At 37.9% G+C, this 144,179-nt stretch overlaps 2 protein-coding genes and 1 pseudogene across 2 annotated transcripts; 2 read left to right on the top strand and 1 right to left on the bottom strand.

The window, feature by feature from the left end:
* Positions 1–6,211: 6,211 nt before the first annotated feature.
* LOC149246140 (nucleosome assembly protein 1;3 pseudogene) lies at positions 6,212–7,286 on the bottom strand (annotated as a pseudogene).
* A 17,727-nt stretch (positions 7,287–25,013) lies between these two features.
* LOC149246141 (cytochrome P450 709B1-like) lies at positions 25,014–104,010 on the top strand. Its single transcript, XM_089457832.1, has 7 exons — positions 25,014–25,317; positions 25,533–25,756; positions 26,293–26,543; positions 26,770–27,160; positions 100,448–100,698; positions 100,927–101,317; positions 103,261–104,010. Exons 1-7 carry the CDS (start codon positions 25,035–25,037, stop codon positions 103,696–103,698), a joined length of 2,229 nt encoding a protein of 742 aa, XP_089313958.1. The 5' UTR covers positions 25,014–25,034; the 3' UTR covers positions 103,699–104,010.
* Positions 98,826–100,440, top strand: LOC149246142 (cytochrome P450 709B2-like). The gene is made up of 2 exons (XM_089457833.1): positions 98,826–99,492; positions 99,708–100,440. The coding sequence occupies exons 1-2, from the start codon at positions 99,210–99,212 to the stop codon at positions 99,956–99,958; spliced, it is 534 nt and encodes a 177-aa protein (XP_089313959.1). The 5' UTR covers positions 98,826–99,209; the 3' UTR covers positions 99,959–100,440.
* Positions 104,011–144,179: the final 40,169 nt, after the last annotated feature.

The raw sequence follows: 144,179 nt of genomic DNA on the forward strand, positions 1-144,179 counted from the left end.
GACTACCTGCTCATGGTATTTGACAGGTTCAGTAAAAATTGTGTTCTAATTCCCTATAAAAATACCACAATGGGAAAGACGCAATGAACTTGTTCTTTGGACATGTCTAGGTCCAATTTGGGATAACAAGGAGTATTGTTTCAAACAGGGACAAAATATTTCTTAGTGCATTTTGTAATACATTGTGGGGAAATATGGGCACGAAATTTGAAGAGGTCTACAACATTCCATCCATAAACATATTGGAAGACATAAGTGGTCAATGAGGCTTTGGTGCAACTTTTGAGGGGGTACAATTAGAAATAGTTGAAGCCTTGGGACAAAAATCTAGTATATATATACAACACTCTTGTAACAAAATAGTGCACACTTCTCTTGGCAAGTCCCCATTTGAAACTTGTTTGGGATATTTTGCACCTTCACCTTTGGTTGTTTCATATGGTTAGAAAGGAGGGAAGTGGGAGGATCTCACAAGGGATGCCTTAAGGGAAGAAAAATTTGTGGATAAGATTAGGAAAATCCATCTACAAGTATAGGAGACCCTGCAAAAATCACAAGAAAAATATAAGGTCAATCTTTATCATGACAAAAAGGAGATTTTGTTCAAGGTGAGAGACAAAGTGTGGTTGAAGTTGAATAATGAGACGTTATAGGGTCCTAGTAAGAAAAACAACACTCTTCAATATAGTCCCTCTAAGATACTAGAAAACATGGGATATAATTCCTATAGACTTAATATACCCCCAATACATGTGCATTTATCAAGTGGTGAATCTAGAGAATCTAGAACCCTATGAGCCTTCCATGTTAAATGAGGAAGAGGAACATGTCTTACCTTTTGTTGAAGATTTAGCACCAGATGCTCAGGTACAATTGACAAAAGATTCATTTTTTTAGAAGAGGTTTAGAACTACAAGACTTGGATAGCATGAACTTTGGTAGATTGGTTTGAAAGGAAAAGTTCCAAGCAAAGTTAATGGTACACCCAAGAGATTGTGGGGAAAAAAAATCGCCACCTCATTCAAAAGAATCTTTTGAGGACCAAGTGCCTCCCAAAATGGGGAAATATGATTCAAATTGGATCATTATATTATTTTTCATCCATCTTGATACTTTAAGAGTGGAAAAAGTGGAGGAATTATCTCACAAGACCATTTTTACCAGTAGGGCCTATATTGGCAAATTAGGGTCTAAAACCTTACAAGGGCAGTTTGAGGTATCAAATGGCATTTTTTTGTGGGTAAAAATTTACCCCTTGGGCGTAACATATTTTTGTGATATTTTACAAATAAACACATTTCTAATGGTGCAAGAATCACCGCAAACATAGTCCACATGAAAAATTTATGCCTCTCAGAAGTTGACCTTGTTGTTTTGACCACCATAATTCGAGAGGATGCCACATCAGCCCCCATTATTCATGGAAACAGGGCTAGGCATGTAATCATGGTGAATAAAACTCTAGAAGAGTCAATATTGTAACTCTAGTTAAGAGTTGAATGAGTCAAACCTAACCACTAGTAGGCTATCATGTTGTGTTATAATGAGGACACTAGGAGGGAAAGAGGTATTTTCCATTCAGTTCAAGGGAATTTTGTTCCATAGTTGAGCAACGAATCCAAGAGTGGATAAGGAGAGAGAAAATGGAGAGGATTTGTCCCTTTTAGTAGCCCACAAGCCAAAGGCATCATTTCTTTTTATTTGCATCCACTTTTCATTCAGAGAAGGAGAATGGAGCAACCTCATGTTCCAACTAGTTTTTCTCCCGAAAGGGTTTCCTAGGATATCTTGTGTTCTCATGGTTGTGAGTGATTTTGTTTTTGTCTCTTATTTATTTTCCAAATTTTACATGTTGCATGCATGAAACTCTAACTTGATAAGTTCAGAAGTCTAAGTAAAAATAATTTTCTTAGTACAGATTTAGATTTTTAAGTATAATTTTATTATGTTTGTTGTGATGAAATCTCTTGTGGAATATCCACAATAGTTTATGGATCACTAGTGGATTATGTGTTTCGTTATAAGATTTCCATCAATGATAAAGGGATATTGTCAAACATATTTACGTTAATTTTAAAGAGGTCATATGATAATTAATATTTTCATTGATGCGAAAGAAGAATTCATACAAGGTAGAGTTCAAGGTAGCAATAATAATAATAATAATAAAATTGACATAAGCCATAGGATTAATTATGGTAGTTCTTTAATTTAATATGACACCAACTCACTCACATGCATAATTATATCTCTCTTATATGTAATACCATGTAAAAATACTATGGGTTTTCAAAGCCATAGGTTCTGTTATCACTCTAAAATTTCCTTAGGGATGTTATCTTGTGTCAAAAGAAATATTAGAGGTAACCACAAACCTACTTTTGAGATCAGGATCTAGCCTTCCTAATGCTCAGAGAGGGCTCTCTCTTTATGATTTAACTTTGTTGAGTTAATTGATTTTAGGCTAGTTATTTAAACTTGATCGAGTTTCGATTTTGATTTGGTGGTGAAATCACTAACTTAGATGGATAGAGAGATGTCTTTTACCATTGGGCTATGGGGTCAAGTGTCAAGAAAACAGGTGAATCAAGTTCTAAAGATAGTGTTCACAGGGCAAGGTAGCTGAGTAAATTCAGGTCTTTTAGGCTGGATGGTGAAGTGGTTTTTAATCGAGGTCAAGGAGCAGTTAATGATTCCTCAAACCGGATAATGAAGGAAATGATAGAGGTCAATCGAAACTAGGGAGAAATGAAGGATTCCCTACTCTAGATATCAGAAGAAAACATTAATATGAATAACTGTTCAAGACAGAGTGTACTTAAACAAATTATGTAATAATATTCCAATTATTTCATTCAATTTAGATAACATGCAAGTATGTGAAACACTTAAGAAGATAACAATTTGACATACATAAAATACTTCACTGAAGTGGACCAACACATGAATCTTGTAATGCAATGACTTTATTACTTAGTCTAGTTTGTTGACTTGAAAAGTGGTACAATGAACCCTTAGGTTTTAGATCAATACAACTATAGAAATGTTTAACAATCCACCGTTAATACTTCGAATTATGAAGTATTTATACAAAAAATTATTACAAAATATCCTAAACTAATTTAGGAATTATTCAAGGAAAAAGAAATATCTTCATGTAAGAAGATAGAGACAGATATGTAACTGATGCAAGTTGTCTCTCTTTTATTGTTTGCAGCTGGCTCTTCTTTGATATTACGCTGCTTTTTCTCTTTTGTTGTTTGTCTTCCACACTGAATGTTCTTTTAATTTTCCTTTTGATTGATACTCTTTCATCTGATACTATTTGACTTAGCTGATCTGTTGCTTTTTTTTCAATGCCCTGTATCCACTGTTTACCTTGCATTTTCACAATAAATCATTTAATTTTTCCCAAGTCTCTGTATCTAGTAATTTAATATTTACCATTCTTCTGTAGACTTCATCAACTTCTGTCTATTTTGTAAAGGTGGGCTTGTTTACAAAAAGATGTTTTACCTCATGCTGGAGGTAAAATAGGTTCTCAAAAGGCTGGTAAAGAACCTTTCCTATAGGCATCCCTTTCATAGAGGAACTATTGGCTTGCTCCTTTGCCACTTCCCTGATTCTCTTGTCATAGTCTTCATGTGGCATTAACCTATCATTCATTACCAATGGATTAGGAAAACCTTTCTTCCTCAAAGCATCAAATTTGACCATGAACCTTCCTATAACTAGCTCCATGGTTTGGCATTTGTCCTCAAGCTACATCATCAAGTTCCTCTTGGTGATTACCTTTTCCACCTCTACTATAGTGCCAATTTTGTCAGCTATGCCAAGCTCCTGCAATTCATATTTATTCTTTGAGTTAAGGAATTGGATTATTCTTGAGGCTTCTTCTGGCATATTTCCAAGTTCGGCCTTAACCCTTTGAATTGCTTCACTAGCCTCTTTGACTAAATCATTTTGTTCAAAGATAACTTGTATAGATGGCCAAATATCATTGACAGAGTCAATGATATTGGACCATAGTTTCTCTTTTGCTTGGGCAGGTGGCTTCTTCAATGTTAATTCCTTTTCTAAGTTCTTTATCCTCTCAATCAATCTGTTTGACTTCTGTACTTCATTTTTATGCATGATTTGAGCCAGTTTCTTCTCATCCTCTAGGCTTTTTATCTGTTCTTAAGTCTATTTATTTCAGTGGTTTGAATGGACATGTCCTCCATGGCTTTGACCAGTTTACTTGCTTCATCACTTGGATGAGTTGCTGCTGTTGTTGAACCTGTTGCTGATGTAGTTGCTGATGCAATTGGAAGTGTTGTAGCTACTGGAGCTATTGGGGCCAATGAAGCTGCCAAAGTGGAAGGAACCACTGTAGGGATAGCAGTGGCAGTAGCTGTCTCAATGTCGGCCTGTTTCAGTAGTATTAAATTGTCCAATTCATTCTCCATTTCTTTCAATTGAGAATTTAATTGAAGAATGGGATCCATCATTTCATCCTGCTGGGTTTTGCTCTCTAGGACCTCCTTGGTCTGTGGATGTTCAGTAGGAGGCAATTTTAACTGTTTCTTCAACGCAACAATATCCTCATTTTTCTTCTTTATGAGTTTTTCTGCTGCCTTGATGTCATTTGGATTATATCCAATCTCAATCACCACGTCCTCTAGTGACTTGATTTTGTTATCCTTGGCCTATGAGGATGCCTTTTCTAGCTTAAACTGTGTTGTGATGTTGTCTAGAGAACTTTGAAGTTTCTGCACAATTATTGCTTTGTTAGTCGTTGTCGAGTAAATCATTTCACTTGACTGCTTATGAAATTCAATTTGATCAATAGGGTGAACATCCCTAGTAAAACCTTCAAACTCTATCCTCATATAATCTGCTGATGTTTTAGGCTGCTGGACTGTAGGCTACAAAAAGGTCATTTGCATTTTACCAGTTTTAATGTCAAATGCTGACATCAACCTCTTCTGATTGCTAGGATTCTGTTTGAAGTACTGGGCATATGTTTTAGCCTTCAATGCCTCATTCCTCAACTTTATTTCTTTGTACTTCTCTTTTATAACTTTCTCTTTATCCACTGGTTTGCTGGATGAAGAGACTTCAATACTAAGCTATTTTTCAATAATCTGAGTATTTGAGGTGGAACGTTGATGAGTTTCCTCTGAAACTACTCGAGTTGTATTCTTTTTAACCATTGTGTCAGTATCAATGATTTCAACTGTTTTAATGGTCTCTTCTTGCTCATTTACAGGATTAAGCTTGGTGTAGCATAAAAACTTTGTTGAAACACAAAAACTTGATAGCTTGTAGATTTAATTGTTAAAAATACACATAGGTATTTAAAATAAAATTTTATTATTATATAAAAATGTATGAAATGATTTGAATGTACAACGAGTACCCCGCTTTTATACCTCAGCAGATGACCTTTCGTGAAAGGGCATGCCTTTTAGACATGCCTGTTCACTTAATTAATGACTTATTTAACCTAAATAATATTTAATTATTTAATATTAATATTTATTTTATTTAGCTAATTGTTATGAATAATATTCATAACAAAGCCTCTCCGTTCGGAAGCTTTGTCCTCAAAGCTTTAACACTGGCAATTGTCTTTGTGATGGTTGTCTTCTTGGCATATAATCTGGGCATCGTTTTCATCATGTAGCTCATCAATAATATTACCTTGGAAATTTTATTTTTTTCTTAATTAAGGCTTTTTTTCTTTTCTTTTTCGTGTCTAATTTTTTATTTTTTTGTCTATTATTATTCTTTTTTTTTTACTCTTTATTTATTTTTTTTTTTTATTTTTTTTTTATAACTTCACAATTTTTTTTCCCTAATATAATAATTATGTTCTTCTTCTTCTTTTTTTCACTGATATATATATATATATATATATATATATTATTTATTTATTTATTTATTTTAAGTCTAATAATTTTTATTTATTATTATTATTTTTAATTTAATACTTTTTTTAATTATATATATATATCAAATTGTCCAAATGGCACGACCACATGTAAATTGATTTGTTGACTAGTGACATGTCCAGCGGCAAGCTTTTCCTCTTGTTTTCGAAGGCCTTAGGATCTATCTCTAATCAGTTAGACCAGGAAAATAGTAAACAGAGCCTCTGCTCTCAGCCCTTGTTGTCTTTGAAGACAAAATCCAGGTCAAATATGGGTCGATATTAAAATCCACACCGTCAAGGTTGGTGTCCGGCCATTGGGATCATTCCATAGACATGACCATTTTGTTGTGTATTGGTTACCATATTACAGTGTTTTTCCAGCTGCTCTCGCACTTCATCTTGTTTTATGTGAATGGCTGTCAACATCTCTTCGAGGTGAAGCTGCTTCAGCTGATCACATTTTTTTGAAGTTGGTAAGAAGAAATCTGATCCAACTTTTACCGAAGCCTCGACAGAGTGTTCAGCTGTTGACATTGGAAGTACATCACCTCCACACTGTAATGCTACTCCAACTGCATCCTGCAAGTTGTCGGCAAGATCATCATCGAGATCTTCGTCATCATCAGGAATATGGGGAGGTTTGAAGAAATTAAAGAAGCTAGCACATTGCTCAACTCTCGTTATAGTTTTTCCACTCTTAGCTCCCTTCTTTAGCTTTTTCCTCATAACCTTCTCTGTTAGTTTCTTCCCAGGGAACCAATCAATTTTAGTTCCCGTTACGCGCTCCAAGATAGGTTCATTTTCATCTACCATATAGTAGATCTTTGTTAACACGGTTCTCATTAAAGAAAAAATCTAATTTGAAGCCTTTCTCATCATCAAGGCGAGACCATTTTATATCCTTCAAGAACTTCAAGGCATCTTCATCACGTTCTGTAATATGAACTCTCAAAATCTCATTATTGGTCATGGCAGTACACCAAAACTCAGGAACACCCTTTTCTTCAATATTATCTTCCTTCGAAGCTTGCGCTGTTTTCTCCTCTTTATTATCTTCAATATCGGTTATTCCGTTCACAATATCATGGCGCTTATTGTAAAAAGGTTCATACATATTCTGATATTTCGCCTCCAATGCTACTTTCTCTTCCAAAAACTTGGACAGTAGCTCATCATGTTTAGCCTGCATTTTTTGCAATGTTTCTACTCGCTTCTTTATTTTGGGAGGTAACGATTCAATACATCCGGAAGAGGTTCCAACAAAATTTTGCAACTTGTCCTTTAAAGCATTTACTAGACCTGAATGTCTGGATGCCTTGCCACCTAGAAGAGCATCAGCGAGACTAGACATGTCAATAAGGGGCTTTTGTTCGTCCTTTTCAACATTTTCCGCCTTGTTATGATGTTGTTCATCTAGATCATTATCTATTACATCTTTGTGTTCATTATCATTATTCTGAACAAAATGTTCTTGATTATATGAGCGTTATCAGAATCATTATCTTGGTCTAGATAATCCTCACCTAGATCATCTCCCTTATTATTGATCTTGTTTTGACATTCTTTAACTTCTGCAAAAGATTTTTCTAGTCATTGAGTTGCTTCTTGAATACTAAACTGTTCAACGTAATCAGGATATGAACGCAATGGCACATTGTGCTGCGTACAACATTCGAAGACCCGTATGATTATATCATGTGCCATGGCTCTGATACCACTGTACCATAAAAACTTTGTTGAAACACGAAAACTTGATAGCTTGTAGATTTAATTGTTAAAAATACACACAGGTATTTAAAATAAAATTTTATTATTATATAAAAATGTATGAGATGATTTGAATGTACAATGAGGACCCCGCTTTTATACCTCAGCAGGTGACCTTTCGTGAAAGGGCATGTCTTTTAGACATGCATGTTCACTTAATTAATGACTTATTTAACCTAAATAATATTTAATTATTTAATAGTAATATTTATTTTATTTAGCTAATTGTTATGAATAATATTCATAACACTTGAGCTTCTTCCTGTATATTATTTCAAACATGTCATATGTAGTATCCATTTTAGAGCTAGAACCTTCTTCCCTAGTTCTTTTTAAATTTCTGTCCTGCATGGCTGGAGTTTGTAGAATGGGACTAATACCCATTTGTTCCTATAGGGTTGGAATATGCAGAAAGGAACTAGTATCTATCTAATTTTCCACATCTATTAAGGTATTTTCCAACCACTCTGACTGGTTGGCATGTTTTTCAATGTCTGGCCTGGACTTATGCATAAAAGGGCTTAATTTGAATTTGAGCCTCAATTTGTTTATGATTCCATTAGGGTCATACTACCATATGAAACTGATACTGAACTTCATTTGCTGTAAAATTTTCTCTGCTTCTTGTCCAACTTCCCTATTATTACAAATAAAAGGGCCCGATTGGTTTTTGATCTTGAATTTTGTTTTCTTCCTAGCTGATAGAAAATTGACCTCTTCTGAGTTTATGATCTGCCTAAAATATTCTAATGCAAATATTCTCACGGGGAGATATCTAGGCAGCTTGTAGGGAGTGAGCTGGCATCCATATATCCTGATTTTAGTGTGGTCCTGGTATAGATACCAGTCTCCTACTCTAATGTTTTTAGACAACTGCAAAACTCTTTTTATCTCATCACTAATCCTAGATTGATTGCTACTAGTTAGCATATTTACAATTGGATGAACAAAGGAATCAATGAACTCCTTATAACTAAAAATTATGGAATATTTTTGGACCAATGGTGTCCAAAAGATGACAGGTCTTAGTTGGCCCTTAGTGTCCAATTTTTGGATGCTGACTAGAAACTTGTTTGACTAGAAATATAGGAACATGTGGAACAATACTATAGATTATTTGAATACTCTTTCATTCAGCAGTCTGATCAATTGATCATGGATTTGTCTACCAAGAACTGGGCAAAATTGAAAATTGTAGCTGGAGGCTTGCCTGGGCAAAAAATAGAGAGGAAAGCAAGTACAGGTTCATCTACAAATTCATCAGTAGCATACCCAAGGATACAAGACAACATGGTTACAATTTGTCTCGCCCTCTTAGAGAAAATGGTGGAAGAGTGTGGAGGATTGTCTATATGAGTATGAGACTCTTCTAGGGTGAAAGTCTGAAAGATTTGAGCCCTCTTGGGAAGGTCCAGCTTTATGTAAAGTTCAAGTAGATTTTCAATGGAAAAGGGGGTTTCATTTGGGCTTGGTTGGACCTGCAACATTTGATTTATTGACTCTGTAGTAATGGTGAATAAAATCTGTTGGTCGGGAGAGACTATGGCTCTTTGACTTGGGATATAGCAAGCTTGGCAGAAATGGATGATTTCTGGGAACAAGTATACCTGTGGGAACAAGTATTTGGGCAAATTTGATCCCATAGGTGAATGCCATCATTCTGGTTAAGGAATTTATCTTTAGTCTAGCAATGGAGTTTTAATAGATGGCTAGAGGTGGATGTGTCTTTAATTTGGAAATCTTTTTTGGCCAATGGGAGGTGGTCAATGTCCAGTTGAGGGGTTTACAGGGGTTTCTCATTTAGAACACTCTGGGAAGCCATAATTTGGTTTATTCTATTTGAATTACTCTTTCTCTGGCTTTAGGAGTAGGGTTAAAATCTCTAGAACAGTGGGAAGGGTGAATATAGTCTATAGGAAAGGGTTTCTTTAGATGCATAGTGGGTTTCTTTAGTTTGGCAAGGTTTTTTAATTAATTCAGTTAATTAACCTTATATAAATAGTGTGCAGAGCTTAATTATAGGGTCGTTCTGGTTCTTTCAAGAATACCTGGAAAAACAATGAATAGGTGTGCAGACAAGGTTCTGTGGTAGCAGTAGAGTTTTCTGAAGATTGAATTTTCTGTGTACTGCTTCAATTTGGAGTCGGTGGGGTCTTCAAGTTGCTAATGGGTAGAAAACAATTGAACAAAGTTCACGTGCGTTAGAACTGGTTGATGGAGGTGTTTTCAATGAAAATCGGTGAAATGAGTGAAAATGGGGCTTTTTTGGTTTTTAACCAACAATGGTTCAATTTGGGCGTGGGATTAACAAATGAACTGTGGGCGGTTTCATTTTATGCGGGGAGGTGGTTTTATGCAATATCGCATCACTTTTGGGTGGAGAGCGGTATTTTTTGAGAGCACGTGATACAACGTGGTGCTGCCACTTAGCGAAACAGTGATCGGACAAAACGGCAAATCTCGCGTGCTTTTGGGATTTTAATTTTTGGACGATGGGAGTGTGTGATATGGATATGGGTCGTCGTATCTGGGAGTGTTTGATCGAAGGGCTATCGCGCAACGGAGTTTCGAGGGCGAAGTTGGGATGTGGTTAGCGGGGCCTGGGGATAAATAATGCAGTGATTTTAATACATTCAAAGGTTTAGTGAGGGTCGGGGAATTATAACATGGGAACTTAAATACATAAAGCAGGACTATATGTTAGGGAATAACTTAGGATAAAGGGATTTTAGTGGGTTTTTAAGGAAAAATGGAAATTAATAAAGTGGAGGGTATTATTTGTGATGGGAATGGTTTTCACACTAGGGAAAAGAGATTTTGGGAAGAGGAAATGGGATGAAATAAGGGGAAAAGTGAAATGAAGGGGAGGGGATATTTTTACAAGGAGAAATGAAAGGAAATGGTGCTTAGAAATGAAGAAGGGGAAAAAGCATTAGGGAAAGAAAGGTAATGAAAGGAAAATGAAGAACGGGAAAATTAGTAAAGGGTTTAGTGCAATGAGGGGTAATTAGTGAATAAGCTTTACTGAATTTCCTTTGCCTTTGATAATTCCTCCTGCACATAAAACATAGGATTAAGCATGATGAAGGTGCATTTGAGTTGGAAACCTTGTATATTTCTAAAACTTCTTCTACCTACCCTTTATTTACCCTAGCATTTTCTCTTCATTCATTGGGTGCATTTGAGCTTGCTGACCCTTTATTTCTTTTTCTTTGATAATAAAACTATCTAATTCTAACCTTATAACTTCCAATGGCTCAAATTAAACTAATGAGCTAATTATTATTCTCTACCTAACTACTGATCTATCAAGATCAAATAGTTTGGCTAGATCTTTATTCTCTATCTATCAACATGAAATTTAAAGCATGAATGAATCAAGATTAAACTATTTGACCATCATGGATTGTGGCATTTTTGACAAGCTACACACAATATTATTTTTCAAAGTAAAGTAAAAAGGAATGGCATTTGAAATTGCACACTTTCATGATCTATTCTTATCTTTTTCTTGGGTTCATATTTTATATCTTTTTGATCTTTTTCTTTCTTTTGGTCCTTTGATTATTCTTTTAGGACTTCACCCTATTTACATTTTTTTTTTTTTTTAATATGGGAAAACATTTTGCAGAAAGCAAAAGTATGTACAATATTACAAGACTAATCATAGTCAATTCAAAATTATGAATCCTATTATTATAGGACCCTAACAGGTTCATAAACCACTATTGGGGTAAATTTCACTTTTATATTAGATAAATTTCTATTTTATCGGAAGAGCATCCATTCCTTGGTTATCGGAGATAAGGTGGCATTGGGGAATAAACATATATTTATTATTTAAAAAAGGTATCTGTCCTTCCAAATAGACACAACTCTCCATGAAGAGTCTCCGATAGATATAAATTCAAAAAGAATTGGTGGGAAAGGTGTGGGAGTCAAAATATAATACCTTCTGTATAAAGAACAACATTTTAATAGGATACACACATGAGTGAAGATTCAATATCATTTATATAAAAAGAGAGTTGCGGAAAAAGAATATGTGTGTGTGTGTGTGAAGAAGTAGCAAGTAGATTTTTTGAAGGCAATGCAAATGTTTATCATTTTTGAAGAAGTTATATGCATTAAAGAAAAGTTGTAACTTGAAGGTTGGTGTTCGTCAAAAGAAAAGATTGGTGTCTCTTGCTAAGTTGGTGCTTAGTGGTGGGGATTGGTTACTCAAGTAGGTCGATGCCTAGAAATATCTATAATAGTAAGTTGATGCCTATGAATATTTGCAATAATAGGTTGGTTCTTACAAATATTTGTTACATTAGGTTGGTGCTTAGAAAAAGTTATTTGTGTGGTTTTTCTCACAAAAGGATTTCCATGTAAATCTTGTGTTTTGTAGTTGATAGATTTTATAAATGTTTGCATTATTGTAGTGATTGAATTTAAAGAAGTAAAACATTTTCTTATGTTTATTGACCCCCTCACTCCTGTGCTAATATAAGTGTGTTCTAAACAACAAGTATCTCTTAAAAAACAAGAAGGGGTTTGCAGAGACAACTTTGATACCATAAAAATATTAAAAAAATAATATATATATATATATATATATTAGGAACTATAAACAATTACAAAACTAAAACAAAATTTTCTACAAAAGATATAATGCATAATATTTATTAAATCTGTCATGTAGAAAATGTAAGAGGGTATCCCTATATATAGTAGTGGAAAAGGCTCAATGTATAGCAAACTTGTCATAGCTAGGTAGATAATGGTGCTTGCATGATCTTACAACTAATACAAGTTCCATGCATTGAAAATTACCTATGTGTTGGAAAGTAACTCCAACAGGAGAAACCATTCTATATTATCTTGAAGCGAGCCTACTACACATATGGTCTCTAATTGGGTTACGCTTGGTCTTCCTATGATCATTCGATGTGTTATTGATCATGTTAATCTTTATGCAATCATCCAACATGATCTTCATTATATTGGATCACAAATGTGTCATGAAGTTACTTGGGTTCAATTCCTTAACCCATAAATTGATTAGGGTAATCTTAATTCATATATTTATTTAGAGATTTAGTCATTCCAAAATGAGGTAGCACCACTTATGGCAAAGTTTTATGGTTGAAGTTTCTACCAACATACTAAAACTATAACTTCCACTAATTTTTTTTTTATCATGGAAAATAATTTTAAACAAAAAAATTAAGTATTTCCCAAATTAACTTTAAGCCTATCTATTTTACTATATCATATAATAACATTAAATATAGACAGAATATATACTATAATTAACTAAAATTATTACTTCAAAACTAAAACTATAAATTTAGAGATTCACTTATGTTTAAATAAATAAATAAAATTAACCACGCAAAAAAAATAAAATAAAATAAAAATAAATAAATAAATTTCAATAACTATTTTTAATTTGATTTATATATTTAATTTCATGTTTACAGTTTTAATTAAAGATAATGATACTAATAAAATAATATATTTTAACATTTTATAATTATTATCATGCACATTTTTATAATTATTATATCACTATAATTCATTTATTAAAGTTTTCTCATTTTACTTTAATTTTGTTTAATCATTATTTTAAAAAATATTAATAAAAATTTAAACTCAAATTATTTAAGAATTTTTTAGGTTTAACAAAGATAAGTTACATTAAATAATTTCTTACAACTTAATTAATATTAATTATTGAGATTTATTTTTAAGACAATGTCATTTAAATTTATTTTAAATATAATGTTTGAATATGAAATATTAAATTTTGTATTAAATCGTTTTAATTTATTACTTTAAATACAATATTTTTATTTTTATAATAATGAACTTTTCTAAGTAATTAAAAATTAATGGTTACAAGGCTTTTCACCTCTATGGTTGTTTTTAGGATTTTATTATTATTGAATGCTATTTTAAATTAAATTTATAAACTAATTAAAATTAAATTAATTAGTATAATATTAATAGACATGTTGGATTAAATCCAATTTCACAATTAACACAAAAATAAATATAAATATATGATAATTTTAGTTAATTTACCAAATATGGGTTAAATATCTACACGAATTTGTATTACGTCGTAAGACATTCCTATGGGAAGAACTCCCCTAGGTTGCCACTTTGTACCTTTTCACACCCTTCGATTGATTGTTAGATGATTGAAGGAATTTTGGCAATAAGATCCCACAACCAACAAGGGATAATTGCTTAAAATATCAACCGCCTCAACCATGTGCTGATTCCTAACTCCCACAATTGTGAGCCTGAAAAACCCATTTCAACTATTTTGGCTTTCTGGAAACTACTCGAAAAAAGTTGTATACATGAAATACAGGTGAAGGGGATGGGAGATGTTAGAAGCAAGGTTTCATTGTCCACTATTGACTCTATGTCACCATCATGTGTTGATAAATGCCATGGGTGCACTCCTTGTAACCCTGTGCAGTAAGCCAATGCTCCAAAAAGTGGAGAATCATATCCCGTGGTGTGGAAATGCAAATGCGGAAACCAAATATTTAACCCATCATATCTCCTCATATTCAAGATCTCACAAAATTGTTTGACTGGCCGTTGCCTTTACATAAATAAGAGACAATGGAATGTCTTCCTACTTAATAAATTTCTATGTTTGAACTAACGAGACTTGCCACTTCCTTTTGCAGAAAGAGATTTACTTGTTGTTGGTCCTAGATATATTTAAATTGATTTGTTCTCTTGTTGGCTATTTGCTCCTAGAAATTGAATGTCACAGAACATTGCTCTGTCAATAAACTTGTATATTTTGGCAATTTTGTCTATTGTTTTCAATAAGGACCATGTGTTTTAATGATTGCATTTTGTTGTTATGTTTCAAACTGTATGTCTTAGGAACTAAATTGTGGTACATGTTTTCCATGCTTATTATACTAAATTGTAGTTTTCCCTTCCCATCTATTAGCATGAATGCAAAAGAATGATATTAAGATAATATTTCTATAAAGGAAATTATGTTGTAGATGGAGTTTACATTGAGCATTTAAGGTTATTTCAATAGGTTTTTAGTTTACAGTTATAGTAAGGATTAGGAGACCATCATAGTTTACATGATAATCCAAATATCGAGTGAGTAAAAATTGTGAAAAATGATTATGTTTGTCAAATGGTTGATATTCATTAACACATCTAAGTGCTTAACCAATATTGCATTAAAACATCTAAGTGAAAAAACTATTTGGATGGATCTACACCTTGGAAATGGTGATATTTTAGTGATATTTTGAAACCTTATGGACTCCAAAGTTGTTAATGTGGGTTTTCTCCAACAATCCTTTTATAAGGGCAAAAGTCCATTTTTCAGAGGCACTCAACGCTGATTTGCACTTGTTTGAGAGGAGAGAAGATTCTTCATGTTTTGTTATAGGAGTTGTTATTTAGATTAGGATTTCAATTATTATCATATAGGTATGTCGTAAGGAACACTTAACAACTTGAAAATCCAAATTTGGAATCACAAAGGAAGCTTGACAATGGGTTTTAGTAAGATCGGTCAAAATTGGTCAAAACAATGAAAACGCCGATTTTATGACCCATGCAGTTCATCTTAAAAAAAAAAGGACCTACATGTATTGGTATGAATTCATGATATCTCTATGTCAACTATTGGTAGAATTGGAGGCAATTGTCCTTCAAATCTGGTGCCCTGAAATGTCAATTTTCATTGGATAAATTTTCTTGTCTTCTTAAAAGGTGGTATCTGTTTTGTTCCATTAAGGTGGTCCAAAAATGAACTTGAAAGATGGTCTTTTTGGGTCTTATGAATTTCAAAGTATCGTTTTATGTTTGACGTTATGATTTTCCATGATCTTTTGCAATTTAGCATCCTCCAATTGTAGGAGAGCATATGATCCCCAATAATGAACAGAAATGGATACCATCTCTTGGCATGGCCTTGTTTTCTTTAAGGGGAAGCATAAATAAGCATGATTAAGGTTTATCTACACTTGTCTTCATGGTGGAATGTGAAATGTTGTTAGGTTTGTTGCATTCTATATATGGATGTTGTGGAGCAGCAATATGTGTTAATCATTTTTCTAATCAAATTTAGTGATTGCGTCTAATTTCTTCACATTCATTTACTATGTGAAGTATTAAAAGAAAAAAACATAGAAAGGCTACATTCAATACATAGATCTCTGTTCAAACATCAAAATAGTTTCTCCTTATTCCGTGATTGACTTTCTAAGCTTATAGCAATGTCTTGTTTGCAGTAGAAAATCACTTTTTCATGAGATGTGAGGTTGTGTCAGAGTATCTTGAAAAACTAATCTCATCTATAAGTTTTACATTGAAATGTTCTTGGAGCATCCTTCGTTATTCCTTAATTTACCCATTATCAATCTTCTTAATAGGAATGATTATGTGTTGCAATGAATGCTTTCATATTGGTTTTGAAATAACGAACTTGTCGTCGCCTTATGCAGAAATGAGAGACCATGGAATGTCTTTCTACTTAATAAATTTCTATGTTTGAAATAACACACTTGTCGCCACCTTTTGCAGAGATGAGAGACCATGGAATGCCTTTCTACTTAATAAATTTCTATGTTTGAAATAATGGACTTGTCACCACCTTTTGCAGAAATGAGAGACCATAGAATGTCTTTATACTTAATAAATTTCTATGTTTGAATAACAAAATTACCACCGCCTTTTGCAGAAATGAGAGACCATGGAATGTCTTTCTACTTAATAAATTTATATGTTTGAAATAACAGAATTACCGTCGTCTTTTGCAGAAATATGAGACCATGGAATGTCTTTCCACTTAATAAATTTATATGTTTGAAATAACGAACTTAGTTTGTATCCTTAATGAATTATGTTGAACTTTGAAGACTAGTGGTTCCACTAGTTTTTTCTTAACTGTTTTGTTAGTTTATACCTCCATTTATTAACAAAAATAACCATACGTTACATGCTTAAATAAGGATTTATCTAATAGAGGCATTATTTTGATTAATTTCATTCAACATTCGAAAAAATAATTTTTTCCCTTCTTGTCTACACTTTGTAGTTCGTTTTGATTATCTACTACTGGTGATAGATTATCGAGTACAAACCCCAAATTAACAAATTTAAAATTTTCTATGTTAATTATTTCAAAGCCAACCAAAAGGACTATAGGGAATTTGATGCATCTATTTTAAACATGCCTTTTACCAATTATGTCTTCATCTGCAAACAACTTAATCCTTGAATAATTTTCCCCTCCTTTCAAATCCCAACCTATTTTGTCTTCTTAATGTTAGATGTTGCTAAGGCAAACAATGAAAAACAACCTAGATATTATTTTGTAAGGAGTTACCAAGTCTTTGGGTTGAATAATTATGATTCTTAGCAAGATGTAAGAGTTTTGGTGGGGCCTAAGGTGTGTTCTCACTTTTTCCTAGCTCCTAAAAGATGAAGGGGTGTACTGAAAGTCGACAAGATAGGAACCAAAGGGCACACTCACCTCAAGCTATGTTTTTTTACCTTTATACATTGAAGACATTTGATTGTAGTCATGTTGAAGTAGTTTCAATGGTTAAAAGTAAAATAGTTATGTCATTTGAAGTCATAGAGAATAAATATTTACTCCTCAAACTTGGCACCTAATCCAAAGGAAGTATTTTCTTTGCAACGAGTTCACTTGGGGAGGGATATAAGAATGGATAAAACTTATCTACAAGAACAAGCTCTGGGCCTTGTAGTCACTAAATGAACAAAATTATTACTAAACCAAATGCCCCATTGCACTTCACAAGACCTGAGTCTTCGAGTTACTAGTTTGAAAACCTTATTCTAACACCAAATGCCCTATTGCACTTCTTTTGAATATGTGCCAATATTTGTAAAGTTGCCAAAACAAAATTAATTTAAATTTTAAAAAGAAGAGGGTTTGCAAGAAAGTGAGATTTCAACTATTTTGGCTTTCTGCACTAAATTTCTCCTCTACTTAATGGGTATTTGTAATCCAAAACAATGTGATTGTAGGTAGGTGTATGGTAAACCCCTGGCAAGAAAAATGTTGTTGTCAATGATTGAATTTTGATATTTGTAGCCTTGAGATGGATAAGCCTATTATTAGCAAGTCATCCTCCATTTTCACATTGATTAACATATGTTGAATAGTTAGTTACAAAGATGAAATCATACATCAAATAAAAAAATGCTATCAGAAGGCAAGAAACTCAACTCCAGATTTTGATTGATTTGAGAAGTGTTGTGCCTATTAGTACCATTGATGGCATAAACAAATTCCACACAAATTCATACCATTATAATTGATCACTCTGCATGTGTTATAATATCTTTCATATTAACTTATTGAAGCAAGATATCTACAACTGATATCTTATTAACAAAAATGTTTGAAAAGTTTGATCTTCACGGGATAACAGATGATCCCCAAGTGGAGAGAGAAATGGAGAAGAAAATTGGGTGCATGGCAAGATTTCTCTAGTTGTTTAATAGAAACCAAATTCTTATTGGCTGATGGTTCTATGGACCAAAAAGACTCGCTACAACTCGGTCATCATCCAGTAGCCCTAGACTTGACACTAGTGCAAATACCAGTTATGTTCAGAATGTGGTATCACTATGCACATATTTTCAAAAACATTGCGTGTTTTTATGCGCTTAAAGAGTTGCATAGCTTTAGATTTTGTCTGATAAATACCAAAACACTAATTATATGTATCTCACCAGCTAGCTCAGAGGTAAGGTAGTTTAGAACCTTTTCTTTATCCACATCAATGAAAATTCCTTAAGCTTATGCTATTGAAAAAAACCAATTATGAAACCAATCTATTAATGTATCATAAACTCCCACAAATGGACTTGTTTTAAGTTGATTCATTCATTAGTCTGGAGTGAGAATCATATTGCATGCTTGAAGTCCTTAAATATTTTGAATGAAATTTGAATTCTAGGGCTTTTCTCAACATTTCGGTTTAATATCTTATTGTTTGTCTGAGTGAACAAGTGGGTTCTATCATTTCTGTTAAAATCAGCTTACAAAATGCCTACTAGGAATTCAATTTAAAGATTCGCTAATATGCAACATGCAATATGAATCATCCTCATTATAGAGTAAATGATATGGATGCTAATTGAAGTCCTTTTTATTTGTCCAAACTACAGATGAGCCAAGATATTCAGGGACCCTCATTTGATTCATCTAGCTATTCAAATGCATTTTCTATGGACTACAATGAGAAAATTCGACAACATGTTCCTTCCAAATAACATATAACCTCTCAGACTCTTGGAATAGCTAGAACGACTTTCCAATCCAAAGCAAGTGAGAATTCGACGATGCATTCCACCAAGAAAAAATATGCCAAATTGTCACAAGCTTGCGAAACTTCCAGGGGTGTGATTCCTTCAAGAGAACAACCAAGGTTCTCTCTTGATTCATCTAGGCATTCACTTGATATCAAAGATGTAGATATTTAAAAGATGGACATAGGAATGTAGTACTTGCTTTAATTATTGGAGCATTTGGATATAATTTCAAGTGTACCATGAAGAGGGAGCTCCTTGTGATTGTTTAGCCTCATTTGCTTGCTTTAGATAATCTTAGTGTGACTATAAAAGTTAAGAGACAAAATTAATCTAATAGTGTAGGGACAGGTATGGAAACACTATAATTAACATGGAATCCATGGTGGACATCAATAATCTTTACCCTAACAGAGAATGTAAAGGGGATTAATAATAATGATTGAAGTGTTATTGTTTATTACATATTTTATTAATGATGGGTGGAACTCTATCTTGAATGTAAAACCCAATTTTGTTCTTAATATGAGTTCCATATTATGTTATCGATTTACGACGTTTCTTTTGCAACATCTGGTGCAATTGCTAGTTATGTTATTTACAAATTTATGGGTCATTTTAACATCAAGTTTATCTTAACTACCTTAACAATTCCCCCTTGAATTCATGGGTTTTCTAGAAACCATTTCTTGTATATGGTTTATCAGCCATCTCATATCTTAAGATATCCCCTCTCAGGCTACCATATGAGTACACCCGTTACCCTCGACACCTATTCAAGTGGTTCATTTCACAACTTGATTGTGCATAACTAGATGCAACATACAACATGTATCCCTATAGAAGAGGACTTACAACCACCCAAAGGAGTAGTTAGTGCTTATGGCTAGGCTTTACAACTTAAACCAAACAATCTAAAGTATTCACTATTGTAACTCTCCATAAAAATTTGCTCTTTCAACATATTTTGACACCATTAACATCACTTATATTCTTTCATACGGATAACAAAAATAACCTTTCTTTCACTGCTCATACTTTTAAACACCTTTTATTATACCTCTTTTATATTATTCTCACCTTAAATTAACCTTTGAAATAAATTATACTTAAAAAAAATCTATGCAATGATATTGATTCAACTGTCAAATATGATATAATAATACTATCCATAATTTGAAATACCAAAACCACTCTTTAAACCCACCAACTCTAATATCATTTATTAATAGATACTTTTTCCTTGCATCAATTTAATACAAGTTAAAGATAATGGGAAACAATGAGGAACATAATGAATGACTGCATGAAAGGCAAGCGTAAATTAAATAGCAGATATGAAGTCGGTCTGCTTGGAGATACTATTGAATATTTGATGGAGACCAATTAATTGGGAACATAACATCTGGTTGGCTGAAACAAATGATAACTCCTTCTTGGGCGGTGGACCAAAGTGATCGGCAACACGGATGCGAAATGTCAAGGTGAAGATAAGTTTGTTAGACGCATCTAAATGTTGCAAAGTGACGAGATTCTTGCAGGAGCGATGTCAGCATTCTCGATTTTTTAGGGTTATGTTAGATTTAATTATGTACCAGCATAGATTTATTTTCAATATAGATTTATTTTAAATATGGATTTAATATAAATATAGATATATAGATTTATTTTAAATATGGATTTAATACGAGTTTACGAAAATTTAATTGAAATATTATTTAAATATTTTATATAGTTATTTTATTTGTAAATTAAAAAAATAAATATTTTGGTTAATATCAATAAAATTTAATTTTGATGATAGTTGTCAAGCTATACATTATATTAAAGAGTTGTTTTTAGTGAGATTTTTTGGAAGTTTTTCTAGTGTAATTTCTCTAAAATCTTACAAGAATTTATTGAATCACAAGCTTGACAGATAACTCGTTCAATCAAAGTACCATAGAAGTTTTTCAGGGTGCCGAATTCATATATACAATCAAAAAACCAGTTTGAATAACACAAATCAAGATTTCACTTCATTAGAGCACTAAAAAATCCAAAAATTCACACTAAAAACAACTCCTTATACTAAACTGTAAAATAAACCTCTAAACTCAATAAAAATTATAATCTAATTTCCATATAAATTATTGGAGTTTAGTGTGTGCACTGTAATCTAGGGTTTAGGGGCAAGCGTCACAATTTGCACATATTCGCTGTAACAACATCAACGTAGACCTACCTCGTGCAAAGAAACATAATGCTAAAAGGAGCGCAAGTTACACTTGGCATTTCGACATGGTTCTGAAAAGAACGTTCGCCTACCACGAAGGCCAGGTGTAACCATGAGACCATATAACCCCAAAATAGTAAAGCAGTCAACAGCATCGGGGATTGTGTGGAGAGTGCGAGTGAAGCAACAAATGCTTTAAATTGAGGACAGTTAGTCAGGGCATGTAAAGATTCTAGTGGCTTTTTGACACAGGACTTTGACTAATTATTCCAATGGCGAGGCTCATATCGCATTCTTTCATTTGGCTATCAGTAGAATCGTATCCCCCATGAAGTCGGCGGCAGACGCAGCAATTCGGAGACGGAGCGAAGGTCAAATCACGCGGATTTCGAATCCTTTGAAGCAGCTTTGCAAATCCTAACACGATAAGGTAAGGTAATCCAATTTTCTATCCCTCACAGAAAAAAATGACATTCCTTTCTAGCATGAGTTTCTTGCTTGGCTGGATCGGTTGGAGCTTCGTAACAGGCCTACTTCTGATTCTCACTGAATAAATAAGAAAGCGGTAAAAAGCGATGCGGCTGATTTGATAAATGATGACTTGGATGGTTTGGGCAGGCATTTCATGATCATGAAGCTTTTGAAATTGACCTGCTATTTAGGCGATTTAATATTCTGAATTATTTTTCTGAAATTCATTATATATTTATCTAAATCTTGCGACTGTCTGAACTTTCTGAAACACTGCCTATCTTATAGCAGGCCCATTAAATAGAATGTTGACGGATTTGAACAGACATGGCACATTTTTCGGTCGGAAAGCTCGAAGAAAGACTCGAACTGACGACATAGTGTGAGGTCCCGTTGGGAAATAAAGATTTCAGACAGCGCAGTGGACCATCAAACAAACTGGTGGCCCAACCTGGACAGAGGTTTGGTTCGTTCCCTTCTGAACCCCTTCACCATGACGTGTCCTCTTCTCATTATGACTTTCCTTCTTCTTTTATAAATGTCATTTCTTTAATATCTTTTTGGTAAGAAATATTTTCTTAATAAAATATTAAATTTTCATGAAATTTAAAGAAAACTATGATGATGAAGAATTTCTATGATAAAAAAAAAAGGAAATTCTAATTTTTGATTTTTCAACATTCTAGGATAAAAAAAAAAAAGAGAAATAAGGGTTCAAAGATCACTATAGTTATGTTTGATTTAACATGTCAAAAAAATTGGAGGTGTGGTAAATGTTAGGGAAATGAGAGTCTATATGAGTAAGAGCTCTGTTTTGGGCAATCTAAGAGGAAGTGTTTTTCATCTTTTCACCCTCTTAGTATTGCAAAGGTAACCTTGTTTCTTAACTTAGGGATGGCCATTTTTTTAGTGCTGGTTAAAAGAGAGATAATTCTGGTTAGTGTTGGTCAAAACAGATAGATAATTCTAGTTAACAAAGAGATAATGTTGGTTAACAAGGGTGGGGTTGATCACCTTCTTATAATATCTAAATTTCTAAATTTCCATCCAGCGTTTTTATCATCCCACAATTTTTTGAATTATTAATATTATTATGTTGATATAAGTAAATTTCTTAGTTCATCAAAATTTCCGAAAAAATCACATAGAGAGTATTTGGTCGACGTCTTTTGAACTAGTCAGTGTGCTTCATGAAGAGATAGATCTCAGAGAAAGGTTAAATAAGAAGATAAGTCAATCAAACTCTATTTGATATAAGTAAATTTCCTTTTTCGTTCTAACTTTTTTATCATCCCAAAATTTTTTGAATTAGTGATATTGTTATATTAATATAAAAATAAATTTAACATCTTGAAATAAACAAACTTAATTATTGTTTAATGATTAGATGAGAGATAAAATGTAGAAATGAAATACATGTAAAAAAATAAGTAACTTATTTTAATAAAGTTAAGCTTTAAACTCAAAATTTTCGTCCAATTATACTACAGAAAAGATCGCATAATACACGAGTAGATAACATCGTTGCAAAGAACGGCAGATTGTAGCATCAAAAAAATTTAGGGTCTCTGAAAGGCCGAGATGCACTGTGCACATGTTACTTCACTTGCCACCACGTCGACGTTATCGCGACATATCCACGTTAGAGCTTCGACACGTGTAGCTGCGCTGTCGTATTCGTCTGTTATCTCCTTTTGACGTATAATTGTACGCTTCGAAATGTACGGACGTACAATCTAGCCCTGAATGTGTTAAAGAAATTGAATAATTTTCTGATAAATTCTCGGAGTCTAAACGTTTGAAGTTTTTTTTCCTTGGAAATGTAACTCGTGTGATAATATAATATTTGGTTTTTTACCATTTGAATGCTTGTGATAATATATTTTTTGGTTTTTTAATTGGGTAAGGTTTGTTATAATATAATTTTCGTTGATGTAGTAATTTCAATAATATTAGGAAATTTTTTAATAAAAATGAAATAGTAATTTTAATAATATTGGGAAGATTTTTAATAAAATGAGATACCAATATAATATTAAGATTTTAATAATAAAAAATTTGAAAATAATTACATCAAGAAACATTTGTTTGACTATGAACTATACTGGTTAGTTTCAAAAGTGTAGATAAATGTTATTATTTCCGAAAATAAAAATAAAAAAATTTAGGATATTAAGAAATTTCAATAATATTAGGGAATTTTTAATAAAATGATGTCAAAATATATTTAAAAAAAACCAAAACTTCAAAAGTTCAGAATATCCATATGTTTTCTTGAAAATCATTCATTCATTAAATATATGTTTTCTTGAAAATTATTCATTTAATACACTTCACAAATAAATTGAATTGAAAAATCACATTAATATTAAATAATTGTCAAGTAACTGTTTATATAAATTTATTATATGTGTAGGTACTGAAAAAAATTAAAAATTAAAAATTAAAAATTATATGTGTAGAAATAGTGCATTTTCTTCTCAAATATGAATAGAAAACTAAGTTATCAATCATTTAATCATTATTAATATACTTTTTTGGAAACCATACTATGTACCATCTAATCATTATGAATATGCCATCTTCTTATTCTCATTATTACCATTATTTATATTACCTCTTATCCAATTATCCAATTAACACGGCCTCCTGTCCAATTCATAAATTAGATTACTCACTATCTCTTATCCAACTAACACTACACATATCGAACTAATCTTACCTCTTACTCAACCCACAGTACAAACTATAATGTCACCATATTCCCCATATATAAAACTATCATCCATATCTATAGCTTTATTGACCTTAAATTAGCACATCATCATATGACAGCATATTTGGCTAATGGCCTCAAAATCGCTCTGATATGATCGTGGGATAAGCTAGGTAATAGATATGGTAATTGACATGTTTTGTTTTGCGATAAGGTTGGTGTTCTATGGATAACTTTTTTTATTTTATTTTGAAGTCTGGCCTTCTCGGAGAACCACATGGAGTTACCACCATGGGTGAAATTGTTCCTGTTGTTGTCGACTGCATCTGTAACCATCTGTTATTGGCAGCCAGTCACTTTTATGTACTCTATTAGCGACTAGTGTAGCTCTACCATTCGATGTCTCGTGAAGTTGGGTGAAAACCAGAGTATGAGTTGTGAGTGTGGGAATTTACAGTTTGAGAGCGAGGTGCAGTTTCAGATCCCAGGTGCACCTATAAATTTAATTTTTATCGGCTCATTTCTGTGAAAGCTTCATTCACAGAGAATTATAGGAGAATGAGAGTGAACTAGGCTGGTAACAGTATGTGTAGTGTGAGGTTTTGAGGATAAATATGGAGATTAGATGCAGTGTGGAGGTACTGGCTGCCATTTTAGTTGTTTTGGTTGGGAGCATAGTTGTCAAGCTCTTTAGAGACCTGATATGGAAGCCTTATTCATTCCACAAGGCATATACAGGCCAAGGGCTAAGAGGTCCACCTTACGAGATACTCGTCGGATGCATGCCAGAGTACAGAGAGCTTCTCCAGGAAGCTCATGCACAGCCTATGCAGAAGATTTCTCATGACATTGTTCCTAGAATCCTGCCCCACTATCATAAGTGGTGTCAGATATATGGTTCTCTCTATCATTTATTCTCTTTAACTTGAAGGCTTGTTTGACTTTCTTATGTTGCTCTTGAAGTCACTAGCCTGCTAAGCCTTCTGGACTCTAGAACATGTGCTTTCTGTTAGTTGTTTGGACTTTGCAAGAGTGTCAAGGTTGATACAGGGATTGTTACAGACTTGAAAATAAATGACTGAATAGTCTTTGTGTAATTTGTTTGTGTTCAGGAGAGACCTTTTTCTACTGGTATGGAATCCAATCAAGGCTGTACGTTGCAGAACCAGAGCTAATCAAGGAAGTTTTATCAAATAAGTTTGGTCAATATGAAAAGCAGACCCCAAGGCCTCTTGTAATGGCTCTGCTCGGTCGGGGACTGGTTTTTGTAAATGGGTTGAGATGGGTTAAGCACAGAAGGATTGTCAGCCCAGCTTTCAATATTCATAACCTAAAGGTGGATTATCACAATGTCCTAGAATGACTACATAATAAGATATGATAATGCATGAACAAGTATAGTTCTGAATTGAAAATATTGGTAGTTTAGAAACTATTGTCAGCTTATAGGTCCAGGACTATCAAACATAGCCCCATATTAAGAAAAACGCTTCCTTATTAAATGTTTAAACTAAGTAACTATTAATAAGTTTAAAATCTGAACATATCAGGCTGGTGCAGGGCCCAAGCCACAAGTGAAAAGGTAGGTGTGAAGTTAAGCAAAAGGTAGGTGGGGAGTTAAGCAATTTAAAGGAAAAGGATTTATCAAATTCACCAACGCTGGAAATGAGTTATCCATTGTAACAAATTATATATGTGGGCATGCTATCTTGATTTCAAGAGTGTGTTTCTTTGGCATGTCATGCCAGATATATTTTTAATTAGTGACTGCTAAACAAGGATTTACAATAACTTAACTATTTTTAGGGAGGTCCTGTGAGTTGTCTTTTAAAGTATGCTATTGAAATTGGTTATCTACTGTTCTAATGACAGACATTGGCTAAGACGATGGCTTCTTGCACTTCATCCATGCTGGAGAATTGGCAAAAAATGGTGGCTCAGGCGGACTCTCATGGCAAAGAAATTAATGTTCATCCTGAGTTTAGAGCATTGACAGCAGACATCATATCCCGTACTGCATTCGGTAGTAGTTACAATGAAGGCAGAGAAGTATTTAAATTGCAGAGAGAATTACAAGAAATGGCTGCCGAAGCCGAACGATCTGTCTTCATCCCTGGAAGCCAGTAATGACAATATACTTATCCTTTAATTATATGGTTTTGCAAGTTCTTTGATACTTGCCTTTTGTTTTCTTTTAACGTCCTTTTGGACCTGTTGTTCTATCTTATCCGTGAGGGTCTACTTAGTGCTCTGCATAATCCATAAAGCATTTACTGTGACACAAACATAATGCTTCAGGTTACACATAATCGACGATTGTGGACTTAAATTATTCTGGGTCTTTTGCAGATATATTCCTACAAGCAGGAACAGGAAAGCATGGAAGATTGATAAGAGAATTAAAGGAACCCTGAATTCTATAATTCAAAGTAGGTGTCAACCCAGCACAACAGGAACACCTCATGTTAGCGACGGTAATGACCTGCTTGGAGTCATGATGACTGCCAACAAGAAAGAACTGTGTGGCAATCAGAAAAATCTAAGCATGACTATTGATGAAATCATGGATGAATGTAAGACATTTTTCTTTGCTGGCCATGAGACAACTTCCAATCTGTTAACCTGGGCAATCCTCTTGCTTGCTATATACCCGGAATGGCAGGCAGTATTAAGGAAAGAAGTTATGAGTATTTGTGGCACAGATATACCAGATGCAGACATGCTTAGCAGGATGAAATCGGTATGTATTCAATGAATTTCCTCAGTTTTTTAATGAATCTTCTTTTTAATTTTCATGAATGGCTCCAAACAGACTAGGCATCGATGGTGTTATTGTTTGTCCATCCAAATAAATCAAGACGGTTAAGCAGAATTTTCTATTTCATTTCATATATATTGGGTTCTTTTTTTTTTGATTAATAAACAGACTTCAGCGTTATTGTTATTGGGAAAATTCTTATTATATTTCATTAATACTCAATGTAAATTGTATATCTTGAAACCGAAGGGTAGGCACACAATCTCTCTCCCTTCATAAACAAGGAGACTTTAGAGCTGCTTGGGCTATGCGCTCAATGGTCTCTACATCTTTCCTTAAAAGAGTCCTCCTCGTTTATAGCCAGCTTTAATCTAAGAGCTAAAACTTCTCACAAAGTTGATTGGATACTTCATGAAAGGTTGCTGGACGCCATCATTTCCATAAAAAAAATTATACCCTTCAGTTGTATCAAGTCCCACACACCCCTGACTACCTTTCATATCATGAAAATGGACCCCAAGAGGAACGCCCCTCCCATCAAGAAGAGAAACAAGGAAAATAATGTTTACAGCAACAAATTTACAGATTTTTTCTATTATACTTGGAACATGATTATCCAAAGTTCTTGTTATGAGTTAGACAGAGCAAAGTTTACTAACCGAAGAACAGGAAACTTGTTTCTGCAGTTGACAGGAATCCTAAAATCACTTTTAACATGGCAGCTACTACCTTGAAAGTCATATACAAGGTACCTACTATGAGGCTAGATCATTAAGGCTGTTCCGTTCCATAGTTTTAACTTATTCATTATGACATTTCCTTGATTGACCCATATTTCCCCTGTGTATACCATTTAGTAATCCTACTAGTTGTCAGTTGAGCAGGCACTGTGGTTCACTCCAGGTGGATTCCCACAAGAATTTTGATATAGATCTTCTCACTTGTTCTTGTCTTGAACCATTCAATCCCTCGTTCCCCAGGGTGGATGTATCAATTTGAAGTTGTACATGCTAACTGCAATTTTGTTGCAATATTTGAAATGTGGCCCACAGACCCATTGTAGAGTATAGTTTATTTTAATCTCGAATTCAAAAATCAATCATATATTAATTGTCCAATTTCGGCAAGGATTACTCTGTGCTGATATATGTCAAATGGTCAAGCATCCCTATAAGATAAAAACATATAAAAACACATTTATAGTGTTCTTGGTACCTCTACATGCTATTATTACAGTATCAAGTACTGAGTAAAGTAGTGAGTAGGTGCCACTTGGTGCGATTACAATGGATCCACTAGCTGGGTCGGTGTTACTCATCTCTCTCCTCAGTCCGACTCTGCCAAGGAAACTGAGATGAGTCAGCTCTTGTGAATCCGACCAGACCCTGAGACGTACTTACAAGTTTGACTAGGTCATGTAACTCGGTAGCTTAACTAGAAAAGATGGCAAAAATAAAGAAAGAGCATTGTTTTGGTCTGTTTCCCCAATTTAGAGCAGAGAATTAGCAGACCTGTCAGCTGTCTAAAACCCATGGCGTTTTGTAGTATGCAGATTATCAGTGAAAATTAATGTATTTTTGTTTTCTTAATTTCTCAAGTCCACTTCAAAAATTTACCAAGTTCAAGTCAATTTTTACCCTTTGGCCTCCTCAGTGATTTTCCAAGTGAGTTTGGTTACTTTGATTCCAACAGCACCAAGTAGGTGTGATTCCAACAGTATCTACTAGCCCATTAGATGATAGTAGCACCGACCCTACAAAGCATCATTATACCCTCAAGCTAGAAGGGTTGGTCCTGTTCAACCCAATAGGGTCTTAATCAACCTGATGAAGCGCTGAACAACCCTGAAGCTATCTTATCGTTCAATCTATTGATTGTCTGTAATTTAATGTACATTGATTAATTTTTCTTTTTTTATTGGCTGGCAGATGACTATGGTGTTGAATGAAACTCTAAGACTATATCCACCTGCCACGTTGATGATAAGAAAAACTTACAAAGACCTCAAGCTCGGCCGATTTATGATTCCGAAAGGTGCAGCCTTGAGCTTCCCAATTTTGGCAGTGCACCACAATGAGAAGTTCTGGGGTCCAGATGCAAACATGTTTAAACCAGAGAGATTTGCGGAGGGTGCTTCAAAGGCAGCCATTCACCCAAATGCCTTCTTTCCATTCTCCTTGGGCCCAAGAGCATGTGTTGGCCAGACCTTTGCCATGTTGGAGGCAAAGAGTGTTATAGCCATGATTTTACAGAGATTGTCATTCAGCGTCTCTCCTGCTTACCAGCATGCTCCCATTGCTGTTCTTACTCTACAACCTCAGCATGGCATGCAGATCATATTCAAAAGTATTGAAGTAGAAACATAATGATTCTATAACATTGTATTACTAGTTCAATGTTCATATGGCAAACTAGGCTTCCAAGGGACATTTCATAACTCCCTGAAATCAAATACAATGTTCATGTAGTAAACTAGGCTTCCAGGGGATAATTCACAACTCCCTGAAACCAAAGGCTAATATGAAGGGCATGTAATTGATTTTTCTGAAATTCAAACTTCATAAATCATAGTGAGATATCTATAATCCTTTGTAAAGGATTTGTGGAATGTAATTTCAAACTTACTAAATCATAGTGAATTATCTGCAATCCTTTGTAATGGATTTGTGGAATGTAATTCTCTATTGAAAATATGTTCCTGCTTTCATAAATCACGATGGAATTTCTCAAAATCCTTTGTTGATGACTTGGGTCTACATCGACAGTTGGCATTTTTGTTTTCGGTTTACTTTTTCCAAACAGAGTCCACTCATTTTTTACATGATGAGGGTTACATTGTAATATTACTCCAACGTAACGTATGACAAACGTGACATGAAATGGATCTGATCACTTAATGGCAATAGGAAGAATTTTTGACATCATACTGCTGGTAGCTGCAGCTATATGATTTTTCGTGGAAACTAGCACGTGTCCAGGGATTAAAGTCTCTATTTTTAAATCTTTGAAGGAAGGAAGTTTTTTTTTTAATGGTTGAGAAAGCGTTTGCGATGAAATCCACTTTGTCTTGAATTATTCCTGGAGTTTCCGGCACAATTCATTATGTTTCATTATTATGAGCTAATTAGTTAATCAAAGTAATAAATGCTAGCAAATCCATAGCACATCCACATTAATGTCATTGATATATGTTAAATATTTTATTTGTATGTACTATTGATAAATATGATAATAAAAATAATATTACAAAAAACAATTATAGAATTTGTTTTTTTAAGTCAAAGTTGTAATATTCATTTATCAAAAAAGAAGCAAATCAGTAACAAAATGCAGGTAGTCTCACTCCGATCAGGTAGGTAGTCTCACTCTGATCAGGTTTGTTAACTATCGCGATCAACATATGACAAAGAAACAAAAGAACAACTAGAGACACAGTCCACAACTTAGGAGGCCAAAAGCACCAGAAAACACATAAAACAAGTAAAACACTTGTAACCATGCTTAGTCATCAAAGGTAATAGAAGCGGGATTGTATGAAGCAGTAGCTGAAGGAGGAGGAGGATGGAGGGAACACTGTAAATGCTTTTCAAAGTGAGCCATCCATGACTCCATCTTCTCCACCTTCTCAGATAACAGATTCTTACCATGCTATACCACCACGACCTGCTCCCGTACATGACATTGAAAGTAACACATTTTGTTCAACGTAACAATCAGCGCTACATGTTCTTCCTGTTGAGCCCTCTCTAAAGTTTCCAAGTGGTCCAATACAAATTAGATCAGATCCCGACAATTATCTAAACAATAGTGTAGCTTTGTAGTTTCCCCACGCTCCGACTTTTGCACCTTCCCTCGTCTACCCGTGCCACCTCGACGCATCACACCACCCCTCTTCAATGTCCATGTGGTTCCCCCCCAAGACTGGCCAACGAGCCACCATTACCACCATGACCCCCTGAAGCTACCCAACCCGAACTGCCTGCGGTTCGACCATCTTAACCAAAACTTGAAGGCTCCTCTACCGCCATCACCACCTATAGGTGTGAACCTTGTCCCCCTTGGATGGACGAAATTTGTTTAAATGGGGGCAGAGAATGATCATTGCGCGACACAAGGCACATTGTATCAAAACCAGTAGCACCAGTTAAATGTGAAGAGAGCCAACACTTATCAATTTAATCACATTAGTAAGATGAATGCAAAGAAACTCCCCAAACACACCAAAGAATCACTTACCAAACTGACCAAGGGAGCTACAAGAAACATAGATACTAGCCCAATGACAAAACAGTTAACCATCAACCCACAAACCTTGATCCCTCGCAGAAAGACCACTGACAGAAAGACCTGAGGACAAACACCCTTCTACCATGAAAATCATTTAAGGATGCAGAACCCCATGTTGAAATGTGGCAACAAGAATATTCCAATTTAATTTGTCCTTGAATTAAATTGTGAATTAAAATCGAATTTAGTCTTAACAATTACTTGGAAATAATTTATTTATTTATTTTAAATTAATTAGTTGGAGAAATTCAAGTTAGAAGTCTTTCTGAAGTCATGCAAGAGTTATCCCTTAAATTAAGGAGATAAGTTTGAGTTATATTTGAGTTGTAATTAGTTAACCTAGTTTACTGAGTTAAGTCCAGTTAAATTAGTTCCAAACTATTTGAGGAACTAATAGAGAGTTAACAGTCAGTTGATGCATGCATGCACTCAACTAGTGCTACTCCAGTTAACTGAGATTCCCTCATCAGAAACTCATGCATGTCTATTTTGAGAAAGACATGGTTGAGATTAAAGTCAAGGACAATGTACTATCAGTTGCATGCGTTTTATCAAAGAGAAAACTCATGCATGCAGTCAAGGATTTATCCTTGAGGATTGCGTAGTTTTGGAGGAGGAGGTTTTCCACTTGGTTGAAAGAGAATCATCCACAAGGAACAATGCAAGGAAATAGGAGCTTGGAGGCCAGAGAGGAAGGCTGGAGAGAAGTGAAGATTGTCTGTGAGCATATGTGAAGATTGTACTGAGAGCTGGCTAGCTGTGAGAGCTAAGGCTTTGTATAATTCCTATGTATTTCCACATGTATGATAATACAATAGTGTGGGGTTTTTAGCTGAGGCTTTCCCCAAAAGTATTTTCATGTGTATTGTGCCATTGATTCTTCTTCTTTTGGTTATATTGTTCAGCTCGATCTTTAAGCTTTCACAAATTGATAGTAGAAGTAGGTTATGGTATTTTGCTTTGATTTATATTGCATTATCGGGTTAACCTACCATCAGATTTTCTACATGGTATCAGAGTTGGATTTGTAGAGATTTTCTACATGGTATCGGAGCTGTGATCAATATACTGAGAAGAGAATTTGAAGTTTGAAGTTCGGGGTTGCAGGTGCAAATCGAATTCATATCATACTTCAAGGTTGGCCAATGACGTTCTATGGTTTGAGACTCGAGTATGCCTTGGAAGGTAGCTCGAATTACATAGTATGGAAAAATAGAATGGAGGCTATATTAGAAGACAATGGCTTGAAGGAATTCATTGATCAAGAAATCCCAAAGCCAACTTCAACTAATGCACAAGAATTGGATGAGTGGAAGAAGTGTGTGGCGAAGGCGAGATGGATCATCCTTGAGGGAGTTCAAGACCATTTTGTCTCGAGGCTCCATGGGAAGGATACTCCATTTTCAATGCGGAAGACATTGAAGGACCTCTACAAGAACAATAGCGACCAGAGGAAATTGGCGCTCAAAAATAAGCTTCGAAGAATCAAGATGGAGAAGGGCGATACTATTTCCACACATCTGAACAAGCTCACCACTTGCAGTGAATGGAAGGGAGAAACTGCCAAAGTGGGAACGACTGTGGTCGGATCTCATGCAGGAGGAGATCAAGAGGAACACAAGAGCTGGTTCTTCATCCAAGAATGATGATGAAGAAAATCTGGCCTTAGCAAATAAGGCAAGGAAAGGGAAGGGGAAGGCTTCTCATTCCAAATTGAATTTTTCTCATGGAGGGACGAGGGGTGACATGTCTAAAGTGAGATGCTTTAATTGTCACAAGATGGGACATTATGAAACTAATTGCCCATCGAAGAAGTCCAAGAAGGGATCCTTGGAAGGTGAGGCATTAGCCTCTTAGTTCGAAATGGACTTTACCCTCATCACATGCATGGTGTCATCGATGATGGGTTGTGTTTGGTATCTTGACAGTGGAACCTCATTCCACATGACCGGTGATAAAAGTTTATTCAGTGCCTTGGAGGAGAAATACCTCAAGATGCACATAGAGATGGGTGACGATGGAGGGTATAGTGTTTCAGGAGTGGGCACGGTTACTTTTCAGAGGGAGCATGGAGCTCCTCTGACCTTGACAGATATGAAGTATGTGCCTGGAATGAAGAAGAACTTGGTATCAGTCACGATGTTGGACGACAAAGGCTATGATGTTGTCTTCAGTAAAGGAAAGGCATTCCTAAGACACATAGCCATGGGTCAGACCAAGAGGGTAGGGATTCGAGTGAAGAATCTCTATAAACTAGAGGTAGATGATTGTGCAGCATTGAGTATGAAAGCAGAATTGGTGCAAAGCCACAACATTGGCGAGTTGTGGCACAAGCGGTTGGGCCATTTGCATCATGGGGCTTTGAAGATAATGCATCAGATATCTACAGGACTTCCCAAAGGTAAACTTGAGCAAGTTGACACATGCAAAGGTTGTACCTTGGGAAAGTACACCAAGTCTTCCTTTCATGATCGAGATAATCGAGCAAAGACTATCTTAGAGCGAGTCCATACTGATTTGTGTGGACCATTCTCAACGGCATCCACAGCGAAGCAAAGGTATTATGTGATTTTTATTGATGGCTATTCTCGTAAATGCTGGATTTATGTCATGCAGAAGAGAGACCATAATTTCACAAAGTTTTGTGAGTTCAAAGCTTTGGTCGAGAAAGAGTCAGGGAAGAATGTCAAGGCCTTGAGAAGTGACAACGGTGGAGAATATGTCTCTCAATAGTTTAAGGACTTCTGTGCAGCGGAAGGAATTAAATGAGAGTTGACGACACCTCATAACCCACAACAGAATGGGGTGGCCGAGAGGAAGAACAGAACTATTGTAGGGGTAGCATGGGCAATGTTGCATGACCAAGACCTACCACTTCACTTGTGGGCTGAGGCACGCAACACATCAGTCTATTTGCAGAATAGAAGCCCGCATCGCATACTTGGGATGAAGACACCAGCGGAAACTTTCTCCGGTAAGAGACCAGATGTGGGTCACTTCGGGATCTTTGTCTCATCAGTATATTTCCATGTGACAAAGGATGCACAGAAGAAGCTTGAGCCGACAACAGAGTTGCAAATATTTGTGGGGTACACTGATACACCTCACAACTATCAGGTGTACTTGCCTACCAGTCGAAATACAGTGGTTCGTAGAGATCTCAAGTTTAATGAGTAGAAGGCCATGCGAGTTTCCCTTGAGAGGGAGTTCCAACTATAGGTTGTGGAGGAACTATTGGTTCCTAAGGAGGAGGAGCCTTAGAGTGATGCAGAGCAGCCGCATGCAGAGGTTCCAGGAGTGGAGACATCCACTCAAGCAGAGTCTTCCAGAGATGGATGGAAGCGCACAAGAGAAGCTGATAGATTGTTGGAGGATGCGAGAGAGAATGTGAGAGCACCATCTTCTCAGCGCAGACAAAGGAGGTCACCTGAGAGGTACACTAGATACATGGCCCTTGCTGGGGAATGTGTTGAGACCGAGCCATATTCCTTTCAGGAAGCATTGCAGCAGCCGATTTGGGTTGATGCTCTGGTGGAGGAGTATGACTCCATAGTTTGTAATAGTGTTTGGGAAACGGTTTCGAGACCGGAGAACAAGTCAGTTGTGAGTTCTCGTTGGCTTTACAAGGTAAAACAAGCTACTAATGGTAGTGTGGAGAAGCATAAGGCAATATTTGTTTCCCATGTCTTTTCACAGGTCGAGAGGATCATGTTGCTGCAGTATATTTCGATAGAGGAGTAAGATGCTGACATTTTGACAAAGGTATTGTCAAAGTGTAAATTCGAGTTCCATAGAGACAGGATCAGGGTGCCAGATAATCCCTTTCTTGTTGAGAGGGAGTGTTGAAATGTGGCAACAAGAATATTCCAATTTAATTTTTCCTTGAATTAAATTGTGAATTAAAATCAATTTTTTTCTTAACAGCTTCTTGGAAATAATTAATTAATTTATTTTAAATTAACTAGTTGGAGAAATTATTCAAGTTAGAAGTATTTATGAAGTCATGCAAGAGTTATCCCTTAAATTAAGGAGATAAGTTTGAGTTATATTTGAGTTGTAATTAGTTAACCTAGTTTACTGAGTTAAGTCCAGTTAAATTAGTTCCAAACTGTTCGAGGAACTAATAGAGAGTTAACAGTCAGTTGATGCATGCATGCACTCAACTAGTGCTACTCCAGTTAACTGAGATTCCCTCATCAGAAACTCATGCATGTCTATTTTTAGAAAGACCTGGTTGAGATTAAAGTTAAGGACAGTGTATTATCAGCTGCATGTGTTTTATCAAAGAGAAAACTCATGCATGTAGTCAAGGATTTATCCTTGAGGATTGCGTAGTTTTGGAGGAGGAGGTTTTCCACTTGGTTGAAGGAGAATCATCCACAAGGAACGACGCAAGGAAATGGGAGCTTGGAGGCCAGAGAGGAAGGTTGGAGAGAAGCCAAGATTGCGTATGAGCATCTATGAGGATTGTACTGATAGCTGGCTAGATGTGAGAGCTAAGGCTTTGTATAATTCCCATGTATTCCCACCTGTACGATAATACAATAGTGTGGGGTTTTTAGCTGAGGCTTTCCCCAAAAGTATTTTCATGTGTATTGTGCCATTGATTCTTCTTCTTCTTCTAGTTATATTGTTCAACTCTATCTTTAAGTTTCTGCAAATTGATAGTATAATTAGGTTATAGTATTCTGCTTTGATTTATATTGCATTATCGGGTTAACCTACCATCAAATTTTCTACTGAAAGATCACTGACTGAAAAACCCGAGGACAAACACCCTTCTGCCACGAAAATCGTTTAAGGATGTAGAACCCAGACGAAAATCACTTGGTAGGGTAGACCTACTGCCCCATAGACATAGAAGAAAATCAAGAGCAAAGTTACCCAACCACCCACAACAAGGCTCGCAGGTCAACCCAATAACTAGATATAGATCCCCGATGCCACTTAAGAAAGCCAGAAACCACACACCAAAAGAGAAATCGTCCAATTTTGTGACATGGTGTCATGTGGCGATGGGTTGAGTCCAACTACCTGCCCCTACCAATTTAGCCCCCTGCTCCGTTAGAATGTGGTCATATGTGGCCATATGGCTGGCGGTTAGGGCCACCTACCTATCCTCGCCAGATTTGTCTCCACTCGCCTAGGGTCACGGTGACATAACAGTCATGGGACCAGGGGCCGATGTGGGCTAGGTGCCACCCAGTCTGTTTCCTCTGTCGTGTTGTAGGTTGTATGGGTGTCGATGGAACCAGGGCTAGGGCCAAGTGTTCTACCACTCCCACCAAAGCTCTTCGTTGCTTCACTCCAACGATGGTCACGTGGTTGATGTAGAAGACTTGGGCTAGGGCCTAATCATCTAGCACCACTCCAATTTTTCTATCGTCGTATGGTGTGAATGTGACCATGGTTGGGGCCATGTGCCTTGGGCCCTGTCCCCCAACGTCAAAACCCTTTGTCTTGAAATAGAACCAATAGTCGTTATATGGTAAGAACTAATGCGTGGTCCAATGGTAGGGCGCGAAGGTGTTATATGGTAGGTCGAGGGTTTGAACCCTACCAAGGCCCTTGGGCCACTTTTCAATTTCTTTTGCCAACCACGGGGCACCACATGGCGTCCTCTCATTGGGCCATGTGGTGCCCCGTAATTGGTCCACCTCACAACCAATGAACCAATGAAAATACATCACCTTCACACTGTACAAACCTGCCATGTTTCAAGACTTGATTGGTCCACTAACAACTATACCCTGCACAGTCAGTTGATGACATCAGTTGTACATAATACCCAGGCATCAACCTAGTCAACCCTGCTATTGACTTTTTAGTTTTTGGTCAAAAATTTCAGAATGTCATAACTTCTTCATATTACATTGGATTGAGGCAATTCAAGTGCCATTGGAATCGAGACGATAAGCACTATGGCTTGACACTGATTTCGGTAGATTCTAAGCACTTTCATTTTTTAGCCTATTTTTTATCTCAAGATCATATCTCCCCATTAGGAACTTTTCAAACTCCAAAATTTTATCCTCAATTGGTAAATAAGTGAGGAAAAAGCTCATTAGCTTTCCTGATCTCAATCCTTCTTGTTTTGTTTGAATTGGTGTCATCAAGCTCCAATCAAGGTACTCCACCTTGCCTCTACGTGAAGTCCTTATCTTCCTGTCAAAAATTGTGTCTTGCTGTAATTCTCTTAAACATGCAAGAACAAAGTCTTCAATGGACGGAATCTAAACATTCTCTCCAAAACCATCTTTATTTGGCTCAAACAAACTTCACCTTGAAGTCTCTCTTTGCTGAAGACAAACTTGATTTTCCACTTGGAAATCAAAACCAACTCAATGCTTTCCATGCATTGATTTACAATTTGCTTTGCTATCCTCAGAATGCACTTGTACAATAACATACTTGGTGTTATCTCTTAGAAAAAAACCCTGGCTGTGAAGGAAAAATACTAAGGTAACCTATAACCACTTTAGACTTGGAAGCCAACCCTTCTAAGTCAGAGAGGGATCTCTCTTTAAAACTCTACCACTCATTGTCACCTTAGCAGTAGACTTGTAAGCTTATTGGCTAGATTTAGTTTGTAGGATAAAATTGGCTGGGAAAGAAGAGAACAAGGACCATTGCGCATGGATTCTGGTGGAAACAAATTCTAACCACATGATACATAAACAATTCTTAATAGAGGCAAGCTAGGACTTAACTTATAGGAAATATAAATATCAAGATGTGGGGACAGAATACATAAAATAAATATTACAATAGAGAAATAAGATTTATTTTATAAATATTTAAGAATAAAGCATAGCCTGAGTGTTTAGATAACTTGAGTTAGAGCATACATGAAGAATTCTAGTTCATAACGCTTTATCCAAGCACTAAAGACTTAATGATTCAAAGATGTAATATGAGGAGAAATTAAAAAACATCACGAAAGACAAATAGAAATTTATATACAATATAATATCTGCAAATTTGTATACATAAATCTGTATATAGCTATATATTGATATCAGAGCTAAAAAATTTCCAACCTTGTACATTACAAAAAGGATAGTCTTTATAGACTACTTACAAATTTTTCAAGATAAAAAATAATGGATCTCAAACCTAGTCATATATCTATAGCTTAATAAATCAAATAATCAAGGAGATAATATCTAACCCCAAGTCGAATTGATGAGGTGTCTCTCCATCTGATTGGGCGTTTTTTCTAAAAATAGAAAAAGTTAATTCTAGTGAATTCCTGAAAAATAGGATTCAACGATCCATTTGAAAATCTCAAAACGTGAGATATATATAAAAATCGAAAGAATTTTTTGTTAATTGGTCTGTTCCCTACAAAAGACTCTTTGTGTTTTTAAAAATTCATCCCTAGTTGTTTGGAAAATGATTTTTAAAAAAGTGGCTAAAACAGGGAAAAATTGAATTACAAAATATGGAAAAATAGGCCTCAAATATTCCTTCGAATATCTCAAACCATTACACCTATGTAAAAAATGGAAGAGGATTTTTTAAATGAGTTTGTCACGGCAAAAATCTCTCTCTCTCTCTCATTTTAAATATTTCGTTTCCAACAGTTCGTAATCTGTGCCCAAATTTATTATGTTTTACAAGAAAAACAAATTAAAATAGAGATTTGTTGCTAACAGATTAATTGTTAGTGCTCACTTGATCAAGTACGTGCTCCTTCACTGAAATGTGCCCCCATTAGCGCCTTTTAATATCAACCATCCAAACTTAAAATTTCCTTTTGATTTTCCAGTTTTATAGAATTGCGTTGCTATTTTGGTTTTCAGTGCATTTTTATTTTACAAATTCACAATGGCGCTGATATTTTATTTGTCAGCGCTTTTATACTATTTTTTACAAGTTGGTGCTAACACTGAAACTGTCAATGTCTTAAAACTATTAACTAAGATTGTAATAACAACTGGTTCCATAGGGATTTTGTCGATGGTAGATGGAAGCAAGAACCTCTATAGACTAGAGGGCTGATCCATTGGGTTATTTCAAGCTTCTTACCTAAAACCAACAACCTTACTTGCAACTAATTAACTTTGTAACTGAAAACCACACACTGCTGAAAACGAAACTAAAATTCTTGCTTTCCCTAGCAAGCTTATTGCATGTCATTTCCTACTCTAACCTACTCAAGATTGTGCTAAAATGAGGTGATACAAAAATACCAATGCAACCAATCAAGCAATTGGAGTCTTGACCGAAGCATACATCCGACTTCTTCAAGCATAAAAAAAAAAAAAAAAAATTGAAACATGAAAACTCGTCATAATAGTTGAAACTAATCTCTGTGTTCATGAAGAAAACAAACCCCACCTCCATTGAAAATTCCAACAAATTTGCCAACAGATCTTCTAAATTATAAAAGTTTTATTCTTGTTGATCAGTGAAAAGAAAATGATAGCTTGCCTCTAAAACTTATTTTTTCTCTATAATTTTAGACTGATCATTTTCAAATGGAAATACAACCAATTGCTCATCTTTATACTATATTTATCAGTGAAAATATTCTCACCTACTTGAACATTATCAAATAAAACGGTGGCATCTTGTATCTCTGAAGTTTCATTATTATTTTCAAAAGGATCAGGAACAACTATCTGTTCATCATTACATTTCTCAAATCTTAAATCATGGTTAAGACATACAAGCAACAACTGTTCATTTGAAATCAAATTATCATTTTCTTGGATAAATGGCTCGTGAACAACTTGAAAATTATTAATGCACACAGTCTTCAAATTATAATTTTCACCAGTTTCTTCATGAGACAAAGACTCAGAAAATTACAGATTGAAGAACAAACTGATTGGGTATCTATCCTCATATATTTCCTGATCACCTAAAAATGAAAACATTGTTGAATGTATTCATAAAACTCAAGAGAAGGAACATCATTGTTAACATTAAGATGCAAATCTATTTCATATTTAAGCAAGGGAGAAGCTAATGTTTGTTGGGATTGATCCTGTATATCTAGGCAACTAGTCTCTACTAGTTCTTCCCGATGAGAAGACAACTCATACAGAGCTTCAATAATTTCATCATCTAAGAGTCCTCATCACCATAAATACTTTCCAAATGTTGAATGACATTAACAAAATGATCAAAACAATTTTAAACCAACAACAAAGAGGAATATGATTCTTTATAACTTTCAAAAAAGACTACATGAAAGTCCTTTAAAGAGTATAAACTAGGAGCTGGTAATTTTTCATACCATGATCTTGCCTTAGACCTGCTAAAAATAGCATGTCTATAAATAGCATGTCTAAAAATAGCAGTTTGACTAGTGAGGTCATTGGCCACATTGGGTGAGAGGTGAAATTACTAAAAATAGAAAGTTCTAAAAATAGCATCTTTGGGTCCCTTCCTATTTATAGCAGTCCCTAGTCTATCTATGGGAAGTAAAATTAATTTTGGTCTTAATAGCAGTTGGAAATATTAATTAATTAATTCAGTTGAGTTAATTAGTTAAGGAAATTCAAATTTGAAGTCTTTGTGAGCATGTACATGAGTTGTCCCACTGATCCTTCACTGGTTGAGGGAATAAGTATGAGTTCTATAATGACAGAATCAATTGACTTTGTTCTAACTAGTCAAGTCCAGTTAGATTATTTTAACAAGTTGTTAAAATAATAAAATATGGTTTGTTAATGCTTGCATGCATGTGACAACTATTATTTTAGATAACTGAGGATTCACTGACGGATAATTGTTGCATGTCAGTTCTGTCAAAGACCCAGTTGAGATCAAATGTGGGACAGTGTACTATCAAATGCTTGAATATTTCTAGTAAGTATTCCTTGCATGAGGAAGAAATCTATTTTCTTCTATGACTACTTAGGTGGACCTGAGTTGATAGCAAGTATGATTAGGCCATTTTTCAGCCTATATAATGAGGCCTAGGTAGTCCATGATTTTCATCCTCTGATTGAAGATCATCAGGATCTTCTAATTAGCGGGATAGCTATTGAGCTAATTCTTTTTGTATGTTGTTGAGGATCTATACTTGATTGATAATACATGGTTCGGGTTTTATGCTGGTGCTTTCCCTTGGATATATCTTGTGTTATGTGTGATTATTTCTCTTGATTAGTTATGCATGTTTCTACTTGATGTTGCTCATGAATTTGATTATGCTTCTGCTTAATGTTTTGTAGAAATAGAAAAAGTATTATGCTTTAGGACATTGCGTATATCAGTTTGTTCTACAGGTGAAATTTCTACAAAGACAATGGCTAAAATAGGAAAAAAAACTGAATTGAAAAATATGGAAAAATAGACATCAAATATTCCTTCTAATATCTCAAACCATTATACCCATGTAAAAATGGAAATATGTTTTTTTAAATGAGATTGTTACCAACAAAAACCTCTTTTTGTTTCTAAAAATTCATTTCCAACTATTCATAATCTACGTCCAAAGTTACAATTTTTTATAGGAAAAAGTAGAGTAAAAAAGAGTTTATTGCTGACAGATTAATGTCAGTACCCGCTCGATCAAGTGCCTGCTCATTCACTAACGTGTGCGCTATCAACGCCTGACCATCCAAACTTAAAATTTCCTTTTGATTTTTCAATTTTACAGATTTGCGATACTACTTTGGTTGTCAGCGCATTTTTATTTTATAAATCCACAATAGCACTGATAATTTATGAATAAGTGTTTTAATACTATTTTTTACAAATTGACACTAACATTGAAACTGTCAACACCTTAAAACTGTTATCTCAGATTGTGATAACAATTTTATTTTTCCATATCGCTATGGTCATCTTCTTGCACAATCTTTACCAAAGATAAATTCACAGACAAGATTCACATATCTAAATACTATACTTGTATAGGTGAGTGCTTGACACAACTGTGGATATATCGGATGATATGCAAATGTTCATTCCAAAAGTCCCATTCAAGTTGACTTATGATCAAGCAACCATGTCAACGTAGACCTACCTCGTGCAAAGAAACATAATGCTAAAAGGAGAGCAAGTTACACTTGGCACTTCTAAATAGTTTGAAAAGCATAAAGCATAAAGTAATCACTGAACCATATAACCAAAAAAAAGAAGAAGTCAAATGGCATCAGGGATAGGGATTGTGCGGAGAGTGGGGACACTGGGGAGTGAAGCAACAAATGCTTTAAATTGAGTAGAGTCAGTGAGGGTATGTAAAGATTCCAGTGGATTTTTGACACAGGACTTTGAGTACGTATTCCAACAGGCTCACATCACATTATTTCATTTGGCCCTCAGTAGAATAGTATCCCACGCAGCAATTCGGAGAGGATATCAAATCCTTTGAAGCAGCAGTTTTGCAAACCCTAACACGATAAGGTAAGGTAATCGAATCTTCTATCCCGCATAGTAAAAATCACATTCTTTTCTAACATGAATTTCTTGCTTTGGTTTGTCGGTTGGAATTTGGTAACAGGCGTAGTCTTGATTCTTGCTGCATTAATAGGAAATTGGTAAAAAAGGAGGCGGATGTTTTGATCAATGATGACGTGGCTGGTTTGGGCTGGCATTTCATGATTATGAAATTTTCCCACCCTGGGTAACAGCTTCGCCGCCCAGCGGTAGCTTTCTTTATCAAATCTTCTTTTTAGGACTTGCTGAACTTTCTGAAACACCTCCTATATTAAAGCAGCCCGATGAAATAGAATGTTGAGGGAATTGAAAAGAAATGCTCATTTTTCGGTTGGGAAGCTCGAAGAAAGACTCGAACTCACGACATAGTGTGAGGTTTCGTCAGGAAATAAAGCTTTCAGACAGCTTTATGGACCATCAAACAAACTCGTGGACCAACCTGGACAGAGGTTTGGTTCGTTCCCTTCTGAGCCCCTTCAACTTAACGTGTCCTCTTTTCATTATGATATTTCTTATTTTATAAATATTTTTTTGTTTAATTTTTTATTTTTTTAAAAATGTAATTGTTTTTAATAGAATTTTAAATTCTTATGAATTTTAAAAAAATTATGATGATGATGATAAATGTCTACGAAGACCAAGACCTTAAAAAAAAATGTGATTCTTCAAGATCTTATTTCTATGATAAAAAAGAAGGGAATAAGCAGTTCAAGATCACCATAGTTAGCTTGACTTAACATGTCAAGAGGATTGGAGGTGTGGTAAATGTTTGGGAAAGGAGAGCGGATGTGACGAAGGGCCTTGCAATCTAGTGGAGTTATAGTTAATGAAACTTTGTTGTCTGAGTTTTAGTCATGAATAGAGTAAGTAGAAGATTAGATGAGTACTTGTAATTGTTGTTAACTCACCGATCTCTGAGTTGTTGGGTATTTTTGATGGGAAAATACCAAAACCAAACAAACAAACACCACAGAGCCAATGCTCTGTTTCATTTCTTCCAGGACCTTTGCACAGGGAAGCTATTAAAAACAAATATACTCATAACAGTCCATTGCACAGCCATAAAAACATTTCTATTGCTTAAAAACAAAAACTGTTACAAACTTCATCCTCTTCGCAGAGAGGGCTTCACTGGAGAGACTCTGTCTCTCTCTCGCTTCTGGTCTTCCACTGTTGTGGGTATTACAAAAAAAAATTCTTGTTGTTTCTTGGTTTTGTGCTGGGCAACCAATACAATACATCCCTGTTTTTTTTTTTTTTTTTTTTTTTTTTTTTTTTTTTTCGCACTGCTGTGCGTTCAATGCATTTTCATGAACAACCTCTGCGCGCGGGCTCAACACACAGTTTCATGCCATTCCCTGGTTTTGCAATGGCTAACAGACATTACAGTCCGCCTCTATTCTGTTTTCCGCACTGCAGTGCATTCTTTTCCCTGTTCTTCATACAATCCCGCGCGCAGGCACTCTCCACATTCTTTTCCTTGTTCTCATGAACAATCCTCCAGCGCGCAGGCTCCCTCAAATGTTATGTGGAAAACATACATATGTATATGAAAAACAATAAAACTTATGTGCCGTAAACAAAATTTAATAATTCACCTACATCTACGTACAGACATTAAATTCTATTCGCGGCGGTCAACAGAGAAAACCAAACACTCCACGCAAAATTTCGATTTGACGCAGGCGGAATGCACATTCGGGAAATCGACGACTGAGGACGCGCGATCAAATCGCTGAGCTGATCCGACGAGGTTCGCAAGCCATCCTTGGGCAAACGAAACGGACTTTAACGTCCGGGGAGCAGGCGGTATGGCGGATGTACAGTGGATGCGTGGCGGCGTTTGATTGTGTCGGGGCCCCTCCTGCTGGTACAGCCATTTGCGAATGGCGGTGCGGGGAGACCGGGCGGTTTTCCAAAAACCGTTGAGTGGTTGAAATTAATATTTCAACACTCCCCTTTAATTTCAACTGCTGGGCATTCGGTCATACCCAGACACTTCCTCAAAAAATTCAAAGCTTTTCTGATCCAATGGCTTTGTTAAGATGTCTGCTACCTGTTCTTGAGTCCTGCAATGTTCTAGGACAATTTCTCCATTGTTCACCAATTCTCTGATGTAGTGAAACCTTGTATCAATGTGTTTCGTTCTCTTATGAAACACTGAATTCTTTGACAATGCAATAGCTGAGCTATTGTCACAAAAAATCACTGTCACTTTTGCCTGCTCTTTACATTTGAGCGCTGCCCCCATTTCTTTTCTGTTGTTATAGCAGATTTAACTTCATGTCCTTCCCTTATAAAAAAAAAGGTCTTCATCAAGGAGTGACTGTTAATACAGTTCAGCAAGAAAAAATTACAAGCTCCCCTTTAATGTATGCTTTATCTTCTTTCAGCAAGGTTTTCTTAAAACAAACTTAGATCCACTGGGGAGTTCAAGGGGCTTTCAGGTTGTATTACCTTCTTTCTCCATACTTGTGTAACTTTCTTCTTTTGCATGGGTCTAGCTTGTGTAAGATCCCATGTTAAGTTACAATCTCGTGCCATATGCCCAATGTTATGACACTTGAAACATTCAACATTTTTCATGAATGACATTTCATGATTTCTTCTAAAATTGTTTCTTGGAGGTTGTCGAAGACCACAACATTTATCTTTATGAAATGCTCTACAGTCTTTTGCCATATGACCAAAGTTTGAGCAAGCATAACAATAACCATAAAATGAACTTTGGTACCTGGGAGATGGAGGTTTTCTTGATGCACTTCTGAACCCTTGCTGCCTTGAGATCCTTTGATGATAACCATTGCCTCTTGCCTCTTTGACATCAGCTACATTTCTTCTTGGAGCAGGATTTCTTCTATTGCAGCCTTCATTTTTCTCCTTGCCTTTGCTGGAACTAGGAGCATCACCATCTCTTTCTGGCTTCTTCACATCTCCTTTGCTTAAAGCATCCTCATCCTTGTTTGAGGGTTCACCTACATACCCAAGTCCTGATTTATCAGATGGAGATCTGTGATAGCTGAGCATGTCATCCAAAGCTTGAGAGCTCTTCATGATCTTGTTCATCCCTTCAACCTTCTTCCTGAGGAGGACAATCTCTTCTTCTAACTTTTCACATTCATTATTTTTCTTTGCTAGTTGTCCCTCAATTTCTTCCTTGCTACGAGTAGCTTCAGCTGCTACTATTTTGAAGGAGATAATATCTGTCTTCATTTTGGAGATTTCTTCATCTTTTGCTTGACTGCTCTTCATTTTCTTTTCAGCTCCTTGTGCCTACTTCCTGACTTCTTGTAGTTCAGACTTAAGGGAGGAGACCTCTACCTTGTACTGTCCAATCTCTTCCACAAGCTTATTCACTCTCTTGTGTCTTTGTTCAAGTTGACTTGTCAAGACATCTGCCTGCTTCTTTGCACTATTCAGCTGATTTGTCATGGATATGACTTCTTCATGATGTTTCTTCTTGCATTGGTCAAGCTCCTTCTTAAGCTTGGCAAGCTCTTCATCCCTTTCTCTTACCTGAAGCTTGATGAGGTCAACCTTCTCATTTTCAGCTTCTATGATGGGTTCATAATTTTCTTCTTGACTCATTGTCATGGTCAGTGCTCCCTTTGCATGAAAGTCATGCAGTCTGTCCCATATATCCTTTGCTGATGTATATTTTCCTAGATTCCTCTTCACAGAATCAGGGAGTCCATTCAAGATAGTCTTTGCTGCTTTTGCATCATACTCCATGGATTCTTTATCCATCTTGCTATCATCAATCACTGACTCCCAGACTTCAATCCCCTCAGACTTTAGGAAAGCCCTCATCTTTATTTCCCATACATCAAAGTTTCCATCAAACTTTGGAGCTTCAAATAGAATGTATTCAAATGGATTGCCTTCTAGTTTAGTAGAGGAGGGAGACACATTTTTAGCAGGCTTGGAGGCTTTCTTCTTTGACCTTGCCATTCTTAACTAGGCTTCAAATACTTGACTGTGTTTTTTTTTTTAAATCACTGACTGTTTCTTCAATAGTAACACAAAAGAAAGCTTGAGGAATACCTTAATGCTTTTGGCTGAGACTTCACACTGCTGGAGAAATTTGACTGCAGCTACAAACCTTCTCCCTTCAGCTTCTTTAACTTCTTTAAAGAGCTTGGACCTGCTCTGATACCACTGTTGGGTATTTTTGATGGGAAAATACCAAAACCAAACAAACAAACACCACAGAGCCAATGCTCTGTTTCATTTCTTCCAGAACCTTTGCACAGTGAAGCTATTAAAAACAAATGTATACTCATAACAGTCCATTGCACAGCCATAAAAACATTTCTATTGCTTAAAAACAAAAACTGTTACAAACTTCATCCTCTTCGCAGAGAGGGATTCACTGGACAGACTCTGTCTCTCTCTCGCTTCTAGTCTTCCACTGCTGTGGGTATTACAAAAAAAAAATTCTTGTTGTTTCTTGGTTTTGCGCTGGGCAACCAATACAATACATCCCTGTTTTTTTTTTTTTTTTTCGCACTGCTGTGCGTTCAATGCATTTCCATGAACAACCTCTGCGCACGGGCTCAACACACAGTTTCATGCCATTCCCTGGTTTTGCAATGGCTAACAGACATTACAGTCTGCCTCTATTCTGTTTTCCGCACTGCAGTGCATTCTTTTCCCTGTTCTTCATACAATCCCGCACGCAGGCACTCTCCACATTATTTTCCTTGTTCTCATGAACAATCCTCCAGCGCGCAGGCTCCCTCAAATGTTATGTGGAAAACATACATATGTATATGAAAAACAATAAAAATTATGTGTCGTAAACAAAATTTAATAATTCACCTACATCTACGTACAGACATTAAATTCTATTCGCGGCGGTCAACAGAGAAAACCAAACACTCCACGCAAAATTTCGATTTGACGCAGGCGGAATGCACATTCGGGAAATCGACGGCTGAGGACGCGTGATCAAATCGCTGAGCTAATCCGACGAGGTTCGCAAGCCATCCTTGGGCAAACGAAACGGACTTTAACGTCCGGGGAGCAGGCGGTATGGCGGATGTACAGTGGACGCGTGGCGGCGTTTGATTGTGTCGGGGCCCCTCCTGCTGGTACAGCCATTTGCGAATGGCGGTGCGGGGAGACCGGGCGGTTTTCCAAAAACCGCTGAGCGGTTGAAATTAATATTTCAACATGAGTTAACTAGTCAATTTACTAAACATAGCCCCAATTATGCATGAAATTCGAATTACTTATTTGAGTGGAGGAAAATGGCATCAATGTTATTGTATACTAGAGAGAGTACACAATTTTCATGTAGCAGGTGAGGCATTCCTCTTGGAAATTGCGCAAGTAAATATGGTTTTTCCCTATTCTTTAGGAGCTAATTTCCTCAGGGGTTGCACAAGGAAATAGGTGCAAGTAGGAGGCCTAGTTTTGCTAAGTATTTGCTAGAGAAAACTCAGCAGGCAGAGATCAATAGTGTAGATAAAGCTTCAATACTTGAAGTTGTCATTGTAATATATCATTTTTTCTCATCTAATATAATACAAACATAGAGGTTTTTTCCAGTTGGGTCCCAAGTAAAAATTGTGTTCATTTTGATTGAATGATTGCATGTGATTTTATTGTATGTTTTCCTTTTCGCAGATTGAGTAGAATAAATTTGTGTCTATTGTTTTTAGTCTGAATTCATTAGCAACTACAAATTTTGAGTTATTTCTATATGATATCAGAGCCATATAAAAACAAGATTCATAATCATCTCTCAAAGAAATTTCAAATAGCAGATTTGTGGTGCAGATATTTTCTTCAGCGCAAGGACATTGTCCTTCTATGGATTGAGGCTTAAATATGCATTAGAGGGAAATTTGAATTTCATAGCTTGTAAAGACAAAATAGAAATTGTGCTAGCTGACAATGGAGTATTGGAGTACACACAAACTAATATTCCAAAACTAGCAACATCAGATGCATAACAACTAGCTCAGTGGAAGAAAGGCACAACAAAAGAAAGGATGATTATCCTAGAGGGAGTTAGAAACCATGTGGTTGCGAGTTTTCATGGCAAACAAACTGCTTATGCAATGTGGAAAGCCCTCACAAAGTTATTCGAAATCAACAATGATGCGAGAAAATTGGCATTGAAAGATAAGCTCAAGAACATTGAATGCAGAAAAATGAAGCCATTGTTCAGTACCTATCCATATTCACTAAGGTCAAAGATGAAATTGGAGGAGTATGAGAGACTGTGCCACCATTTAAGCTTGTGAACTTAGCACTCCTTGGTCTTCCGAAGTTTTAGCACAACTATCAAGATTCAGTTAATGGAAGAGACAAGTTTCCAAATTAGGAGAGACTTTGGTCTGATTTGGTGCAGGATGAGATTAGAAGAAACACTAGAGATGGTGTCACATCCAAAGATGATGAGGAAGAAGATTGTGCTCTAGTTGGAAAAGGAAAGAATCCCAAAACAAAGAAAGCATGAAGAGAGGCAAAATTCAGCCAGAAACATGGCAAGAAGAAAAACCTCAGTAAAAATTTAAATGCTTTCACTGTCATGAGTATGGACATTATGCAACCAAGTGTCCACAAAAGAAATCCAGTAAAGAACCTGCAATAATAGCAGGAGGATATGCTCTCACATTGCAATTCAAGTTGGATTTCACCCTCATTGCTTGCATGTCAAGCATAGTAAGAGAGAGAGTGTGGTACTTGGACTCTAGTGCTTCATTTCATATGACAAGAAATAAGTAGTTCTTCAGTAGCTTATAGGAGAAGAACCTACAATTACTTAAAGAATGTAGTGTATGTTCCTGTTCTGAAGAAAAATCTAGTTTTTGTAGTTGTACTTGAAGACAAAGGATATGATTTGGTGTTCAATAGAGGGAAGGAATATCTAAAGCATGTTTTTATTGGACAAGCAAAACAAATTGGTGTTCAAGTTAAAAATCTCTACAAGTTAGAGGTAGATTTTTCCATGTATACACCCATACCTCCAGGAATGAGGTGGGGTGATGTAGAGCCTTAGTCCCAGATTTGAAAATATTTGGGCAGGGTCCATAGAAGAGCATAAACAATTGCAGTATACTCTTCTCATGGATCATTACCCTTGCTACAGGAGCCCATAATATTTAGTAGCAGAAGGATCAATGTCAATTTACACTGTCAAATCTTGGGAGATAGTTGTAGCACATAGACACAATTGATTCAATATTTTGGATGCTTCTCAGTTGCAGTTGTTATAGTAGCAAAAACAACAATGATATGGAGTGTTAGTTGTGTTACATACATTCCCATAGAGGAGCAGGTTTAGGGATGTTCAAAACCCTTTTCTTGCTAAGAGAGAATGTTGAATTGTAGCAAGAAAAGATTTCGTTTGACTTGTTCCTTAGTCAAATGGAGAAATTCAAATTTCCACATCAACAAGATGACTTGAGTTGCAATTATAAGGAGTAACATGGCCAAGTCACTCAGTTAAGTCATTCAATTTGAGTTTGTGGGAAAGAAGTAGATTTGCGAATGAGTTGGTTGTTAAGATCTAGCAATTTAGTGCAGTTATAGTTAGTGAAACTCAGTTATCTGAGCTCTTTTCATGAATAGAGTCCATATGAGTCCAATTGAGTAGTTGTAACCGTTAACTCACAGGTATCTCAGTTAACTATTTAATTTATTAAAAATATCCCTAGGCATGCATGCAATTCAAATTTCCTAGTTGAGTGGAGGAAAAAGGCATTAATGTATTTATTATTGTATACTAGAGAGTGAATGTAGTAGGTAAGGAATTCCTCTTGGGAATTTTGCAAGAAAATAGGATCTTTCCTTATTCTTTAGGAGCTAATTTCCTCATAAATTGTGCAAGGAAAAAGGAGCAAGCATGAGGCCTAGTTTGGCTAAGTATTTTCCAGAGTAGACTCAGGAGAAAGAGATCAATATTGCAGTGTAGATAAAGCTTCAGGGATTGAAATTGTCATTGTAATAGATCATTTTTTCTCAGTTGATATAATACAAAGAGAGGAGGGGTTTTTCCCAAATGGGTTTCCTAGTAAAAATTGTGTTCACTGTGATTTAATGATTGTATGTGTCTCTATTATATGTTTTTGTTTCTGCAGATTGAGTAGAAGAAATTTATGTCTATTCGTTTTAGTTTGAATTCATTAGCAGCTACAAATTTCAAGTTATTTCTACAAAAAACCCCTTATTAAGTCCTCAATATTGAGTGATTACATTTCTATTGTTGTATTGTTATGTAGGTTGGAATCCCCCATGGTCCCATTTTTTTATAATCGTATCCCTTGTCTCTTATATATATATATATATAGTAAGGAAACATAGTTGTAGGATTATCAAATATTATCTTGTACATGGTATTCAGTGTAAAAAGGGGGTTCTCCCTTGAAGAGGACTATAATTATTAGTTTCTTATCATTTTTACGGCACAAGGATAATAACGTATCCTACCAAGATGGAGGTCATCATGAAGTGGATAATGCCTACTAATGTTTCTAAGGTTAAGAGTTTTTTTGGGGTAGCACAGTACCTGACGAAACTCATTGCCTCATTTTCAATAATTGCGGCACTGCTCTGCGTTGTAACAATAAGTGGTAAGAGCTTCCAGTGGGGAAACAATCAACAGAGAGCCTTTCATAAGTTAGAGAAGAAGAATAATTTAGCACTAATTCTAGCATTACCAAGCTTGTATCAATCATTTGAAGGGGAGATAGAAGTGAGTGGGTATGCTATGCGAATGGTCGTCATGTAGGAAAGACGTCATATATGTTATCATTATTAAGTATTTCATGGGGTGGTTTTAAATACCCTAACTATGAGAAGTAGTTATATGCCTTGGTGCAAGTTGTGAAGAAGCGAATGCACTATCTAATGGAAAAGGAGACAATAATCCACATAGATCACTGACCACTATAGTACCTATATGCCTAAACTAAGTTATAATAGACAAGGCATTACAAGTGGATAGGGATTCTACAACAGTTTCATTTAGTGATCAAGTATAGGAATGGTAGCACAAACAAGTTGGTCAACATGCTTTCAAGGCCACCCACATCAAATATGCACATGGAGCCATTCATCAATGATGCATACAAAGAGGCATATTCAAAGGATGAGGACTTCTAGGAGGTGTGCAAATCCAAATTCATATCCATGATGGTGATAGCATAATTGACTTTTGTATGCAAGATGGGTAACTCTATATCATTGATAAGTTATGTGTTCCCAAAGGTGAGTGATTGCAGTTAATTAAAGAGACTCACACCTCTAAGGTTACAGAGCACCTTGGTGTAGGGAAGATAGTGGAAAACTAGCAGAGGTGTGTATATTCGCCAAAGATGTCAGAAATGGTAACTAAGTTCATAAGAGGATGCATGCTTTGTTGTACCAACAAGCCTAGTAACAAGAAACAAGGTTTATATGATCCCTTTCCTATATCCACTCATCCTTGGGAAAACATTTCCATGGACTTTGTGGGAGGTTTACCAACAACCAAAAAGGGAAATGACTACCTGCTCATGGTATTTGACAGGTTCAGTAAAAATTGTGTTCTAATTCCCTATAAAAATACCATCAATGGGAAAGAAGCAATGAACTTGTCCTTTGGACATGTCTAGGTCCAATTTGGGATAACAAGGAGTATTGTTTCAAACAGGGACAAAATATTTCTTAGTGAATTTTGTAATAATTTGTGGGGAAATATGGGCACGAAGTTGAAGAGGTCTACAACATTCCATCCATAAACATATTGGAAAACATAAGTGGTCAACGAGGTTTTGGTGCAACTTTTGAGGGGGTACAATTAGAAATAGTTGAAGCCTTGGGACAAAAATCTAGTATATATACAACACTCTTGTAACACAATAGTGCACACTTCGCTTGGCAAGTCCCCATTTGAAACTTGTTTTGGATATTTTACACCTTTACCTTTGGCTGTTTCATATGGTTAGAAAGGAGGGAAGTGGGAGGATCTCACAAGGGATGCCTTAAGGGAATAAAATTTTCTGGATAAGATTAGGAAAATCCATCTACAAGTATAGGAGACCCTGCAAAAGTCATAAGAAAAAATATAAGGTCAAGATTTATCATCACAAAAAGGAGAGTTTGTTCAAGGTGAGAGACAAAGTGTGGTTGCAGTGGAACAATGAGACGTTATAGGTTCCTAGTAAGAAAAACAACACTCTTTAATATAGTCCCTTTGAGATACTAGAAAACATGGGAGATAATTCCTATAGACTTAATATACCCCCAATACATGTGCATTTATCACGTGGTGAATCTAGAGAATCTAAAACCCTATGAGCCTTCCATGTTAGATGAGGAAGAGGAACATGTCTTACCTTTTGTTGAAGATTTAGCACCAGATGCTCAGGTACATTTAACAGAAGATTCAATTTTATAGAAGAGGTTTAGAAATATAAGACATGGATAGCATGAACTTTGGTAGATTGGTTTGAAAGGAAAAGTTCCAAGAAAAGTTCATGGTACACCCAAGATATTGTGGGGAAAAAAATTTCTCACCTCATTCAATAGAAGCTTTCGAGGACCAAACGCCTCCCAAAATGGGGAAATATGATTTAGATTGGATCATTATATTATTTTTCATCCATATTGATACTTTCAGAGTGGAAAAAGTGGAAGAATTAGCTCACAAGATCATTTTTACCGGTGGGGCCTATTTTGGCAAATTAGGGTCTAAAACCTTACAAGAGCAGTTTGAGGTATCAAATGGAATTTTTTCTAAGTAAAAATTTAACCCTTGAGCGTAACATATTTTTGTGATATTTTACAAACAAACACATTTCTAATGGTGCAAGAATCACCACAAACATAGTCCACATGAAAAAGTTATGCCTCTCAGAAGTTGACCTTGTTGTTTTGACCACCATAAATCAAGAGGATGCCACATCAGCCCCCATTATTCATGGAAATGGGGCTAGGCATGTGATCATGGTGAATAAGACTCTAGAAGAGTCAATATTGTAACTCTAGTTAAGAGTTGAAGGAGTCAAAGCTAACCACTAGTAGGCTATTATGTTGTGTTATAATGAGGCCACTAGGAGGGAAAGAGGTATTTTCCATTCATTTCAAGGGAATTTTTTTCCATAGTTGAGCAACGAATCCAAGAGTGGATAAGGAGAGAGAAAATGGAGAGGATTTGTCCCTTTTAGTAGCCCACAAGACAAAGGCATAATTTCTTTGTATTTGCATCCAATTTTCCATTCAAAAAAGGAGAACGGAGCAACCTCACCTTCCAACTAGTTTTTCTCCGGAAAGGGTTTCCTAGGATATCTTGTGTTCTCATGGTTGTGAGTGATTTTGTTTTTATCTCTTATTTATTTTCCAAATTTTACATGTTGCATGCATGAAAATGTAACTTAATAAGTTCATAAGTCTAAGTAAAAATATTTTTCTTAGTACAGATTTAGATTTTTAAGTATAATTTTATTATGTTTGTTGTGATGAACTCTCTTGTGGAATATCCACAATAGTTTATGGATCACTAGTGGATTATGTGTTTTGTTATAACATTTCCATCAATGATAAAGGGGTATCTTGTCGAACATATTTCCGTTAATGTTAAAGAGGTCATATGATCATTAATATTTTCATTGATGCGAAATAAGAATTCATACAAGGTAGAATTTAAGGTAGCAATAATAATAATAATAAATTTGACCTAAGCCATATGATTAATTAAGGTAGTTCTTTAATTTAATATGACACCAACTCACTCACATGCATAATTATATCTCTCCTATATGTAATACCATATAAAAACACTATGGGTTTTCAAAGCCATAGGTTCTGTTATCACTCTAAAATTTCCCTAGGGTTGTTATCTTGTGTCAAAAGAAATATTAGAGGTAACCACAAACCTACTTTTGAGATCAGGATCTAACCTTCCTAATGCTCAGATAGGGATTTCTCTTTATGATTTAAATCTGTTGAGTTAATTTATTTTAGGCTAGTTATTTAAGCTTGATTGGGTTTTGACGCGCGCCTCTGAAGAGCGACAACAGGATTGAAACCCTGCAGAACCCTGAGCTCGGCTCGGCAAGCTAGCCTGCAACATCGACTAATACAAGATAGACCTGCAATGAAGCTCTCACCTGATCCGCTCCATGCACAACTTCGGGGGGGGGGGTTCGACCCCCCCTTCTTTTAAGCCTTTCATTTTCGGCAGCATCCCTATGGAAACCCCCAACTTCCCTACTAGCTCCAGATTGGAGGGATTCAGCCACGAATCGGAGCCAAAAGGAACTGCATTAGCGGGAAACAATCCCAAGCGACACAGTGAGCAAGAATCGACCCCATGCAAGCCCATCTTGAAGGAAATACCAAGACTAATCATTGAAGATCCATGGATAGACGAATATAGAGACCACATGAGCAAACACACCCTGATTTGCAGATTCATGGGGGTTCAACTGAACGAAAAGGCTCTATGCTGGTGGATAAACCAGAAATGGAAACCCAAAGGGGATTTCGAGCTCCAGCTGGGATCGAGAAGCTTTTTCACCGTCATCTTCGTCCACAGGGAAGACCGGGATCGTATCTTCGAAGGAGGACCATATTTCTACAACTTTGCCGGACTATACATCACGTACTGGAAGCCAAACTTCGCTCCAGAACAGGAGGATTTCAAAAAGGTTCCAGTATGGATTCACCTTCACTTTATGCCTGTGGATTACTGGAACAAGCGAATCTTGGAGGCCATAGGAAACAAGTTGGGAGTCTTCATCAAAGCCTCAGATCTAACATCACAAGGTAAGTACACGGCTTATGCTAGAATCTGTGTTTACCTAGATATTTCAGGACCCCTCCCAGGCCATATGGAGCTGATCCACAGAGGAGTGCACTGGAAGCAAACCATTGATTATGAAAACATCTCATTCAGATGTCGAACCTGCCGCCAGCATGGACATCTCAGCCACGGATGCCCTGTCAATCAATCACAGCCCAAAGCACAATAGGAAAAAGGGGAAACTCCAGCACTTGGCTTCACCCCCGCTTCAAGAAATAATAAAGGAAAGAGAAGCAAAAAGGCTCCAAAACAACCCACCAATAAGACCCCCACCCAACAAAACAGCTTTGAAATTCTGGGCAATCTTGACTCATCGGAGCACCCAACAGCTCCTCAGGCCCCCACTGATCATAATCTAACAGATTCAAGCCAACCCACGCCTACCACCGAAGCCCTAAGCTCAATCTCTGACCCAACCCATGCCCAGGCACCGCAACACCATCAGGACTCCTCTTCCCTCCAGATTATCACCAGCCAAACCTCAAAGCAAACCCAGCAACGCATAGAAATGCATTTAGATCAGCCCTCCACAACCCCCTCAAGCAATCCTCTGGAGGAGATCCTTGGTGATCTAGATCTTCAAAAGGTCAACGAGCAATGGTCCAAATTAGGAGTCGATGCCATTCCTCAAGACCATTTGGAGAAGATAGAAATGGCCTACTTGCAGCTGGAATACATCAACCAGAATGTAGCCAAAAGTTAATGGGGAAATAGCAGCCAAACAGGAATACAAGTCAACATGGATCTGGATCAATATAAACCACAGGGACCAGGCAGAAAAAGAGGGCGCAAATCCACAAGACAGCAGATACAAGAGCTAGGCAGACTGATCCAGATTTAAGCAGGAACGCAACAAATTACAGAGATAACCATATACACAAAGATGCAGCGGAAATAATACTTCATTTCATTAATGGAAAATACTGACATATGCTTACAAACAGAAATGGCAATGAACTAGCTAGGGCGATGGTAGCTTATCTCTGAGAAGAGATGTGATGGCTACATGCCTCTGAACTGTTCTGAACTGTATTACAATGAGGCTCGAAGGCCTATTTATTGTTGAGAAACAATGGAAAACCCTTCACATACCGAAACCTAACCCTAGAAGATGAAACGCCAAATTGTGGGCCCCGTTTGGGTAAATTGGTACATCAATTTCCCGGGGTCGTAACTTTGGCATACGATCTCTGTTTGACGCGTACGATAGCTCGTTAGAAAGATCTATCCGAGTACTACCACTTTGGGAGGCAACATAGGACTCGGTCGCCCCGGAATTCCAAAAAAACGTCGTTTAGGGCCTCAAAACGGCTCCGGAAGTTCAGGACCCGAAAAACTGCTAAAAATAGTAAACTGTGCTACAATTAAGGAAACTGAAAATGCTGAGAAAGACAATGGTGGGGGTCCAGGTGGACCTGGCAGGTGGCCACCAATATCCACCTGGATCATTCCTCCCCCCTTAGGAAGCAATGGTCCCCATTGCGTTGAGCTCCTCCATGAGATGAGGAAACCTCTGCTGAACTTGTTCCCCGGTGAGCCACTTGCCCTGCTGAAGGAGTTGGCCTGCTTTGACAACTCGATACAGTTGGATATGCTGTTGGCGAGTGTTCTTGATCTGTGTGTCCATGATCCGATCAGTTGCAGCTTGTTCCATGCAATCTGGATTTAATTCTGTGGGTTTGAGCTGTTCTGCAATGTCGGATGTGTCTAGCAATGGTGGAAAGTATGGCCGAAGGCGGTCCACATTGAACACTGGGTGCAGGCCAAGGAATGGGGGAATGTTGAGCTCAAATGCATTGTCTCCCATAGCCTTAGTAATGGTGTAAGGACCATATCGAAGTGGTCTCAATTTCCGATAGGCTCCAGTAAGGCGTTCCTTTTGCAAATGCAACCAGACTTTGTCGCCCACCTGAAACTTGTGTGGCACCCGGTGTTGATCATGTCGCTGCTTGTACTTGGCATTTGATTTCTCAAGAATGTCATGGACCTGCTGGCGAATATGTTGGATGCGCTCAATGAAGCTGGTGGCCTTATCTGTTTCGGACTGGACATGAGCTGAATTCATGTGAGTAGCTTCAAGTGGCATGGCCACATCAATGGGGCATAGTGGCTGGAATCCTAAACCCACCTGAAAAGGGCTATGGCCAGTGGAGCTGTGAAGAGCTCGGTTGTAGCTGTGCTGAACATAGGGGAGGCTCTCGTCCCATGTGCGTGGATGCTTTGAGTTATACATGCGCAGAATGTGCACAATCATCCTGTTGACAACCTCTGTCTGGCCATCAGTTTGAGGATGGAAGGCTGTGGACTTCGTGAGTTTGGTGTCCAGCATTGACCAGAGACTGGACCAAAATGTGTTGAGAAACCGACTGTCCCGATCTGAGATGATAGACTGTGGGATCCCAAAGTGCACCCACACTCGTTCAAAGAAGAGTTTAGCAGTGGCTTCTGCTGTGATATTCTTCTTGCAGGCCATCATAATGGCCATCTTTGAGAACCTGTCGACGACCACAAAAACACAGTCATTTCCATGCTTAGTGGAAGGAAGGCCTGACATGTAATCCATGGAGATGGATTCCCAAGGTCGACTAGGGGTAGGCAACGGGGTATAGAGGCCTTGCTTCTTAATGGTCGGTTTGGCAATGGCACAGGCAGTACATGATCGGATGTACTTCCCAACATCCTGTCGAAGATTCGGCCAATAGAAATAGTTTTGCAGTACTGCCACTGTTTTCTCGACCCCGAAATGCCCAGCAGCCCGACTGTAGTGTGCTTCCCAAATCATCTTGGCACGCTCGCTTGAAGGAACACAAAGGTGACCGAGGTGGCATAATAGGGCATCCTGGAGGTGAAAATCTGCAACCTGCCGACCCTCCAAGAGTGTCTGGTATGTGTGGCCGAATTCTGGGTCGCTTTTGTAGAGAAGTGGCCAATCAGAAGTCTCGTGCCCGCAAGAGTTGAGCACGGTGGTTAGCGCCATGATCGGTGGTCGACTGAGGCAATCTGCAACATTATTGGTGCTGCCCTTTTTATACTTGATATTCAAGTGAAACTGTTGCAGGTATGTAGACCACTTCTGATGGCGATCATTCTGCAATTTCCCTTGGGTCTGTATGAATTGCAGAGGTCGGTGGTCTGTGTGGATGACCGTTTCCTTCCCCAAAATGTAATGCTTCCATTGTCGGCAGGCCTGTACAATGGAATACATCTCTTTATCATAAGTGGGGTACTTCTGGACTGTGTCTGAAAGTGTTTCACTGTGATATGCCACTGGATGTCCATGTTGAGTAAGGACTGCCCCAATAGCATAGTCAGAGGCATCTGTCTCGACCTCAAATGGTTGTTGTAAATCTGGTAACGCGAGCACTGGTGCCGTGCAGAGGCGATCCTTCAACTCCCTGAATGCCTTCTGTTGAGATTCAGACCAAAAGAATTTTGCTTTCGCCCCGCCCTTGGTGACTTGACTCAAGGGCCAAGAAATATGAGAAAATCCCAACACAAACCTGCGGTAGAAGTTGGCAAGACCTAGAAAGCTGCGGAGCTCTGTTAGAGTGGTTGGAGAGGGCCAATCCCGAATGACTTGGACCTTGGCTGGATCGACATGCACCCCCTGTTCATCAATGATGTATCCCAGATACTGGACCTCGGTCATGCCAAAAGTGCATTTCTCCAAATTGGCACATAGCTTGTGTTGCCGCAGTGTTTGGAGAACCTGTCGGATGTGGTGGAGGTGCTCTTCCCAACTCTGGCTGAAGATCAGAATGTCATCCAAGTATACTACTACAAAGGAGTTGGTGAATGGCCGCAAGATGTCATCCATTAGCCTCATAAAGGTTGCAGGAGCATTCGTCAATCCGAAAGGCATGACCAACCATTCGAAGAGGCCCTCCTTGGATTTGAAGGCAGTCTTCCACACATCTGAGGGTTCAATTGGTACCTGGTGATATCCTGACTTCAGATCGATCTTGCTGAAATATTTCACCCCATTTAGTTGGTCTAGGAGGTCATCAATCCGCGGGATCGGGTACCTATTACGGACAGTGATCTTGTTCAGCGCCCGATAGTCAATACAGAGTCTCCACGTCCCATCCTTCTTCTGTACCAACACTATCGGGCTCCCACAGGGCGAAGAACTCGGACGGATGTGACCTTTCTGTAGGAGCTCCTGAATCTGCCTCTTGATTTCATTGTTCTCCAGAACGGAGCGTCGATAAATTGGTCCATTGGGTAGCGGCGCACCTGGGGTCAGATCAATGGAGTGCTTGACTTGACAGTGCAGAGGAACCCCTGCCGGGGAGGTGAAGATGTCTTTGTACTCCTCCACAATCTTGTCCATTTGTAGCTGCCGTGCAGAGGGACCTCGTTTGGAGGCCGCGGCCACTGTCTTCTTCTTCCCTTGAGGGCGTATCATCAGGAAAACAAATTTCCTGGTTTTGGAAATGATCTTACTGCATTGTTTTGCAGTAATCAAAGAGATGGCGGCAGGTGGTGGTACCTCTGGTATCCTGAACAACTTATTTCCCAATGTAATAATAACAGCACGGGGCCTTGATTCATACACAGCATGTCGCTTCCACAAGTATGGTTGTCCTAGTAATACATCACAAACTTCAAGGGGAGCAATGTCACACAATACCTCATCCGTGAAGGGCTTGATGTTGTATGGAAGGCGACACTGCTGGCTCACGCGAAGATCTCGCCCTTGGTAAAGCCACCCAATGGTGTATGGTTGTGGATGTGCTGTGGTCGGTAAGCCCAACCGCTTCACGACCTCTGCCGAAATGAGGTTCTTTTGACTCCCGCTATCAACAATGAACTGTATCGGGGAGCCCTTGACCCACATCTGGGAGTGGAAGAGACGCTCCTCCTCCTCTGGATCTTCAGGTTCATTTTTCTGGATCTTTGCGGTAGCAACAGTGGCGCTGGGATCCGCATCAATGATCTGCTTCCCTTTTTCATACCCCTTATCGGGTTCTGACTCAGAGTCGGAACATGCATCTGATTCTGAAACCTTTAGCTCAGCCACCAGTGACTGTTTGGCCCGACACTCACTTGTGTTGTGAGTGGAGCTCTTATGGAACTCGCACCATTTTCCAGTGTCCTTTCTCGGCTTCGCGGCGTTGCTCTTTGCTTGCAGCTTCAGCTGGTTGTCTTGGGCTGTCCCGCCTTGGCTTTGTCCTTTGTTCTGTGGTTTAGGGGCACCTTTCCCCTGCTTTGGATTCGCATATCCAAAGTCTCGCTTCTTTTGTTTAAACTTCTGCTCGACTTTGACGGCATACCGGTATGCTGCGCCGAGCGAGGGGATGTTTAGGAACTGTATTTCTTCCTGGATGTACTTGTGCAGGCAGCCACGGTATTTGAGTATCAAATGTTGCTCCGAATCCTTGATACCCAACTTTGTGCGAAGGGTATGGAAAAGATTGGTGAACTCCGGGACATCTTGGTCCCTTCCCTGCCGCAGCGTGGTCCACTTTATGTATTCATCCTCATAGCTTCCGACAGGGTAGTACTGCTCCTTGATGGCATCCCGGAACGAATCCCAGGTGGGTGCGGCTGAAAATAGTGAGCCAGTACTTTCATCCTTCTGCTTGCAGTAGGTTTCCCACCAGTCCTTGACGTGGGGGGCTGCTTTGAGAAGAGCAAAAACAATCTTTTCCCGACTCGAAAATTCATGAACAGAAAAATAACCCTCTAGCAGATTTAACCATTTATCTACGGCATCGGCGTCTATCTGACCCTCGAATATGGGGATTTCAAAATTAACTTGTACCTTAAAGGGTGTGGCGTTTCCAGAGGAGCTGCTGGAAGCCGATGCGCCGCTTCTGGGTAGCCGCTGAAGGATCTGTGCAAAGCTGTCCATCATCGCGTTCCGTTGTCGCTCGAGCGCTTCTTCGAGCAAGATTTTGATGGGATCTCCTGCCCCCTCGTCTTTCTTCTCGTCCGCCATGGGAGGCCGTCGGGATTTGCGAGGCTGGTCTTGCAAAGGTTCAACCAGTTCAAGCCCTAACTCCTTATATCCCGACCTTGTTGGGGACATGCAAAGAAAAACAGAGAAAAAGCAAACCGCTCTGATACCACTGATCCAGATTTAAGCAGGAACGCAACAAATTACAGAGATAACCATATACACAAAGATGCAGCGGAAATAATACTTCATTTCATTAATGGAAAATACTAACATATGCTTACAAACAGAAATGGAAATGAACTAGCTAGGGCGATGGTAGCTTATCTCTGAGAAGAGATGTGATGGCTACATGCCTCTGAACTGTATTACAATGAGGCTCGAAGGCCTATTTATTGTTGAGAAACAATGGAAAACCCTTCACATACCGAAACCTAACCCTAGAAGATGAAACGCCAAATTGTGGGCCCCGTTTGGGTAAATTGGTACATCAATTTCCCGGGGTCGTAACTTTGGCATACGATCTCCGTTTGACGCGTACGATAGCTCGTTAGAAAGATCTATTCGAGTACTACCACTTTGGGAGGCAACATAGGGCTCGATCGCCCTAGAATTCCAAAAAAACGTCGTTTAGGGCCTCAAAACGGCTCCGGAAGTTCAGGACCCGAAAAACTGCTAAAAATAGTAAACTGTGCTACAATTAAGGAAACTGAAAATGCTGAGAAAGACAATGGTGGGGGTCCAGGTGGACCTGGCAGGTGGCCACCAATATCCACCTGGATCACAGACGCCTAATCAATGAGGGGAAATCATGGCATTGGTCCTTTCTGCTCAAAAGACTGCTCAATGAAAACCACAACCTGGAACATCAGGGGGCTCAACGACACCTCCAAAAGAAGGATCCTAAAAGACCGCATATTCTCACAGCACCCAGACATTATCCTACTGCAAGAATCCAAATGCTCTTCCAAGAGCACAGAAACTCTCAAAAAACTTGTTTCCAACAGTCATCAATGCATCAGCATAGATGCAATCAGGCAAGCAGGAGGGTTGATCACATTCTGGAACAAGAGAAAATTCATAGTACAAAATACTTTGTCCACCAAGCACTCTCTATCGGTGATTTTTAACATGCCAGATTCAGGGCAATCGATCTGCATTACCAATGTATATGGACCCCAACGACTTCAGGAAAAGCTGGAGATGCTGCTAGACCTGGATGAAGTCAGACAACACCATGGGGCAGATCACTGGATTTTAGGAGGAGACTATAATATGATTACCAATCTAGCAGAGAAAAAGGGAGGACTACGAAGACTGGATAAGGACTCGGAAGCATTCAACACTTTTATTGCTGCTTCCAAACTCATTGACATCCCCACCGTCAATGGTCTACATACCTGGAACAATAATCAAGGAGGAAACCGATAGATAGCTTTAAGGCTTGACAGATTCCTCATGTCAGAATCCATTCTGTTGCAACACATAGACACGAAGGCCAGCATTCTACCCATAGGAGGATCTGATCACTGGCTAGTGCAGACCCACTTCACCAATTTGGATAAACCCCAAAACAGACCTTTCCGATTTGAGGCCTTTTGGACAGAGCACCCATCATTCATGCAAAATATACAAAACTGGTAGACTCAAACCACGATAAGAAGCGACAACATCATGTACATAATCCAGCAGAAGCTCAAAACCATAAAGACCAACCTCAAACAGTGGAACAAAGATACCTTTGGCGACATAATGTAAGCAAAAAAGAACTTGAGGTAAAAATGGCGAACCTCCAGCAAACTTTGATCACAGAAGGGCCCAATGAGGAGCAGAACACTCAAGAATCGATTCTGCAAAGGCAATGGGAAGAAAGACTAAAATAGGAAGAGCTACTGTGGAGACAGAAATCGAGAGTGCAATGGTTAAAACAGGGCGAGCGCAACAACAGCTTCTTTCACAAGTCCACCATCCAGAATAGAGCTCTTAATCGCATCCTATCCCTCAAGACGGCAGATGGCGATCAAGTCTTCTCAAGGGATCACATGGGATCTGAGCTCAACTCCTATTTCACCTCTCTTCCCAGCAAACCCATTCAAGATCGATCCCAAGCCATAAAGGAAATTTTGGGGGCCATACCCAACTTAGTTACAGAGGATCAAAATGCCTTGCTTCTAAGAGAGTTTACTGAACAGGAAATTGAAGAAACCATCTTCTCCATGGCCACGAACAAGGCCCCCAGACCTGACGGATTTACAATTGAATTCTTCAAGGTATGCTGGCCCATTATTAAAGCTGACCTTCTTATTCTTGTAAGAAACTTTCACAGAACCAAGAAAGTCCTTCCTGCCATCAATGCCACTTTCCTTACCTTAATTCCCAAATCGAACCAGGCTAACTCCCCTGACAAGTTCCGCTATATATCCCTTTGCAATGTCCTCTATAAAATCCTTTCCAAATTAATGGCCGACAGACTTAAATCCATCCTCCCCTCAATCATTTATCAAGAGAAAACTGGCTACATCGAAGGAAGACAGATCACTGACAACATAATCCTCACCCAGGAAGTATTGCACTCTCTCAAAACAAACAGATCTCCAGGCATGTTAATCCAGCTTGATCTGTCCAAAGCCTTTGACAGAATCAGCTGGCAATACATGAAAGAAATCCTCCAAGCTTTTGGATTCAGTCAGCTATGGACAAACTGGATAATGGAACTGGTTTCAGGTGCCTTCTTCTCTATTCTGCTAAATGGAGGACCCCTACAACCCTTCAGTCCATCCAGAGGTATCAGACAAGGAGACTCCCTGTCTCCTTTTCTCTTCATCATAATGGAAGAAGGGCTAGGAAGATCCTTAACCAAGGCAAAGCAGCAGAACCAACTCAAAGGCATCAAACCGGTACACCAAGGACCCACTATAACGCATCAGCAATTCATGGACGATACCATGCTCATGGGCGCCCCCACAGTACAGGAAGCTCACACCATCAACAAGGTGTTAAAAACCTTCTCGGAAGCCTCAGGTATGGAAATCAATCTAACCAAATCCAAACTTTTTTTCTTCAATACATCCATTCCTGTGCAGAGAAATCTCAGCAGAATTCTGAATATTCAAAAGAACTCCCTTCCAACCAAATACCTTGGTATACCGCTTTCGGAAAATGCCTACAGATCCAGCAACTGGGAAGCCCTTCTCAACAAAATGAGAGCTAGGCTAAGCAACTGGACCCACCGGGCACTAAACATGGCCAGCAGACTGATACTGATAAAGTCCATCCTTCAAACCATGCCAGCCTACATGTTCTCAGCACTTGCAGCCCCTAAGGTGGCTTACAAGACCAATCAAAACATTCAACACTCCTTTCTCTGGAATGGACCCTCTAAGAAATCCAAATGAGCCCTCCTCAAATGGAAAGACATCTGCAAACCAAAAATGGAGGGAGGTTTGGGCCTCCGAGACCTTGAGATATTAAGCAAGGCTGTAGCAGCAAAAATCTGGTGGAGATGGGTTGAAAATCCTGACTCCCTCTGGGGCGCCCTATGGAAAGCGAAGTATACAACCCAAATCAGGGACAAAGACCTCATCCGGCTTACAAGCACCACTCAAGGATCCCCAATCTGGAACAAAGCCTAGGAAAATAGACATATTTTTCAGCAGCATAGCTTCTGGGAAGTACACCAAGGCAACACAGCCCTATTCTGGGAAGATGCCTGGCAACAGCTTCCAACCTTGGAACACCCAGACTGGAACACTCTCAAAAGAGTCATGCAGGAGAAAGGCAAGATTACGGTAGCAGACTATTGGCAACTGGCAAGCGAAGCAACCATATGGCAGAACTGGATTTCCAGAGAACAATGGCATACCCCAGCAGGCCCAAGGAATGTAGACCTTTTTATACAAGACTTAGACAAAAGAAGAATCCTTAGATCCAACAAAGAGGACATCCTAAGATGGGGAAGTAACCCCAAAGGCACGTTCAATCTCAAAGAATCTTATAAGCTCTTGGCGGCGTCCCCGAATCAGCAATCAAACCATAAATGGCAAACCCTGTGGAGCAGAGGAACTTGGCCAAAAATCACACTTTTCTCTTGGCTAGTCCTGCATAACAGAGCTCTCACATGGGACAACCTTCAGAAACAAGGTTTTGTAGGCCCTTCTCGATGTATGCTCTGCGAGAATGGTTCGAAAACGCTCAATCACCTGCTCAATTCCTGTCCCACGGCTTTCTCTCTGTGGGATGACATGGCCATGGTCTTCAGACAGTCAGATAGAGACAGAAAATCCATCCAAATTTCTCTAAGCCAGTGGAGATCTTCCATATCCTCCAATCCCCTGGTCAACAGTGCCTGGAATCTAGTTTCGGGCGCATTAGTTTGGATCCTATGGAAAGAACGAAACACAAGAATATTCAAAAACATAGCCACAGGAGTTCATATACTGATAAGAAAAGTTCGACTGCTAATCAAAGAAACAGTCAATGCCATGGGCATACAGAAGATAGAGGGCAACGCATCTCCAAACGAGGCAAGAATAATACAGATCCTGCATCTTCAAACAAGGACCAACTCTGCTGGAAAGCACCAAACCTCAACAGGAACGACACAGGACAAATGGACCCTGCCCCCCTCTAACACATTCAAACTCAACTTCGACGGGGCTTCAAGACAAAACCCAGGCATGGTAGGCTATGGAGGAGCAATACGGGATCACACAGGAACAATTCACCTCATCTATCACGGCAATCTCGGAGTGAACACCAATAATGCAGCAGAACTAATCGCTCTCCTCCAAGGCCTCGCTTTGGTTGGTCGATACAAACTCCTACCTCTGATAGTGGAGGGCGACTCAGAGATAATAATAAGGCTGATCATGAAACTCCAGATGGGCACACAGGTGCACAAAATAACCCTAAGCTGGAGACTGTCAGCAATACTAAAAGATCTCCAAGGCCAACTCTGCAACATGAAAGGGATCACCTTCCAAGCCGTTTGAAGGAAAGTAAACAAGCTAGTTGATGCATTGGCAAATGAAGGGATCGACTCCAATCTGGCGGAGTACCACAGCCTTTGGCAGGATCAGGAGGAGGGAGAACTCAAAGTCAACTGCCACAATATCCATCAATTGGATCTGCAAGCACAAGCCTAGGCCACAAGGGGTCCTCATTATAGGAAACCATGGCAAACTCAATCTAGGCCCGATTGATTATGAGCAAGTCACACCCAAGGGAGATCACAGCCAAAAGGATCGGGAAAAATCAAGCAGCATCCCTGTTTATATCCAGGAGGAAGAATGCATTTACTTATTTAGTTCATATCTGCATTCTTCCTCATCCCTGTTTTTCTCCAGAAGAATCAAGGGCCCTCATGTACCAGCAACTGTTGCCAAAAATGCCCCTACTTTTGTGTCGTATATGCAATATCAAAGGGCAAGCTGATTTCGGTCCGCTCAGCTACATGTACAGAGAACAAAAATGACAATCTAGAGGATTCTAATGATCATCTCAATGGCATCTCAGACGTGATCAACTTCAGCTTTCCGAGGACAGGAGGGGTGGAGTCAGAAATTGAAACACCTGTTCAGCATTACTCTGAGCGACTATCTTTGCAGAGAAATGATTCGCCTTCGAATATCAATGAAGTTATGAGAAGTCACGAAGTGTTAAATTCAGCCACCGTAGTTCAACTGTCGAGAATGGTAAATCCGGGTCACTCCGGTCTCTGGAAATGAAAATCTTCAGCGAATATATCCATTGGGAGAAATATCTCCGGGAGGTCACATTGACTCCTAGGAATATATGTATTTTTATCCATCAAATCTAATATAATCTACTTAACTTTACAAAAAAAAAGGAAAAAAAAGAAGCTTGATTGGGTTTTGATTTTGATTTGGTGGTGAAATCACTGACTTAGATGGATAGAGGGATGTCTTTTACCATTGGACTATGCGGTCAAGTGTCAAAAAAACATGACTGAATCAAGTTCTAAAGATAATGTTCACAAGGCAAGGTAGCAAAGTAAATTCAGATATTTTAGGTTGGATGGTGAAGTGGTTTTTAAACGGTGTTAAGGAGTAGTTAAGGATTCCTCAAACCGGATAATGAGGGAAATGATAGAGGTCAATCAAAACTAGGGAGAAATGAAGGATTCCCTACTTTATTAGAAGAAAACATTAAAATGAATAACTGTTCAAGACAAAGTGTACTTAAAAAAATTCTGTAATAATATTCCAGGTATTTCATTCAATTTAGATAACATGCAAGTATGTGAAACACTTAAAAATATAACAATTTGACAAACAGAAAATACTTCACTGAAGTGGCCCAACACATGAATCCTGTAATGCAATGCCTTTATTACTCAGTCCAGTCTGCTGACTTGAAAAGTGGTACAATGAACCCTTAGGTTTCAGATCAATACAACTATAGAAATGTTTAGCAATCCACTCTTAATACTTCAAATTATGAAGTATTTATACAAAAAATTATTACAAAATATCCTAAACTGATTTAGGAATTATTCAAGGAAAAAGAAATATCTTCATGCAAGAAGATAGAGACAGATATGTAATTGATGCAAGTTGTCCCTCTTTTATTGTTTGCAGTTGGCTCTTCTTTGATATTATGCTGCTTTTTCTCTTTTGTTGTTTGTCTTCCACGCTGATTGTTCTTTTACTTTGCCTTTTGACTGATACTCTTTGACTTAGTTGATCTGTTGCTTTTCTTTCAATGCTTTGTATCCACTGTTTACCTTGCATTTTCACAGTAAATCATTTAATTTTTCCCAAGTCTTTGTATCTGGTAATTTAATATTTATCATTCTTATGTAGACTTCATTAACTTCTATGTATTTTGCAAAGGTGGGCTTGTTTACAAAAAGATGTTTTACCTCATGCTGGAGGTAAAAGAGGTTCTCAAAAGTCTGATAAAGAACCTTTCCTATAGGCATCCCTTTCATAGAGGAACTATTAGCTTGCTCCTTTGACACTTCCCTGATTCTCTTGTCATAGTCTTCATGTGGCATTAACCTGTCATTTATTACCAATGGATTAGGTAGACCTTTCTGCCTCAAAGCATAAAATTTGACCATGAACCTGCCTATAACTAGCTCCATGGTTTGGCATTTGTCCTCAAGCTGCATCATCAAGTTCCTCTTGGTGATTACCCTTTTCACCTCTAGTATAGAGCCAGTTCTGTCAGCTCTCCCAAGCTCCTGCAATTCATATTTATTCTTTGAGTTAATGAATTTGATTATTCTTGGGGTTTCTTTTGGCATATTTCCAAGTTTGGCCTTAACCCTTTGAATTGCTTCACCAACCTCTTTGACTAAATCATTTTGTTCAAATATAACTTGTATAGATGGCAAAATATCATTGACAGAGTCAATGATATTGGCCCATAGTTGCTCTTTTGCTTGGGCAAGTGGCTCCTTCAATGTTAATTCCTTTTCTAAGTTCTTTATCCTCTCAGTCAACCTGTTTGACTTTTGTACTTCATTTTTATGCATGATTTGAGCCAGTTTCTTCTCATCCTCTAGACTTTTTATCTGTTCTTTAAGTCTATTTATTTCAATGGTTTGAATGGACATGTCCTCCATGGATTTGACCAGTTTACTTGCTTCATCACTTGGATGAGCAGTTTTTGTTGTTGAACCTATTGCTGATGTAGTTGCTGATGCAGTTGAAAGTGTTGTAGCTATTGGAGCTATTGGGGCCAATGAAGCTGCCAAAGTGGAAGGAACTTTTGTAGTGACTATAGGGATAGCAGTGGCAGCAGCTGTCTCAATGTTGTCCTGTTTCAGATGTATTAAATTGTCCAATTCATTCTCCATTTCTTCAATTGAGCATTTAATTGAAGAATGAGATCCATCATTTCATCCTGCTAGCTTTGGCTCTCTAGGAGCTCCTTGGTCTGTGGATGTTCAGTAGGAGGCAATTTTAATTGCTTCTTCAATGCAATAATATCCTTATTTTTCTTCTTTATGAGCTTTTATGCTACCTTGATGTCATTTGGATTATATCCAAACTCAATCACCAAGTCCTCTAGTGACTTGATTTTGTTATCCTTGGCCTGTGAGGATGCATTTTCTATCTTAATATGTGCTATGATGTTGTCTAGAGAACTTTGAAGTTTCTGCACAGTTATTGCTTTATTAGTCATTGTCCAGTAAATCATTTCACCTGCCTGCTTATGAAATTCAATTTGATCAATAAGGTGAACATCCCTAGCAAAAAATTCAAACTCTGTCCTCCTCTAATCTGCTGATGTTTTAGGTTGTTGGACTGTAGACTGCAAAAAAGGTCATTTGCTTTTTATCAGTTTTAATGTCGAAAGCTGACATCAACCTCCTCTGATTGCTAGGAGTCTATTTGAAGTACTGGGCATATGTTTCAGTCTTCAATGCCTCATTCCTCATCTTGATTTCTTTGTACTTCTCTTTTATATCTTTCTCTTTATCCATTGATTTGCTGGATGAAGAGACTTCAATACTAAGTTGTTTTTTAATAATCTGAGTATTTGAGGTGGAAGGTTGATGAGTTTCCTCTGAAACTGCTGGAGTTGTATTCCTTTTAACCACTGTGTCAATATAAATGATTTCAACTATCTTAATGGTCTCTTCTTGCTCATTTATAGGATTAATTTTGGGCTTCTTCATGTACATGATTTCAAACTTGTCATCCGTAGTATCCATTTTAGAGCTCGAACCTTCTTCCCTAGTTCTTTTTACATTTCTGTCCTACATGGCTGGAGTCTGTAGAATGGGACTAATACCCGTTTGCTCCTGTAGGGTTGGAATCAACAGAAAGGAACTAGTATCTATCTGCTTTTCCACATTTATTAAGGTATTTTCCAACCACTCTGATTGGTTGGCATATTCTTCAATGTCTGGCATGGACTCATGCATAAAAGGGATTAATTTAAATATGAGCCTCAATTTTTTAATGACTCCATTAGGGTCATACTACCACATGAAACTACTCCTGAAATTCATTTGCTGTAAAATTTTCTCTGCTTCTTGTCCAACTTCCCTATTATTACAAATAAAAGGGCCCAGCTGGTTTTTAATCTTGAACTATGTTTTCTTCCTAGTTGACAAAAAATTGACCTCATCTGAGTTTATGATCTGCCTAAAATATTCTAATGCAAATATCCTCATGGGGAGATATCTAGGTAGCTTTTAGGGAGTAAGATGGCATCCATATATCCCGATTTTAGTGTGGTCCTGGTATAGATAATAGTCTCCTACTCTACTATTTTTAGACAACTGCAAAACTCCTTTTATCTCATCACTAATCCTAGGATGATTTCTACTGGTTAGCATATTTGCAACTGTATGAACAAAGGAATCAATGAACTCCTTATAACTAAAAACAGTGGAATATTTTTGGATCAATGGTGTCCAAAAGATGACAAGTCTTGGTTGGCCCTTAGTGTCCAATTTTTGGATGTTGACTGGAAATATAGGAACATGTGGAACAATACTGAAGAGTATTTGAATACTCTTTCATTTGGCAGTCTGATCAATTGATCATGGATTCTGTCTGCCAAGAACTGGGCAAAATTGAAAATTGCAGCTGGAGGCTTACCTAGGCAAAAAATAGAGAGGAAAGCAAGTACAGGTTCATCTACAAATTCATCAGTAGTATACCCAAGGATACAAGACAACATGGTTACAATTTTTCTTGCCCTCTCATAGAAAATGGTGGCAGAGTATGGAGGACTATCTGTAGGAGTATGAGACTCTTCTAGGATGAAAGTCTGAAAGATTTGAGCCCTCTTGGGAAGGTCCAACTTTATGTAAAGTTCAAGTAGGTTTTCAATGGAAAATGGGGTTTCATTTGGGCTTGGTTGGACCTGCAACATTTGATTTATTGACTTTGCAGTGTTGAAAATAGCAGCAAGAAATGCTAAATATAGAAGTGTTAAAAATAGAATTGCTATAAATAGAATTTCAGGATACATTCCAATTTTAGTTAGTCCTTGAACTAAAATTGAGAATTAAAATTCGAATTTGATCTTAGCAATTGTTTGAAAAATATTTAATTAATTCATCTGCAGTTAATTAGTTGGATAAAACCAAACATGAAGTCTATGTGAAGACATGCAACAGTTATCCCTTTGATTGAGGAAGTTATCCCTTAATTAAGGAGATCAAGATGAGTTGTACTTTGAGTTGTAATTAATTAGCTCAGTTAACTGAGTTAAGTCCAGTTAGATCGGTTCCAACAGTTTTTGGAACTGATTGTGAGTTCAGTTAGTTAATGCATGCATGCATATAACTAGTGTACTTCAGATAACTGAATATTCTCTCATAAATAACTCATGCATGTCAGTTCAGTCAGAGACCCAGTTGAGATAAGAGAAAGGGACAATGTACTATCTGTTGCAGGAATATTCCCATGAGGATATCTCTTGCATGCAGAAGGAATTCATTCCTTGAGATTTGCGCAGTTATTTCTGAGTTTAGTGAGTTGTGTGAGAGGTGAATTCACACAGGTGGCAGCCAGAGGACCTAGGAGAAACTGCACAAGGAAATAGGAGGCTTGGAGGACTGAAGGAAGGCATATGTTGTGTCTATTCAGTCTATGAGCAGCATTGAGGGATTGTACTAAGAGCTGGATAGCTTGTGAGCTAAAGCTTTGTGTAATCCAGAGATATTTTCCACTTGTATGATAATACAGATAGCGGGGATTTTAGTTGAGGCTTTCCCTAGAGTATTCTTCTTTGTTCATGTGTGATTGATTTCTCATTCTTTGTTATATGTGTTCTATTTGATTTTTCTCAAAATTGATTAAGCTTCCGCAAGTTTGTTTGTAGAAGTAGCTCAAGTATTTTTCTTTAGTATATTGCATTATCAGGTGATATACAGTGAGAAATTCTACATGGTATCGGAGAAAAGGTGATCAAAGCGGAGAAAAATATACAAAGAAGGGAGAAGTTCGAAGTTTGAAGTTCTTGATTATAGAAATCGAATTCTTATCACATCTCAAATTTTACTAATCTTGTTCAACGGTTTAAGACTCGAGTATGCCTTGGATGGGAGCTCGAATTATATAGCCTGGAAGGATCGCATGGAAGCGGTATTAGAGGACAACGGTTTGAAGGAATTCATTGATCAAGAAGTCCCCAAGCCAGCAGCAGCTAATGCCCAAGAATTGGCGGAATGGAAGAAATGTGTGGCTAGAGCGAGGAGGATCCTTCTGGAGGGAGTTCGAGACCACATTGTCTCGAGTCTCCATGGGAAGGAGACACCATTTTCAATGTGGAAAACATTGAAGGATCTATATCAAAACAACAACAATCAGAGGAAGCTGGCGCTGAAAGACAAGCTTCGGAAAATCAAGTGTGAAAAGGGCGACACGATCTCTACATATCTGAACAAGCTCACCACCTGCAGGGATGAGCTTGGAAGTGTAGGAATCACGACAGCCGATGATGACATGGTGAGTCTTTCTCTCCTCGGTCTTCCTAAGAGATGGCATAGCTACCAAGACTCAGTAAATGGAAGAGAGAAACTTCCAGATTGGGAACGACTGTGGTCGGATCTGATGCAGGAGGAGATAAGGAGAAGCACTAGAGATGGTTCTTCATCAAAGCATGATGATGAAGAAAATCTAGCCTTAGCGAGTAAGGTGAGGAAAGGGAAAGGGAAGGCTTCCCATTCCAAATCGAGTTATTCCCATGGTGGGAAGAAGATTGACAAATTGAAAGTGCAATGCTTTCATTGTCATGAGCTGAGCCATTATGCTACGAATTGTCCACAGAAGAAATCCAAGAAGGGATCCTTGAAAGGATCAGATGGTGAGGCATTGGCCTCACAGTTCAAATTAGATTTCACCCTCATCACATGCATGGTTTCATCGATGGTGGGTTGTGTTTTGTACTTGGACAGTGGAGCCTCATTCCACATGATCGACAAGAAGAGTTTATTCAGTACCTTGGAGGAGAAGGGCCTACAAATGCGCATAGAGATGGGGATGATGGAAAGTACCATGTTTCAGGTGAAGGAACGGTTGTGTTTCAGAGGGAGCATGGAGCTCCTCTCACCCTGACTGATGTAAAGTATGTGCTTGGACTAAAGAAGAACCTGGTATCTGTCGCTATGTTGGAAGACAAAGGCTATGATGTAGTCTTTAGTAAAGGAAAGGCATTCCTGAGGCACATCAGCACTAGACAGACCAAGAGGATTGGGATTCGAGTAAAGAATCTCTACAAGCTGGAGGTAGATGACTGTGCTGCATTGAGTTCCAAAGTAGAGTTGGTGCAAAGCCAAGATATTGGCGAGCTATGGCATAGAAGATTGGGCCACTTACACCATGGGGCCTTGAAGATCATGCAACAGATTTCTACCGAACTTCCCAAGGGTAAATTGGAGCAAGTGGATACATGCAAAGGTTGTACCTTGGGTAAGTATGCAAAATCTTCCTTTCAGGATTGAGATAGTCGAGCTGGAGCAATCCTGGAGCAAGTTCATATAGATGTGTGTGGACCATTCTCGACAACCTCCACCGCTAAACAAAGGTACTATGTTATTTTCATTGATGATTTTTCTCATAGATGTTGGATCTACTTCATGCAGAAGAAGGATCAAACCTTCTCAAGGTTTTGTGAGTTCAAAGCCTTGGTTGAGAAAGAATCTAGAAAGAAAATAAGGGCCTTGTGAAGCGACAATGGTGGAGAGTATGTCTCTCAACAGTTTAAGGACTTCTGTGCAGTAGAAGGAATTAAACGGGAGTTGACGGCACCCCATAACCCATAGCAGAATGGGGTGGCCGAAAGGAAGAATAGAACGATTGTGGGAGTAGCTCGGGTGATGCTACATGACCAAGGCCTACCACTTCATTTGTGGGCTGAGGCATGCAATACAACAATATACTTGCAGAATAGAAGCCCGCATCGTATACTGGGGATGAAGACACCAGTGGAGGCCTTCTCCAGGAAGAGACCAGATGTGAGTCACTTCAGGATCTTTGGATCATCGATTTATTGCCATGTGACCAAAGATGCCCGGAAGAAGCTAGAACCAACAGCTGAGTTGGGGATACTTGTGGGGTACATTGATACACCCCACAACTATCGGGTGTTCTTGCCTACCAGTCAGAGGACAATGGTATGCAAAGATCTGAATTTCGACGAGCAGAAGGCCATGCGAGTTTTCCTTGAGAGGGAGCTCAAGTTGCTGTCAGAGGAGGAACTTTTGGTTCCTAAGGAGGAGGAGCCTCAAATTGACACGGAGTAGCCGCATGCAGAGGATCCAAGAGTGGATACATCCACTCATGTAGAGTCTTCTAGAGATGGGCGGAAACGCTCAAGGGAAGTTGACAGATTGATGATGGATGCAAGAGAGGATGTGGGACAGCCATCTTCTTAGCGCAGACAGAGGAGGTCACCCGAGCGGTACACTAGTTACATGGCCCTGGTTGGGGAATGTATAGAGACTGAACCATCTTCCTTCGAGGAAGCAGTGCAGCAGCTAGTCTGGGTTGATGCTATGGTGGAGGAGTATGACTCCATAGTTCGGAACAGTGTTTGGGATGTTGTTCCAAGACCGGAGGACAAGTCAGTGGTGAGTTCCCGATGGCTTTACAAGGTAAAGCAAGCAACTGATGGCAGTGTGGAGAAACATAAGGTAAGGTTTGTTGCTCGTGGTTTATCACAAGTCGAGGGGATTGACTATGATGAGAATTTTGCTCCTGTAGCAAGGTACTCATCTATCAGATCGATGTTGGCACTATCAGCACAGATGGGTTGGAAGATCCATCAAATGGATGTGAAGACTGCTTTCCTCAATGGCAAGATTCAGGAAGAGGTGTACATAAATCAGCCGGAAGGATTTGAGACCTTCGATCGTGAGTCGCATTTGTTCCGACTCAAGAGAGATTTGTATAGGTTGAAGCAAACACCTCGTGCTTGGTACACCAGGATTGACAACTATTTCACCGTGTTGGGCTTCACAAAGAGTGAAGCAGATGTGAACCTATACCACATCATAGTAGAAGGTAAGCAGTTGGTCATTGTTCTTTATGTTGATGATCTGATATTGACAGGTGATGATTAGTTGATCATGTCTTGCAAGGAGGACCTTGCAAGAGAGTTCGAGATGAAAGTCATGGGTCTCAAGCACTAATTTCTAGGCATGGAAGTGTGGAAAAAGGATGGGGAAGTGTTTGTGTCTCAAGGCAAGTATGCCAATGAGATACTCAGGAGATTCCACATGGAGAAGTGCAAGCCCATGCATACTCCTCTAGTAAGTAACTGGAGGAAAGAGGATGCTACTTCAGGGGAGGTAGTAGCTGCTACTGTTTATTGGCAGCTTGTGGATTCATTGATGTATTTAGTGAACACACGACCAAATTTGTGCTTTGTGGTGAACCAGCTTAGTCAAGCTATGGTTCAGCCTACCGATCTGTTTTGGAAGGCAGCGAAGCATGTGCTGAGCTACCTCAGAGGCACATCTCAGTATGGATTATGGTACAGACAGACATAGGGAGTGAATCTTCAGGGCTTCACAGATGCAGATTGGGCAGGTAGTCCATCATATCGGAAGAGCACTTTGGGAGGAATTTTCAACCTTAGTTCAACTGAAGTTTCTTGGTACAGTAGGAAACACAGGTTAGTTGCACTTAGCTCAGCAGAGGCTGAATACATGGCCGCCAATCTGGCAGCATGTGAGTACATTTGGATGTAGAAAATTGTAGTTGGATTGTTTGATCAGAGAATGGATCCAACTGTGATCTATTGCGATAATCGGAGTTGTATCAAACTCTCTGAGAATCCAGTGTTTCATGACAGGTCCAAGCACACCGATATCTGGTATCATCATCTTCGAGATTGTGTGGTGAAGAGGATCATGTTGTTGCAGTATGTTTCGACTGAGGAGCAGGATGCAGATATTTTGACTAAGGCATTGTCAAAATGCAAATTCGAGTTCCACAGAGACAGGATTGGGTTGACAAATAATCCATTTCTTGTTGAGAGGAAGTGTTGAAAATGGCAACAAGAAATGCTAAATATAGAAGTGCTAAAAATAGCATTGTTATAAATAGCATTTCGGAATACATTCCAATTTTAGTTAGTCCCTGAACTAAAATTGAGAATTAAAATTCGAATTTGAACTTAGCAGTTGTTTGAAAAATAACTAATTAATTCATCTTGAGTTAATTAGTTGGAGAAAATCAAACATGAAGTCTATGCAAAGACATGCAACATGTATCCCTTTGATTAAGGAAGTTATTCCTTAATTAAGGAGATCAGGATGAGTTGTACTTTGAGTTGCAATTAGTTAGCTCAGTTAACTAAGTTAAGTCTAGTTAGAATAGTTCTAATAGTTTGTGTAACTGATTGTGAGTTCAGTTAATGCATGCATGCATGTAACTAGTGTACTTCAGATAACTGAATATTCTCTCATAAATAACTCATGCATGTCAGTTCAGTTTGAGACCCAGTTGAGATTAGAGGAAGGGACAATGTACTATTAGTTGCAGGAATATTCCCATGAGGATATCTCTTGCATGCAGAAGGAATTCATTCCTTGAGGATTGCGCAGTTATTTCTGAGTTGAGTGAGTTGTGTGAGAGGTGAATTCACACAAGTGGCAGCCAGAGGACCCAGGAGAAATGCATAAGGAAATAGGAGGCTTGGAGGACTGAAGGACGACATATGTTGTGTCTATTTAGTCTATGAGCAGCATTGATTATACTGAGAGCTGGATAACTTGTGAGCTAAATATTTGTGTAATCCAGAGATATTTTCCACTTGTATGATAATACATATAGCGAGGTTTTTAGCTGAGGTTTTCCCCAGAGTATTCTTCTGTGTTCATGTGTGATTGATTTCTCATTCTCTGTTATATCTGTTCTATTTGATCTTGCTCAAAATCGATTAAGCTTCCGCAAGTTTGTTTGTAGAAGTAGATCAAGTATTTTGCTTTAGTATATTGCATTATCAGGTGATCTATAGTGAGAATTTCTACATGCAGTAATGGTGAATAAAATCTGTTGTTCAGGAGAGACTATGGCTCTTTGAATTGGGATATGGAAAGCTTGGCATAAATGGATGATTTTTGGGAACATGTATACCTTTGGAAACAAGTAATTGGGAAAATTTGATTCCCATAGGTGAATGCCATCATTCTGGTTAAGGAATTTATCTTTGCTCGAGCAGTGGAGTTTTAATAGATGGCCAGAGGTGGATGTGTCTTTAATTTGGAAATCTCTGTCGGCCAATGGGAGGTGGTCAATGTCCATGTGAGGGGTTTCTCATTTAGAATGCTCTGGGAAGCCATAATTTGGTTTATTCTATTTGAATTACTCTTTCTCTAGCTTTAGGAGTAGGGTTAAAATTTCTGGAACAGTGGGAAGGGTCAATATAGTATGCAGGAAAGGGTTTCTTTGGATGCATAGTTGGTTTCTTCAGTTTGGAAAGGTTTTTTTATTAATTCAGTTAATTAAACTTATATAAATAGTGTGCAAAGCTTTTTTTTTCCACTGGAAAAATCAGTAACTTTCATTAATATTAGAAAATTACATAAGCAGATGCCATGGCATTACTGTCTTGATCATACAAAATTCACCTCTCAAGGTGTTGTTCAGTGAGTAGTTACAAAATGTGTTGTATACATTCATATGTTCTGGCTTTTCAGCCTATTCGCTATCACAAAAGGATTCTGTTTTATAAACATAGTGGCAATGTTCCAAACATTTCGTCAAAATAGTCTCCATTATCTGTCAGCTATCGGGACTATTGTCCCTATGTTGTCTCTGATCTATGTATGGCCTGTGGTAAAATTGGTGCTCTTCTGTTCCATTCTGCTCCACTATTTGCCCATCGCCTCTGGGAAGTGTCGAGGCCTCTTTGGATAATTTGTCAGCCTCGCTATTGTGTTCTCTGTAAATATGTAAACAAGAGAAATGATCAAAAGCTGCTTTGAGAGTGAGTGTATCATGTAATAAATTGCTGAGTGTGTGTGAATGACAAGTAGTGACATTGTTAATCCAGTTAACAACCACCATTGAATCCCCAAATATATTGATCTTTGTGTGATGATGCGATAAAGCAAAATGTAGTAGATTGTGTATAGCAGAAAGCTCAGCAAAGTTGTTTGATCCATTTCCGAAACCCAATTTTGCAAGATATCTATGATGCTCGTTTATGTGCAGGACAAATCCTCCTCCACACCCGGCTTGATTAGCTGCCCCGTCGAAAAAGGCCCACGGGGTGGATCTGTCGATATCGGGCATAGGCTGTATGGTTCTGGGTCTGGGCGGTGGCGGATCAGGTAGCTCCTGATAAGCAGCAATGATAGCAATTTCAATCCGGCTCCATGATATCGGTCGATCCTCGAATATAGCCCGATTCCGGGCGAGCCAGATATACCAAGTGGCCACAGGGGGGAGGTTTTGTAACTTTGTGCCCGGATGACTATGTGACCAGGTATCCCATGCGCTCTGTAATTCAGGTCCAGTCCATTGGCCCGCTATGCCCAATTGATTACATATATTTCTCCATAGGTTGAGTATAGTAGGGCAGAGTAGGAAAATGTGATCTGTGTTTTCAGACGCATTCTTGCAGAACGAACACCAAGTAGGGCCGTATATGGCTCTGTGGGTAAGATGATCTCCCGTGGGGACAATACCATTGAGGGCGCACCAGAAGAAGAGTTTGGAGCGGGGAGGGGCCTTGAGCTTCCAGATTGTTTGCCACCACGAGTGAATCTGTTCCGGTGTTCTGTGGGATATGAGAGCTTTGTACCCATATTTTGGAGCATATATACCATGATCCGCGAGGCACCAAATAAGTTCATCCGGCCCTTGTTTGATGCGGATGTGGGATTCAGTTAATGCCATGGTATATCGTTCCCATTCCTGATGCCATTGAAGAGGGAGATCCAGTTGCTGGGCAGTTTTCCAAGCTTGGGAGAAGATGTCCGTGTGATGCTGATCGGCAATCTGAGCGAAATGCCGAATGTCCCGGGATTGTAGATGAGTGATAAGCTCCTGATTTAATATGTGTCTGCCCCCACTGTTTATCCATGGGTCCAAGCCAATCCTGCCCGTCATCCCATCGTTTATTCGCCAAGCTAGATTGTCCCGAATGAGAGGAAGGGAATCTATCAAAGCCTTCCAGACTGATGAGCATCCTTTAGATGACCAGGATGGTAGCCGGGCCCAATCCAGAATATTTTGAGGCCATATGTATTTGTGATAGGTTACCTGTGTCCACAGATTTTGGCTAGTAAGCAAAGTCCATCCCATCTTGGCGGCCAGTGCCTTGGCGAAATCAGGGAGGTCTTTGAGGCCCCATCCTCCCCATTTTTTGGGCAGAGAGATTTTCTTCCAGCTGATCCAAGCAAAGATTCTTTTCTCCTGACTCCCGTTCCAGAGGTATCGATTGCACAGCTGCTGTAACCTTCCCAGGATATTCCTTGGAATCCAGGCTAGTGCCATCCAGAAGACCGGGGTAGCCTCTAGCACAGATTTAATGAGCACCAATCTGCCTGCCCTAGAGAGATATCTGTAGCTCCATCCCATGAGCCTTTTTTCCAATTTGACCACCAACCAGACCCAATCAGCTATCCTTTGGCAGGTTGGCTTCAGATTGAAACCCAGGTATTTGAGGCCTCTATCCAGAGGGTGAACCGAGTAAGGAAAAGCCTGTAGGGCTGTCCGGGTCTCCTGAACAGAAGTGCGAGAGCAGGTGATGGTGGATTTCATCTGATTTGGCTGCATACCAGTAGCTGCAGAAAAACGTTGCAGGATCTTTGTGAAGGTCCGGGTGTCTCTAACACTGCCATCTAGTAGAATAAGGACATCGTCCACAAAAAGTAAGTGTGTAAGATAGCAAAGGTCGGATATGCCAAGACCCCCAATGTCTCCATCCCTCTTTGCAGCTTCCATGAGGCGGCTGAGACCTTCCATGACCAAGAGGAAGAGAAGGGGTGATAGGGGGCACCCCTGTCTCAGACCCCTTTCAGAGTGGAAAAAAGTAGAGGCCGAGCCGTTGATGAGGATACTGAAGGAAGGAGAGGTGATGCAGGCCATGATCCAAGAGATGAAAGCATGAGGGAACCCCAGATGTATGAGGATCATCTTAAGATAGAGCCAGCTGACTCGATCGAAAGCTTTGGAAAGGTCGATCTTGAGAAGGATGGCTTTAAGATTCTTTGACCAAATGGAGTGAAGGGCTTCTTGTGCAAGTCCAATGGCCTCGTGGATCTGCCTGGATTCTAGAAAAGCAAATTGCTGCGGGGCAATGGACCTGGAAAGGATGGGTCTAAGACGGTTTGCAATGGTCTTAGAGATGATTTTATAGAGGCAGTTACACAATGAGATGGGTCGGTAGTCCTCAAAGGATGCCGGGGAGTCTGATTTGGGGATGAGGGCAATGAAAGTAGAATTGATAGCATGATATATGGATCCAGTAGTCCGGCTCTCCTCGACCACCCTCAGCAGATCCTGCCCCAATACTTCAAAGAAGGCTAAGTAGAATTCGATGGTCCAACCATCTGGGCCAGGGCTTTTGTCTTTCTTGAACCATTTCATCACTCCTTCGAGTTCCTCAGCTGTTACTGGGTCAGTTAATGCCTCCACATCATCTTCCTCCACGAATCTCGGGAAGTGGTTTGCCACATTAATGATATCCAGTAGATTAGCTTCCCGGGGGCTCTTGTATAAATTCCTGAAATGGGTGGTGCCCAGGTGTGCGAGCTTGTTAAAATTGTCTGCGATATCGCCATCCGGGGAGGGGAGCTTCCAGATTGTATTAGATACTTTCCTGCTCTTTGCATAGTTATGGAAAAACTTTGTGTTGTCATCCCCAGCTTGTATCCATAAAGCTCTACTCCTTAATCTGATGGATTCCTCTCTTTCTTTGAGGATCTTGGCTTTTTGATTTTCTAAGTCAATTAGCCTGCATTTGTCAGCAGCTGAAATGAACCCCAATCCTCGGTCGTCGGAGAGAGAGCATAGATCAGCTTCAATTTGGGTGAGCTGAGCTGTTTCCCGCTCCAATTTCTCCTTAGCCCACTGAATAGAAATATGCTTTATTTCTGAAAGGTTCCTGCAGAAACCTTTGGCAAGAGATTCATTGTCATTGATAGGGTGAGCCATCCAGTAATCCTTTATCAGCTTGATATATGAGGGATCCTTCAGCCAGGTGTGATTAAATTTGAAGGGTGCCTTGGGTTTCTTGGAAGGACCCTGAATCTCCAGATAAATAGGATTATGATCCGATAGCCCCCCCGAGCCAACCCATTGTCTGTAGAGATGCAAACGCTGAAGGAGAGTCCCCTTTAGGAGAAATCTGTCAAGTCTGCGAGCAAGAGCAGCATCCCCAACTCGTCGATTCCTCCAAGTAGGAAGGAGGCGCTGCATAGGAATATCCATGAAGTTTGATTGCTCCAGCAGATTGGTCATGTAATCGGTAATGGGGTCGATTTGTGCTTCCGAGCCCCAAGACTCCCTGAATCCCAGAGAGAAATTGAGGTCTCCTCCGATAATAACATGGTCTTCATTCAGTAATGGGAGGTGTAGGATGTGCTGCCAGAACGCTTCTCTCTGGGAACAGGGAGCATATACATTGACAATTCTGAGATCCATGCCGAGATCAGCTGAGAAAACGTCCAAACCAATGAACCCTGCCCCCCCCCCAGGTCGAAATCAGTTTGATGGAGCGAGGGTTGATTCCAATGGCTAGCCCCCCAGATCGACCTACTGCATCATTGGCATAAAAGCTCCATCCAGGGACCAAGGCTTGCAAGGCTCGAGTACTCTGATCAGCTGAGCAGAGGGTTTCTTGTAGCATGATAATATCTATAGGCTCAGATTCAACGAGCCGCTTCATGGCTAGTTTCTTGGAGGAACTAGCCAGTCCTCTGCAGTTAAAGGATAGGCACTTCATGGGGGAACACCTCTCGGGGTGTGTCCTGCTCTAAGGACCCCGTCAATGGTCGATTGTCGGCCAGAGACCACCTCTGCCCCAGCAAGTTTAATGGCCTTTGAGAGATGGGATTTTCTCCCTCTGGTATTCGATACACCCCCTTCTGGAATAACAATGCCCAGACCAGAATGTCCGGCTGGGGTCTCTTTGGCAGGATTCCTAGACCGAAGAAAATATGGGTGTGGAGGGGAAGACGGGCGCGGGGAGGTGCAAGCCTCAGGGGAAGTAGTGGATATGATGGGATCGGTGTTGCAGATTAAAGGAGATGATGTTAATGTGCATTGAATCATGGAGGAATGTGTAGAGGGACCAATGACATGGTTACCATCAAACGAAGAAAGAAAATGAGAGGTAAAAGAACCTGAGATCATACCCGCTTCTGCCGCCGAGCGTGCCCTGGTAATAGGAGGCGATGGACGCCGGAGTCCAGAATCGTCCGCGGGAGCTGAAGCCGAAGGGGGCGGGCCAGCAGAGGGAGGACGAGAAGTGTTGGGAGATGCCATCCTGGAAGGAGTCGGGGTATTCTTCGGAGTGTCTTCAGCTTTCTTGTTGAGAGGGCAGTCCTTTGCAAGGTGACCGACTTTATGGCATCGTCTGCAACGGAAGGGGACTCCTTCATAATCCAGTAGCTGCACTCTGATACACCTTCCCCACTGAAGCGTGATCTGCTCCTCAAGCCCTTCACGGGTGTCCAGATGAACCAAAATCCGCGCAAGTGTTCGACTCCCAGATTCCACATATGTGCGATCGTAGTCCAAATAAGTCCCCAGGGCATTGCCAACCTGAATGAAAACTTCTTCAGCCCAGAATGGTAACGGAAGACCTGGGAGGCGTACCCAGATTGGTCCTGCACCGAGCTGCTCCCGCTCAGGGTCGAAAAGGGGGTTCCAGCGCTTGAGGAGGACCGGGGCCATTTCAATATGCCAGTATCGGCCCAATACCAGGTTTGTCTGACTTTCCTTGGAAAATTTAAGGGAGAACCATCCTCTGGGGAGGACATGGACCTCTGGTAGGTCAAAAAGCACTCCGCCCCAGATCTCCTTTACCCATAGATTGAGCCTCTGTCTCGAGTATGTTCTACCCCTGACGTGCCCTACTAACACAGTGTTTGCAATGTCCATATATTCTCCGAGCGGCTTCGATTCGTCGAATTTGATGGAGATGTCCCTTGTCGTAGATCTAACACATTTTGCCTTCTTTTTGCCGGATCGGGGGGCCGACGGATGATCCACCAGAGGATTTGTAATACCTTCCCGGGAAGGGGGATTTGTGGGGTGAATAACGACCGCAGGAGTTTCAAAACAACCAGATGGGCGGACTCCCGAAACGGAGGGATGAGATGCAGGTGTAGCGGCCGGCGGGGGGAATGGCACCGATAGGAGGGGCGGAGCCTGTGGATCGAAAGAGGGCGAGGGAGGAGTATGTGAGGCCAAGAACTGCAGAGAACCCGGCGAGAGCGGAGGGACTTCGAAAGGCGGAGATTCAATGGGGTATGCTCCAGCGGATGATGGAATGGCGTGATAAACAACGGGCGCGGCGGAGGATGGGTAAGGTGAGCGCGCAGGAACAGTAGAAGATGAGGAAGGCGCGAACTGAGAACGAGGAGCAAAACAGGGATTCCCAAAAATAGCTTTGTCCGGCGAGGGATCCGCCGAGTAGTCCACCGCTTCATGCTCCGAGTCATCCATAACTGTCACTTTGTCGGCGACCGAAAATGACAGGTGAAGAAATCGATGGGGATGCTGCAGCTCATAGTGTGCAAAGCTTAATTACAAGGCCGTTCTGGTTCTTTCAAGAATACCTGGAAAAACGACGATTAGGTGTGCAGACAGGGTTCTGTGGTAGCAGTGGAGGTTTCTGAAGATTGAATTTTCTCTGTGCTGCTTCAATTTGTAGTCGGCAGGGTCTTCAAGTTTCAAATGGGTAGAAAACAATTGAACAACGTTCCCGGGTGTTAGAACTAGTTGACAGAGGTGTTTGCAATGAAAATCAGTGAAAATAGTGAAAATGGGGCTTTTTTGGTTTTTAACCAATAGTGGTTCAATTTGGGTGCGGGATTAACAAATGAATAGTAGGCAGTTTCATTTTACACAGGGAGGTGGTTTTATGCAATATCGCACCGCTTTTGGGTGGAGGGCGGTATTTTTTGAGAGCACGTGATACAACGTGGTGCTACCACATAGCGAAACAGTGATCGGCCAAAACCACGAATCTCGTGTGCTTTTGGGATTTTAACTGTTGGACGATGGGAGCACGCGATATGGATATGGGCCGTCGGATCTGGGAGTGTTTGATCGGAGCTATCGCGGGGCGGAGTTTCGAGGGCGAAGTTGGGATGTGGTTGGCAGGGCCCGAGGATAAATAATGCGGCGGGTTTAATACATTCAAAGGTTTAGTGGGGGTTGGGGAATTATAACATGGGGGGTTAAATACATAAAGCAGAACTATAGGTTATGTAATAACTTAGGATAAAGGGGTTTTAATGGGTTTTTAAGGAAAAAGGGAAATTAATAAAGGGGAGGGTATTATTTGTGATGGGAATGGTTTTCACACTAGGGAAAAGAGGTTTTGAGAAGGGGAAATGGGATGAAATCAGGGGGAAAGTGAAATGGATGGGAGGGGATTTTACAAGGGGAAAGGAAATGGTGCTTAGAAATGAAAAAGGGGGAAAAGCATTAGGGAAAGAAAGGTAATAAAGGGGAAAATTAATAAAGGGTTTAGTGCGATAAGGGGTAATTAGTGAATAACCTTTAGTGAATGTCCTTTGCCTTTGATAATTCCTCCTGCACATAAAACATAGGATTACGCATGATGAAGGTGCATTTGAGTTGGAAACCTTGTATATTTACAAAACTTCTTCTACCTACCCTTTATTTACCCTAGCATTTTCTCTTCATTCATTGGGTGCATTTGAGCTTGCTGACCCTTTATTTCTTTTTCTTTGATAAGCAAACTATCTAATTCTAACCTTATAACTTCCAATGACTTAGATCAAACTGATGAGCTCATTATTATTCTCTACCTAACCACTGATCTGCCAAGTTCAAACAGTTTGGCTAGATCTTTATTCTTTATCTATCAACATGAAATTTAAAGAATGAATGAATCAAGATTAAACTATTTGACGATCATGGATTGTGGCATTTTTGACAAGCTGCACAATATTATTTTGCAAAATAAAGTAAAAAGGAGTGACATTTGAATTTGCACACTTTCATGATCTATTCTTATCTTTTTTTTTGTTGGGGTTCATATTTTACATCTTTTTTATCTTTTTCTTTCTTTTGGTCCTTTGATTATTCTTTTAGGACTTCACCCTCTTTACATTTTTTATTTTATTTTTAATATGGGAAAATTTTTTGTAGAAAGCAAGAGTATGTACAATATTACAAGACTAATCATAGTCAATTCAAAATTATGAATCCTATTATTATAGGACCCTAACAGGTTCATAAACCACTATTGGTAAATTTCACTTTTATATTAGATAAATTCCTATTTTATCGGAAGAGCATCCATTCCTTGGTTATCGAAGATAAGGTGGCATTAGGGAATAAACATATATTTATTATTTAAAAAAAGTATGTGTCCTTCCAAATAGACACAACTCTCCATGAAGGGTCTTTGATAGATATAAATTCAAAAGGAATTGGTGGGAAAGGTGTATGAGTGAAAAATATCTTTCTATATAAAGAACAACATTTTAATAGGAGACACACATGAGTGAAGATTCAATATCTTTTATATAAAAAGAGAGTTGCAGAAAAAGAATATGTGTGTGTGTGTGTGAAGAAGTAGCAAGTAGATTTTTTGAAGGCAATGCAAATGTTTATCATTTTTGAAGAAGTTATATGCACTAAAGAAAAGTTGTAACTTGAAGGTTGGTGTTGGTCAAAAGAAAAGATTGGTGTCTCTTGCTAAGTTGGTTCTCAGTGGTGGGGATCGATTACTCAAGTAGGTCGATGCCTAGAAATATCTATATTAGCTAGTCGATGCCTATGAATATTTGTAATAATAGGTTGGTTCTTACAAATATTTGTAACATTAGGTTGGTGTTTAGAAAAAGTTATAAAGAAAAGGTTATTTGTGTGGTTTTTCTCACGAAAGGATTTCCATGTAAATCTTGTGTTTTGTAGTTGATAGGTTTTATGCATGATTGCATTATTGTAGTGATTGAATTTAAATAAATAAAACAATTTCTTATGTTTATTCACCCCCTCACTCCCGTGCTAATATAAGTGTGTTCTAAACAACAAGTATCTCTTTAAAAACAAGAAGGGGTTTGCAGAGACAACTTTGATACCATAAAAATATTTTAAAAAAATATTTTAGGAACTATAAACAACTACAAAACTAAAAAAAAAAATTCTACAAAAGATATAATGCACAAGATTTATTAAATCTGTCGTGTAGAAAATGTAAGAGGGTATCCCTATATATAGTAGTGGGAAAGGCTCAATGTATAGCAAACTTGTCACAACTAGGTAGATAGTGGCGCTTACATAAGCTTAGAACTAATACAAGTTCCATGCATTGAAAATTACCTGTGTTGGAAAGTAACTCTAACAGGAGAAACCATTCTATATTATCTTGAAGCGAGCCTACTACACATATGGTCTCTAATTGGGTTATGCTTGGTCTTCCTAAGATCATTCGATGTGTTATTGATCATGTTAATCTTTATGCAATCATCCAACATGATCTTCATTATATTGGATCACAAATGTGTCATAAAGTTACTTGGGTTCAATTCCTTAACGCATAAATTGATTAGGATAATCTTAATTCATATATTTATTTAGAGATTTAGTCATTCCAAAATGAAGCAGCACCACTTATGGCAAAGTTTTATGGTTGAAGTTTCTACCAACATAATAAAACTATAACTTCCACTAAATTTTTTTTATCATGCAAAATAATTAAAAAAAAACAAACAAATTTTTTCCAAGTTAACTTTAAGCCTATCTATTTTACTATATCATATAATAACATTTAATATAGACAAAATATATAATATAATTAACTAAAAGTATTACTTCAAAACTAAAACTATAAATTCATAGATTCACTCATGTTTAAATAAATAAATAAAATTAACCATGTGAAAATAAAAAATATTAATTTCAATAACTATTTTTAATTTGATTTATATATTTAATTTCATGTTTAAAATTTTAATTAAAAAATAATGATACTAATAAAATAATATATTTTAACATTTTTATAATTATTATCATACACGTTTTTATAATTATTATATCACTCTAATTCATTTATTAAAGTTTTCTCATTTTACTTTAATTTTGTTTAATCATTATTTTAAAAAATATTAATAAAAACTTAAACACAAATTATTTAAGAATATTTTTATGTTTAACAAAGATAAATTACATTAAATAATTTCTTACAACTTAATTATTGAGATTTATTTTAAATACAATATCATTTAAATTTATTTTAAATAATGTTTGAATATGAAATATTAAATTTGTCTTAAATATTTTTAATTTATTACCTTAAATACAATATTTTTATTTTTATAATAATGAATTTTTTAAAGTAATATAAAATTAATGTTTACAAGAATTTTCACCTATGGTTGTTTTTAGGATTTTATTATTATTGAATGTTATTTTTAAATTAATTTTATAAATTAATTAAAATTAAATTAATTAATATAATATTAATGGACATGTTGGATTAAATCCAATTTCACAATTAACACAAAAATAAATATAAATATATCATAAATTTAGATAATTTACATAATATGGGTTATATTTACACGAATTTGTATTATGTCGTAAGACATTCCTATGGGAAGAACTCCCCTAGGTTGCCACTTTGTACCCTTTCGCACCCTTCGATTGATTGTTAGATGATTGAAGGAATTTTGGCAATAAGATCCCACCACCGACAAGGGAAAATTGCTTAAAATATCAACCGCCTCAATCATGAACTGATTTCTAACTGCCACAATTGTGAGCCTGCAAAACCCATTTCAACTATTTTGGTTTCCTCGAAACTACTCGGAAAAAGTTTTATAGATGAAATTTGTTACATGTGAAGGGGATGGGAGATGTTAGAAGCAAGGTTTCATCATCCATTATTGACTCTACGTCACCATCATGTGTTAATAAATGCCATGGGTGCACTCCTTGTAACCCTGTGCAGTGAGCCACAGCTCCAAAAAGTGGAGAATCATATCCCGTGGTGTGGAAATGCAAATGCGGAAACCAAATATTTAACCCATCATATCTCCTCCTATTTGAGATCTCACAAAATTGTTCGACTGACCGTCGCCTTTACATAAATGAGAGACCATGGAATGTCTTCCTACTTAATAAATTTCTATGTTTGAACTAACGAGACTTGCCACTTCCTTTTGCAGAAAGAGATTTACTTGTTGTTAGCGTTAGATATATTTAAATTGATTCGTTCTCTTGTTGGCTATTTGCTCCTAGAAATTGAATGTCACAGAACATTGCTCTGTCAATAAACTTGTATATGTTGGTGATTTTGTCTATTGTGTTCAATAAGGACCATGTGTTTTAATGATTGCATTTTGTTGTTATGTTTCAAACTGTATGTCTTAGGAACTAAGTTGTGGTACATGTTTTCCATGCTTATTATACTAAATTGTAGTTTTCCCTTCCCATCCGTTAGCAGGAATGCAAAAGAATGATATTAAGATAATATTTTTATAAAGGAAATTATGTTGTAGATGGAGTTGACATTGAGCATTTAAGGTTATTTCAGTAGGTTTTTAGTTTATAGTTATAGTAATGATTAGGTGACCATCATAGTTTACATGATAATCCAAATATCGAGTGAGTAAAACTTGTGAGAAATGACTATGTTTGTTAAATGGCTAAATATTCATTAGCACATCTAAGTGGTTAACCAATATTGCATTACAAAATCTTAGTGAAAAAACTATTTGGATGGATCTACATCTTGGAAATGGTGATAGTTTAGTGATATTTTGAAACCTTATGGACTCCAAAGTTGTATATGTGGGTTTTCTCCAACAATCCTTTTATAAGGGCCAAAGTCCACTTTTCAGAGGCACTCAAGGCTGATTTGCACTTCTTTGAGAGGAGAGAAGATTCTTCATGTTTTGTTATAAGAGCCATTATTTAGATTAGGATTTCAATTATTATAATACAGGTATGTCGTAAGCAACACTTAACGACTTGAAAATCCAAATTTGGAATCACAAAGGAAGCTTGACAATGGGTTTTAGTAAGATTGGTCAAAATTGGTCAAAACAATGAAAAAACTGATTTTATGACCCATGGAGTTCATCTTAAAAAAAAAGGACCTACATGGATTGGTATGAATTCATGATATCTCTATGTCAACTATTGGTAGAATTGGAGGCAATTGTCCTTCAAATCTGGTGCCATGAAATGTCAATTTTCCTTGGATAAATTTTCTTATCTTCTTAAAAGGTGGTATCTGTTTTGTTCCATTAAAGTGGTCCAAAATTGAACTTGAAAGATGGTATTTTTGGGTCTTATGAATTTCAAAGTATCGTTCTATGTTTGACGTTATGATTTTCCATGATCTTTTGCAATTCAACATCCTCCAATTGTAGGAGAGCATATGATCCCCAATAATGAACAGAAATGGATTCCATCTCTTGGCATGGCCCTGTTTTCTTTAAGGGGAAGCATAAATAAGTATGATTAAGGTTTATCTGCACTTGTCTTCATGGTGGAATGTGAAATGTTGTTAGGTTCGTTGCATTCTATATATGGATGTTGTGGAGCAGTAATATGTGTTAATCATTTTTCTAATAAAATTTAGTGACTGCGATTGATTTCTTCACATTCGTTTACTATGTGAAGTATTAAAAAAAAAACCTAGAAAGGCTATTTTCAATACACAGATCTTCTTTTTGCAAACATCAAAATAATTTCTCCTTATTCCATGATTGAATTTCTAAGCTTATATCAATGTCTTGGTTTCAGTAGAAAATCACTTTTTCATGAGATGTGAGGTTGTGTCAGAGTATCTTGAAAAGCTAATCTCATCTATAAGTTTTACATTGAAATGTTCTCGAAGCATACTTCATTATTCCTTAATTTACCCATTATCAATCTTCTTAATAGGCATGATTATGTGTTGCAATGAATGCTTTCATATTGGTTTTGAAATAACGAACTTGTCGTCGCCTTATGCAGAAATGAGAGACCATGGAATGTCTTTCTACTTAATAAATTTCTACGTTTGAAATAATGGACTTGTCACCACTAATTGCAGAAATGAGAGACCATAGAATGTCTTAATACTTAATAAATTTCTATGTTTGAATAACGAAATTACCACTGCCTTTTGCATAAATGAGAGACCATGGAATGTCTTTCTACTTAATAAATTTATATGTTTGAAATAACAGAATTACCGTCGTCTTTTGTATCATTAATGAATTACGCTGAACTTTGAAGACTAATGGTTCCACTAGTTTTTTCTTAACTGTTTTGTTAGTTTATACCTCCATCTATTAACGAAAATAACCATACGTTACATGCTTAAATAAGGAGTTATATAATAGAAGCATTATTTTGATTAATTTCATTCAACATTCGAAAAATACATTTTTCCCTTCTTGTCTACACTTTGTAGTTCATTTTGATTTTAATTATTCTAAAGCCAATGAAAAGGACTATAGGGAATTCAATGCATCTATTTTAAACATGTCTTTTACCAATTATGTCTTCATCTGCAAACAACTTAATCCTTGAATAATTTTCCCCTCCTTTCAAATCCCAACCTGTTTTGTCTTCTTAATGTCAAATGTTGTTAAGGAAAACAATGAAAAACAACCCAAATATTATTTTGTAAGGAGTTACCAAGTCTTTGGGTTGAATAATTATGATTCTTAGCAAGATGTAAGCATTTTGGCGGGGCCTAGCTCCTAAAAGATGAAGGGGTCTACTGAAAGTTGACAAGATAGGAACCAAATGGCACACTCACCTCAAGCTATGTTTTTTTAGCTTTATACATTAAACAAATTTAATTGTATTCATGTTGAAGTAGTTGCAACGGTTAAAAGTAAAATAGTTATGTCATTTGAAGTCGTAGAGAATAAATATTTACTCCTCAAACTTGGCACCTAATCCAAAGGAAGTATTTTCTTTGCGGCGAGTTCACTTGGGGAGGGATATAAGAATGGATAAAACTTATCTACAAGAACAAGCCTTGGGCCTTGTAGTCACTAAATGAAAAAACGTATTATTAAACCAAATGCCCCATTGCACTTCGCAAGACCTGAGTCTTCGAGTTACTAGTTTGAAAACCTTATTCTAACACCAAATGCTCTATTGCACTTCTTTTGAAGATGTGCAAATATTTGTAAAGTTGCCAAAACAAAATTAATTTAAATTTTAAAAAGAAGAGGGTTTGTAAGAAAGTGAGATTTCAACTGTTTTTTCTTTATGCACTAAATTTCTCCTCTACTTAATGGGTATTTGTAATCCAAAATAATGTTATTGTAGGCAGGTGTCTAGTAAACCCATGTCGAGAAAAATGTTGTTCTCAATGATTGAAGTTTGATATTTGTAGCCTTGAGATGGATAAGCCTATTATTAGCAAGTCATCCTCCATTTTCACATTGATTAATGTATGTTGAATAGTTAGTTACAAAGATGAAATCATACATCAAATAAAAAAATGCTATCAAAAGGCAAGAAACTCAACTCCAGATTTTGATTGATTTGAGAAGTGTTGTGCCTAGCAGTACCATTGATGGCAGAAACAAATTCATACCATTATAATTGATCACTCTGCATGTGTTATAATATCTTTCATATTAACTTATTGAAGCAAGATATCTACAACTGATATCTTATTAACAAAAATGTTTGCAAAGTTTCTTCACAAGATAATAGATGATCCCTAGGTGGAGAGAGAAATGGAGAAGCAAATTGGGTGCATGGAAAGATTTCTCTAGTTCTTTGATAGAAACCAAATTCTTATTGGCTAACGGTTCTATGGACCAAAAAGACTTGTTACAACTCGATCATCGTTTAGTAGCCCTAGACTTGACACTAGTGCAAATACCAATTATGTTCAAAATGTGGTATCACTGTGCACATATTTTATAAAAAAATTGTGTGTTTTTTTGTGCTTAAAGAGTTGCATATCTTTAGATTTTGTTTGATAAATACTAAAACACTAATTATATGTATCTCATTAGCTAGCTTAGAGGTAAGGTACTTTAGAACCTTTTCTTTATCCCCATCAATGAAAATTCCTTGCTTATGCTATTGAAAAAAACCAATTATGAAACCAATCTATTAATGTATCATAAACTCCCACAAATGGACTTGTTTTGAGTTGATTCATTCATTAGTCTAGAGTGAGAATCATATTGCATGCTTGAAGTCCTTAAATATTTTGAATGAAATTTGAATTCTAGGGCTTTTCTCAACATTTCAGTTTAATATCTTATTGTGTGTCTAAGTGAACAAGTGGGTTCTATCATTTATGTTAAAATCAACTTACAAAATGCCTACTAGGAAGTCAATTTAAAGATTCGCTAACATACAACATGCAATATGAATATCCTCATTATAGGATAAATGATATGGATGCTAATTGAAGTCCTTTTTCATTGTCCAAACTACAGATGAGCCATGATATTCAGGGACCCTCATTTGATTCCTCTAGCTATTCAAATGCATCTTCTATGGAGTACAATGAGAAAATTCGACAACATGTTCCTTCCAAATAACATATGACGTCTTAGATTCCTGGAATAGCTTGAACGACTTTCCAATCCAAAGCAAGTGAGAATTCGATGATGCATTCCACCAAGAAAAAATATGCTAAATTGTCACAAGCTTGCGAAACTTCTAGGGGTGTGATTTCTTCAAGAGAACGACCAAGGTTCTCTCTTGATTCATCAAGGCATTCACTTGATATCAAAGATGTAGAAATTTAAAAGATGGAGATAGGAATGTAGTACTTGTTTTAATTATTGGAGCATTTGGATATAATTTCAAGTGTACCACAAAGAGGGAGCTCCTTGCGATTGTTTAGCCTCATTTTCTTACTTCAGATAATCTTAGTGTGACTATAAAAGTTAAGAGACAAAATTAATTTAATAGTGTAGGGACAGGTATGGAAACACCATAATTAACATGGCATCCATGGTGGACATTAATAATCTTTATCCTAACAATTTAAGAGAATGTAAAGGGGATTAATAATAATGATTGAAGTGTTATTGTTTATTACATATTTTATTAATGATGGGTGGAACTCTATCTTGAATGTAAAACCCAATTTTGTTCTTAATATGAGTTCCATATTATGTTATCGACTTACGACGTTTCCTTTGCAACATCTGGTGCAATTGCTAGTTATGTTATTTACAAATTTATGGGTCATTTTAACATCAAGTTTATCTTGACTACCTTAACAATTCCCCCTTGAATTCATGGGTTTTCTAGAAACCATTTCTTGTATATGATTTATCAATCATTTCATATCTTGAGATATCCCCTCTCAGGCTACCATATGAGTACACCTGTCACCCTCAACACCTATTCAAGTGGTTCATTTCACAACTTGATTGTACATAACTAGGTGTAACATACAACATGTATCCCTAAATAAAAGGACTCACAACCACCTCGGGGAGTAGTTAGTGCTTATGGCTAAGCTTTACAACTTGGACCAAACAAGTGTTCACTGTTGTAACTCTCCATAAAAAATTAACCGTTTTAGCGTACTTTGACGCCATTAACATCGTCTATATTCTTTCATACCTATAACAAAATAACCTTTCTCTCACTACTTATACTTTTGAACACCTTTTATTATACCTCTTTTGTGTTATTCTCACCTTCAGTTAACCTTCCAACATTTGGAAAAAATTATACTTAAAAAATCCATCCATGCAATATATATTGATTCAACTCTCAAATATGATATATAAATATGGCACTTTCCAGGAAACTTGTGGGGCTCTGGAGTGCGAGACACCACAGAGGCTAGGGTTTCCGCCGTCGTCACCACAGAGCTTCCGCCATCCACGACTCACAGGCTAAGGACTAGCTAGGTTGCAGTGCGGGTGCGGGAAATATTTTGGTTCTGGTCTTTAGTTTTTTACTCTGCGCAGGGGCGAGGTGGCTGCCCTTGCCGCCTCTGCCCCCGGTCTCGCCTCTGCTCTGGTTGGTGCTTTAACTTTGCAGCAGCAGTTGGTGTTGTTTTGGTCGCTCGCGGGCTTTACCATTTGGAGCGTTGAGGGAACAGGGGTGTGGAGGTTCTGCAGGCTGCTGTGGATGTTTGGGGTAGTTGTTCTACCTCTGGTTTCGTCTGCTTATGGAGGAGAGTTTTGAGGGGGCGAGGAAGGAGTGGCTACCCTGGCTGCTCTCTTCCTCATTTCGTGCCTCTCCTTCTTGTCTGGGCAGCTTGATCTAGAGCCTACTGTTTCTCTTTTTCCCTCCACAAGAGCTTTTAATCGCATATGGTACAGTGGTGCCAGATCTGGGTGCTACACCTCTGCTCCTTTTTGCTGGTTTTTTGTATTTGGTTTGGGTATCCTCTTCAGGTCTGTATTTTGGGGCACAATATTGGCCATTTGGGGTTAATTTTTTGGGCACTGTTGATGCAGATTTGCTGGGGTTTACATACTCTTTTGTTTGCTGCCCTGACTGAGGGCTTTTCTGGATACTTCATTTGGAGTATTATTTTGTAAGTGGCTATGCCCACATTTCTGCATATGCTTCAAGCATCTACGATATGTAATCTTCTGATTAATGAAAATTACAAATTTTCTCCACGGGAAAAAAAATGATATATAATCATATTATCCATAATTTGAAATACCAAAACCATTCTTTAAACTTACCAACACTAATATCATTTATTAATAAATATTTTTTCCTGGCATACAAGTTAAAGATAATGGGAAACAATAATGGGAAACAATGAGAAACATAATGAATGAATGCATGAAAACCAAGCGTAAATTAAATAGCAGATATGAAGTCGGTCTGCTTTGAGATAATATTGAATATTTGACCGAGACCAATTAATTGGGAACATAACATCTGGTTGGGTGAAAGGAATGATAATTCCTTCTTGGGCAGTGGACCAAAGTGATCGCCAAGGTGAAGATAAGTTTGTTAGGCGCATCTAAATGTTGCAAAGTGACGAGATTCTTGTAGGAGCGATGTCAACATTCTCGATTTCTTAGGGTTATCTTAGATATAATTATGAAACAGCATAGATTTATTTTAAATATAGATATATAGGGATTTATTTAAATATGGATTTAACATGAGTCTAAAAAGATTTAATTTTTTATTTATAAATTTATATATAAAGAAATATTATTTAAATGTTTTGTATAGTTATTTTATTTTTAAATTTAATATATATATGTATGTATTTTGGTTAAAACCAATAAAAATTTAATTTTGATGATAGATTGCTTGCACATTATACTAAAGAGTTGTATTTTTGGAAGTTTTTCTGGTGGGTTTTTCCAGTTTAACTTCTCTAAAATCTGGCATGAATTTATTGAAATCACAAGCTTGACAGGTAACCCGTCCAAACGAAGTGCTCTAGGGGTTTTTCAAGGTGAAGTATCCATACATGCAACTAAAAAACCAATTTGAATAACACAAATCAACATTTCACATCACTTTTTTCCACCAGATTCGACCACTGCGGAAATCCAAAAAATCACAAAAAAAAAACAACTCCTTATACTAAACTGTAAAATGAACCTCTAAACTCAATAAAAATTATAATCTAATTTCCAAATAATTATATCTATGAATTATTAGAGTTTAGTGTGTGGATTGTAATTTAGGGTTTAGGTGGAACTGTCACAATTTGCACATATTAGCTGTAACAATATCAACCTATACCTACCTCGAGCAAATACACATAATGCTAACAGAGAGCAAGTTACACTTGGCATTTCAACATATTTTTGAAAGAACGTTCGCATACCATGAAGGCCAGGTGTAACCATGAGACCATATAACCCCAAAACATGGTAAAGCAGTCAACAGCATCGGGGATTGTGTGGAGAATGTGAGTGAAGCAACAAATGCTTTATATTGAGTAGAGTCAATAACGGAAGGTAAAGATTCCAGTAGCTTTTTTGACACAGGACTTTGACTAATTATTCCAATGGGCGAGGCTCCTATCGCATTCTTTCATTTGGCTCTCAGTAGAATCGTATCCCCCAAGAAGTCGGCGGCAGATGCAGCAATTCGGAAACGGAGCGAAGGTCAAATCACGCGGATTTCGAATCCTTTGAAGCAGCTCTGCAAATCCTAACACGATAAGGTAAGGTAATCCAATCTTCTCCCCCTCACAGGTAAAAATGACATTCCTTTCTAACATGAGTTTCTTGCTTGGGTGGATCGGTTGGAGCTTCGTAACAGGCCTACTTCTGATTCTCACTGAATTAAAAAGAAAGCGGTAAAAAGCGATGCGGCTGATTTGATAAATGATGACTTGGATGGTTTGGGCAGGCATTTCATGATCATGAAGCTTTTGAAATTGACCTGCTATTTAGGCGATTTAATATTCTGAATTATTTTTCTGAAATTCATTGTATACTTACGCCCGCGCTTGTACCCACCCTGGGTAACAGCTTCGCCGCTCAGAGGTAGCTTTCTTTATCCAAATCTTGGGACTCGCTGAACTTTCTGAAACACCGCCTATATTATAGCAGGCCAATTAAATAGAATGATGACGGAATTGAAAAGACATGGCACATTTTTCGGTCGGAAAGCTCGAAGAAAGACTCGAACTGACGACATCATGGATGTCCTGCTGGTAAAAAAATTAACATCTTGAAATAAACAAACTTAATTATTGTTTAATGATTAGATGAGAAATAAAATGTAAAAATGAAATACATGTCAGGAAAAATATTAAAAAAAATAAGTAACTTATTTAATAAAATAACTCAAAATTTTCGTCCAATTATACTACAGAAAAGATCGCATAATACACGAGTAGATAACATCGTTTCAAAGAACGGCAGATTGTAGCATCAAAAATATTTAGGGTCTCTGAAAGGCCGAGATGCACTGTGCACATGTTACTTCAGTTGCGACCACGTCGACGTTATCGCGACATATCCACGTTAGAGCTTCGACACGTGTAGCTGCGCTGTCGTATTCGTCTGTTATCTCCTTTTACGTATAATTGTACGCTTCGGAATGTACGGACCGTACAATCTAGCCCTCAATGTGTTAAAGAAATTGAATAGTTTTCTGATAAATTCTCGGAGTCTAAACGTTTGAAGTTTCTTTTTTCCTTTTTTTACCATGTGAATGCTTGTGATAATATATTTTTTGGTTTTTTAATTTGGTAAGGTTTGTTATAATATAATTTTCGTTGAGTTAGTAATTTCAATAAGATTCGGGAATTTTTTAATAAAAATGAAATAGTAATTTTAATAATACTGCGAAGATTTTTAATAAAATGAGATAGCAATATAATATAAGATTTTAATAATAAAAAATTTGGAAATAATCACGTCAAGAAATATTTGTTTGACTATGAACTATACTGGTTAGTTTCAAAAGTCTAGACAAATGTTTCTTGATGTTATTATTTCCGAAAAAAAATCTTAGAATATTAAGAATTTTTAATAATATTAGGGAAATTTTTAATAAAATGATATCAAAATATATTTTAAAAAGTCAAAACTTCAAAAGTTCAAAATGTCCACATGTTTTCTTGAAAATTATTCATTTAATACACTTCACAAATGAATTGAGTTGAAAAATCACATTAATATTATCAGACATATACAAGTAATTATCTATACAAATAATTGTCAAGCAACTGTTTATATAAATTTATTATGTGTAGAAAATTAAATATATTTAAAATATATATTATTTCATATGATTAATGATTGATAGTGCACTTTCTTCTTAAATATGAATAGAAAACTAAGTTAGCAACTGTTTACCTAAATTTATTATGTGTAGAAAATTAAATAAATTAAAAAAAATATATTATTTCACATGATTAATGATTGATAGTGCACTTTCTTTTTAAATATGAATAAAAAACTAAATTATCAATCCTTTAATCATTATTAATATACGTTTTTGGAAACCATACTATCTACTATCTAATCATTACCAATATACCATCTTCTTATTCTAATCATTACCATTATAGCTTTATTGACCTTAAATTAGCACATCATCATATGACAGCATATTTGGCTAATGGCCTCAAAATCGCTCTGATATGATCGTGAGATAAGCTAGGTAATAGATATGGTAATTGACATGTTTTGTTTTGCGATAAGGTTGGTGTTCTATGGATAACTCTTTTTTTTTTTTTGGAAGTCTGGCCTTCTCGGAGAACCACTTGGAGTTACCACCATGGGTGAAATTGTTCCTGTTGTTGTCGACTGCAACTGTAACCATTTGTTATTGGCAGCCAGTCACTTTTATGTACTCTATTAGCGACTAGTGTAGCTCTACCATTCGATGTCTCGTGAAGTTGGGTGAAAACCAGAGTATAAGTTGCGAGTGTGGAAAATTACAGTTTGAGAGCGAGGTGCAGTTTCAGATCCCAGGTGCACCTATAGATTTAACTTTTATCGGCTCATTTCTGTGAAAGCTTCATTCACAGAGAATTATAGGAGAATGAGAGTGAACTAGGCTGGTAACAGTATAGTGTAGTGTGAGGTTTTGAGGATAAATATGGAGATTAGATGCAGTGTGGAGGTACTGGCTGCCATTTTAGTTGTTTTGGTTGGGAGCATAGTTGTCAAGCTCTTTAGAGACCGGATATGGAAGCCTTATTCATTCCACAAGGCATATACAGGCCAAGGGCTAAGAGGTCCAGCTTACGAGATACTCGTCGGATGCATGCCAGAGTACAGAGAGCTTCTCCAGGAAGCTCATGCACAGCCTATGCAGAAGATTTCTCATGACATTGTTCCTAGAATCCTGCCCCACTATCATAAGTGGTGTCAGATATATGGTTCTCTCTATCATTTCTTCTCTTTAACTTGAAGGCTTGTTTTACTTTCTTATGTTGCTCTTGAAGTCACTAGCCTGCTAAGCCTTCTGGACTTTAGAACATGTGCTTTCTGTTAGTTGTTTGGACTTTGCAAGAGTGTCAAGGTTGATACAGCGATTGTTACAGAATTGAAAATAAATGTCTGATTAGTCTTTGTGTAATTTGTTTGTGTTCAGGAGAGACCTTTTTCTACTGGTATGGAATCCAATCAAGGCTGTACGTTGCAGAACCAGAGATAATCAAGGAAGTTTTATCAAATAAGTTTGGTCAATATGAAAAGCAGACCCCAAAGCCTCTTGTAATGGCTCTGCTCGGTCGGGGACTAGTTTTTGTAAATGGGTTGAGATGGGTTAAGCACAGAAGGATTGTGAGCCCAGCTTTCAATATTCATAAACTAAAGGTGGATTATCACAATGTCCTAGAATGACTACATAATAGGATATGATAATGGATGAACCAGAACAAGTATAGTTCTGAATTGAAAATATTGATAGTTTACAAACCATTGTCAGCTTATAGGTCCAGGACTATCGAACATAGCCCCAAAACGCTTCCTTATTCAATGTTTAAACCAAGTAACTATTAATAAGTTTATAATGTGAACCTATCAGGCTGGTGCAGGGCCCAAGCCACAAGTGAAACGGTAGGTGTGGAGTTAAGCAATTTAAAGGAAAAGATTTATCAAATTCACCAACGCTGAAAATGAGTTATCAATTGTAGCAAATTATATATGTGGGCATGCTATCTCTTATTTTCAAGAGTGTGTTTCTCTGGCATGTCAAATATATTTTTAACTTGTGAATTTATCTAATGATAAACAAGGATTTACTATAACTTAACTATATTTTAGGGAGGTCCTGTGAGTTGTATTTTAAAGTATGCTATTGAGATTGGTTATCTACTGTTCCAATGACAGACATTGGTTAAGACGATGGCTTCTTGCACTTCATCCATGCTGGAGAATTGGCAAGAAATGGTGGCTCAGATTGACTGTCATGGCAAAAAAATTAATGTTCATACTGAGTTTAGAGCATTAACAGCAGACATCATATCCCGTACTGCATTCGGTAGTAGTAACAATGAAGGCAGAGAAGTATTTCAATTGCAGAGAGAATTACAAGAAATGGCTGCCGAAGCCGAACGATCTTTCTTCATCCCTGGAAGCCAGTAATTACAATATACTTATCCTTTAATTATATGGTTTTGCAAGTTCTTTGATACTTTGTACTTTTGTTTTCTTTTAACGTCCTTTTGGACCTGTTCTTCTATCTCATCCATGAGGGTCTACTTAGTGCTCTGCATAACTCATAAAGCATTTACTGTGACACAAACATAATGCTTCAGGTTACACATAATCGACGATTGTGGACTTAAATTATTCTGGGTCTTTTGCAGATATATTCCTACAAGCAGGAACAGGAAAGCTTGGAAGATTGATAAGAGAATTAAAGGAACCCTAAATTCTATAATTCAAAGTAGGTTGCAACCCAGCAAAACAGGAAGACCTCATGTTAGCTACGGTAATGACCTGCTTGGAGTCATGATGACTGCCAACAAGAAAGAACTGTGTGGCAATCAAAAAAATCTAAGCATGACTATTGATGAAATCATGGATGAATGTAAGACATTTTTCTTTGCTGGCCATGAGACAACTTCCAATATGTTAACCTGGGCAATCCTCTTGCTTGCTATATACCCGGAATGGCAGGCAGTATTAAGGAAAGAAGTTTTCAGTATTTGTGACACAGATATACCAGATGCAGACATGCTTAGCAGGATGAAATCGGTATGTATTCAATGAATTTCCTCAGTTTTTTAATGAATCTTCTTTTTAGTTTTCATGAATGGCTGCAAACAGACTAGGCATCGATGGTGTTATTGTTTGTCCATCCAAATAAATCAAGACGGTTAAGCAGAATTTTCAATTTCATTTCATATATATTGGGTTTTTTTTTTTGGTTAATAAACAAACTTCAGCCTTATTGTTATTGAGAAAATTCTTATTATATTTCATTAATACTCAATGTAAATTGTATATCTTGAAACCAAAGGGTAGGGACACAATTTCTCTCTCCCTTCATAAACAAGGAGACTTTAGAGCTGCTTGGGTTATGCGCTCAATGGTATCTACATCTTTCCTTAAAAGAGTCCTCCTCGTTTATAGCGAGCTTTAATCTAAGAGCTAAAACTTCTCCCAAAGTTGATTGGATACTTCATGAAAGGTTTCTGGACGCCATCATCTCCATAAAAAAAAATATACCCTTCAGTTGTATCAAGTCCCACACACCCCCTGACTGCCTGACTGCCTTTCAGATCATGAAAATGGACCCGAAGAGAAACGCCCCTTCCTTCAAGAAAAGAAACGAGGAAAATAATGTTTACAGCGACAAATTTACAGAATTTTTCTATTATACTTGGAACATGATTATCCAAAGTTCTTGTTATGAGTGAGACAGAGCAAAGTTTACTAACCGCAGAACAGGAAACTTGTTTCTGCAGTTGACACGGATCCTAAAATCACTTTTCACATGGCAGCTACTAACTTGAAAGTCATATACAATGTACCTACTATGAGGCTAGATCATTAAGGTTGTTCCGTTCCATAGTTCTAACTTAATTCATTATGACATTTCCTTGATTGACCCATATTTCCTCTGTATATACCATTTAGTAATCCTACTAGTTGTCAGTTGAGCAGGCACTGTGGTTCACTCCAGGTGGATTCCCACAAGAATTTTGATATAGATCTTCTCACTTGTTCTTGTCTTGAACCATTCAATCCCTCGTTCCCCAGGATGGATGTATCAGTTTGAAGTTGTAGATGCTAACTGCAATTTTGTTGCAATATTTGAAATATGGCCCACAGACCCATTGTAGAGTATAGTTTAATTTAATCTCAAATTCAAAAATCAATCATATATTAATTGTCCAATTTCGGCAAGGATTATTCTGTGCTGATATATGTCAAATGGTCAAGCATCCCTATAAGATCAAAACATAAAAAACACATTTATAGTGTTCTTGGTACCTCTACGTGCTATTACAACAGTATCAAGTAGTGAGTAGAGTAGTGAGTAGGTGCCAACTGGTGCGATTACAACGGATCCACTAGCTGGGTCGGTGTTACTCATCTCTCTCCTTAGTCTGACTCTGCTAAGGAAACTGAGATGAGACAGCTCTTGTGAATCCAACTAGACCCTGAGACGTACTCAAGTTTGACTAGGTCATGTAACTCGGTAGCTTAACTAGAAAAGATGGCAAAAATAAAGAAAAAGCATTGTTTTGCTCTGTTTCCCCAATTTAGAGCAGAGAATTAGCAGACCTGTCAACTGTCTAAGACCCATGGCGTTTTGTAGTATGCAGATTATCAGTGAAAATTAATGTATTTTTGTTTTCTTAATCTCTCAAGTCAACTTCAAAAATTTACCAAGTTCAAGTCAATTTTTACCCTTTGGCCTCAGTGATTTTCCAAGTGAGTTTGGTTACTTTGATTCCAACAGCACCAAGTAGGTGTGATTACAACAGTATCTATTAGCCCTTTACATGATAGTAGCACCGACGCATCATTATACCCTCAAGTTAGAAGGGTTGGTCCTGTTCAACCCAATAGGGTTTTAATCAACCTGGTGAAGCCCTGAATAACCCTGAAGCTATCTTATCGTGCAATCTATTGATTGTCTGTAATTTAATTTACATTGATTAATGTTTTCTTTTTTTATTGGCTGGCAGATGACTATGGTGTTGAATGAAACTCTAAGACTATATCCACCTGCCACGTTGATGATAAGAAAAACATACAAAGACCTCAAGCTCGGCCGGTTTATGATTCCGAAAGGTGCAGCCTTGAGCTTCCCAATTTTGGCAGTGCACCACGATGAGAAGTTCTGGGGTCCAGATGCAAAAATGTTTAAACCAGAGAGATTTGCGGAGGGTGCTTCAAAGGCAGCCATTCACCCAAATGCCTTCTTTCCATTCTCCTTGGGCCCAAGAGCATGTGTTGGCCAGACCTTTGCCATGTTGGAGGCAAAGAGTGTTATAGCCATGATTTTACAGAGATTGTCATTCAGCGTCTCTCCTGCTTACCAGCATGCTCCCATTGCTGTGCTTACTCTACAACCTCAGCATGGCATGCAGATCATATTCAAAAGTATTGAAGTAGAAACATAATGATTCAAAAGTATTGAAGTAGAAACATAATGATTCTTTGATATTGTATTACTAGTTCAATGTTCATATGGCAGACTAGGCTTCCAAGGGACATTTCATAACTCCCTGAAATCAAATACAATGTTCATGTAGTAAACTAGGCTTCCAAGGGATAATTCACAACTCCCTGAAGCCAAAGGCTAATATGAAGGGCATGTAATTGATTTTTTAACACAAGTTCATGTTTATGTTTTCTGAAATTCAAACTTCATAAATCATAGTGAGATATCTATAACCCTTTGTAAAGGATTTGTGGAATGTAATTTCAAACTTACTAAATCATAGTGGTGCAATCCTTTGTAATGGATTTGTGGAATGTAATTCTCTATTGAAAATATGTTCCTGCTTTCCTAAATCACGATGGAATTTCTCAAAATCCTTTGTTGAGGACTTGGGTCTACATCGACATTTGGCATTTTTGTTTTTGGTTTACTTTTTTCAAAAGGATTCCACTCATTTTTGACCTGATGAGGGTTACATTGTAATATTACTCTAACGTAACGTATGACAAACGTGACAGTCGCCACTTAATGAACACGGCTTGAAATGGGTCTGATAACTTGATACCGAAAGGAAGAATTTTTGACATCATACTGCTGGTAGCTTCCGCTATATGATTTTTCTTGGAAACTAGCACGTGTCCAGGGATTAAAGTTTCTATTTTTAAATCTTTGAAGGAAGGTTTTTTTTTTTTTTTTTTTTTTTTTTAATTCTTTGTCTTGAATTATTCCTAGAGTTTTCGGCACAATTCATTATGTTTCATTATGAACTAATTAGTAAATCAAAGTAATATATACTAGCAAATCCATAGCGCATCCACATTAATGTAATTGATATAAGTTAAATATTTTATTTGTATGTATTATTGATAAATATATAATAATAAAAATAATATTACAAAAAACAATTACAATAAAAATATTATTAATATTATTAGAATTTGTTTTTGAGTCAAAGTTGTTCTATTAATTTATCAAAAAAAAGCACATCAGAAACAAAATGCAGGTAGTCTCACTCCGATCAGGTTTGTTGACTATCGCGATCAACATATGACAAAGAAACAAAAGAACAACTAGAGACACAATCCATAACTTAGGAGGCAAAAAGCACTAGAAAACACATAAAACAAGTAAAACACATGTAACCATGCTTAATCATCAGAGGTAATAGAAGCAGGATTGTCTGAAGCAGTCCCTGGAGGAGGAGGAGGATGGAAGGAACACTGTACATGCTCTTCGAAGTGAGCCATCCATGACTCCAACTTCTCCACCTTCTCAGATAACAGATTCTAACCATGCCATACCACCACGACCTGCTCCCGTACATGACATAGAAAGTAACACATCTTATTCAATGTAACAATCAGCTCTACATGTTCTTCCTGTCGAGCCCTCTCTAAAGTTTCCAAGTGGTCCAATACAAATTAGATCAGATCCTGAAAATTATCTAAACAACAGTGTCGCTCCGTAGTTTCCCCACATTTTGACTTTTGCACCTTCCCTCGTCTACCTGTGCCACCTTGACGCGTCGCACCACCCCTCTTCAATGTCCATGTGGTTCTCCCCCCATGACTAGCCAACGAGCCACCATGACCACCATGAGCCCCTGAAGCTACCCAACTCGAGCTGCCTGCGGTTCGACCATCCTAACCAAAACTTGAAGGCTCCTCTACTGCCATCACCACCTGTAGGTGTGAACCTTGTCCCCCCTGGATGGACGAAATCTGTTTAAATAGGGGCAGAGAGTGATCATTGCTAATGGGGCCAACCCACGTGGTCCCGCCGTTCCAAAGCTGATGTGTAATGCACTTACGATCTGGACAATAATGTAATTGATTTGGTAATAAATGTTGTTTGATTTTCAATCTCCTTAGGTTACGGCATGGGTACCTTGATGGTTTGCTGGGTGGACATCTGTCCCTCCTCGGGATCTTGGAAACCTGCCTCGGTTTGGGTTTTACTCTGTTCGCGCTCCTTGGGTGGTCATTGTTGCACTGGTCTTTAGCTCTGCGAGCTCCTGGCGATTCTTTGTAACTCCTGTGTTTTCTGTGATGAAATGTATGAACTCTGCCTGCCCGGTCGACGGTGTGGTGTGCGTTTGGTTGCGGTCGTGGTCTCTGCTTTTCCAAGTCTTGGCCTGTATGCTATTGATTGTTTGGTGAAGCACTGGTAAGGTTTGAACTATGGTTCCGTTTGCATGTGTTTTCGCTGTCGTTGTAGTGTATATTCGGCTTTGATATTCGCCTCTGTGTATTCTGGTCACTGTCTGCTCGTATCTCACAAGGGTTTATATCTATGCGAGAGCTATAAGATTAATGTGGATGTGGGTTCGTCGGCTTCCAACTTCGACTATTCATGAGGCATGCTCTGCCCGTCCCTTTGCCAACTCAATCTGTAAGCTTCCGTTCTTTGCTAGATTTTATTTCTGCTATTTGTTTTGAGACTAATGGCTCGGCTCCTCTGTGAGCAGGGGCTCGTCTGGTTACAGAATTTACAGCTACGGCTCGCCTATCAGGTAATGGCCCTTGTTAAACTTCCTCAATAGTTTCTTCCCGATTCTCCGTTCTGGTTTTCGTTTGCTGTGGTTGGTGACTGACCCTTTCTTCGTTTGCCCTTATGCAGGTGGAGTTGTTCGTTGGTCCGAACACTTGGACTCCCGGCCACCCTGAATAGTATACGGGTAGCTTCACCTTGTCGTTTTAACTGTGCTTGTTTGGGTTCTTGTATGGTCTGCTTGGTTTTCATTGGCTCTGTGCCGCTGTCTGCTGTTGGTTTCTTAGGTGCGAGGTTCTGTGGTAACCTCAGGGGATGGGCTCGAACTCTTTATTGAGGGCTTTTGTTTACAACCGTGTCAGTTCCCCATGTCTGCGAACTCAGTTGGTTTTGTAGTTATTTTGAACAGAGAATGTGAATACTGATACAGACTTTTAATGACTATGTTCTATCCTGTGAATTCTATATGAAAATAAATCTGGAACCACTCGTATGGTTTTGTTTGCATACCTGTTAAATGTATATACACCTGAGCGCTATGTCCGCGTGACCTGTGCTGGTCGTTGTGGCTCTTTGTTTGGTTATTGGGATTGTGTTCTGGTTCAGAGTCTGTAGTGAACCTGTTAACAATGCTTTTGTACCATAAAAGAAAACAAGGGAATACACAACATTGAATTTCTTTTCACAGTATTTGAGGACACTCGTGGAACTGTATGTGCACTAAAAAAAAATGAGTATATTTATTTCTGTTACTTATCTTCTTCACTGGCCAACCCCTATTGGGCTTAGTTTTCCTCCTTTTGTATCACTGTCCTCGAACAGTTGGATAACTGTTGTTAGTTGTTTTGTTGTCAGTTACAATAGTTATTTCGTATTTGAAACTTATTCTTAACTGGCATGTTTTCCTTTGCTTGTATTTACAACAGTAATATAACTGTTCGGAAACAAATGACTCTAACTAATTACTACTGTTCCTAATTAGAGTTCATTACATTATTCTTGGCATTTTTAACAGAAAAGTAAAATCACAAAAACAATAAATAAAAATAAAGACAGACACACTGTCTGTCCAGTGAGTTGTGTTCTCTGTCCTTTTCAGAATCCATATCAACCTTCTTTCCATCTTCATCCTGTTAACCAAATGCTCCTGCATGAGGCTCCCGGGGTAAAATAAAATCATGGCTCTGTTCCATGAGTTCCTCCACCGAATAACCAGCCTTCTGTATCTGCGCCACATCAAGCCATGAGATGTCCTCCATTGGACGGTCTCTCCACTTGACAAGGTAACGCAGATATTCCTTCCTGCGTGTCTTCTTGGCTACCTGGGTGTTGAGGATCCCTTCAATCTCATGGGACTTTACCGAAGGCAATTGTTTCTTCCAAGAACTGTCTCCAAATTGGGTGTCCCATGTTGGCTGTACCACACTATCATCCTCTGTTTGGGCATTATATGGGAACAGATCCACCACATTGAAAATAGGTGATATGCCTATGTCAGGTGGCAGCTGAATCTCGTAAGCATTGGCTGAAAATTTACGTAGGATTTTGCAGGGACCAATTTTCTTATATTTCAGCTTATTATATGTGCCCTTAGGAAACCGTTCCCGGTGCAGATGCGCAAGGACCTCATCCCCAACATTAAAATGCACCTCTCGTCACTTTGAGTCTGCTTGCTGTTTGTATTTCTGTACGCTGTCCTGCAACCTTAGTTTGATTTTTTCATGTAGTTCGCTCATTGCTTCGGCAAAGTCTTCCCCATCCGCGCTTCGCCGTTCCAGCTTTCCCAAATCTCGTAGTTCATGTATTCCCCGAGGATGCATGCCATACAAAATCTGAAATGGGCTAAGTCCGGTGCTACGATTGGGCGAATCGTTATAAGCGAATTCTGCCTGGGCGAGAGCTCGGTCCCATATTCGTGAATTTTCTCCAGTCAAACTCCGTAATAAATTTCCCAAGCTTCTGTTCACCACTTTCGTTTGTCCATCAGTCTGCGGATGATACGCAGAGCTGAAGTTCAGTTGCATGCCCAACTTTTTCCACAGGGTGCGCCAAAAGTGCCCTGTGAACTTTACGTCCCTGTCTGAAATGATAGTTCTGGGTAGGCCATGTAATCTAACAACCTCCGTGAAAAACAGGTGTGCCACGTACGTGGCGTCACTAGTTTTCCGGCAAGGAATAAAATGAGCCATTTTTGAAAATCTATCTACCACCACCATTACTGAATCATACCCTCGTTGTGTTCTAGGCAGTCCAAGAACAAAGTCAATGCTGACCGAGTCCCATGGCCTGCTTGGAACAGGTAGTGGTGTGTAAAGTCCAGTATTCTGACTGTGTCCTTTTGACAGTTGGCAGACTTTACACCTGTTTACATATCTCTGTACATCCCTGCTCATTTTAGGCCAATAATAGAAATGTCCGAGTTGCTCCAAAGTTTTGTTGATGCCAAAATGTCCCGCTAATCCGCCGCTATAATTTTCCCGTACAATATTCTCCCTCATTGAACAGTCCGGGATACATAATTGCTCACCTCTTAATAATAATCCTTCCTGTAAATTATAGTCTAACCACGGGCTTGCATTCCTTAATACGGGATTTTGGTAGGCTTCAAAAGCTTCCTTAAAATCCATGTCGGTTGATACAAATCTTTCAAATGTTCGAATCCCAATGCCTGTATGCTACTCTCCTGTAAGAGCAAGGCTCTTCTGCTCAAAGCATCTGCCACTTTGTTGGCTTGCCCACTTATGTGTTTTAACACGAAAGTGAAACTCTACAAGTATTCTACCCACTTAGCGTGCTTATTGTTTAACTTGTGCTGCTGCATTACGTATTGCAATGCCGAAGTATCAGAAAACAGAACGAATTCATTGCCCAGTAGGTAGTGCCTCCAATGCTTTAAGGCTTGGACCACTGCGTAAAATTCCTTGTCGTATGAGGAATATTTTTGCCAACTTTCATTCAATTTTTCACTGAAAAATGCCACTGGTCTGTCGTCCTGACTAAGCACAGCACCAATCGCTGTTCCACTTGCGTCACACCGAACTTGAAAAAGTTTATTGAAATCAGGCAGCCTCAAGATTGGCCTCTCCGTGATCTTCCGCTTCAAAAGCTGAAAACTGTCTTCTGCCTTCTTGGTCCAACAAAAAGGCTGGCTGGCCTTTTTGATGGTCTCTAACATTGGTGCGCAGATTTCACTGAAATTTCTAATAAACTTTCGATAAAAACTTGTCAATCCGTGGAAACTACGTACCTCAAATAAGCTCTTCGGTGACGGCCAATTTATAATTGCTGCAATCTTCTCAAGGTCCATCTTCAATTCATTTTCTGCAACTACAAACCCCAAATAGACCAGCTCCTTCTGCAGGAAAGTGCACTTCTTTAAGTTTATCAGCAGTTTGTTCTGCTGTAACTTTTCTAACACTTTTCGAACATGTTGAAGATGCTCTCTTTTTGTTCTGCTGAAAATTAAAATGTCATCAAGATAAACTATCACGAACTTGCCAATAAATTCCTTTAACATCTCATTCATTAGTCTCATAAAGGTACTAGGAGCGTTGCTCAATCCAAATGGCATGACCAGCCATTCGTACAACCCTTCATTAGTTTTGAAAGCTGTTTTCCACTCATCTCCTTCCCTGATTCTGATCTGATGATAACCACTCTTCAGATCAATCTTTGTAAAATAAGCTGCTCCACTAAGACAGTCCATCATGTCGTCCATCCTGGGTAAGGGAAATCTATATCGAATCGTAATTTTATTAATGGCCCGCGAATCTGTACACATTCGCCATTCTCCACCCTTCTTAGGTGCAAGTACAGTTGGTACTGCACACGGGCTCAAACTTTCTCTGATCAGTCCCTTATCCAACAACTCCTGCACTTGTTTACGAATTTCTTCATTGTCTTTCGGACTCATCCTATACGCTGCCTTGTTTGGCAAGCTTGCTCCCGGTATAAAGTCAATGTGATGGCTAATACTCCTCTTGGGAGGCAACTTATCAGGTAAATCATCAACCACAATGTCTTGGAATTCTTTCAACAGCTCCTGAATTTCTACAGGCAGTTCTGCTTTTTCTGTGTTCAGCAACACCGGTCTTGTCCTCCTTACAATTGCATAATTGACCTCATTTTCCTCAATCTGCTTCACAAACTATTTCCCTCCAAGTAACAATGTTTTTGTGCCACTTGGTTCCGTTGCATCCTCTTCCTTGATGGGTACAAGCGTATGTTTGATCCCATCTTTCGCAAATTTATAACTATTTGTCTTTCCATCGTGTGTCACCCTCTGGTCATACTGCCACGGTCTCCCAAGCAGTATATGGCACACGTCCATTGGCATAATATCGCAGACCACCGTGTCGTGATATTTGCCAATGTGAAATTCTACCTCGCACTGTTCATCAACTAATAACTGGTGGCCTTTCTGTAGCCACGACACCTTGTAAGGCGTGGGGTGTTTAAGCCGCTTCAAGCCCAGCTTCTCCACCATTTCGGTGGCAACCAAATTGTCTGTACTTCCGCTGTCTATAATCAATTTACAACACTTTCCCTGTGATTTGCAAACTATTCGAAACAACGCTTTTCGCTGGGTCTGTTCAGCCTTCTCTTTGGCTGGTTTCAACAGCACCTTGTTCAAAATTAGAGCTTCCCCCGTTTCCGCCACATTCTCTATCTGTCGGGGTTGTGCTTCAGTGTCCTCAGGCTGTGCAACAAATGCTCCCCTCTGGCCAACGTGTTCAGCTTCCGAACATTCGAAGGATCTGTGCCCCCACTTGTGGCACCTATAGCACTGGACATTAGTCCCTCTTCCGCGACCATTTCCTCTTCCCCGCTGATATGGCCGACCTCCTCTAGTGCTTTCTCCCTTTTCTGCTGTCCCTGAAGCTCTGGAACTGCTACCTTCTTCGCTGTTTGTGGTAGTTCTCCCTCTGCCATAGGACTGTCCTCGTCCTCTGCCATTCCCTCTCCCTCTCATGTTGTTCTGCTTCTTGTTTATTTTCTCCTCAGCCTTTACAGCACTCTGAAAGGCTTCCTCAATATTTCAGGGAGAGAGAATATTGATCTCGTCCAATATTTCCAATTTCAAGCCATTTACATATCTTGCTGTTTTTTCCGGAGTATCGTCTGTATAACCAGCACGTAAATTTACACGGTAAAATTCTTCCGTATATTCCTTTACACTCATACCCTTCTGCCTTAAATTTTGCACTCGTTGGTAAAGCTCAACCTGGTAGTCTTTCGGCAAAAATCTACCCTTCAGTTTTGCCACCATCCGTGGCCACCTTTTTATTGGCAACTTGTTCATTCGTCTCATGTCCGCTTGGACACTATCCCACCATAAGGTGGCATGCCCATTTAATTTAGTTGCAGCAAATCTAACTCTTTTATCCTCACTGACTTCCTCATTTTCAAAATACTTATCTAATTCGCTTATCCAGTCCAGCAAGACATCTGCAGACAGACTGCCATCATAGTTGGGAATCTCCGGTTTGGGTTTGCTGCTGGCTAACAGAACTGATCGCAACAACCTTAACTCTGGGGCTTCTTCTTCTAACCCATCTGTAACAGTTGCTGCCTCATCTTCATTGTCATCCCCAAGTTCCGGGTCTCTTCGCCTACCCGCCTCTACTGCTTCCAAGCGAGCTGTAAGGATTCTCAACTGTTCTCTCAATCCTTCGTCTGCTACTCTACGTGCACCTCTCCCACTTCCTCATCTTTGTACTTCCATCTTCCTCTACTTCCTCAAAAAATGCTGCTCTGATACCACTTGATGGAGCCAGCCCATGTGGTCCCGCCGTTCCAAAGCTGATGTGTAATGCACTTACGATCTGGACAGTAATGTAATTGATTTGGTAATAAATGTTGTTTGATTTTCAATCTCCTTGGGTTACGACATGGGTACCTTGATGGTTTGCTGGGTGGACATCTGTCCCTCCTCGGGATCTTGGAAACCCGCCTCGGTTTGGGTTTTACTCCGTTCGCGCTCCTTGGGTGGTCATTTTTGCACTGGTCTTTAGCTCTGCGAGCTCCTGGCGATTCTTTGTAACTCCTATGTTTTCTGTGATGAAATGTATGAACTCTGCCTGCCCGGTCGACGGTGTGGTGTGCGTTTGGTTGCGGTCGTGGTCTCTGCTTTTCCAAGTCTTGGCTTGTATGCTATTGATTGTTTGGTGAAGCACTGGTAAGGTTTGAACTATGGTTTTGTTTGCATGTGTTTTCGTTGTCGTTGTAGTGTATATCCGGCTTTGATATTCGCCTCTGTGTATTCTAGTCACTGTCTACTCGTATCTCACAAGGGTTTATATCTATGCGAGAGCTATAAGGTTAATGTGGACGTGGGATCGTCGGCTTCCAACTTCGACTGGTCATGAGGCATGCTCTGCCCGTCCCTTTGCCAAGTCAACCGGTAAGCTTTCGTTCTTTGCTAGATTTTATTTATGCTATTTGTTTTGAGACTAATGGATCGGCTCCTCTATGAGCAGGGGCTCGTCTGGTTATGGAATTTACAGCTACGGCTCGCCTATTAGGTAATGGCCCTTGTTAAACTTCCTCAACAGTTTCTTCCCGATTCTCCGTTCTAGTTTTCATTTGCTGTGGTTCGTGACTGACCCTTTCTTCGTTTTCCCTTATGCAGGTGGAGCTGTTCGTTGGTCCGAACACTTGGACTCCCAGCCACCCTGAACAGTATACGGGTAGCTTCACCTTGTCGTTTTAACTGTGCTTGTTTGGGTTCTTGTATGGTATGCTTGGTTTCCGTTGGCTCTGTGCTGCTGTCTGCTGCTGGTTTCTTAGGTGCGAGGTTCTGTGGTAATCTCAGGGGATGGGCTCGAACTCTTTATTGAGGGATTTCGTTTACAACCGTGTCAGTTCCCCATGTCTGCGAACTCGGTTGGTTTTGTAGTTATTTTGAACAGAGAATGTGAACACTGATACAAACTTTTAATGACTATGTTCTATCCTGTGAATTCTATATGAAAATAAATCTGGAACCACTCATATGGTTTTGCTTGCATACCTGTTAAATGTATATACACCTGAGCGCTATGTCCGCGCGACCTGTGCTGGTCGTTGTGGCTCTTTGTTTGGTTATTGGGCTTGTGTTCTGGTTCGGAGTCTGTAGTGAACCTGTTAACAATGTTTTTGTACCATAAAAGAAAACAAAGGAATACACAACATTGAATTTCTTTTCACAGTATTTGAGGACACTCGTGGAATTGTATGTGCACTAAAAAAAATGAGTATATTTATTTCTGTTACTTATCTTCTTCACTGGCCAACCCCTATTGGGCTTATTTTTCCTCCTTTTGTATCACTGTCCTCGAACAATTGGATAATTGCTGTTAGTTGTTTTGTTGTCAGTTACAATAGTTATTTCGTATTTGAAACTTATTCTTAACTGGCATGTTTTCCTTTGCTTGTATTTACAACAGTAATATAACTGTTCGGAAACAAATGACTCTGACTAATTACTACTGTTCCTAATTAGAGTTCATTACATTATTCTTGGCATTTTTAACAGAAAAGTAAAATAACAAAAACAATAAAGAAAAATAAAGACAGACACGCTGTCTGTCCAGTGAGTTGTGTTCTCTGTCCTTTTCAAAATCCATATCAACCTTCTTTTCGTCTTCATCCTGTTAACCAGATGCTCCTGCATCAATTGCGCAACACAGGGCACATTGTATCAAAACCAGCAGCGCCAGTTAAATGTGAAGTGAGCCAACACTTATCAAATCACACCAGTAAGATGACTGCAAAGAAACTCCCCAAACACACCAAAGAATCACTTACCAACCTGACCAAGGGAGCTACAAGAAACAGAGATACTAGCCCAATGACAAAACAGTTAACCATCAACTCACAAACCTCGATCCCTCACAGAAAGATCACTGATTGAAAGACTTGAGGACAAACACCCTTCTGCCACGAAAATAGTTTAAGGATGTAGAACCCCATGTTGAAATGTGGCAACAAGAATATTCCAATTTAATTTGTCCTTGAATTAAATTGTGAATTAAATCGAATTTAGTCTTAACAACTACTTGGAAATAATTAATTAATTTATTTTAAATTAATTAGTTGGAGAAATTCAAGTTAGAAGTCTTTCTGAAGTCATGCAAGAGTTATCCCTTAAATTAAGGAGATAAGATTGAGTTATATTTGAGTTGTAATTAGTTAACTTAGTTTACTGAGTTAAGTCCGGTTAAATTAGTTCCAAACTGTTTGAGGAACTAATAGAGAGTTAACAGTCAGTTGATGCATGCATGCACTCAACTAGTGCTACTCCAGGTAACTGAATATTCCCTCATCAGAAACTCATGCATGTCTATTCTAAGAAAGACCCAGTTGAGATTAAAGTCAAGGATAGTGTACTATCAGTTGCATGTGTTTTCTCAAAGAGAAAACTCATGCATGCAGTCAAGGATTTATCCTTGAGGATTGCACAGTTTTGGAGGAGGAGGTTTTCCACTTGGTTGAAGGAGAATCATCCACAAGGAACAACGCAAGGAAATAGGAGCTTGGAGGGCAGAGAAGAAGGCTGGAGAGAAGCCAAGATTGTCTGTGAGCATATGTGCGGATTGTACTAAGAGCTGGCTAGCTATGAGAGCTAAGGGTTTGTATAATTCCTATGTATTTCCACTTGTATGATAATACAATAGTGTGGGATTTTAGTTGAGGCTTTCCCCAAAAGTATTTTCATGTGTATTGTGCCATTGATCCTTTTTCTTCTGGTTATATTGTTCAGCTCGATCTTTAAGCTTCCGCAAATTGATAGTAGAAGTAGGTTATAGTATTCTGCTTTGATTTATATTGCATTATCGGGTTAACCTACCATCAAATTTTCTACATGGTATCAGAGCTGGATTTGTAGAGATTTTCTGCATGGTATCGGAGCTATGAATAGTATACTGAGAAGAGAATTCGAAGTTTGAAGTTCGGGGTTCCAGGTGCAAATCGAATTCATATCATACTTCAAGGTTGGCCAATGACGTTCTATGCCTTGAGACTCAAGTATGCCTTGGAAGGTAGCTCGAATTACATAGCATGGAAAGATAGAATGGAGGCTATATTAGAAGATAATGGCTTGAAGGAATTCATTGATCAAGAAATCCCAAAGTCAGCTTCAACTAATGCACAAGAGTTGGCTGAGTGGAAGAAGTGTGTGGCGAAGGCGAGACAGGTCATCCTTGAGGGAGTTCAAGACCATATTGTCTTGAGTCGCCATGGAAAGGATAATCCATTTTCAATGTGGAAGACATTGAAGGAACTCTACCAGAACAATAGCGACCAAAGGAAATTGACGCTCAAAGATAAGCTTCAAAGAATCAATATGGAGAAGGGCAATACTATTTCCACATATCTGAACAAGCTCACCACCTGTAGAGATGAGCTTGGCAGTGTGGGAATAACTATTGCCGATGATGATATGGTGAGCCTCACTCTCCTTGGTCTTCCAAAGAGTTGAAATAGCTACCAGGACTCTGTGAATGGAAGGGAGAAACTGTCAGATTGGGAATGATTGTGGTCGGATCTCATGCAGGAGGAGATCAGGAGGAACACACAAGATGGTTTTTCATACAAGAATGATGATGAAGAAAATCTGGCCTTAGCAAGTAAGGTAAGGAAAGGGAATGGGAAGGGTTCTCATTCCAAATAGAATTCTTCTCATGGAGGGAAGAAGGGTGACATGTCTAAAGTGAGATGCTTTAATTGTCACAAGATGGGACATTATGCGACTAATTTCCCATCTAAGAAGTCCAAGAAGGGATCCTCAGAAGGATTGGAAGGTGAGGCATTAGCCTCTCAGTTCAAAATGGACTTTACCCTCATCGCATGCATGGTGTCATCGATGATGGGTTGTGTCTGGTATCTTGACAGTGGAGCCTCATTCCACAGGACCGGTGATAAAAGTTTATTCAGTGCCTTGGAGGAGAAAGACCTCAAGATGCACATAGAGATGGGTGACGATGGAAGGTATAGTGTTTCAAGAGTGGGCACAGTTGCTTTTCAAAGGGAGCATGGAGCTCCACTCACCTTGACAGATGTGAAGTACGTGCCTGGACTGAAGAAGAACTTGGTATCGGTCGCGATGTTGGAGGACAAAGGCTACGATGTTGTCTTCAGAAAAGGAAAGGCGTTCCTAAGACACATAACCACGGGTTAGACCAAGAGGATAGGGATTCGGGTGAAAAATCTCTATAAACTAGAGGTAGATGATTGTGCAACATTGAGTACAAAAGCAGAATTGGTGCAAAGCCAAGACATTGGCGAGTTGTGGAACAGGTGGTTGGGCCATTTTCATCATGGGGCTTTGAAGATAATGTAGCAGACATCTATAGGACTTCCCAAAGGTAAACTTGAGCAAGTTGACACATGCAAAGGTTGTACCTTGGGAAAGTACACCAAGTCTTCCTTTCATGATCGAGACAGTCAAGCAAAGACTATCTTAGAGCGAGTCCATATTGATTTGTGTGGACCATTCTCGACGACATCCACAACGAAGCAAAGGTATTATGTTATTTTCATTGATGACTATTCTTGTAAATGTTGGATTTATTTCATGCAGAAGAAGGACCAAACTTTCACAAAGTTTTGTGAGTTCAAAGCTTTGGTCGAGAAAGAGTCAGGGAAGAAGATCAAGGCCTTAAGAAGCGACAACGGTGGAGAATATGTCTCTCAAGAGTTTAAGGACTTCTATGCAGCGGAAGGAATTAAACGAGAGTTGACGACACCTCATAACCCACAACAGAATAGGGTGGCTGAGAGGAAGAATAGAGCTATTGTAGGGGTAGCAAGGTCAATGCTACATGACAAAGGCCTACCACTTCACTTGTGGGCTGAGGCATGCAACACGGCAGTCTATTTGCAGAATAGAAGCCCGCATAGCATACTTGGGATGAAGACACCAGAGGAAGCTTTCTCTGGTAAGAGACCAGATGTGGGTCACTTCAAGATATTTGGCTCATCGACATATTTCCATGTGACAAATGATGCATGAAAGAAGCTTGAGCCGACATCAGAGTTGCGGATGTTTGTGGGGTACACTGATACACCTCACATCTATCAGGTGTACTTTCCTATCAGTCAGAGGACAGTGGTTCGTAAAGATCTCAAGTTTGATGAGTAGAAGGCCATGCGAGTTTCCCTTGAGAGGGAGCTCCAACTACAGGCTGTGGAGGAACTGTTGGTTCCTAAGGAGGAGGAGCCTCAAACTGATGCGGAGCAATCGCATGCAGAGGTTCCAGTAGTGGAGACATCCACTAAAGCAGAGTCTTCCAGAGATGGACGAAAGCGCACAAGAGAAGTTCACAGATTGTTGGAGGATGCAAGAGAGAATGTGGGAGCACCATCTTCTCAACGCAGATAGAGGAGGTCACCTGAGAGGTACACTAGATACATGGCCCTTGCTGGGGAATGTGTTGAGACTGAGCCATATTCCTTTCAGGAAGCAGTGCAACAACCGATTTGTGTTGATGCTATGGTGGAGGAGTATGATTCCATAGTTCGTAACAGTGTTTGGGATGTGGTTTCGAGACTGGAAAACAAGTCAGTAGTGAGTTCCCGTTGGCTTTACAAGGTAAAGCAAGCTATTGATGGTAGTGTGGAGAAGCATAAGGCAATATTTGTTGCCCGTATCTTTTCACAGGTCGAGAGGATCATGTTGCTGCAGTATATTTCGACAAAGGAGCAAGATGTTGACATTTTGACAAAGGCATTGTCAAAGTGTAAATTTGAGTTCCATAGAGACAGGATCGGAGTGGCAGATAATCCTTTTCTTGTTGAAAGGGAGTGTTGAAATATGGCAACAAGAATATTCCAATTTATTTTTTCCTTGAATTAAATTGTGAATTAAAATCAAATTTAGTCTTAACAGCTACTTGGAAATAATTAATTAATTTATTTTAAATTAATTAGTTGGAGAAATTCAAGTTAGAATTCTTTCTGAAGTCATGCAAGAGTTATCCTTTAAATTAAGGAGATAAGATTGATTTATATTTGAGTTGTAATTAGTTAACTTAGTTTACTGAGTTAAGTCTAGTTAAATTAGTTCCAAACTGTTTGAGGAACTAATAGAGAGTTAACAGTCAGTTGATGCATGCATGCACTCAACTAGTGCTACTCCAGTTAACTGAAGATTCCCTCATCAGAAACTCATGCATGTCTATTTTGAGAAAGACCCGGTTGAGATTAAAGTCAAGGACAATGTACTATCAGTTTCATGTGTTTTCTCAAAGACAAAGCTCATGCATGCAGTCAAGTGTTTATCCTTGAGGATTGCACAGTTTTGGAGGAGGAGGTTTTCCACTTGGTTGAAGGAGAATCATCCACAAGGAACAATGCAAGGAAATAGGAGCTTGGAGGGCAGAGAGGAAGGCTGGAGAGAAGCCAAGATTGTGTGTGAGCATCTATGAGGATTGTATTGAGAGCCTTCTAGTTGTGAGAGCTAAGGCTTTGTATAATTCCTATGTATTTCCACCTGATGATAATACAATAGTGTGGGGTTTTTAGCTGAGGTTTTCCCCAAAAGTATTTTCATGTGTATTGTGCCATTGATTCTTCTTCTTCTGGTTATATTGTTCAGCTCGATCTTTAAGATTCTGCAAATTGATAGTAGAAGTAGGTTATAGTATTCTGCTTTGATTTATATTGCATTATCAGGTTAACCTACCATAAGATTTTCTACTAAAAGATCACTGACTGAAAGACCCAAGGACAAACACCCTTCTGCCACAAAAATCATTTAAGGATGCAGAACCCAAAAGGAAAATCACTTGGTAGGGTAGAGCTACTGCCGCATAGACACAGAAGAAAATCAATAGCGAAGTTACCTAACCACCCATAGCAAGGCTCACGGGTCAACCCAATAACTAGATATAGATCCCCGATGCCACTTAGGAAAGCCAGAGACCGCACACCAAAAGAGAAACCGTCCAATTTTGTGACCCTAATGCTGCAATTTGTCTCTTCATTAAATTGCGCCATTAGCCCCCTAAGTACCAAAATAAGTCACATGGTGTCATGTGGCGAGGGGTTGAGGCCAACTACCCGCCAAAGCTCTTCGCTGCTCCACTCCAATGGTGGTCACATGGGTGATGCACAAGACTTGGGCTAGGGCCTAACCATCTCGCACCACTCCACTTTTTCTATCGTTGTATGGTGTGAATGTGACAAGGGTTGGGTCCATGTGCCCTGGGCCCTGCCCCCCAATGTCAAAACCCTTCGACTTGAAATAGAACTGATGGTCGTTATATGGTAAGAACTAATGCGCGGTCCAACGGTAGGGCGCGAAGGTGTTATATGGCAGGTTGAGGGTTCGAACCCTACCAAGGCCCTTGGGCCACTTTTCAATTTCTTTTGCCAACCACGAGGCACCACGTGGCACCCCATAATTAGTCCACCTCACAAGCAACGAACCAATGAAAATACACCACTTGCACACTATACAAACCTGCCATGTGTCAAGACCTGATTGGTCCACTAACAAATATACCCTGCATAGTCAAATGATGACATCAGTTGTACAAACTACCCAGGCATCAACCCAGTCAACCCTGCTATTGACTTTTTAGTTTTTGGTCAAAAAATTCAGAATGCCATATCTTCTTCATATGACATTGGATTGAGGCAATTCAATTGTCGTTGGAATCAAGACGATAAACACTATGACTTGACATTGATTTCGGGAGATTATGAGCACTTTCATTTTTGAGCCTATTTTTGATCTCAGGATCATACCTCCCCACTAGGAACTTTTCAACCTCCAAAATTTTATCCTCAATTAGTAAAAAAGTGAGGAAAAAGCTCATTAACTTTCCTGATCTCAATCCTTCTTATTCTTTTTGAATTGGTGTCGTCAAGCTCCAATCAAGGTACTCCACCTTGCCTCTACGTGAAGTCCTTATCTTCCTGTAAAAAATTATGGCTTGCTGCAATTCTCTTAAACATGCAAGAACAAAGTCTTCAATGGATGGAATCTGAACATTCTCTCCAAAACCATCTTTATTTGGCTCAAACAAACTTCACCTTGAAGTCTCTCTTTGCTGAAGACAAACTTGATTTTCCACTTGGAAATCAGAACCAACTCAATGCTTTCCATGCATTGATTTACAATTTGCTTTCCTATCCTCAGGCTACAATTGTACAATGACATACTTGGTGTTATCTCTTAGAAAAAACCATGGCTGTGAAGGGAAAATACTAAGGTAACCTATAACCACTTTAGACTTGGAAGTTAACCCTTCAAAGTCAGAGAGGGATCTCTCTTTAAAACTCTACCACTCATTGTCACCTTAGTAGTAGGCTTGTAAGCTTATTGGCTAGATTTAGTTTGTAGGATAAAATTGGTTGGGAAAGAAGAGAACAAGGACCATTGCGCATGGATTCTGGTGGAAACAAATTCTAACCACATGACACATAAACAACTCTTAACAGAGGCAAGCTATGACATAACTTATAGGAAATATAAATATCAAGATGTGGGGACAGAATACATAAAATAAATATTGCAATAGAGAAATAAGATTTATTCTATAAATATTTAAGAATAAAACATAGCCTCAGTATTTAGATAACTTGAATTAGAGCATACATGAAGAATTCTAGTTCATAACACTTTATCCAATCATTTAACACTTAATGATTCAAAGATGTAATATGAGGAGAAATTAAAAAATGTCAGGAAAGACAAATAGAAATTTATATACAAATTAATATCTGCAAATTTGTATACATAATTATTTATATAGCTATATATTGATATTATAGCTGAAAAATTTCCAACCCTGTACATTACAAAAATGATAGTCTTTATAGACTACTTACAAATTGTTCAAGATAGAAAAATAAGGATCTCAAACCTATTCATATATCTATAGCTTAATAAATAAAATAATCAAGGAGATAATATCTGACCCCAATTCGAATTGATGAGGTGCCTCTCCATCTGATTGGGCGTTTTTTCTAAAAATAGAAAAAGTTAATTCTAGCGAATTCCTGAAAAATAGGATTCAGCGATCCATTCAAAAATCTCAAAATGTGATATATATGTAAAAATCGAAATAATTTTTATTAATTGGTCTATTCCCTACAAAAGCCTCTTTGTGTTTTTAAAAATTCATCCCCAGTTGTTTGGAAACTGATTTTTAAAAAAGTGGCTAAAACAGGGAAAAATTGAATTACAAAATATGGAAAAATAGGCCTCAAATATTCCTTCGAATATCTCAAACCATTACACCTATGTAATAAATGAAAGAGGCTTTTTTAAATGAGTCTGTCACCAACAAAAATCTCTTTTTTTTTTTTTTAAATTTCGTTTCCAACTGTTCGTAATCTGCGCCCAAATTTATTGTGTTTTACAAGAAAAACAAAGTAAAATAGAGATTTGTTGCCAACAGATTAATTGTTAGCACTCACTTGATCAAGTGCCTGCTCCTTCACTGAAATGTGCGCCATCAACGCCTTTTAATATCAACCATCCAAACTTAAAATTTCCTTTTGATTTTCCAATTTTATAGAATTGCGTCGCTATTTTGGTTGTCAGTGCATTTTTATTTTACGAATTCACAATAGCGCTAATATTTTATTTGTCAACGCTTTTATACTATTTTTTACAAGTTGGCGCTAACACTGAAACTGTCAATGTCTTAAAACTATTAACTAAGATTGTAATAACAGCTGGTTCCATAGGGATTTTGTTGATCGTAGATTGAAGTAAGAACCCCTATAGACTAGGGGCCTGATCCATTGGGTTATTTCAAGCTTATTACCTAAAACCAACAACCTTACTTGCAACTAATTAACTTTGTAACTGAAAACCACACACTGCTGAAAACGAAACTAAAATTCTTGCTTTCCCTAGCAAGCTTATTGCATGTCATTTCCTACTCTAACCTACTCAAGATTGTGCTAAAATGAGGTGATACAAAAATGTCAATGCAACCAATCAAGCAATTGGAGTCTTGACCGAAGCATACATCCGACATCTTCAAGCATTAAAAAAATTGAAACATGAAAACTCATCATAATAGTTGAAACTAATCCCTATGTTCATGAAGAAAACAAACCCCACCTTCATTGAAAATTCGAACAAATTTGCCAACAGATCTTCTAAATTATAAAAGTTCTATTCTTGTTGGTCAGTAAAAAGAAAATGACAGCTTGCCTCTAAAACTTATTTTTCCTCTATAAGTTTAGACTGATCATTTTCAAATGGAAATACAACCAATTTCTCATCTTTATACTATATTTATCAGTGAAGACATTCTCACCTCCTTGAACATTATCAAATAAAACGGTGGCATCTTGTATCTTTGAAGTTTCATTACTATTTTCAAAAGGATCAAGAACAACTATATGTTCATCATTACATTTCTAAAATCTTAAATCATAGTTAAGACATACAAGCAACAACTCTTCATTTGAAATCAACTTATCGTTTTCTTGGATAAATGGCTCGTGAACAACTTGAAAATTATTAATGCACACAATGTTCAAATTCTAATTTTCACTAGTTCCTTGATGAGACAAAGACTCAGAAAAACACTGATTTGAAGAACAAACTGATTGGGTATCCTCATATATTCCCTGATCATCTGAAAACTGAAAACATTGTTGAATGTCTTCATAAAACTCAGGAGAAGGAACATCATTGTTAACATTAAGATGCAGATCTATTTCATATTTAAGCAAGGGAGAAGCTAATGTTTGTTGGGATTGATCCTGTATATCTAGGAAGCTAGTCTCTACTAGTTCTTCCCGATGAGTAGACAACTCTTCCCGATGAGCAGACAACTCATACAAAGTTTCAATAATTTCATCATCTAAGAGCTCCTCATCACCATAAATACTTTCCAAATGTTGAATGAAATTAACGTAATGATCACAACAATTTTAAACCAACAACAAAGATGAATATGATTCTTTATAACTTTCAAAAAAGACTACATGAAAGTCCTTTAAAGAGTATAAACTAGGAGCTGGTAATTTTTCATACCATGATCTTGCCTTTCCCTCCAAAATAGCCATGAACATCTTCATCAAGAAATCCTCATGCAACTTAAATCCAAGCTTTCGTATATGCATATGAAATCTAATCAAATGAAGAGAAGCATCATCATCGTACTGACCTTTAAATCTTGGTATATATGTCTGCAACGTATGTGAGGAATACGATTTGGAAAACCGGGAATGTGACAACAATTCATTGGAGCATACCTTGCAGATTTGTGATCCATCTTGAAGCAGTGGAGTCGATGAGAAAAGATTCAAGCTACTAAGTCTTTGGGCAGTGGAGTCACCATGTATGTTTTTAACTTTGGATTGTTTGAGAATGGAGTTGCTAGGTGAATGAACCACAACTTGCTTATTTATGAAAATTGTTCACCATCAACAACTAGATATGGATTTTGTCGTTCTCTCGGGGAAAATTTCACCTTCGCTCCCCCCCCACCTCGCCAAAATGTTCTCTTAAAAAAACCCTGGCCGTGAAGGGAAAATACTAAGGTAACCTTTAACCACTTTAGACTTGGAAGCTAGCCCTTCCGAGTAATAGAGGGATTTCTCTTTAAAACTATGCCACTCACTATCACCTTAGTAGTAGGCGTGTAAGCTTATTGGCTAGATTTAGTTTGTAGAATAAAATTGGTTGGAATATAAGAGAACAAGGAACATTGGGCATGGAGTCTGGTGGAAAAAACTGTTAACCACAGGATACATAAACAATTCTTAACAGAGGCAAGGTAGGATTCAATTTCTTGGACATATAACCATCAAGATGTGGAGACAAAATATATAAAATAAATATCACAATAGAGAAATAACAATTTTGTTATAAATATTTAAGCAGAAAACATATACAATATTCATATAACTTGAATTAGAGCATACATGAAGAATTCTAATTCATAAGGCTTTATCCAAACACTGAAGACTTAATGAATCAAAGATGTAATATGAGTACAAATTAAAAAACATGAGGAAAGAAAAACATGAAGTTATATACACATGAATCTTTGAAAAGATATATACGTAACTATGTGTATAGCAATTTATTGATATCAGAGCTGAAGACACAATCTTCTTCTTCAAAAAATTCCAACCATGTACATTACAAAAATGATAGTCTTTATAGAGTACTTACAAATTGTTCAAGATCCAAAAATAATGGATCTAAAAACTTATATATATATATATATATATATATATATATATATATATATATATATATATATATATATATATATATATATATATAATCAAGGAGATAATATATGACCCCAAGTCGAATTGATGAGGTGGCTCTCCAACTGATTGGGCATTTTTTTTCTAAAAATAGAAAAAAATAATTCTAGCGAATTCCTGAACAATATGCTTCAAATATCCATTCTAAAATCTCAAACCATGATATTTGTGTAAAAATGGTACGAAGTTTTTGTTAATTGGTCCATTCCCTCCAAACGTCTCTTCGTTTTTTTCAAAAATTCATCCTCATTTGTTTGTAAAATGATTTTTTAAAACAATGGCTAAAATAGAAAAAAAACTGAATTGCAAAATATGGAAAAATAGACATCAAATATTCCTTCTAATATCTCAAACCATTATACCCATGTAAAAATGGAAATATCTTTTTTTAAATGAGATTGTTACCAACAAAAACCTCTTTTTGTTTTAAAAAATTCATTTCCAACTATTCATAATCTGCGCCCAAAGTTACAATTGTTTATAGGAAAAAGTAGAGTAAAAAAGAGTTTGTTGCTGACAGATTAATTATCAGTACTTGCTCGATCAAGTTTCCCCTCATTCATTGACGTGTGCCCCATCAACGCCTTTTAAAATTGACGATCCAAACTTAAAATTTCCTTTTGATTTTCCAATTTTACAGATTTGCAATACTACTTTGGTTGTCAGCACATTTTTATTTTACAAATCCACAATAGCACTGATAATTTATGAATAAGTGTTTTAATACTATTTTTTACAAATTGGCACTAACATTGAAACTGTCAGCACCTTAAAACTATTATCTAAGATTGTGATAACAATTTTCTTTGTCCATATTGCTATGGTCATCTTCTTGCACAATCTTTACCAAAGATCAAATTCACAAACAAGATTCACATATCTAAATACTTGTATAGGTGAGTGCTTGACACAACTGTGGATATATCGGATGATATACAAATGTTCATTCCAAAAGTCCCATTCAAGTTGACTCATCATCAAGCCAAGATAACATAACATGCCAAACAAAACACACTTGTTGCAGATTAGTAATTTTACATGACTTCACTTTACGAAGTACCCAAACAGGAATATGCAACAAGTATTTACAATTTTAAAATGCAAGCTAATTGTACAAAAATAGTCTACCCATTCTTTGCCTAACCAGGTTTATGGGTTATCTTTTTGCACTCGCTCTGCTTCGAAGGCTTCTTCAAGAACTATATCAGTTTCCACTTTTCCACCTGTTGTTTTCCTTGAAAGGGATCGCATGACCTCTTTGTCCTTCCTAGGACGAATTTCCAAATGAAGTTTCAAACACTTTTCAATTCAGTACCCATTCATGCTACAGTGGGTACAAAAATTCTTTTGCTTGTCCATCGACAACAAAGTCTTCATAATTGGGAGAGGTTCCTCATGCCTTGGCCTAAGGATTTGATCCATTTTATTTACCATCTCCTTACGTTTCTCACACTCAACCACACAATGGTCAACTGCATCACAAAAGGTGCAAGGAAACATTTCCCATAAATAATCAAAATCACCAACATTTTTGGAATTCCCATGACACTTATACATGTCCTTTGGGTTGTGACTTTGATGAGAAGAACTAGACTTGACATGTCCCTTGAAATGTTCATCTCTCTTTGGAGACAATTTTTCATTATCACTACCATCATGGTGTGACATATAATCACTTGATGATTTCTTTTCCTCAACAATTTTGGAGCACCCTTCTATTTCTTCATGACCATAACCCTATCTTTCATATTGTGGTTGTCCCTTCACCTCGATAGGATTAGTGATACTTTGGCCATTGACTCTGAGGCCTCTTCCATCATTACCCATCTGAGTTAAAAGCTTCATACCAATACCCTTGGTATGCTTTTCAAAAGCTACAAAAGATATGTTATCAACATTAATTGAACGAGTCAAACTAGAAACACTCATTACCTCCTTTGGCCTATCACCCATCTTTTTCATTTCAGATGTTGATGAAGAAGTGGATGATGACTCTATCCAACCACTTCTACCAACAGGCACACATGGAGAATCCTTCAAATGCTAACAAAACTCACAAGCATCATTCTCAACATACGGTCCATATCTAGCGTACGAACCATGCCCATAAATTGGTTTCATCTTGGAGGGATTCTTTGTTGCTTTCGGGATGGAACTCTCACCAATATGTTCCTCCGTTATATGCTGCAACTATAGGTGCATTTTCCTTTTCTCCTTTGCAATTTCAAGCAATCTCCTTAGCTCAACATTCTCCATTTAAAGAGATAGATTAATCTCGTCCAATTCTTGGAGTCTTTCACGCTTCAGTTTCTTTTCCCTACTTTCAACTTGGTCATAATTGGCTTTGATACCACCTGATCTGAAATCAAAAGCATAAACATGCAACTCCTTCACAATTAAGAGTTGAAAAGGGCTTCTCTCCTAAACACATTGAGAAAACACTGAAAAGAGTTTCTCTACAGAAGTAACAACTGCTGCAGATGAAAATAGAAGGTTGGAAAACCTATAACTAGGATCTCTCCATGCTCAAATATGCCTCCATATTGCTTCAAATCTATCTCTGCCTCTAGCACTAAAAGACTTGATTCTGCAAAAATTCCATCATAATGTGCCCAAATAAAAAATCTGAGGCTACCATTGAGTTCAGGGCACTAAAAAACCCCTATCTAAGCTCATCTTTAGCTCAAAAAGGTTAAAAACTGAGTAATATATCCTTCTCCAAGCCAAGCTTTGTTATCTGTCCTACAAATTAGCAAAACTTGCTAACTGTGCAACGATTTCACCCTTTACATGGTCCGTCACCTATAATTTCTCTAGGGACCGGAGAGATTACCGCCACAAAAGGTGCAATTTGTCGCTTCATTAAATTGCGCCATTAAATTACTGCCACAAATTGGTCCACTAGAGAAATTCTAGAGATTATCGCCACAAAAGGTGCAATTTTCCGCTTCATTAAATTGCAGCCGGGTCAACTTTGTTATTGACTTTTTAGTTTTTGGTCAAAATTTTCAGAACGCCATAACTTCATCATACGACGTGGTATTGAGGTGATTCAAACGTCATTGGAATCAAGACGTTGAACACTATGAATTGATGCCGGTTTCGGGAGGTTCCAAGCACTTTCATTTTTGAGCCTATTTTTGATCTCTAGGTCAATGCTTAACGATGGTTGATTTTCATATGAGGACAATCTTTGTAACAATGCGACATTCTACCATGGTTGACCATGATTGACCATGGATGACTATGTTTAATTTTATAAAACATGACTGACCAAGGTTGACCATGATTATCATATTATGACAATCTTTGTCATAATGCGACATTGGACCATGGTTGAGACAATGATTGATTTTCATATTAAGACAATCTTTGTCACAATGCGACGTTGGAAACTGGTTGATCATCATTAACCATGGTTGATAATCATTAACCATGGTTGACCATGGTTGATTTTAATATCGAGACAATATATGTCACAATGCGACGATCGAACATGGTTGGCCATGATTGACCATGGGTGACCATGTTTGACTAAGGATTGCTATGAGTGAATAATGTTGAGTATGATTGACCATGGTTGACCATGGGTGACCATGTTTGACTAAGGATGACTATGAGTGAACAATGTTGACTACCATTGAGTATGGTAAACATATAGTTGATTAACATTGACCACAGTTGAATATTTATACATCAATTGCAAAGGTTGACTACAACAGTTAAATATCTTTGTCTATGATACCATGATGAATCTAGATACATGTTTATGTGTAATTGTAAGCATGTTAAACATAATTCCTATCAATCATCATGGTTCAACATGATCTTCATGTTCACTATCTTTGACCAAATTGATCATGATTATGATGTGTTAATATTTAAATTAATATATTATTAATGTGTAAATTTATAGATCAATTTGTAATAATCTTTAGTTATTATTATATTATTATAAATTTTTAAAGTTTAAATAATATTATTATGTTTAAAATGATATTAATAAAATAATAATAATAATGTACTATTAATATTAGTAATTATATTATTATTATTATAATTATATTCTAAACACAATATTAAAAACTCATGAGTAAAACCCTAAATACCCGTGTGTGTGTGTGTGTATATATATATATATATATATAGTTATGAAATACTAAGTTTTTTTGGGGTGGTGTAGTTATTTTTTATTTTTAAATTATTGAACATTTTTATTATTTTAGATGGTTATTTTTAATTTTTATTAATTTTAGTTGTTTTTAATTTATGATTAATTTAAGTAGTTATAATTTAGGTGGTTATTTTAATATTTGTTATTAATTTATATAATTATTTTAATTATGAAGTTATTATAGATACATGTCTTATTTAAATTTAAATTTTTTACTTATGCTTAATTTGTAAAGTTCTATCAAATTTGTAATTATTTTATTAATGTAGTTGTGCTAGTTTATATTCATGCAGGGAAGATCACTGTTTACATCAAAGAGAATGGAAAAATTTAATGCTCATTTTACTTGATGCTCATCCTACATTGATTAGGGGAGAACCTTCTATTGTTGTGCAGGGACCAGTACTAGTTTGGTCCCACACATCCATCAAAAATCATCATAAACCATAAAAAAATGCACATAAATAGTTTATATCAAGTAATATAAGTTATTAAATTATGTCCAAAATAGGCCCATATATTTATTGAACCAACAAATGACAAACACGAAACCTTAACATCACAAGTTGATAAGACATATTGTCCCAGCCACCTCCAACTCTGAATTACCAATTAAGTCAAAATACACTACAAAACATTCCATTGAATTCTATCCAGGATTACACCTATCCCATCAAACAGTCACCCAGTGATTTCCACTGGAGCAACACATCTCATTGTTGGATAACACCTGCACAAGAATAGGTGAAATGTGTGTCAGCCATATCTACATGTGTGTTTAACCATTCAACCTATTGAAGAGAGTAAATGACACCATTCAATTCAAGGATTAGTTCAGAGGATGCAATAAATGACACCAACCTTTTCAATTCAAGTATTAAATATGTACCAACCCTTTCAATTCAGGAATTAAACACAGGAAAGCATAAGGATCAACCATGAAAGTTTATCATCCATTTGACCATGTAAAAATCAATCAAGAACACTCATTTGAATTTGGGAGATGAAAATCCATGCCAATCTTCCCTACCAACTAAATTCTAGATAAAAAAATATATAAAACATCAACCCTTACTGAATTTCATTTGAAACATTCATTCTACTCATCAGTTGTCAGAGACATACAATCAGAGTGTCCAGACAATGCTACATTCATTCTGTTCATCAGTTGTTGGAGACGTACAAAAAAAGTGTGTGCACAATGTTACATTCATTCTAATCATCAGCTGCTGGAGACATACAAGTTTGTTTTTGTTGAATAATGTTATCATATTGATTATTTTATCATTATATTTGTTGAGAAACAAGGGTAAATTAAAACCATTATAGCCAATATCACTTGTTAAACAAATCACAAGATTTGATTAGAGAATCATTTTTAAATGAATAACAATACCAATGTATATTTATCACTTGTATATGCTTATTAGAAATTCTCTTTTAATTATTAAATTATCAAATTAAGACGAGATAACTACAAGATTGCAAGAGCAAAACTACAAGGAATTAGACAAATGAGACACAACAAAGAATCATTTATTTTGTTTTTTCCTCAGGATGTGCTTTAAGGCTTGAGATATTGTATTTGAACCCATCTCGCTCTCCTTATGTCAACCGAGATATTCCTTCCTTGACGATATGGGACTATTGCAACTACCATTTGTTCGTTACTCAATACAATGAGTTTGTTCGAACCCCAATCCATTCAGAGTCTAATAACCTTGTGTCAGTCTCCATCTATTAGATCTTAACTTTCTTTAAGGCTGGATTACAAATATATAAAAGATTGCATGCAAAGATTCTAGAGGACCACTCAAATCATTCTCAAGATGCAAATAGCCATACACAAGTTTAGTAACTAATTTCAATGCCACTATAACCTAAACTTTGACCTGTGCAATTTAATATCAGACTACTATAATAATAATATCAGTCCATCATCAACAAGCTTGGTTGAGCAAGATTCGAGGATAGAGCACTCAATAACCTTTGTGATTACATATCTATAAAAGATAGCATCGAGAGACTCTAGAGGACCACTAAGTAGTAAGACATCAATGAGATATGCAATGAGGTAGTTAGTACCTAAGAAGGCTATCCTATCCTTGACTAGGGTAGGGAAAAAAGCCAACAACGATGCCAATATGCTAACTCAAAAAAGTAGTAGTCCTTCAATGTAACAATGTCAATGAAACATGGACTGTTGTAGCTTACTAGCAAGTATATATCGGTCAATTAAATGATGAGATCAACCCTCAAATCATTCTCAAGATGCAAATAACCATACCTTCCAGTTTAGTAACCAATTTCAATGTTGCTGGAACCTCAAATCCGACCCCTGTAATTTAATATTAGACTACTATAATGATGATATCAGTCCACTGTCAATAAGATTGGTTGAGCAAGATTCGAGGATAGAACACTCAGTAACCTTTGTGATTACAAATTTATAAAAGATAGCATCTAGAGACTCTAGAGGACCACCGAGCAGTAAGATGCTGATGAGAGATACAATGAGGTAGTTAGTATCCAATTAGGTTATCCTATCCTTGACCAAGCTAGGGAGAAAATCCAACAACAATGCCAATATGCTAACTCAAGAAAGTACTAGTCCTTCAATGTACCACTGTCAACGAAACATGGATTGTTGTAGCTTAATGGCAAGTATATATCAGTCAATTAGATTATGAGATCAACCCTTAAATCATTCTCAAAATGAAAATAACCATACCTTCCAGTTTAGTAACCAATTTCAATGCCATTGTAACCTCAAATCTGACCCTTGCAATTTAATATCAAACTAATATAATAATAATGCTTAAGACTTTATCTTTTTCGAAAGTATGCAATAGCTCACTGTTGAGGAGAAGTAAGCTTACAAGTGATTGAAAAAATACACTCCAATTATCAATAACATGAAACAAACCTTAGAAGATCCTCACAACCTAGTCAAATCAATCAAATAAAGCCCACAACCATGCAAGAGAAAGTTAGAAAGAAATTTTATGTGTGAATCCTCACTGTTTCTTTCTAGATTTCTTGTTTCTTTGTGTGAATTTAATTATTCCAAGCCTTTTGTAATATGAAATTTTATGTGTGAAAACCCTTCCAATTATCAGTTTCAGATCATAGATGTATTTAGTCACCCGTAATGCTGATGTTAAGGAAATGTAAGACTGAAGTTACAGAGTATAGATAAAGCATCAATTGTTGTTGCTCATTGATTACAAAGGCCAATGAACTACCTTGTTTTCTAATACAATTTTGACATGGTACTATTAATTCTATACTTATTTGCAGGAGTTTTGTACATGTAATTGACTAGAGGCTTAGTGGGTTTTGGTTCTTTAGGCCTATAGCAATTAGGGTATAATGATTAGTGAGTTGGGATTGTTGGTTGGTTAGATTAGCAAGTCCAGTTGGGTCAATGTCAAGATCAACAATTTTGTTTTTGGAGCAGGCCTTTCATGCTTGTATACCTTGAAAATTAACATCAAATTCCATGCAATAAGCCTTTTCTTCACTGAGAAAATTACTATTCATGAATGATTGATGATCTACTGAGAAAAATCAACATTTTTTAAATCAGAATTTTGTGGTAAATTTGAAAAATTCCAGTTCATGAATGATTGGTGATCTACCGAGAAAAATCAACATTTTTTTTTTAATCAGAATTTCGTGGTAAATCTAAAAATTCCAATTCATTAATGATTGGTGATCTACTTAGAAAAATAAAAAAAAAAATTAAAATCAAAATTTCGTGGTAAATCTACAGGTTGTTGCAGCGATGCCAAGAGTTTCTATTATAGATCGTATAAGGAACGGGAGGAGGAGAGGCATGAGGGGGGCCCAACTACCATCTAGTTCATTAGATGAGGATGGGGGGTGATGTGAATTCTCCCAATGCTCCCAGTAATGTCGTTGAAAAGTACATTGTGGTGGTAGATCATGCTATCCCACCATCAACCACAGAGCCACCTTCAACCACAGTGTAAGTTCAAAAAACAAAGGCCATGATGAATATCAACATACATAATGTGTCTACCACCAATGAGGAAAGCATGGACATGCCTTCACAACCATCAAAGTTGAACACCGAACTTGTTCATTATTTTTTGGACAATGGATCACTGGAAGAGGAGCCTATTCAACATGAAGTACCTGAAGAAGAAAAGAATGGGGGCCAGTTAGTTGTCCCATAGGTTGAAATCCAAGTGTCAGGTCGCAAGGAGCATGGGACATCAAAGAAGAGAATACTTGGTGCATTCCTAAAGCTACCAATAGAGAGAGTGAAGGCCTCATCAAGTCACTCAACATTATATTGTCTTCATTTCAGGAGGAGTTCTTAGTTTCTCACATCTCAAGATTATATGAATTTATTATTTGAGTCTGAACGTAAAAAAAATGAAATTGAGGAATCTAAAAAGAGAAAGAAAAAGTTGGCCAAGGAAAAGAGACTTGCAAGGATTGCAGCAGAAAAAGTTCGAGCAAAGGAAAGGTTGGAAAGAAAAAAAGCAAGGGAAGATAAGGAACATCAAAAACACTTGGCAAGGAAAGAGAGGGAGGCAAGAAAGGTTCAACAAGTGTTGGAAAAAGGAGGAGGGGTGACAAGCAGGGAAGACTATGGTCCAAGCTAGTTTGAGGCAAATAGGATGATGTCCAACACAATAGACCACATTGCAAAGCACACACCATCATACCAAGACCTGATTAACATCCAAGTCCCCCGCTATCAGCCAGGGGTTATGCCCACCTCTTATACCCCTACCAGTGCAGGTTTAAATCCTAACTATGTTTATATGACACCTGCACTAAGTGCTGGGGTTAGTAACACAAGTGGACACTTGGTCTACTCAGTCCCTCTATGGCTACAAGGAGAAAATTGGAGTCAAGCATATGGAAACATTCAGACACATCCTAATCAACCAATCTTAGGTAGTCCATCATACTTGGGTCAAGTATGAAACTCAACAATTTTGGGCAATGCAAGAAATGGAGGCCATCAAGCATAGGGGTGGCATGACTTAATTTTTGTAACCACATTGCAATATGAATTTTGTAAGGATGCAATATGTTTATTCGTTTTATAGTAGAAGCTAAACTTATACACAGTTAAATATTATCTAGTTCATCAGATTGAGGATTCCAAATGATAAAAATACCATTCTCTTCTACGCAGTTACATCGAGTTTTACTTGATTTGAGAATGTTTGTTAATGGTCAAGGAACAAAGGTAGATCAACTAAATTCAATAATTTGAACTTTGTTGGGATAATATGATCTGTAGATAATTAAACTCTATTTGGATAATTTGGTCAAATTTAGATCAACTAAATTCAATAATTTGAACTCTATTGAATTTGAATTTGATTATGATCTCATTTATTTTTTATTTTTTATTTTTTTTTTTTTTATTTTCGATGTGAGGTTTTTATGCTTTCAATCATCAAAATCAACTCTTTTATTTATAGAAAATCACTAACTCTAAAGCAAGGCCTTGACAAATAGCTCTATTTCTCAATAGATTAGAGCACAATGTTGGCGATACCAATGATTATAGACACCTTTATCATTGTCTCTCAAGGTACATACCCACTAGGGTGTTCACTGAGTATGACCTTCTAGGACTATTCTTATCTTGGGTCCCCAGCCATCAAAGAATATCGGTCCTCTTGCCTACTCTTATCTTTGATGCCTTACCACATCCTCAAAGAGTATTAGGTGCCGGATGATTACTCAACCCTCCATTCTTTCCTCCAAAATGAAAACAAGAATGATGTGTCTATATTTTCCTCTCAATTAGGGAAGATATGTCAACCAATCCAAGCTTGTTTCTAAAATACACAAGCTTCTTATTGGGAAGAGATTTTGTCAAAATATCCGCAGTTTGATCATCAGTGGGGATATACTCTAGCTTCAACACACCATCTTGTTCCAACTTTTGAATGTAGTGGTATTTGTTGTTTATGTGCTTCATTTTTCCATGAAATATTGGGTCCTCAGATAGTCTTATACAACTGGTATTATCACAATGTATTATGGTAGGTTCCAACGGTCCTACAAACATATCATATAACATCAACTAGACCGCTTCCCTACTTACTTCACATGTTGCAATGTACTCGGCTTCAACACTACTCACAGCCAATGTCTCTTGCTTTCTGCTCATCCAAGAGACCATGGAGGATCCCAGGTTGAAACATTCTTTTGTAGTGCTTATTCCATCCTTCTCGCTGCCTCCCCAATCGGAATCAGTAAATACTTCTAGATGAACATCTTTTCCTTTTTCGTACTTCAGGTAGTAGTGGATGGTTCCTCGCAAATATCTCAGTATATGCTTGACATCTATCCAATGATCATGTCTAGGCTCCATTTGAAACTGAGTGAGAACATTCATTGCAAAACATATGTCTGGCCGAGTATTCACTAGATACACTAATCAAGAGTCTGTACTTAGTAGGATCCACTAGACTAGATTTAGAATTCCTTAACATTTTCAAGTTTGTGATCATCGGAGTTGTCATGGGTTTGCATTCCATCATATCAAACCTTTTCAATAGCTCGATCACATACTTTCCTAGTCCCAGGTACATTTCATTCAGTTCCTGCCATACTGTTAGTCCCAAATAATAATGCGTAAGTCCTAGATCCTTCATATCGAATTCGAATGCCAACAATTTCTTACATTCTTTAATTCTTTCTTCAAAACCAGTTATTAGAAAATCATCTACACATAAAATAATGATGATAAGTTCATCATTCTCTACTTTGATGTAGAGATTGGGATGTGTCCTGCTTTTCCTGAAACCCAACCTTTGCAAGTATGCATCCATTCTAGCATACCATGCCCTAAGAGCTTGCTTGAGGCCATAAATTGCCTTCTTCAATCTGCAAACATGAGTTCCTCTATTCTTTACTTTGAATACGAACGATTGTTCTATGTAGACTTCTCCATCTATGGTACCATTCAATAATGTTATTTTGACATCCATTTGATGTACCTTCCATCACATTGATGCTGCCAGATATATCAAAGATCAAATCGTGGTATACCTTGTTGTGGGAGCAAAGGTCTCTTCATAGTCAATGCCTTCTTCCTGAGATAATCCTCGAACCACAAATATAGCCTTGGATTTATATATGCTTCCATCTGCAACATGCTTGATCTTATACAACCACTTAGAGGTTACCATTGATTTGTTTTCCAGACTTGGGACAATTTCCCATACCCCATTATTCATAATAGATTAGTATTCCTCATTCATTGCATTCTTCCATTCTTGGTGTTTGGATGCTTCTTCAAAATTTGAAGGTTCATCTTCAATGAGATTCGATATGTACGTTGTATATCCTGAGTATCTTTCTGGTTTCTTGCTCTCCCTGAATATTCCTCTTGCAGTGTGACCTTCTGCTTCTTAAAGTGTAGAAGTTAACCAGTTAGGTATCTTTCTTCTTTCAGGGAGAGAGATTGGTTCACTGGGACCTTCTTCTTCACGATGAGAGACCTATTCTTCCTTAGTAACTTCTTCCTCAAACATAGGAAGATCCTCCTCATCAGAATTAGATGGGATATCTTTGGGTTTCTTGAAGGGAATGTTGTCATAAAAAATTACATCTCTTCTTACTTCTATTTGATGTCCTTCCTTTATGTATATCCTATACACCTTGGAAGAGTTTCTATATCCAACAAATATTCCTTTCTTGCTTCCCAGATCTAGCTTCTTTCTTTTGTCCTTGGAAATGCAAATATATACATGACACCCAAATATCTGGAGATGATCAATATTTGGTTTCTTCCCAATGAAGACTTCTTCTCGAGTTATATTGCCAAGTGACTTGTGAGGACTTCTAATTTGGATAAAGCGTTATGAACTAGAATTATGTTTGGATAAAGCATTATGACCTAGAATTCTTCATGTTTAGATCATGCTATCCCACCATCAACCACAGAGCCAACGACAGTGCAAGTTCAAGAAACAAAGGCCATGATGAATATCAACACACATAATGTGTCTGCCACCAAAGAGGAAAGCAGGACATGCCTTCACAACCATCAAAGTTGAACACCAAACTTGTTCATTATTTTTTGGACAATGGATCACTGGAAGAGGAGCCTATTCAACATGAATTACCTGAAAAAGAAAAGAATGGGGGCCATTTAGTTGTCTCGGAGGTTTAAATCCAAGTGTTAGGTCCAGAGGGGCATTGGACATCAAAGAAGAGAATACTTGGTTCATTCCTAAAGCTACCAATAGAGAGAGTGAAGGCCTCATCAAGGCACTCAAAATTAGATTGTCTTCGTTTAGGGAGGAGTTCATAGTTTCTCACATCTGACTATTATATGAATTTATTGTTTGCGTCTGAACGTAAAAAAATGAAATTCAGGAATCTAAAAAGAGAAAGAAGGAGTTGTCCAAGGAAAAGAGACCTGCAAGGATTGCAACAACAGAAGCTCGTGCAAAGGAAAGGTTGGATAGGAAAAAAGCAAGGAAAGATAAGGAACATCAAAAACACTTGACAAGGAAAGAGAGGGAGGCAAGAAAGGTTCAACAAGTGTTGGAGAAAGGAGGAGGGATGACAAGCAAGGAAGACTATGGTCCAAGCCTGTTTGAGGCAAACAGGATGATGTCCAACACACTAGACCACATTGCAAAGCACACACCATCATACCAAGACCTGATTAATATCCAAGTCCCCCGTTATCAGCCAGGGGTTATGCCCACCTCTTATACCCCTAGCAGTGCAGGTTTAAATCCTAACTGTGTTTATATGGCACCTGCACTGAGTGCTGGGGTTAGTAACACAAGTGGACATTTCGTCTACTCAGTCCCTTTATGGCTACGAGGAGAAAATTGGAGTCAAGCATATAGAAACATTCAGACACATCCTAATCAACCAATCTTAGGTAGTCCATCATACCTGGGTCAAGTATGAAACTCAACAATTTTGGGCAATGCAAGAAATGGAGGCCATCAAGCATAGCGGTGGCATGACTTAATTTTTGTAACCACATCGCAATGTGAATTTTGTAAGAATGCAATATGTTGATTCGTTTCAAAGAAGAAGCTAAACTTATATATAGTTAAATATTATCTAGTTCATCAGATTAAGGATTGCAAATGATAAAAATACCATTCTCTTCTACGCAGTGACATCGAGTTTTACTTGATTTGAGAATGTTTGTTAATGGTCATTGTGATGGTCAAGGAACAAAGGTAGATCAACTGAATTCAAGAATTTGAAATTTGTTGGGATAACATGATTTGTAGATAATTGAACTCTATTTGGATAATTTGATCAAAGTTAGATCAACTAAATTCAAGAATCTGAACTCCGTTGAATTTGGATTTGAATTATGATCTCATTTGATTTTATTTTCGATGTGAGGTTTTTATGCTTTCAATCATCAAGATCAACTCTTTTATTTACAGAAAATCGCTAACTCTAAAGAAAGGCCTTGACAAATAGGTCTATCTCTCAATAGATCAGAGCACAATGTTGGCGATACCAATGATTATAGACACCTTCATCATTGTCTCTCAAGGTACATACCCACCAGGGTGTTCACTGAGTATGACCTTTTAGGACTATTCTTATCTTGGGTCCCCAACCGTCAAATAATATCGGTCCCCTTGTCTACTCTTATCTTGGATGCCCTACCACATCCTCAAAGAGTATCAGATGCTAGATGATTACTCAACCCTCCATTCTTTCTTCCAAAATGAGGACAAGAATGATGTGTCTCTATTTCCCTCTCAACTAGGGCAGATATGTCAACCAATCCAAACTTGTTTCTAAAATAGAAAAGCTTCTTATTGGGAAGATATTTTGTCAAAATATCCGCAATTTGATCATCAGTGGGGATATACTCTAGCTTCAACACACCATCTTGTACCAACTTTCGAATGTAGTGGTATTTGTTGTTTATGTGCTTCATTTTTCCATGAAATATTGGGTCCTCATATAGTCTTATACAATTGGTATTATCACAATGTATTATGGTAGGGTCCAATGGTCCTACAAACATATCATATAACATCTTCTTTAACCAGACCGCTTCCCTACTTACTTCACAAGCTGCAATGTACTCGGTTTCAACACTACTCAAATCCAATGTCTCTTACTTTCTGCTCATCCAAGAGACCATGGAGGATCCCAGGTTGAAATATTCTCTTTTAGTGCTTCTTCCATCCTTCTCACTGCCTCCCCAATCGGAATCAATAAATCCTTCTAGATGAACATATTTTCCTTTTTCGTACTTCAGGCAGTAGTGGATGGTTCCCTGCAAATATCTCAATACATGCTTGGCAGCTATCCAATGATCATGTCTAGGCTCCATTTGAAACTGACTGAGAACATTCACTACAAAACATATGTCTGGTCGAGTATTCACCAGATACATTAGGGAGCCAATAAGGTGTTTGTACTTAGTAGGATCCACTAGACTGGATTCAAAATTCCTTAACAGTTTCAAGTTTGTGATCATCAGAGTTGCCATGGGTTTGCATTCCATCATATCAAACCTTTTCAATAGCTCGATCACATACTTTCCTTGTCCCAGGTAGATTTCATTCAGTTCCTACCAGACTTCTAGTCCCAAATAGTAATGCGTAATTCCTAGATCCTTCATATCGAATTTAGTTGCCAGCAATTTCTTACATTCTTGAATTCTTTCTTCAAAACCAGTTATTAGAAGATCAACTACACATAAAATAATGCTCACAAGTTCATCATTCTCTACTTTGATGTAGATATTGGGATGTGTCGTTCTTTTCCTGAAACCCAACCTTTGCAAGTATGCATCCATTCTAGCATACTGCCCTAGGAGCTTGCTTGAGGCCATAAAGCAACTTCTTCAGTATGCAAACATGAGTTCCTCTATCCTTTACTTCGAGTACAAAAGATTGTTCTATGTAGACTTCTCCATCTATGGTACCATTCAAGAATGTTGTTTTGACATCCATTTGATGTACCTTCCATCCCATTGATGCTGCCAGAGATATCAAAGATAGGATCGTGGTATACCTTGCTGTGGGAGCAAATGTCTCTTCATAGTCAATGCCTTCTTCCTGAGATAAGCCTCAAACCAAAAATATAGCCTTGGATTTATATATGCTTCCATCTGCAACATGCTTGATCTTATACAACCACTTAGAGGTTACCACTGATTTGTTTCTCGGTCTTGGGACAATTTCCCATACCCCATTATTCATAATAGATTAGTATTCCTCATTCATTGCACCTTCCATTCTTGGTGTTTGGATGCTTCTTCAAAAGTTGAAGGTCTATCTTCACTAAGCTTTGACATGTATGTTGCATATCTTGAGTATCTTTCTGGTTTCTTTCTCTCCCTGAATCTTCCTCTTGCAGTGCGACCTTCTGCTTCTTACAGTGTAGAAGTTAACCAGTTAGGTCTCTTTCTTCTTTTAGGGAGAGAGATTGGTTCACTGGGACCTTATTCTTCATGATGAGAGACCTACTCTTCCTTATTAACTTCTTCCTCAAACATAGGAAGATCCTCCTCATCAAAATCAGATGGGAGATCTTTGGATTTCTTGAAGGCAATGCTCTCATAAAAAAACACGTCTCTGGTTACTTCTATTTGATGTCCTTCTTTATGTATATCTTGTACACCTTGGAGGAGTTGCGATATCCAACGAATATGATTTTCTTGCTTGCGGGATCTAGCTTCTTTCTTTTCTCCTTGGGAATGCGAATATATACAGGACACACAAATATTCAGAGATGATCAATATTTGGTTTCTTCCGAGTGAAGACTTCTTCTCGAGTTATATTGCCAAGTGACTTGTGAGGACTTCTATTTTGGATGTATATTGCAGTCTTCGTTGCTTCTCCCCACAAAAAATTCGGTAGATCTTGATCACGGAGCATAGCCTTGACACTTTCTTCTATAGCTCTATTCTTTCATTCAACTACTCCATTCTGCTCGAGATTGTATGGAAGTATAAGCTCCCTCTTAATCCCAGCCTCCTTACAGAAAACAATGAGTTCTTTGGAAGTATATTCGCCTTCATTATTTGACCTTAGAATCTTTATATTTCTTTCTATAATATTTTCTACTGCTGCCTTGAATTCTTGAAATTTTATGAATACTTCGTCCTTGGATTTAAGTAGATAAACCCAGTTTTTCCTTGAATGATCATTGATGAAAGTAACATAATATAGATGACCTCCAAGTGATTTAGACATGGGACCACATACATCAGTGTGGATGAGATCTAGAATCTCTTGAGCTCTAGATGTACTATGTGCAGATGGTTTCTTTGCATTCTTTCCCAGGGTAAAGCCTTTGTAGACTCCTTCATGGTCTTCTTTGAGATTTGATATCCCATTTACAATGGAGTTTAGAGTTGGAAAGATATTGTAATGAAGATGGTCCAATCTTCTATGCCAAAGTTCACACAGACTTATCTCGATGTGGACAAGTGCTTGACTTCAAGGATATGAGAGTTTGTAGAGTCTTCCTTCTTGAACTCCAATGGTTCTAGCCTTTTCAATGCTTGAATATTTAGCCCAAACCACTACTTTACCATCTATAAAAGCAACTCTATCTCCTTTTTCTTGTAATAATGAAATAGAAATAATATTATTGCACAGACCTGGAACATATAGAATGTTGTTTAGATGAATGTTACTAGCTCCTTCTAGCTCAATTGATGTAGATCCAATGCCTTTTATCGGATAGCTCTTGTTGTCACAAAGCTCCATAGAGTATGAGGACTTCCCTTTGGATAGGGTTTTGAGTTTCTTGTGATATCCAGTCATGTTTCTTGAATCTCCACTATCTATCACCTATATACTTTCATCTTGAAATTTTCCAGTGAGTGCTGAGAACAATCCTTCATTATTTGAAGATTTGAGATCTTTGGAAGAGAAGAGACTATTCCATACTGCCTTGAAACTTTTTTTGATGAGACTTGCTAATGATGAACACTTCTTGTCAAGCCTCTTCATAAGAGAGTTGACCTTCTTCAGGCCCTATACGAACCATAACTTTGAAACCATGTTGAAGAATCTAGGGCAAGATAACATTAATGATTCTTCTAACTATGATAACTGCTTGTGATGTCTTTTTACTTATTAGGATTAATTTATTCTTATTATTATAGTGTGTTCTTCAATCATCAAATAGCTAACAAAACAAGAAGATCAACAAGATACAAGTACACAAGATGTAGGCTCCAAGCTAGGGCAAAACCTCTCCTCTTGAGAGGAAAACCCTTCAATCTCTTCTTATAGATTCTTTATTGATGAATACCAAGACCTTTGACCAACACTGAAGCCCTTCCAAGACCAAGATCAACTTCTCAATAATGTTATTTCTTTATTTCTTTCTAAACCCAACAAAATATCTTTCGACAACACTTCTTCGACCTTCAGCCACATATTTTTGGCCCTAACTGCAGATCTGCAACTTCGCCCCCCCGGTAGCAGCTTCTGCTTCAGACGCGTGGACAAGAATTGCTTCTTCTTTGCCTCTAACTACCTCGCTTGACCTAATTTGACTTCTAGATCTAGAAAGGGACTTAGCTGGCCCTTCTCTCAAACCATTTTCATCAGATTAAACCATCACAAGAAAACTCTAGTTGACTGTAGAAACCCTAGTGAAAAGCTGCAGGATTTCAACTTTCTTCTTTGCATGTGTGGAGAGATAGAGAGAGAGAGAGACCCAAAAAACTTCTTCTTCTTCTTCTGCCTTCTTCTCTATCATTTTCTGCTTCTTTCTTTGTTTGAGAGAGAGGATTGATTGTCTCCAAATGAGGTTGAACTGCCTCCTATATATAGGCCTCCCAGGGGTACGAGTTCCAGCTTCTAGGCTGACTTGACAGGCTGGGAGGCCGACTTGGTCTTGGAAGGCTCAGTAAAATACAAAAATAATCCTTTTTACAATTTATAATATGCCTGTTTGGGTCTTCATATTATGGAAATGTCCCTATTTGACTTCTTGACCTAGGAAAACCTTAGAAGCACTTTCAATTAGTGCTTGACCTATAAAACAAATTTCTTGGGCAAGAAACCCAAGCTTAATAATAATAATAATCATCATTTTTCTTTCTTTTACAAAATACAAGAATCAAAAGTACATTTCATATTTATGAAGACTGAACCTAGTTATACTTTCTTCAACATGTAGTATGCAACATCTCTGGAAAAGGGATTGCCAAGGAGATGTGGGATGCCTTTTCGACAATATAGCAGGGATCTTTTGAGTAGCAGAAGATGTACTTGAAGTAGAAGATGATATCCACGCAGATGTAGAAGGGGGAACACATTGATACATTCCTTACAAAGCTTCAGGAAACCCGAGACGAGTTGGCAGCTATTGGGTGAACATCTTAGTCTTCCGAGATGGTCAGACTAGCCATGAATTTAGTTTTAGAGGAGTGGCACATATTTTTCGAGAGCACCCTTGGCAGGGACAGATTCCCAGACTGGGAAGGAATGTGGGCTACTCTTCAGTAGGAAGAGACGAGGAGAGACTTGGTCAAGTGTAAACTTGGCAGCAACATCAGCAGTTGGAGAAGGTTGCAGTGCAGAGGCAATGTTGGTAGTGGCAGGGCCAACAACAACACATATGCAAAACTTGAGAGGGAGTTCCAGTACATATGCAGTGTTGACAGTGGCAGGGTCAGCGATAGTACAGATGCAACATTTGAACAATAGTTGGTGCGCAGTGATGTCAGACATCAGCAATGAAGAGGGAGATGTTATAGAACAGGGTGATGCTTCAGCAGGTTGTATTGCTAGAGCACATTCCTCGCTAAGAGGGAGTGTTGATTTTTGGTAGCATCAGATGTGCTCTAAGCTTAAAATTTTGTAGGGAGGCTTGAACACATGTATTCCACAATACCTAGAAATTGTTTTCGGAAATTCCACATAGAGACAGTTTTATTAAAATAATGGGGCCCTAAGTCTAAACTTAGGAAATTAAAATAATTAATGGGTATTAATATAAACAGTGGGTGTAACTTCCAAATGAAGACGAAGATCGAGTCCAAATGATCTGAGCGATTAATTAGAATCTAATCTGGGTCGTTGGTTCTCAACTGGAGGATTATAAGAAGGACATCGATGGGCATTTGGAAAACATATCAAGTGGGAGATTAGAGATCGAATTTCTGAAGCACAGTTGTTGTCAGAGAGAAGTTCGAAGTGATTTCTTGTAGTGAGGGGCAAAGATAGTTCGGTTGGAGATTTATCTTGATTCGAGAATACTCAGCAGAGGAGGAAAAGAGAGATCCGGTAGAGGCATCGCAAAGGCTACGTTGGGCAGCGTAGGCTGACGCAAAGGAAACACAGAGCCTTGAGGAGATTCGTATTTTGGCTATAGAGGTCAATTTCTGAAGACGAAAACTGGGGTCTGAGACCTGGAGGTCAGAATTGAAGTCTCAGAGGCTAATCAATCAACAGAATGGGTGACATTGTCCCTAGAAGCTGTGATGTTGGGCCTATGTAATGACTACACAGAGGCAGCAAGGCACTAGCCATTCTGTGGCTGAATCAGTTAGGATTTCCAG

Source organism: Pinus tabuliformis, chromosome 7 (genome assembly GCF_031772625.1).
Source record: "Pinus tabuliformis cultivar Carrire ecotype Pingquan chromosome 7, CPIR1, whole genome shotgun sequence".
Taxonomy (NCBI): Eukaryota; Viridiplantae; Streptophyta; class Pinopsida; order Pinales; family Pinaceae; genus Pinus; species Pinus tabuliformis.

Bases quoted from the DNA above. Each gene is read 5' to 3' on its own strand.
- LOC149246142 (XM_089457833.1), top strand. From the start codon at position 99,210: ATGGAGATTAGATGCAGTGTGGAGGTACTGGCTGCCATTTTAGTTGTT. The intron at 99,493-99,707 runs GTTCTCTCTATC...GTTTGTGTTCAG, and splicing joins TAAGTGGTGTCAGATATATG to GAGAGACCTTTTTCTACTGG.
- LOC149246141 (XM_089457832.1), top strand. From the start codon at position 25,035: ATGGAGATTAGATGCAGTGTGGAGGTACTGGCTGCCATTTTAGTTGTT. The intron at 27,161-100,447 runs GTATGTATTCAA...TTCCAATGACAG, and splicing joins TGCTTAGCAGGATGAAATCG to ACATTGGTTAAGACGATGGC. The intron at 101,318-103,260 runs GTATGTATTCAA...ATTGGCTGGCAG, and splicing joins TGCTTAGCAGGATGAAATCG to ATGACTATGGTGTTGAATGA.